The sequence below is a fragment of the Coregonus clupeaformis genome, chromosome 21, assembly GCF_020615455.1.
Source record: "Coregonus clupeaformis isolate EN_2021a chromosome 21, ASM2061545v1, whole genome shotgun sequence".
NCBI classification, from domain to species: domain Eukaryota; kingdom Metazoa; phylum Chordata; class Actinopteri; order Salmoniformes; family Salmonidae; genus Coregonus; species Coregonus clupeaformis.
This window is the reverse complement of record NC_059212.1, coordinates 24509089-24616806: the sequence shown is the minus strand read 5'-3', so window position 1 is coordinate 24616806 and position 107718 is coordinate 24509089. Positions and strand designations below refer to the sequence as shown.

At 42.2% G+C, this 107718-nt stretch overlaps 1 protein-coding gene across 2 annotated transcripts; it reads right to left on the bottom strand.

Moving 5' to 3' along the window:
• Nucleotides 1–3646: 3646 nt before the first annotated feature.
• LOC121535134 (thymocyte selection-associated high mobility group box protein TOX-like) lies at nucleotides 3647–58370 on the bottom strand. 2 transcript variants are annotated; one of them, XM_045206264.1, is made up of 10 exons: nucleotides 57861–58369; nucleotides 33881–33946; nucleotides 29924–30031; nucleotides 20190–20435; nucleotides 13783–14034; nucleotides 12452–12676; nucleotides 11071–11151; nucleotides 10379–10807; nucleotides 4871–5013; nucleotides 3647–4461 (listed from the first exon to the last, which is right to left on the bottom strand). In XM_045206264.1, the coding sequence occupies exons 1-10, from the start codon at nucleotides 57960–57962 to the stop codon at nucleotides 4425–4427; spliced, it is 1689 nt and encodes a 562-aa protein (XP_045062199.1). In that variant the 5' UTR covers nucleotides 57963–58369; the 3' UTR covers nucleotides 3647–4424. The 2 variants fall into 2 exon arrangements, with proteins under 2 accessions (XP_045062199.1, XP_045062200.1); XM_045206265.1 differs by lacking the exon at nucleotides 33881–33946 and having other exon boundaries at nucleotides 57861–58370.
• Between the last annotated feature and the right edge of the window lie 49348 nt (nucleotides 58371–107718).

The window sequence follows — 107718 nt, the reverse complement described above, 5'->3', positions numbered from 1 at the left end:
CCTTTATTGAGAGCAACCAACAACTGAAACGCCTGGAGTTTGCTAAATGGCATTGGCACCGGTGCTATGGTCAGATGAGATGAAAATAGAGCTCTTTGGCCACACACCAGCGGTGGGTTTGGCACCAAAAGAAGGATGCATATGCAGAAAATAACCTCATACCTACTGTAAAATACAGTGGTGGATCTTTATTTTTTTTATAGGGCTGTTTTGCTTCCACTGGTCCTGGGGCCCTTGTTAAGGTCAACGGCATCATGGACTCTAACAAGTAGCAGGACATTTTAGCCATAGACCTGGTTGCGTCTGCCAGGAGGCTGAAACTTGGCCGCAAGTGGATCTTCCAGCAAGACAATGACCCCAAGCCCACATCAAAATCTACAAGAAAATGTTAATTGACCATCAAATCTACATTTTGGAATGGTCATCTGTCTCTAGACTTGAAGCCCATTGAAAACTTGTGGTTTGAATTGAAGAGGGCAGCCCATAAGCGCAGACCGAAGGATATCAAGGATCTGAAAAGATTTTGTATGGAAGAATGGTCTAAGATCCCTCCCAATGTTCTCCAATATGAGATTGTTCTCCGATCTCATTAAACATTATAGAAAAAGGCTCAGTGCCATTATCTTTGCAAGGGGTGGATCCAAAAAAGTATTGAAAACAGGGGTGCCAAATCACTTAGTTTTTTGAAAATGTGTTTTTATAATTTGATATTTAAAAAAATGTGCTTGATTCCATTGAATCATTAATAAAATAAAATATATTCCCCATGTTGGAAAATGACAATATAGCTCAGTACTGGTATTATTTATTTTATACATTATTTTTTTTCATGTTTATCAAGGGTGCCAATCATTTTGGAGGTGACTGTCCCACACAAGGTGCAAAGTCTTGCAGCGCTCTCTCCTCTCCTCTCCCTCCCTCCAGAATTACAAGGAGGCTAGCCTGGTGAGGTCAAAGTATCCCAGGGCCTCCATGGTGGGGCCCAAGTCTCCCGTTTCCCGGATCAGGCCAGTCACACCCCCACCAGTACCACGACCCTCAGAAATGTATATGTACTATATCCCTCAAACTCAACGCTGGACCTAGAAGCCAGTTCCACTGCATTTTTCATTGTTCCCCTCTAATCAGGGACTGATTTAGACCTGGGACACCAAGTGTGTGCAATTAATTATCAGGTAGAACAGAAAACCAGCAGGCTCTAGACCTTGCAGGGTAAGAGTTGAGTACCCCTGTACTATATCATTAGCTCTAGCTCCCCCTTCTGGTCATGTATTCACTGCTAATGCAATTGGTTTACATGTAGTTCTCTTTTATGGTCACCAGAGGGCAGTGCATGGCTACTGATGTCTTCCTCAAATAAAATAAAATACAATTGTATTTGCCACATGCGCCAAATACAACAGGTGTAGACATTACATTGAAATGCTTACAAGCCCTTAACCAACAATGCAGTTTAAGATAAAAAAAAAAAAAAAAAGCAAATAATTAAGAGCAGCAGTAAAATAAAATAACAGCAGGGAGGTTATATAAAGTCAGATGTGCGGGGGCAGAGTTCAGGCCAGCCTATGGCAGGTGTGGCCAACCTTCCTCCTGGAGAACTACTGGGTTTGCAGACCTTCGCTCCAGCCCTGCTGAATATACACATGAGTCTACTAATCAGCTGCCCATCAGGTGTTTCATCAGCTTAATCAGGTATGTTAAAGTAGGGTTGGAACAAAAGCCTGCATACCCAGTAGCTCTCCACGAGGAGGGTTGGCAACTCCTAGTCTATAGGGTACATGACTAGGGCATAGTATATTCATTCATAGGCACTGGTCAGATGGAAAGATTAAATAGTTGTTAAGAGTAACTTGTAAAAAAAATAGATAGATAGATGGAATGGAGTCACGAGGAACACAAGACAACCTCCCACCCACAACACACACTATTGTTCTCTGCTTAAACAAACGTGGTACTGATAGACAGAGCATACATATTGTACTTTGAAACTTTAATACTATTGGAACAGTTTCCCCTTTTTTTCTAAATAGGAAATCACAATCACTAGGTCCATTTTGATAATGATCCAAAAACGTACTACTGGTAATCGTAATATTAGCTGATATTATATTGGTCAAACTGACCAACCAGAAGGACACCATGTACCAAAGGGTCTGGTGAGATGATACTGACAGCTGCTTATTTGGTGTTCAATGATCTCTTGATCCATATTGATCAATTATTACTGTGCTGGCTGTGAGAGTATACAGTACATCAGTATTGGAATTGTACAGAACATAACACAGTAGAAGACTGAATTTAAAGTATTTTTCTTCCCTGAAATACAGAGATTGTGATACTTATGTATTGTATATTGTTTTTTTGTGGTGTGGTTTTCATATAAGCCTTTGGGCTTCCAACCACACCTGCACACCGTTTATGTTTAATTTGTTTTTGTCTGTATTGTTGTCTATCACTTGTTTTCTTCGGTGCAAGTAAATCCAACTCAAACTAAATCACCATAACTACGAGTTTACAGTAACAAAACAAACCATCTTCATAGAAGTATTTTCTTCTTCACGATAAAGCAGAAATTGTTACTTTTAGTCGACACATACTCTAAGACGAGGATTTACACAATTAGGACTCAGTTGTCTATGTTCTCCCAATCCCTAAGGCACTTTAGGTTCAAATAAAAACACAGGGTATCCAAAAGTGAGTGATTACTGCACAAAAATGCAGGTTTGACTTTATTTCTTTCAAACACATTAGAAACTAAAAATAAGAATACAATTCTTCACATTGTTGTTGCCTGGAGACATTTTTCTGCCAAAAGAAAGAAACACAAATGGAACAGAGAAGACAGCCATCATCAACGCTATTAAACAATAGGGCTTAAAAAAACACAGTTTTTGTTTCATAAATAGGTGCAGCATGATGAACAGACTTTATGGAGAGAAAGAGAGAGAGAGATGGAGTGATCAGAAGAGCGATGACAAGCCAGATGTCAGGGTTATATATCGCCACTCTACCAATCTGTCTCTACCAATCTCATTCTCTCATTATTAGACGCTTTCTGCTGATAAAGAAAAGCAACCTCAGATACAGGAGTTGGATGACAATCCATTTAATCAACATGCCCAGAAATTTGTTTTTACATGTCTACTTTCACAAAACTCATATTTTGTGATGTTTTCCAGGTAAAGGTCAGCCAAAGTTTACGGCGTTATTTCAGAGGATGAAAACAACTGATTTACCAAGTTTTATCTTACAAATATCATTATATTGACAATTCTTACGCCCAATAAAATCCAAACAGCTATAAAAGCTGTTTAATCAATTTCCCTTCATCTTTGATAGTTAAATTAAAACCGGTGTGATCCAATTCCCAATCACACTGCACTTGGAAAAAAAGCTTCTGTTTTTATACTCCAGGAGTAAGAGTAACACAAACTTCTATGTACAGCTTGAGGTGATGGCTATACTAACCAGCCGAGGCATAGTCCACAGAGGATCCTATGAACATCATCATCATCAGTTTAGAAAGAGCAACACAACTCTGCTCAAAGACACACAACAGTCTCTAAGGCAGTCCAGTAGCAGAGAGAGAGAGAGAGAGAGAGAGAGAGAGAGAGAGAGAGAGAGAGAGAGAGAGAGAGAGAGAGAGAGAGAGAGAGAGAGAGAGAGATATAGAGAGATAGAGAGAGAGAGAGAGAGAGAGAGAGAGAGAGAGAGAGGGAAAGAGTGATAGAAATATAATACGTGTTCTTTGTTAATTTCTTTGAAAGGATAAAACCTATCTTGTCTTTCCTTTCAAAAAGTCAGTTAGTTTGGGGTTTTGGTTTACATCTGGCTATGTGTGGAAAAAAAATGACCCAAAAGACCCTAAGTGCTAAATTAACTTCTGGGATTTGAACAATGGTCATGATCAACAATGGTCATCAGCTTGTCTTCCTCAAAACACAATCCAACGATATATCAGTAACGATCCAATGACACATCAGTAGATAGGACAGTGCTGCCTATTCGTTCACCTCTTTGAACACATTTTCTTTGTGCCTTTATGGCCATACAACATTTAAAGTCCAGAACTTTAAACTTGACATTTTTATCTAATATAAGGGGAGGGTGTGTGTTACAAAACTATCTGAAACCCACTCATGACATCAGTATGATTATTTTCAAGGTAGAACATAAAGAACCACAAATATCAAAATATGGATGTTTTGCAATATGTGCTTATGCCTTTCTTGTTTTTGAGTGACGGTCAGGTGGTCAGATGGTTCGGCCAGAGTGGGGGGTGGTGGTCAAGGAGTTTCTACTGGGGGAGTGGACAATCATGCCTTGGTTCAGTGAATGCAGAATGGGACCGAATGTGGACCGGGTCTGGTTGCGATCCGGTCCTGGGGTGGTTGAGTGGAGGTGTGTAGAGGTTAGAGGTCAGATCAGGTCAGGAACAGAGTCTTGTCTCTCTGAAGAGCTCTGAAGGAAGGTAAGAGGGAGGAACAATGACAAATAATAATTAATAATAATCAATCAATGTTTCTTAACATATGTTATGAAACACATTTAAAATAGAGTAAGTTTGATTAATTGCAACTTGGGTTCAGACTGGAAGAGTGAAACAAAATCATTTGTTCTAATTAACAGACGTTTAACCAATACATAAAGGGCTAGTTTCCTGGTCAAGGATTAAGCCTACTCCTGTAATACAAAGCTTGAGAAAATTGAGAAATTCAAAGTACTTCTTAGTCCATAACTGGGCTTCATCTATTTCTGGGAAACCGTCCCTAAAGGTCATACTGAGCATAAACTCCATTCATACTCTCATATCTGCTATGTTTCTCCATTCTGTTTTGTCATACTATATAATAAGGATGAGTATTTATACCCATTGCCACAGTATTCGCTGGTCCAGTCGAGGTGCTGGCTGGGCCCATTCCGACACACCTGTCTGTAGTCCATGGATGGGGACAGTCCCTGCCCACCGGACGAGTTGAGCATGTTTTGGAATTCTGACTGGAGAGGGAATCCCTGGAAAACAAAAAGAAAAAAGACCCTTAGATTCCATGTTTTCCAGTGTTATCCGTGTTATTCTACTCATAGAGATACACTAGTATGTGGACACCCCTTCAAATAAGTGGATTCGGCTATTTCAGCCACACCCGTTGCTGACCGGTGTAAAAAATCGAGCACACAGCCATGCAATCTCCATAGACAAACATTGGCAGTGGAATGAAGAGCTCAATGACTTTCATCGTGGCACCGTCATATGATGCCACCTTTCCAACAAGTCATTGTCAAATTTCTGCCCTGCTAGAGCTGCCCCGGTCAACTGTAAGTGCTGTTATTATGAAGTGGAAATGTCTAGGAGCAACAACGGCTCAGCCACGAAATGGTAGGCCACACAAGCTCATAGAACGGGACCGCCGAGTGCTGAAGCGCGTAGCGCGTAAAAATCGTCTGTTCTCGGTTGCAACACTCACTACCGAGTTCCAAACTGCCTCTGGAAGCAACGTTAGCACAAGAACTGGTCGTCGGGAGCTTCATGAAATGGGTTTCCATGGCCGAGCAGCCGCACACAAGCCAAAGATCACCATGCGCAATGCCAAGCGCCAGCTGGAGTGGTGTAAAGCTCGCCGCCAATTGACTCTGGAGCAGTGGACACGCGTTCTCTGGTGAGATGAATCACGCTTCACCATCTGGCAGTCCGACGGACTAATCTGGGTTTGGTGGATGCCAGGAGAATGCTACCTGCCCCAATGCATAGTGCCACTGTAGAGTTTGGTGGAGGAGGAATAATGGTCTAATGCTGTTTTTCATGGTTTGGGCTAGGCCCCTTAGTTCAAGTGAAGGGAAATCTTAATGCTACAGCATACAGTACAATGACATTCTAGACGATTCTGTGTTTCCAACTTTGTGGCAACAGTTTGGGGAAGGCCCTTTCCTGTTTCAGCATGACAATGCCCCCGTGCACAAAGCGAGGTCCATACAGAAATGGTTTGTCGAAATCAGTGTGGAAGAACTTGATTGGCCTGTGCAGAACCCTGTCCTCAACTCCATCGAACACCTTTGGGATGAATTGGAATGCCGACTGCGAGCCAGGCCTAATCGCCCAACATCAGTGCCCGACCTCACTAATGCTCTTGTGGCTGAATGGAAGCAAGTCCCCGCAGCAATGTTCCAACAGCTAGTGGAAAGCCTTCCCAGAAGAGTGGAGGCTGTTATAGCAGCAAAGGGGGGGACCAACTCAATATTAATGCCCATGATTTTGGAGTGAGATGTTCTATGAGCAGGTGTCCACATACTAGTGTACATAAAATGACCAGTGGACTAAGGAATAGACTTTAGAATGTGTCGATAATGGCAGCCATCTTGGTCATGGATGAGTTACAAATCAGTCTATTCATAATAAATGGTAGAAGAGGCACAGGAGACGCATTCTATTGAATTCTATGACTCTAATGTCAGTCAAAAACCAGACTTGGAGACTAGAGGATGAGCGCCTTGCATTTACATACAGATGGTTAGAATCTCACAGGTGGTTATGGAGTCTGAGTCCATAGCACGCAATTCCCATGACACTGATGTCTCTGACAAAAAAAAACAGTAACAGCCAATACAAGTCACATGCAGTGATGTGTAAGAGCAACAGATCAGCTAGCTTGTGGATAACTGTCAAGACACGATGACTCATGAGTGCATCGTCATTGTTGGAATTGGTTATTGGACTGAGCTTCCCTATAGCGGGTCAGTGGTAGACCTGAGAGTGTACTAGCTGGGGGTAGACCCTAACTAGCTGGGGAAGCGGGAGAGACGGAAGATGGGGAGTAAAAAAGGAGTAGTTATTTTAATTAGGCGAGCAGACATTTTAATGTTGGGGTTTCTTGAAGGGTTTTTCTTTTTTTTATTGGGGGAGGGAGGGAGCAGTGGGAGAGATAGAGGAGAGGGGGAGAGAGAGAAATAGAGACAGAGAAAGACAGACAGAGAGAAAGACACAGAGAGAGACAGAGAGATAGAGAGAAAGACAGAGAGAGAGAAAGACAGACAGAGAGAAAGACACAGAGAGAGACAGAGAGATAGAGAGAAAGACAGAGAGAGAGAAAGACAGACAGAGAGAAAGACACAGAGAGAGACAGAGAGATAGAGAGAAAGACAGAGAGAGAGAGAGAGACAGAGAGAAAGACACAGAGAGAGACAGAGAGATAGAGAGAAAGACAGAGAGAGAGAGAGAGACTACTTTATGAAAGGGAAGTTAATCTGCCCGCTACGCTGCGAGCTCTGCTCTGAAAGAGAGGGGACAGCAGGTGGCTGAGTTCTCTTTCCCCCTCCTCCGACTCCCACCTATTCAGGCATTGTTCCACAAATTCTTCTCCTTCACTCCATCACAAAGGCCCCATCTGCCCCTTTTGTATCTCTCTCTCTCTCTCTTTCCCACCCCCCCTTCCCTCCTCCCCCTCATCCTCCCCCCTTTCCCTACTCTCTTAACTAAGGGAAAAAGTTTGGGCCCTGGCGTTTTTTCTTCTTCTTCCCCCTAACAAAATATGCAAAATTGAGCGAGGGAGGATTATTACTCCCCGCGGGATTTAAAAGTCCCCAATAAAAGAGGGATCTGAGCGCTGGGGGCTTAGTAGCAACCAAACCCAAACCTCTGTTTAACTATTCTTCCCCCCTTTTCTCCATGGACTGACACAGACATACAGGCAGCCCCATACAAGCATCTAAAATTGGACTTCAGACTAATTCATATTCTAATCTGTATGAAGACTGAGGCACCCTTCTACACCCTCCTCCCCCTCTATTTTTTTTTTTCGATCAGCAACACTTCATTTGCCTGCTGAGAGGAGATAAATGGCAGTTCCTTCTCTTATAAAAAAAAAAAAACTACGATTCCCACATGCTTAGTGAATACTGTACCTCAAGTCTTCAATGTCAAAGCTAAACTCTTAGAAAAAAGGGTTCCAAAGGGGTTCCTCGGCTGTCCCCATAGGTGAACCGTTTTTGGTTCCAGGTAGAACCTTTTTGGGTTCCATGTAGAAGCCTCTGTTGAAAGGGTTCTACATGGAACCCAAAAGGGTTTTACCTGGAACCAAAAGGGTTCTACCTGGAACCAAAAAGGGTTCTTTGAAGGGTTCTCCTGTGGGGACAGCCGAAGAACCCTTTTAGGTTCTAGATAGCACCTTTTTGTGTACAGTATAAACATGCTACCTTTATGTTCTATCTTCTAAGAAGGTTAAGTCACCTGCACACATTGGACAGGTGAGAGTGGTAGGACACAGTCTAACTACTTGGATAGGCTGAGGAGCCTCCATATTGATTTAACTCGTCTAGGAAGTGAGTGGCATAGAAAACTATCATTCACCCCAACGCCTTTAGCCTTTACCTAGAATCTCCCACAAACCATTGTTTTGTTACTCATTCTAAGTACCACGCTCAGGAGATCAGGAGGTGAGTGTTCTCTCTCACTGAAGAGGTATGTCACCTGTTCCCCTGGATACCTGTTTCCATAACGACCTGGTCCCATTGATACCTGATAACATGGTCCTCTTATCAAACTAATGTCCCTCTCAAATGACACCACCCTATAGTACACCAAAGGGAATGGACAGTGGGTCATGTTAGATTGTACAGGGAGTAAGGCTGATCCTGTAGTAACATCTAATATTACACACTGCCCTCTCTTGGACATCTCTTCTGTGGTTGTTGATTTTTTTTATTTGTTGTTGTTTCATTTTCTCAGGACAATGCACAAAATGTCTGTTGCATTAGTTAGGCAGCGAATCTTGGTGTTTTTGTGTATAGAAACGGATGGGTGATGTAACCTCTGAAGGGGTCAGTTGCTTTTTAACTACAATTCTGAGGACATATGTACAGTTTGCATTCTTGTACTCTATATATAACTCTAAGGTCCAGAGAGAGAGAGAGAGAGAGAGAGAGGTCCACTTCCCTTTTTCCAATCTGCGTTGTTGACTAGCCCCTACAGAGAACTCATCTCATTTCCTGTGTATGTGTCCTGTCCTGTCTGCTAGACTGGCTTCATCAGATAGCCCTGCCTGCCTGGCGTTTTGTCTCCACCACTGATGCATTCATCAATCTCAATGTGCTGCTGTTGGTGACCTTATATAACATCCTCAGCCTAATGCATTTGTTTATTACTGGGAGAAAATGGAAAATGGGGGATTGTGTGTGTGTGGCTATGTGTGTGTGTGTGTGTGTGGGGGGGTTGTGTCTGTGTTTGTCTGTGTGTGTGTGTGTGTGTAGGGGAGTTGTGTTTTTGAGAGAAAGGGAAAGAGAGGGATAGAGAGAGAGAGAGTGAGAGTGTGTGTGTGTGTGTGTGTGTGTGTGTGTGTGTGTGTGTGTGTGCGTGTGTAATTTGAATGTACAGTATTAGGCTGGCAGATATGAATACATCCTAGCTTGCCCTCAATCTCTGGCACTGAAGGAACATCATGAAGGGACCGTATATAATTGGAAATAACATGGAAATTAATCATCTATAACAGTGATTCTCAACTGGTGGGTTTTGAACGTGTCTGAGTAAATAAATACATAAAACATTTATTTACTAACTTTTTATGAAAAATACTCCAGTCTGAACTTAAACGACTAAAACCAGGTAGAAAGTGTGTAGAAGTGAAAATGAACCGATATTTTTAAATAATTTCACCTCTGAACTGTTTTTCTTCAATCACATTATTTTCAATATAGAGGTATTAGCAGCGCTATTTAGCGGGTTTGGTTGATGTTGTGGTCTCAAACCAGTGAGCTTAACATTCTTCATCAAGAATATGGGAAACATGGAATTACTGACAATGAAAAAGGTGGAACTGTTGTTCCTTTGTCATATAATTGGTACATTTACTATCAAAATAGAATTAAACATAGTTTTCCTGATTGCATTTTGGCAACAACAAAAAATCACGATGCGAATATTGAATCGCCACTGAGAAAACCTGGTTCAATTTGAGTCCCGCTGTAGCTCAGCTGGTAGAGCACGGCGCTTGTAACGCCAAGGTAGTGGATTCGATCCCCGGGACCACCCATACACAAAAATGTATGCACGCATGACTGTAAGTTGCTTTGGATAAAAGCGTCTGCTAAATGGCTTATTATTATTATTAAAACTAGTTGAGAACCACTGGTCTATAACATACATACCCATCATACATTCACACACCCCTCACACTCTCCATTTCATGTGCTTGCATCATGTATGCATGTATGTGTAAAGTGTGTGTAGCTGTACATTGTAGGTGACCATGTCTGAGTGTATAACCACAATATTCATAATAAGTGTGTGTGCACCTGAGAGTGTGTTTTGCGTGTGTTGAACTCACCTGGGCCATAAGTGTGTTTGTATGCATTTGGGCGTGTGTGTGTGTGTGTCTGTTCAACTCACCTGTCCCATTGAGGGTGAGTGCAGAGACAGCGGGTGTCCTCCGAGCTGTTGCTGGTGGTGCATTCCTAGGTGGGAGTGGGAGTGGAGCGGCGGGCTGATCTGGAAGGGAGGGGGGGATACCGCCGCCATGCTGCCCAGAGACACTCCACCTGAATGGGGTCCACTGGGCCGGGGAGCCACCCCCCGGGAGATACCTTGGAGGGGGGACAGGTGGGGGCTGAGGCCGGCCTGGTGCTGCTGGGTCTGTTGTTGCTGGTGGTGGGGGTGGGGGTGGTGGCTCTGGTGGTGGTAGGGGTGGCTCATGTAGAGGCTGGGGTGGGAGTGATGGGGGTGGGGGTGCTGCTGGCCTGATCCGGGGAACACAGGGGGCTTGGGCCCCAGCATGGAGGAGGCCTGGGACACTTTGACCTCACCTGGCTCATTGTAACTCTGGAGGGAGGGAGCCACATGGTGGGAGGGAGAGAGAGAGGGTTGGAGGGAGGGTGGGAGGGAGGGAGTAAGAGATAAAGAGAGAGAGAGGATAGAGAAAGAAAGAAGGGAGAAGGAGAAGGAAAGACAGAGATGGGAAAGCGAGAGATGGAAGAGGGAGAGACAGAGCACAACAGTGTTACCTTATAAGAGTCATAGAGAGTCAACTGACTACAGCCCTTATGAATAATTATTCCCAGGTTATGTCTGGTACTGGTACCTACCTGTGAGACCAGGCTTGCTCTGTATGCTGCCAGCTGCTTCAGGTATTCCTTCTTGGCAGTCTCCGTCTTCTTTTTGTACACCTATAAAAGACAGAACAGTAAACATTGTACTTCAGTTGCCAAACTACTTCATTCCTAGAAAGAAACCCATCTACCAGGGTTAGTGTTTATGTACTATGAAGCTATTATGATGCTTAATAAAGCATCACAGCTGTAGTTGGGTGCATCTAAATAATACTCAAAAGGTTTCCAATGTATATAGAACTAGATTGTTCCTCTCACAATCCATCCATCTGTCTGTTTTTGTCTGTCTGCCTGTCTGTCTGTCTGTTTGTCCTCCAAGCTGTTGCTGTTCTCTCTCCAGGAAGTACACTGTCCTGTCCTCAGACAGACATCCTCCTCCACCTTCACTGCGACGCTCCTCTCTGTGTGCTGCTCTACGCCCAACTGGAGGTGTGTGTGTTTGCATGAGAGTGTGTGTGTGTAATAGGACAATAGCACAGTGCGTACTATAATAAATATGTAAAAGCTTTCTCTTCCATTTGCTTTAGTCAAGAGTCCATTTGTAAGTCAAAACACACAGTAGCACCCACAGTAGCAGAGCCACAGGACCAGGGAGAGCCACTAGCTATTTATACTGTGAAACTGTGAAAAGGATTTAATGTTGGGGTTTTTATAAACTTTTTCTCCCTAATTTTGTGAGGACAATAAAGTTATATTCTACTATTTTCTAATCTAATACACTGAGTATACAAAACAATAAGACACCTGCTCTTTCCATGACATAGACTGACCAGGTGAATCCAGGTGAAAGCTATGATCCCTTATTGATGCCACTTGTTAAATCCACTTCAATCAGTGTAGATGAAGGGGAGGAGACAGGTTAAATACGTTTTTTAAAGTATTGAGACAATTGAGACATGGATTATGTATGTGTGCCATTCAGAGGGTGAATGGGCAAGACAAAATATTGAAGTGCCTTTGAACGGGGTATGGTGGTAGGTGCCAGGCGCACCAGTTTATGTAAAGAACTGCAACTCTGCTGGGTTTTTCACGCTCAACAGTTTCCAGTGTGCATCAAGAATGGTCCACCACCCAAAGGACATCCAGCCAACTTGACACAACTGTGGGAAGCATTGGAGTCAACATGGCCCAGCATCCCTGTGGAACGCTTTTCGACACCTTGTAGAGTGCATGCCCTGACGAATTGAGGCTGTTCTGAGGGCAAAAGGGGGTGCAACTCAATATTAGGAAGGTGTTCCTAAAGTTTGGTATACTCAGTGCATATTCTAATCTATCCTGTCTAATGAAGTCTAACAAGGAACTGTATATGAAGAGGTCTGAGGAGGTATGAGGATGCATTGTACTATAGGTGTCGTACCTGTTTCTGTTCCTCTCCAAGGCCGTCCCACATGGAGGCCACTATCTTGGATACCTCTCCGAAGGTAGCATTGGGGTTGGAGCCCTTGATGGCTGCCTGGGTGTCTCTGAAGAACAGGGCGTAGGCAGAAACTGGCTTCGAGGGTTCGTTGGGGTCCTTCTTCTTCTTCTTCTTGGGGGTCTTGGGCTTTTTGGGAGTATCGACCGCTGCCGGTCGCTTCTCTGCCTGATGAAGAGAGAAGGAAGAGATGGTCAGACTAAATGTGCTTCTGGAGAGAGAAGAGTGTGTGTAGAGGGATTGAGTTAAGAGTGAGTGTTGATTGTTTAAATAGATCAGAATGGACTTTAATAGTGGATATGCTATGTACAGTACACTGGCCCAGAGTTTTTCCTTAAAACTCAGTGCACTATTTAAAATGCAGACTGTATATCCTTCCTAACATTTTCCAGAACATTCATAAATATTTAGGTCTATTTAGCTGATCTTGTCCAATAGGAATGTACTGTTTAAAACAATTTGTTTTCTTTGTGAGATAATGAACATGACCCTGAGTGTGAGAGTTTACAAACAAATAGAAATGGTATCTTTATGAAAAGACCTTGACAGATGGTAGTACAAGACTACATTTATCCATCATTTTATGAATATGTTTAGAAATGGCTTTATACTGGAAACACAGAAATAGCCATAACTCTGAATAGCGCAGTGCACATTTCTGAAATGTTGACCGCATTAGATTTTATACTCCACTAAATTAAACATGAGGATTTTTCCAGAGGGGCACATAAAATATTGAAATAGTTTCATTTTCCAAAGGATTGTTATTTGCAGTTAAAACATACGGTGGAAATATGGGTGTGGAATATGGCAACGGTGTTTGGGAAAAGTACCCTTTGGTTTGATTTCCATATAGTGTTGTATCTGCATGGCAAATGGCACCATTGTATGAGCAATCACATAAGCATTAAGATAGCAGCTCTCCACTGTGACTTCATCCTCCAAGGGAAAGGGTAAACAAATGCAACGGCGCAAAGGTTGCAGATGACTCAGACTTATACAAATAGGTGTATGTGTGTGTATGTGCGTGCGTGCATGTGTATGTGTGTGTGTGGGCATGTGTGTGTGTGTGTGGGGGTGGCTGTATAATAAGGAAGTTAGTTGTTTTGTGCGTGTGTGTGTGGGTGTGTGTGGGTGGGTGGCTGTATAATAAGGAAGTTAGTTGTTTTGTGCGTGTGCATGTGTTTGCGTGTGTGTCGGTTCTCTCTCTCTCTCTGTGTGTGTGTGTGTGTGTGTTTGTGTGTGTGTTTGTGCGTATCCATCCCTTTGCTCACCTTTATTGATTCATCATTGTCATCCTCATGTACGGAACTAGAAGGAGAGGGTGTGGCCGACTTGCTTCCAGGAGGAGATGGGGAATTATGGGTACCGTTGTTCCCGCTCAGTCCCAACTGGGCGTTGAGTTGTGATTGGTTGATAGTGGTCAGCTGACTCTGATGTCCCATGCCTGATTGGCTCCTGGGTCTGAGCGCTTCCATTGGCTGATGGCTGCTGTACCGGGAATCGGAGTTGACCATTTGTTGCATCTGACAAAAAACAGTGTAGATTTGTTTTTACATGGCAATAAAATGGCATACAATAATGTTACTCTTGACAATGGTTAACCTACTCTTAGAAACGCTCTTGAAACATCTGCTCATTCACACATATACTCACTCCTTTTCCTTCACACACTGAACATTGTTTCAACCTTGACTGATCCCAACTTGCATCCTTCAGCACAAGAACAATGTCATGTTGGTCTATTTGGTTTTGATTGAATAGCCCCACTCAGTGTGGCCCCTCCCTCCCTGAGCGTGGCCAGGTCACCTGCTACCATAGGGACTGACAGGTGACCTGAGCAACGCCTCACGCCTGCTATTGTCCCTGACACAATGTCCTACACAATGTCCCCGACAGGTGAGGCTTGGGAGGAGGGGCTCACATCAACACCAGGACAGGTGACTCCTGTTAACTGTATAATCTACAGAGAATTAACCCCATCCATCCCTTCCAGCTAACTAACACCTTAACCCCTTATATCAGAGACGGAAGAGGAAGCGAGACACCTCACTCGCTGTTTTTTTCTGCTTTTTTCTGGTTCAATGAAAGTCAGTGAACTAAGTAGAACAGCTTATATCATCACCATGACCTCTTGAGGTTGGTCATACATACTGATCAAAAGAGAACCATCCCACAAGCTTGGCTGGTGCGTTAAACCCGCAAATTCAGTCAAACAAAAAGGTGTAATGGGTTCGCACTCAAAAATATGTTGCATAAAGCTTACTTCATTATTCAATGTTTTTAATTATTTTCACTGCATCAGGGATAGGTACAATTGTATTTTAATTCAAAACAGCATTTGTAAAGAACAACAGATAAGCAGCAGGTGCTTCTAATCAGGGTTGCCACTCATCTTCCAATCAGGGATGTGGCTTTTCTGGTCTACCTTCTTACAAATGAGTCACAAAGAAATACAGAATTATAGGGTATGGGAGTGGGCACGAATGGCAACTCACAAATCAACTGCCCCAGGTGTCCGCTCACCTAAATACATCATATCAATTCATGAGACAGCCCACCACAAAGGACATCAGGCACAGCCGTTCATAAATATGTGGGGCCAACTCATAAACGATATGCAAAATCTGATATGGACAGTGTTCTTGTATAACAGTCTAAATTTGGCTTATAGGAAGGAGGTGAAATCTAATTATTCGTTTAAACCGTGTGGAGATAGAGAATTTAATTTATATATCCACATGGCTTCTCTTTGGAGTAATTTGTTATCATAGTCACTACCTCTACATGGTGGATGAACTTTTTCGATCCCGACGCAACGCAATTCATTAATAGAATGATTTTGTTCTATAAAGTGTCTCGCAACTGGCGAGGTGATATCTTGACGTCTAATAGTGCATTTATGTTCTCCAAGGCGTACTTTCAAGGCGAGGATGTTTCTCCAATATAAATCTTATTACAAGAACACTGTAACATATAAATAACTCCTTTAGTAGTGCCAGTTATACATGACTTTATCTCATAGGTCCTAGAAGTCTGAGGGCATACTGAGTTAGAACATTTCCTTATGGTTCTACAAGAGGTACAAGATCTACAGGAGAAGCATCCTTTATGAAGGCCTCTTTACTCTCTCTGACCACATCTGATTTAACCAATATGTTTGATAGATTTCTTGATCATTTATATGTGAATAAAGGTGAAGTCTGGAAGGCAGAATTTAAAGAGGAGTCTGATGATAATATGTGCCAATGTTTATTGGCAATAGACTTGATGCCATTACGGCTATCATTGAAAGTAAGTATATAGTTTACAGAAAACTGTTTATTCTGTTTTTGTTGGGATTTATTAAGTAACTGGCTTCTGTTCAAACTCTGAACTTATTATTGAGATTTATCAAGCCAGGTATCGGGGTATCCTCTCAAGCGAAAACGCTCAAGGAGGGAATTTGATTGTCTATCAAATTCTTCCTCTGTGTCACAGATGCGACACAGTCCATGAAGTTGGCTTACTGGTAAACCTATTTTTAGGGGGAGGGGGTGATAACTAGCAGCTGTCAATACAGTATTTTTATCTGTAGGTTTTCTGTAAACTGTACTACTTAGAGATTGTCCCTTCTTTGTAACAAGTACATCTAAGAAATGTATGGAGTTAATGTTATTTTCCATAGTGAAGGAAATTGATTGTACTCTAGAGTTAATGTAGTTACGAAATTAAATGTAATTTAATTATCGGAACCCATCCAGAACATAAAGCAATCATCTATATAGCGCATCCAATATTTAACATGATTTTATAAGGATTATTTTAATCAATAAAATCCAATTCAACATACTGATCTAAGGTCAGTTTTGTGTTGCTGTTGTCATGCCAAACATGACAAGGTGGCTAAAGCAGACTGGTACCCAGGCTACCCAATCTTTCCCCTTACAGCAGCTCACCCACTGAACACCTCCTCTCCCTATACAGATGTGTGGCTGTTGGTACAGCCAGATAGGGCATGCATCAAGGCCAAAGTGTGATGTGGTTGTAACTAAAACAGGGAGGGGAGTGTGATTTGGTGTTGGGCCATTTGGTAACCGCCAGTAACAGTGGAAAACAGCCTAATCTCCATGGTGACGTGGGCGAACTTTCAGAAGTATCAGAGATGTGAGTCACAAGCCAGGTCATCATTATGATACTAATATGAATGGATACCAATGATTATTTTATCTCTGTCTGTCTGTAACAATCCATACCTTATGGTATGGTCTCTGGCCATTTATTGTTATTAAGCACAGATAGTTGATTATAATGAACTCTATTTGAGTAAGTGTTAGATTAATAGGGAAATCGTCTTAAGAGAAATTCACTTCTGCAGATGTGATTTTTTTCACAGAAACTGTGGATAAAAGCAGTGTTCTGGTTCTGGGGAAATGATGTAGGCCTACAGATAAGTTATTGATACAATAACATGTGGGTGGATTTCTATGGAAAAAACTGCAAGTTAGTGCCTTACGAACAGGAAATTGGTGGTAGTGGAATGCTGGTAAAAAGCAAAAAATTTAAATTTGGGTTGAGGTAGTAATTTAGTCAATTTAAAACTAAGAAGAAATGAAACAACTTATCTGTAGACCTACATCGTTTTCCCAGAACCAGAATTTTTCTGAATATCTTCCCAATTTAAAAGGTTAAAAGATACATTGCTTTTGTCCCCAGTTTCTGTGAAAAAATCACATCAGCAGAAGAGAATTTCTCTTAGACTATTTCTTTATTAATCTAACTCTTAATCAAATGGAGTTCATTATAATCAACTATCGGTGCTTAATAACAATGAATGGCCAGAGACTGAGAGAATGAAGGCTAAATGTATAGAAGAAGACATGGAAGGATCCTCTCTATTCCATTGGAGGCTAATGCCCCAGACCAATAGAATCCACCAGCCTCTTTCATTCCTCGCCGTGGCAACAAGCTCTCGACCCCGTTGCCTGGCAACCATAATTCATAGCCACTCTAAATGGATGTTCTGTGAGAACATTAAGGTGAACGGGAACAAAATGCCCTTTGTCAATCTGGGGAATCTTTCAGCCGGCAAGTCATCCTATCCGAGCTCCTGTTTCCTTTTAGTAAAAGTAATTTATAAATGCTGAGCAATAGAAAACACTCACGTTTTGAAGTGTTTTAGCTACCAAGTGAATGTGAAACATAATATGGTGGTAGCTAAGATTAGCTTAAAGTTAGCTTAAAGTGGAAAATAGGCTGAGATGGCCAGACTTGGAAATCATTAAAGGTCCCGCACAGTGATTCTGATTGCAATGTAAAATAGCCTTTTGAGTGACCAAAACATCACCAATAATATTAATTTTTTTGGACAGTGTAGCCAAAACTTTTAATTTTAGATCAAATGCTTTATATGAGGCGACAGTACAGAACGTCACCTTTTATTTGAGGGTATTTTCATACATATCTAATTTACCATTTAGAAATGAATGCACGTATTTGGACAAATTCACTTATAGTGTATTACATTTAGTCAAAAGTTTAGTATTTGGTCCCATATTCCTAGCACGCAATGACTACATCAAGCTTGTGACTCTACAAACTTGTTGGATGCATTTGCAGTTTGTTTTGGTTGTGTTTCGGATTATGTTGTGCCCAATAGAAATGAATGGTAAATAATGTATTGTCATTTTGGAGTCACTTTTATTGTAAATAACAATAGAATATGTTTCTGAACCCATCTATATTAATGTGCATGCTACCATTATTACGGATAATCATGAATGAATCGTGAATAATGATGAGTGATAATTTTTTGGTAGGTATAATATTTATGTCTCTGTAACTCATCATTATTCACAATTCATTCATGATTATCCGTAATCATGGTAGCATCCATATTAATGTAGAAGTGCTCAGAACCATATTCTGTTCTTATTTAAAATAAAAGTGACTCCAAAATGACACAATATGTAGGGGAGTATATATGTTCATAAATCATGCCTATCAATGATGTCAATAGTTTTTATACATCTTCAGTTTGGCATGTCTCTTCTGTTGCAGTTCGCAGCAGCACTGACAGATGTGTTGACATGACAACTGCGTCAGAGTTTTGAACGATGCTTCCCCCCTTTTGTTCCATTCTGGCTGAAGTCCTAACTAGGCCGCAGAGGAGGCTGGTGGGAGGAGCTATAGGAGGACAGGCTCATTGTAATGGTTGGAATGGAATAAATGGAACGGTATCAAACACATCAAACATATGAACAGCACTTTTTATTCCGTTCCATTAATTCCATTCCAGCCATTACAATGAGCCTATCCTCCTATAGCTCCTCCCACCAACCTCCTCTGCTAGCCAGTAAGTAGCTAACACCAGACACAGATGAAAGGGGAAACCTGTAATTATATTTGCTGACACAAGTCACATTTTGGCAACAGTAGACTATCTAGCTAGCTATGTAAACCACACCCTTCTGCGAACACACTTTCTGTGATGATAGTTACAAGGTGGTACTTATTTAAATTAGGTAAGAGAACAAGATGTTACCATTGGTGTATTAAAATGAGGGGCTTTATGTGATGGGGCGGCAGGTAGCCTAGCAGTTAAGAGTATTTGGCCAGTAACCATAAGGTCGCTGGTTCAAATCCTAAAGCTGGCTAGGTGAAAAATCTGTCAATGTGCCCTTGAGCAAGGCACTTAACCCTAATTGCTCCTGTAAGAGCGTTGACTAAAATACAAATGTAACATGAAGCCCTTAATAATCCCGCCTTCTGTATTCAAGTGAGTGGGCCAGTAACTTTATGATCAGCTACAGTAATTTTGTATACTTTGGTCATCCTACTTTGATCTGGTTTCATCCAAATATCATGACATTTGATTAAAAACATGATTTTGACTGTGCGGGACTTTTAAGCCCCACAATGCAAAGGGAAATTGGGTTATATGGTTCAAGAACGGGGTTATGAGGTTCAATATCCCTGCCTGGTAGGACCAAGGAGCTAAACAGCTACACCTGTCTGATTAATGGAAATAAATATATTTAGCATGTAGACCTCACACAGTTAAACCATGTAGCCCCTTAGTGGTGGAGGTGCTGATGAGACATAATATTGTGGTTTATCAGTGAAAATGGTAAACATGGCCAAGGGCAGAAAAAACTTCTGGCTGAGAGCGGGAGGTGAGAAGTTTCGCTTTGACTCGAATGGGAGATTAAGTCCAATACTTATGCAGAGTAGTTAACCACGGTTAGTCATGTCACCTATCACATCATGAGGTTTCTGCAAGGAAAGCCAAATCCAAAAGTTTAAGTTTCATTTCTCCACTTCTTGAAAAGTCAAGACTTGCATTGAGCGTATTTCTTCTGAATGTCACCCCACCAGTTTGTTTTCGATTTCGAATGAAATGAAGGGGGAAAAGTTTAATCAACCAACTGACAACTCATGGGTCATCCATTAGAATACTGTTCTTCCATCCTGGTCCCGGAGACCCAATGGGTTATCCAGGTTTTTGTTCTTTCCCAGCACTAACACATATGACTGAACTAACCGGCTAATCGTCAAACTCTTGATTAGTTGGATCAGGTGTGTTGTTGCTGGGAGGAACATATGCCTGCACCCACAGCTGCCATCCAGAACAGAAAAACCCACTTATGTATTTACAGTGATCTCTGCACACTGCTTGCTAGTGGCATCAGGCTAGACTCACCACAGACAGGGTGCTGGACATTAGGCCACCATTTTGGCTCAACAGCCCTCCATCCTGGCCCATCATGTCCATTCCCTGCAGGTGGAAGGGGTGCAGGCCACTCTGGGAGTGAGAGGGGGCCAGCGGGTGGTAGGAACCAGACTCAGACTCTGGTAGGTGGGGGTGCAGCATGTGTTCTGGGATGGTGGGAGGCGTGATAGGGGGAATGTTGAAGTCTTCATCCCCCAAACTGGGCACTGGGTAGGACTGCAAAAGAAGAGGAGAGGGAGAAACATTACAGAAATAATAATATAATATTTTTTTATAATTTAGCTAATGTTTTTTAGTGGATGCAAGTCCAACCAAACTGAGCACTCAAACACATTAGACCTAAGAGCACAGTAAAGGTGGATGCTACACATTGGTAGTAGTGGATGAGGTGAGTTTCCCCTGTACAATGTAAAGCTCTTTGAGCGTCTGGAAAATAAATTCAATTCATTATTATTACAGTATTATAACACTAATGCTAAACTACAGCACTGCAATACAGAACATGCAGATTGCATCAGATCATTCTAGTCCTCATTAATAGACTACTATGGTTCCATGAGTCTTTATTAAGACTGTGCAATGGGACTTCTGTAAATACCTCATCAATTGATGCTATTATTAGTAGGCAATTAGGACTAATGATGTGCACTGCCTCGAACAATTTCTATGATCAACGATACCAACAATGAGGATTAATCATCATCGTTAATGCAATCATGATTACTTGAATTAATTAATGCATTAATGATCAACTACACATAGGATACATATAATCTCATTTAGCATTTCAACAAATGTGTGTAAATATATTTGGGCATGTTTTTCAATGATTCAGGCTAAATAAAAAGGGGTTTGAGTGTAGATAAATGTATGTAAATGTTCCCTCATTAACGTCTAACGAAAGGCTTATTTTATGGGTCTTGACAGTCAGTTCCACTTGGCTGTGCTGGATTCTATGTCTTTTAAAACCCCTATGTCCTTCCCTCCCTCCCAATCTCTTTGGACCCCTTTTTAGCTCGCCGGGAAAAAATGTAAAACAGCCAAGGCAGATGAAAGGCGGTATAAATCTGAGGCAAATTCATTAATTATTCAGTAAACACTGCAACAAACTGCACTCACTTCGAATCAACAGGAAATGTGAGGTAAGGTCTACATCTATACAGCTCTGAAAGAGGAATCATTTCCATCAAGGGATAGAGAACTATTTAACACATTCAATTGCTCTTGATCAATACGACCCTGAAGGTTTCAGTTAACTCGGTGAAGCTTTCCAAAAGAAGACAGCACAACAAATCACACTTCTGATACAACTTGAAATGTTTTATTTTTCTCTCTCCCCCAGAAGTGACTTTTTCCCAGCTTCATCGTCAGGCTCAGGAGTACGTTCTGCCTCTACTATCTCCTTGTTGATTCCTTCCCAGATTTTCATTAACACTAATTTACAGCTTTTATTTGCTGAAAATGAAATGAAGCTGACAGACAGCCAACTCCAGGCAATTAGGCAGAGAATCAGTTCAAAAACCTATCTCCACTGAAATAAATACCAGCCCAACTGTTCTTTTAAAAGATGGCAATAATCGTTTTAATGAGCTTCCTTCAACTTCTCTTTCCTTCTCTGCTGAAAGCCAACATTTTGATTGTGTTTCCTCTCGCAGATGTCAACATTGGTTGGTTGGTGGGAAATATGTTGGCATAATCCATACAATAAGGTTTTCAGGAACAATACATTATTTTGCTGTCATAAAAACAACAAAAACAGATTGCCATAATGGTTGTTGCCTGGGGTTACTTTGATATTGATATTTCAAATATGACAAATTGTTTTATTTTCACTATACATAGGCCTACAGAAATACCTTATATATGAATGTAAAAGGCCAAGTCAATGTTGTGTCAAAGACGTTTCAAAGTATGGGCATAAAACATTGATAATTACATAACAACAACAAACATGACAGTTATATAACTGTCACTTCCTGTGCAGAGTTCTGATGTAGTTGTTGTTATTACATTATGTGGCTCTCCCAGAAAAACACACCCATCTAACACTCTTTACTCAGGTTTTCTGATAACTCACACTGAAACGTCTTGGGAGAACTTGGGTTGTTTGCTCAAAAGCCAGACACACAGCAATATTATGCCTAATTTGAGAGTGATGGTGTGCTGCTGCATACCACATGATCAACAGCAGAGAAGAGAGACAAACCTCCAATGGAGAGAGAGAGAGAGAGGCAGAGAGAGAGAGAGAGAGAGAGAGGCAGAGAGAGAGAGAGGTAGATAGAGAGAGAGAGAGAGAGAGAGAGAGAGAGAGAGAGAGAGAGAGAGAGAGAGAGAGAGAGAGAGACAGAGAGAGAGAGAGAGAGAGAGAGGCAGAGAGAGAGAGAGGAGAGAGAGAGAGAGAGAGAGAGAGAGGCAGAGAGAGAGAGAGAGAGAGAGAGAGAGAGAGAGAGAGAGAGAGAGAGAGGCAGAGAGAGAGAGAGGAGAGAGAGAGAGAGAGAGAGAGAGAGAGAGAGAGAGAGAGAGAGAGAGAGAGAGAGATGTATCATCCTGTCTATTACTGACTTTATCATCATTTGTTCTAAAGGTGAGGAATTGGATGTCCAGGGTCACAGTATCAAAGGTCAATACAGTGGCACTTGTTACTGTTCAGTCTATTTGGTCTCGGACAATATGATGAAGACAAACACGATGTGTTGTTTCATGTTGTCCTCACATTGTAACACACCGACACCATCTGTAGTGAATAAAACTAGAAAGATAGGTAACATATTGTACTTTGAAGTGTTACAAAAGCAGCATCTTCCCCTGAATCGTAAAAAAATATGCAGTAAAGGTGTTGTTTGATTAAGTTAAGAACCCTACAGTACACATACAGTACACCCACACAGCTGTAGCCTTGTGGTAATTAGCACCCTAAAGAAAAAACCTTTCTAAACTAACATGGACAGTATTGGAAGGCCTTATTACCAAGTAGTTGTTCTTTATCTGAAAGGACTTTCATGCTGCCATTCATTTGTCAAAACAAAAACCTTCATATTGCCCCGTGTAAGCACATTTTCTAATATCAAGTCTTGTCCTGAATAAAACATTTTTTTTCTTTCTGTCATTCTCTTCAATCACCCATTGTCCCTTTCAGTCGAGAACAATAGATGCGGTAAAGAGATCAATCAAACTCGACCAAAACAATGGAAAAATCATGGCAACGCCACTCACGTGTCCCCCCATGGGGAAAAGTTTCAGAATCTCCTAATTTCCCCGTATAATATGTTGCCTATTGTTCTGCTATTGTTTATATGTGTATTGTATTTCACACTATTTTTGGGTAAAAATCAGAGTATAATGCTTGCATAGAGGTCAACCCCAATACATGCTTATGTCATCATCACCAATCAACTGCATTACACTCAAAAACATATTCAAGTACCACCACTGCTTTCTATATGGCCACTATATGCTACCAGCTTAAACGAACGGGAGTTAGCATTTTTTCTAACCCCGAAAAGGACTATTTCTAAATATTATGCAGCAAAAACAACCAAATATTTCCAAATCGGTTTTTAGTAACCACATTGTGGGTCTGTTAGAATACAAAAATCATAACGGATTTGACAAATATCCACTTTCCCCCACGGTCTGCCTTCAATTGAGTCCCATTCTGCTCAGAACTATGCAAATGCCTGCTGGTGGGCCTATTTGGATTAAATCCATTCAAATATATTGTATTCATATTACAAATATTTAGTACATTGCAAGACATGGCTGGACAGTTTTAGTTTAGTACAAGCCTCTAGAATGACTATGATTAGCAACAGTTGCAGACTATCAGTCTTCACCTTACATGCTGACCACACCGCCCGCGTCGCGTGCACGAGCGTCGGGTGCGCAAGCGTTGCAAAATAAATGTACACATACATGTTATTCAATCGTAGCACCCACACTGCTCGCACGCGTCAACGAGCGTCTGCCAAGCCAGGCACTAAAATAGAACTTAGTTATATTTGTGACGCTTGACGTGCTGCAAGTCCCGCCTCTCCCATCTCCTCATTGGTTTTTAGGAGCATATACCCATGTGGGTGATTGAAAGATGAACTGAGGTCCACACTCCAGTCCAGTTGGTGGTGGTAATGCACTTGAAAGTTGGTTGCCAACCGCCATATAAAGTCCAAAGAAGAAGAAGACGCCTGAAGGAGGAGAGATTAGTAAAAACGAACCCGGTTTACCCTTTTATCTGTGGATTAGTTGTTGGAGTAGAGGACCTTGCGCATTTCAGGTAAAATAACAACCCAATGTTTATATCCCAGGGCAAATTAGCTAGCAACAGCAAGCTAGATAGCTAAATTGCCATAGATCTTTAATGCTTTTTGACCTGTCCCCAAATTAATATAGTTGGTTCAGAGTTCGTTTTGATATTTCAACCTGCGTGTCCTGGTCGCGTCTGGTGTGGGTGGACAAAATCAACATGTGCGCGATGGCGTTAAAAAAACGGACTTATGACTTATAAGTCAATGTCAACCAACATAAAATCATGAAATTATATTTCTGTTTGAAGATGAGTGACAACTGATGGGTGCAGTGCTGACCAGCAACCTTCAAAAGACCACTGCTGAATTTGATCATATCGAGATCTTTTTCTCATTTCAATTCACTTATATCAAGTCAACACATCATTAATAATGCTGTCAGATGAAGTGTGTGGTAGACGGGTGGGAGATGGGGAATTCCCTCCAACCAATTTAAGGGCCCCACACCGCCTACACACAGTTTTTATGATGAATAATTATTGTTTTATTTTGCCTAAAAATGTTCCACTCAGCACCCATAAACCATTTGCCTAATCTGGCAAGGCACTTTCTTATTAGAGTTTTTTTTTTTTTTTTTGGTAACTGTTTATTAGTTTGATATAAAAGTTTAGACAAACACAATAGCTATTTTAGATTTTCCCAAGATAAACCTGTGTAAAATAATTGACGTGGATTAAAAAGCAAAAAAGAAATAAAAAAGAAATAGAGCCTCAATATATGTCTTGTGTGCCGCAACAAAATGAGATCATTTTGCCTCAACAGCATATAAAGCTATCATATGAAACAGCCCCCCCCCCCCTTCAATTCATATTCAAATATGATTTATTGGCACGACAATATGCGAGCTGCAATGTTGCCAATTAATAATGAAACAACTTCTTTCTGCCTCTCTCTTTTTCCATCTACAGTGCATTCGAAAAGTATTCAGACCCCTTGACTTTTTCCACATTTTGTTATGTTACAGCCTTATTCTAAAATTGATTAAATTGTTTTTTCCCCCCATCAATCTACACACAATACCCCATAACGACAAAGCGAAAATAAAAAACAGAAATACCTTATTTACATAAGTATTCAGACCCTTTGCTATGAGACTTGAAATTGAGCTCAGGTGCATCCTGTTTCCATTGATCATCCTTGAGATGTTTCTATAACTTGATTGGAGTCCACCTGTGGTACATTTCATTGATTGGACATGATTTGGAAAGGCACACACCTGTCTATATAAGGTCCCACAGTTGACAGTGCATGTCAGAGCAAAAACCAAGCCATGAGGTCGAAGGAATTGTCCGTAGAGCTCCGAGACAGGATTGTGTCGAAGCACAGATCTGGGGAAGGGTACCAAAAAATGTCTGCAGCATTGAAGGTCCCCCAAAACACAGTGGCCTCCATCATTCTTAAATGGAAGACGTTTGGAACCACCAAGACTCTTCCGAGAGCTGGACCCCCGGCCAAACTGAGCAATTGGGGGAGAAGGGCATTGGTCAGGGAGGTGACCAAGAACCAATGGTCACTCTGACAGAGCTCCAGAGTTTCTCTGTGGAGATGGGAGAACTTTCCAGAAGGACAACTATCGCTGCAGCACTCCACCAATCAGGCCTTTATGGTAGAGTGCCCAGACAGAAGCCACTCCTCAGTAAAAGGCACATGACAGCCTGCTTAGAGTTTGCCAAAAGGCACTTAAAGGACCATGAGAAACAAGATTCTCTGTTCTGATGAAACCAAGATTGAACTCTTTGGCCTGAATACCAAGTGTCACGTCTGGAGGAAACCTGGCACCATCCCTACTGTGAAGCATGGTGGTGGCATCATCATGCTGTGGGGATGTTTTTCAGCGGTAGGGACTGGGAGACTAGTCAGGATCAAGTGAAAGATGAACGGAGCAAAGTACAGGGAGATCCTTGATGAAAACTTGCTCCAGAGAGCTCAGGACCTCAGACTGGGGTGAAGGGTCACCTTCCAACCGGACAACGACCCTAATCACACAGCCAAGACAATGCAGGAGTGGCTTCGGGAGAAGTCTCTGAATGTCCTTGAGTGGTCCAGACTTGAACCCGATCTAACATCTCTGGAGAGACCTGAAAATAGCTGTGCAGCAACACTCCCCATCCAACCTGACAGAGCTTGAGAGGATCTGCAGAGAAAAATGGAAGAAACTCCCCAAATACAGGTGTGCCAAGCTTGTAGCGTCATACCCAAGAAGACTCGAAGCAGTAATTGCTGCCAAAGGTCCTTCAACAAAGTACAGAGTAAAGGGTCTGAATACTTATGTAAATGTGATATTTAAATTTTTAATTTTTAATAATTTTGCTAAAATGTCTAAAAACCTGTTTTTGCTTTGTCATCATAGGGTGTAGATTGATGAATGAAAAACACAATTGAATCCATTTTAGAATAAGGCTGTAACGTAACAAAATGTGGAAAAAGTCAAGGGGTCTGAATACTTTCCGAATGCACTGTATATTTCTCTCAACAAATACAACCGAGCACAAACCTAAAAGATGTGAGACTAGTTCAGGTTTCACAACATAAGAATAAATCAACCTAAGGACAGTCCAAACCTCATTTACCGTCAATCGCCTACTGAACCAAGAGGGAATTTTTTTTAAACATTTTTAGTCATTTAGCAGACGCTCTTATCCAGAGCGACTTACAGTTAGTGATTGCATACATTATTATTTAATACCCCCGTGGGAATCGAACCCACAACCCTGGCGTTGCAAACACCATGCTCTACCAACTGAGCTAAATCCCTGCCAGCCATTCCCTCCCCTACCCTGGACGACGCTGGGCCAATTGTGCGCCGCCCCATAGGTCTCCCGGTCGCGGCCGGCTACGACAGAGCCTGGATTCAAACCAGGATCTCTAGTGGCACAGCTAGCACTGCAATGCAGTGCCTTAGACCACTGCGCCACACGGGAGGCCATGAAGAATCAAACATATTTTGTGGTGGGATAGCGATTCAAACATTTTGGATTCTACATTCAAATGTTTTTTTATTCATAACGCTATAACAGCTTTGATCTCAGACTCTGATAGGTTTTAGGGGTTTGTATTCTATTATGTGGTGTGTTTTCTGCCTGGCCTGTTTGAGAGCAATCCAGTGCTGTGATGTTGTTCAACTCTGTCTGCTGCTGAGAGGTTCAAGGTGAACAGAACTGTTGCTGCCAATAAAACTAATGACCTGATCCCAAAGGAAACAGAGCGGGTGAGGTGTGTGTGTTTTTGGTTTTACTATCCTTGTGGGGACCAGAAGTCCTCACAAGGATAGTAAAACAAGGAATATTTTGACATTTCGCCGGTCCGCACAAGGAAGAATGCTATTTTAGGCTTAGGGGTTAGGTTTAGGGTTACAATTAGGGTTAGAATTAGGGTTAGAGGTTTAGGAGTTAGGGTTAGATTCAGGGCTTAAGTTTAGGTTAAGGGTTAGGATTAGGGAAAATAGGATTTTTAATGGGAATCAATTGTTTTGTCCCAACAACGATAGTAAAACAAACGTGTGTGTGTGTGTGTGAGTGTATATATACACTACCGGTCAAGAATTTGGTTACTACATGATTCCATATGTGTTATTTCATAGTTTTGATGTCTTCACTATTATTCTACAATGTAGAAAATAGTAAAAAATAAAGAAAAACCCTTGAATGAGTAGGTGTTCTAAAACTTTTGACCGGTAGTGCATATACAGTACAGTATGTGTGTGATGTGTGTCTGGTTGTGAAATGAAAGCGGGACTAGGAGGGAACAGAAAAGCAGACAGACATATGAATGGACAGACTGGGACAAGGGGGGAATATGGAGGGAGAAAGAAAGTGAGGGGATAGAGAAAAAACATGCAAGTGTGTGTGGGAGTCATCTTTCATAATGAATCATTCTTTATCCTCAGTATGCCAAAGTAAAGTAATAAAGGCTTTTTGACTCATAGTATAATAGAGACCTTTGGGTCGAAACATTGTCATAACACACTTTGGAAAGAATTGTTTCAATTACATTTAAATTGTTTAAATTGTTTAAATTCAACCCAGGATTCAACAAAAAATAGACAATACCTATAGGCTTAGGGTTTCAAGCTTTGGTTGATTTCAAATGGAATCTACAAGTTAATAAAAAAATATGTTGGATTCTCATCTCCATCTAAACAAAAAAGTTAAAGAATATGACTACATTTACATTTACATTTTAGTCATTTAGCAGACGCTCTTATCCAGAGCGACTTACAGTTAGTGAGTGCATACATTTCTTCATACTGGCCCCCCGTGGGAAACCCACAACCCATCAAATCAAACTGCATTTAAAGTGCATTTAAAGTTGGATTTGATTTGATTCAATGCTATTCTTTCACTTAGATTTTTGGTTGAAATGGAGACGTGAATCCAACATATAAACTATTAATTTTATAGACAAACTGGAATTAAAGCCAGACTCAGTGTCACAGATGGAACTATCCAAGCTGATGATGCATCTCCTTCAAATGTTGATATTTCGTTGCGCTGACAAACAAACACAATTCAATATCACTTTTGCAATACAGTAAATAGCCTATTAACTTGTCGAAAAGTTAACAAATGATATATGATGGATTCACATCTCCATCTCAACCTAAAATAAAAGTTAAAGAATAAGATTAAGCCAGTGGCTCAGATGGAACTACCCAAGCGGTAGATATATCTCCTTTAAATGTTGATATTTGGTTGAGTTGTCAACCAAACACAATTCAATATTACTTTTGTAATACAGTACATAGGCTAAAGTTAAGAATATCTTACAAACTTATGTAACAGTATTTATTCAACTTTAAAATGAGTAAAATTGCCACATTTTGAAGTTACTGTAACAATAAATGTATTTTATGTAATCATAGAAAGCATGCATGTTCAAGATAGCATGCAAAGGTCGCAGGTCTGTGGCGATCTTCACAATTTATATAATAATCTGCACAGAATCTTGAATGGCATTGATCACTTGCACAATGTACTTTAATAATCTCAGTTGCAATCCAGGTCATTTGGTTGTGCTATTAGATATAGCACAGGGATAACACATTAAGTTGTTGTATAAATGAACAAAATATCTGACATTGTATTCCCATTTGAACTATGTTGTGCTTTTAAATGGTTGAAAGCGCAGTGATAACACATTTCAGTGACAACTGAACCAAAAATCAGACATAGAGGAATTTGGTTGTGCTTTTAGATGGTTGAAAGTGATAGCTAACACATTTGGAATTCAACAAACTTTTGGCTGTCTTTTTGAGTGGGTGAAAATAGGTTGGAATCTCATTGATCAATGTATCAACCAAATATTACCCAATTATCCACGTTGAAATGACGTAGTGTGCCCAGTGCCTGCCTTGTGTCTGAGCCCTGAAACCCACTGGTGGTGTATTTGTTCTTGTATATTTACCCAGGGTAGCCGGGGGCCATCGGAGTGAGTGGGGTCGTCTCGTTTCCACAGGGATCCAGTCTGCTTGGCACTGGTCTGCGTCTGATGGGGGTTGGGAGGCACACGGAACTACCAGAGGGGACACAGAAAGGTCAAGGGTCACCACAGGGTCATAGAGGGGTGGAAGGAAGGACCCGTAGGCACAGATCTAGGATCAGATCCACCTCCTCAAATTAGGCCATTAACCATTGGAGTAGGAATGTAAAACTGGCCTTAGATTAGTGTCTAGAGAACAATGACAAACAGAAGAGCAACATCCTGGTCTCTGGACAATCAGGATGCTTTATCTAACCTTCATATATCCAGGTTAGCCTCATTGAGATAAAATCTATTTTTCAAGAGAACTGAATGCAGCCCACTATGGTAAGATATTTACTATTCCAGAAATAGTTCCATTTATGTATATATCCATAAATTGTATGGATATCTATATCTGTTCATGTACATGTGTAATACATATAAACTTTAGCACTACATGGACTATATAAGGGCATGTGTGTGCTCCAATGCAAGCAGCTGTGCTATAATGAAATATATTTCCCCCATACATTCCTGAGTACTCCCTCTACAATACCCTATATCCATATTAATAATACCTCAAATATTATTTATTCATGTTGTCTCTCCTTCTGGAATGGGAATACACCATATAAACAAATCCCTTTGGGGTTAGTTATTGGGGCATCTGGCAATCTCTATGACTAAGTAGATGATTAAATATTTTAAGTAAATAAAATAAAGGTTGTCATGGATACAACTGTGTGAGTGGCATACAGTAGATTACATTATGTCCACACAAATGATTGGAAACACTGTCTGATGCAGAATGACATACCAATGTTGACCTAGACAGATGTATACTTCCATAATTGATTTTCATTCATTATTCACATACTGTCAAATACACATTGCCTGAGATGGTTAAAAGTGAGATGTGGGGTGATTGGGTTCAGCATATTACTCAGATTGCATGACTATGAATTATACATTTTTTAACATCTCTGGTGAAACAAATGTACCAGGCATGCACACCTCAGTAAATGTGTTTCTGACTATAGTGAAGGGTGTTTCATAGATGCGTGCAAGAAGGTGTGAATTCTTCTGAAACAACACCTTCACACATTTTAAGTTATGTGGCATAACACGAAACCAAAAACAGTAATTTCCCAACACAATATTTCAATAACCTGACTGTAAACATTTTTTTAGATAAATGTTATTTTCCCAGGTATAACTAATTCATAACAGTTCTATTTCATAATGAGAAGAAATTAAACGGAATAAAAAAGTGTTAACTTGACCTAGATAGTTTGTGTGTATGTATTGATATTTACATTTTAGTCATTTAGCAGACGCTCTTATCCAGAGCGATTTACAGTTAGTGAGTGCATACATTTTCATACTGGCCCCCCGTGGGAAACGATCCCACAACCCTAGCGTTGCAAGAGCCATGCTCTACCAACTAAGCTACACGGGGCCCCGTGTAGGCTATGTGTGCTTAAAAAAATAAAAAGTAATGTAGTTCTGTCCTTGAGCTGTTCTTGTCTATTAATGTTCTGTATTATGTCATGTTTCATGTTTTGTGTGGACCAGGAAGGAAGAGCTGCTGCTTTTGCAACAGCTAATGGGGATCCTAATAAAATACAAAAAATATCAAAAGTGAGCAGTTATCTTAATTATCATTTATTTCAGTGAGAATGTCCCTAGTGCAGACAGTAAATATGAGATTCAACAAGTCGAGCTGCAGTGCCTAGTGAAAGTATACACACTCCTTACACAGTCTTCACATTCAGCTGCCCTAAAATCTAAACATCTATCAAATTAGATTTTTTCCCTACCGACGTACATAACCTACTCCATATTTCCAAAGTGATGGAAAAATTGTAGAACATTTTCCAAATGAATCAAAAATCTAAACCGAAGATGTCTTGATTGTGTACAGTTTGTCTTCACACCCCAGACTTAATACTTGGAGGAAGCACCTTTGACAGCCATTACAGCTGTGAATTTTTTTAATAAGATTCTACCAACTTTGCACAACTCTTAGGGCAACATGTATCCATTCTTATTGTCAACATTGCTCAAGCTCAGTAAATTTGGTTGGGAGTCATTGATGGACAGCAATATTCAAACCTTGTCTCTGACTTTCAAGCAGATTTAAATCAGGACAGAGACTGGACCATTCAGGAACACTTAACACCTATTGGAATGCTATTCTGGTTTGTTTTTGGCATTAAAATGTGTGTAATTGTCTTGATGAAAAATACAACTGTATCCCAGGGTTATGTATTCAGAAGACTGAGGCAGGGTTTTATGTAACGTTTTAGCTGGGCTTTGTTCCTTTCACATATTTTTATGATCCTGACAAACTCTCCAGTCCCGGCCGGGGACAAGCATACTCATAACATGATGCTGCCACTACAATACTTGAAAATATCCTATTTTAGGACAGCTATATCCTATTAATAGCAATTTGTGATACCAATGCCGCCTGTTCTGCCTGCGACCTACATTTCCCTACAGACTAAAGGCTAATTAACAAAAAGCCTTTAGTTAATTAACAAAATCAGTTAATTACACATTTCGTAAAGACAGGAACACTGTGTTTGAACTAAAACACAATAAATGGGAAATTATAACAACATGAAAGAATCTCTCATCTGGCTACCTCAGGAACATACGATTCTTTATAAATATTTAATTATGTTGCGTCCCTTAAGGCCTAGGCCCTCATCCACCCACACACACACACACACACACACACACACACACACACACACACACACACACACACACACACACACACACACACACACACACACAGAGAGAGAGAGAGCCTCTCCTAACCATTAGCCTGTTCACTGGGCCTTATCTGAGTGGTATTTACACTTATCACACAGCCCACTGTTAGACGCTCCACGCTCAAAATGAGTTTCACCCGAGGTCAACCCCAACAACACCAGGAACACGCCACCAGTATCCTGAAATAATCCACCATCCACCCAGGGCAGATAGCTACTGTAGCTCTCCTACTACAATACAGGGAGAAACAGCCCTGCAACACATGTACACATGAATGCCCCTCTCTTCAGTGATAACTGACCTGGGTTCAAATACTATTTGATAGTTTGCTCTAGCCTGCCGGGTGTGCCAGATTGGTGGGGTTTGCAGTTTTGGGACTATTCTATTGGTCCATTAAGTCATGCAAGCTCAAATAGGCACAGATATAGCATTTCAAATAGTATTTGAACCCAGGTCTTGTCTACTCTACCCAGCCTGGCTGTAGCTCAGGCTGGTCACAAGAAAGAGCCGTCGATTTCGGATATTTGAAAAGGTCCTGAGGACGTTGATATATGCCTTCGTAGGCACTCACCCACCCAAAAATGATGGCACAGCACTGGGACTCATGAGGCTCAGAGCCAGAGCGAGCTGCTTAGACCACTGCACCACAGCAGTTCACAATGCTCTAGTAAGCAGGAAGAGTACCTGATGACACTTAATGGAAACAGCGCATTACAGTATTTTAAATGATTTTGTTTTAAGCCTTCCCCAAATAGCCCTAACCTTAACCAGTCAGAATTAATACATAAACGTAACCCTTTGAGTTGTTTCTGTTTTAACCCTGTAACCATGTGGAATTAACCCTGTAATTGGTCAAAAATCAACATTCATCCAATTACGGCAAAGTGAAACCATGAGATCAGGTAGAACTGTAAATCTAACTGGGAAGAAAATAAAAGCTCTCTAACAACCCAACCATTTAGCGGCTTCATTGATTAGGCTGAAACCATTTTTAAATGCTCTGTTTACATGTTATAATAGTCCCTGATTATGGTGGCGACTGATAGCCGGTGCTAATTTAGCGATGTGTTTAATTAAGACTTAAAACAAAAGCACGGGGAAGAGTAATTAACCCACCTGGTTGGTTGGCACAAAGTCCAGGCCAGCCTCTGGCATGCCCAGGAACATGGTCTCACTGTTGTACTGCAAACACACAGACAACAGAACAACACAGTTACAACGTTGTTCACTTTATTTAGGAAAATGAGTAGGAGAGTTAGAGAGGGAGATATAGAGGCAAAGAGAGAGAAAGAGAGAGAGAAAGAGAGATAGAGACGAAGAGAGAAAAATAGAGGGGTAGAGGAAGTGGGAGGAAAAGAGAGCATTATATTAGTTATGAAAACTGATGTTTTCCTGTTGTTGTCTTCCCTTTGAAGTTCTCATTCTTATCCCACTTGAGATGTCAGCGATTTGAAGCAATTAGCACACTAGTAATTACAAGCCACAAAGGAAAGGCTTTTATGAAATCCTTTCATGTGCAATCTGTTATAAAACAGAAAAGGCCCTATGTCTGTCTGTCTGTCTGTCTGTCCATGCTGCATCTCCACTTACAATACACTGCTTTGAGTTAGGCCTATAGTGATTCACCAAACACACACACACATACACACAACTGGAGAGCGCAAAATACAAGTGCACTATGTTTCTGTGATTCAGTGCATATTGTCCAGTATGAATTCATTCAGTCTAACTTTCCTGAATAAACACTGAGCACAATGGTGTTGGCAGTGCTCCAGTATGCATTTACATACTGCATTGCCCTTTTCCCCTCTATCCCCTTCTCTCTTAACATATGCGATCTCTTAGTTAAGGGTGACTTCTAAGACATTAGACTCTCAAAACAAATAAGCTTTCTCTTTTGATGTCAGTATGTATTAGTGAAATGGGTCTGTAGTAGGGAACAGTTTTGAATCCCCAGCCCAGAGTGTTCAACTAATTCTCTCTTCCGTTCTTTTAATTGTGTTTTAGCCGAGTCAATGGTGAAAGAGTCCTGAAAAATCATCTGTATGGCACACCTGGGAAATTAAAGTGTTTCGCTACAACTCCACTCAGTGTGAGAGTAGACCATAACTGTGCCTGACCACAAATGGCTTCCAACTGACGGCTATTTCCATAGGGTTTTTTAAATAAATAAAACACAGCGAATATCATCTCCTTATAAGGGATTAGTACAGAGATTAGTACAGAGTTGTGATTGGTTCTAGGACAGGTTTAATATGAGCTGATTGGACAAAGAACTCTGTCTGTCTCAACCTCAGCAGTAGCATCCTGTTCTAACCATCCCATTCACCTGTCTTACAAGGGACCACACTGTTTGTACAAGACGCTACCTTTAGCGAAACCCATCCACGCAGGTAGACTGGACAAACGAATGTTTTCCATTTGCCAGCTGTCACACCGATGCAAATGAGCGATCGGATAACAAAATTAACAAAAAGCCAAAACAAGGTGCCATGGCTGGCCTCTTGTAACCCGATTCCCCTCTCTCTCTCCACACAGAGTTTAGACTGGAGCGTCTGTCTGGCAGTCTAAGGAAAGGGGAGTCATAGGGTTAGGAACACAGACACTCATTTCTCAGAATGAACCCACTCCTTTGCATTATTAATGATTACATGGAACAGCTGCATGTGCCCATGGAACATTAAACAGACTCGCAACAGCAGCACCGGAAAAACAATCTATACTAAACAAAAATATAAACACAACATGTAAAGTGTTGGTCCTATTTTTCATGTGCTGAAATAAAAGATGCCAGAAATGTTCCATACGCACTAAAAGCTTATTTCTCTCATACTTTGTGCACAAATTTGTTTACATCCCTGTTAGTGAGCATTTCTCCTTTGCCAAGATAATCCATCCACCTGACAGGTGTGGCATTTCAAGAAGCTGATTAAACAGCATGATCATTACACAGGTACACCTTGTGCTGGGCACAATAAAAGGCCACTCTAAAATGTGCAGTTTTGTCACACAACACAATGCCACAGATGTCTCAAGTTTTGAGGGAGCGTGTAATTGGCATGCTGACTGCAGGAATGTCCAACAGAGCTGTTGCCAGATAAATTAATGTTAATTTCTCTACCATAAGCCGCCTCCAACGTCGTTTTTATAGAATTTGGCAGTACATCCAACCGCCCTCACAACCGCAGACCACGTGTAATCACGCCAGCCCAGGACCTCCACAACCGGCTTCTTTACCTGCGGGATCGTCTGAGACCAGCCAACCGGACAGCTGATGAAACTGAGGAGTATTTCTGTATGTAATAAAGCCCTTTTATGAGGAAAAACTCATTCTGATTGGCTGGGCATGGCTCCCCAGTGGGTGGACCTTGCTCCCAAGTGGGTGGGCCTATGCCCTCCCAGGCCCACCCATGGCTGCGCCCCTGCCCAGTCATGTGAAATCCATAGATTAGGGCCTAATGAATTTATTTAAATTGACTGATTTCCTTCTATGAACTGTAACTCAGTAAAATCTTTGAAATTGTTGCATGTTGCGTTTATATTTTTGTTCAGTGTATATAAGTTGTGTGAGACTTGACTCTCTCGCACAGTATAACATGTGCTCTGAGTGGTCTCAACAAAAGTTTTTCTTTCTCTCACTTTCTCTCCCTCTCTCTCGCTCTCACTCCCTCCTCTTCTTCCATAAAGTTACATAAGGATGGGAGTAAACCGTAAACTGTAGAGCATTGCCAACATAAACACCCAAGCTAATAAACCAATACATTGACATGCTGTGAGACCACACAAACACATGGGGAGCGCTACTTTTGTTAGACTTAGTGACTTACACTATTGTTAGATAAACCCCAGATGTGTTCTGCTGTTCACAAATAGGCCAACAGCAATGTAATGCTAATAAGTAGGGCATATAGAACCTCTGACCTCTATGACGATTGGCATTATCTCATCCTGTCCATTGTCTCAAATAAACCAATAGATGCTCTTTGCTGTCAACTCTAAAGAGCTCCCTTTGGGTTGCAGTAGGCTATGATTGACAGTGTCTGTGCATGATACAGTAACCCATTGTTTAGCTCAGGAGCCTTGTTCCTCCCAACACTAATAGTCAGTCAATCAAAGTGGCCATAGTCGCTTCAGTTTCTCTCACAGCCTCTTTGCAAGATACCGTATTAAACGATGTTGCACTGTGGGTGTGGCATCTTCGTCATCAATCTACTGTTATCTCAAATATACAGTAAACATCGTAAAAGGCAAAACTAGAGACTAACCCGAGCAGAGTAGACTAGGCCATTGAGCGAGAAGAGAGAAACCATCTGATCTGAATGTATTTCTTTTGAGCATTTGGGTCATTACTGTGATGTTTATAGCCCCTGACAGCTCTTGTAGATTCTATTTTTTATTGGACGCCGTATATTGACCCCTTTGTCAAATTGGCTTTATCCATTTGCTTTTTCTGGCGCACGATGATATGTGCCGAACTGACAGATCTCCTGCTCGCTGATACATACTGTAATGAAATAGAGCGAGATCTATTTTCTGCCTCTGCACCTGTGCTCTTTCCTTTATTGCCTGGTTGTACTCGATAGGCTCCTATGACGCAGATGGGCATGGGGTAATCTCTTTTATTGTTAAAGTCGTTTTGGTCATAGAGGTGTGGAGGAGAAAAGTGTATGTGATTAAATGTAGTGACAACCACAGAAGAGAGTTTTGTATCATGGAAGCTACGCTAACTCGCTCGGTCGCTAAACCTAGTTTTCAGTGCAGTCTCTTCAGTTTCTGCAAACAGACTGAGGACATACTGTACCTGTCTAGAATATCATTCTGACTAAGTCAGAAAGAAAAGAGTGAGAGAGAAAAAAGTGGATATTGTGGTGATTGTCATTTTCTTTCCATCTTACGTGTTAAGATGTGAATCAGACAGCGGAACCTATTTCACTCTTCATCAGTTTTGCTCTGAGAAGCCGGAGAAGAGGAACATAAAACCAAATCATAAGAGGATCCTATATTCTGAGAGCTTTTGTGTGGCAACTGAAGGCTTATTTTATAATAAAACATATCCCTATATGCAGTGGATAGCAATGCAGTTTTACTGCTAGGGCTGTGAAGGTCATTGAACTTTGAACCGCTGTCTCCCTAATGACCGTTCGAATAGCAACAAAACTATTTACATGTTTTATTTGTTTAGACGCACATATTCTCCTTTCCTCCGCTCCTGACTGCATGTGCTGCCATAGAAATAGAATGAATAGAATGGGCGTCCCATTTCAAGTCAATGATGGCATAATGGGTGGACTGGCGGCCATTGCAACTGTACCCATAGGAGCAAAGCAGGAAGTAAAAGCAAGAAGTAAAAGCAGGAAGTGTACCCATCAATATGTGCTGTGATTTGTTGATTCAACTCAACTGACATTACAAAAAATCTGTTATCGCAGAAATGGACTCAACCGCACGAATGCCTGGCCGTCCCTTCTTCAGTCAGCTGTTAAATAAAAAGGTTATTTAACTTTAATGACGGTCTTCATCCAAAACCGTCAGTTCCACGGTTATACGGTAATTGTGCCAGCCCTAGTGCTGACACCCAAAGCCTAGAGAACAACCTGCAGGGTGTAGACTGAAAGTCAAGCTCTAAAACATTGGCTTGAAAACCCTTTATTTTGCTTTATGCACACATATCTTCATATTTCAAATGTATTATCTTCTGGTCTTGACATACTATTGCAGCATGTAAGGATTCTCCCCCAAAATGAAGATCCTATTCAGATCACCAATACTTTCCATTCTACACTGCAAATGTGTGTGGTTTTTCTCTCTATCACTCTAACATCACAGTGGGTCCAATCTGACAGTGTTTCATTTCCAGTATCACATTGTGGCAGTGTGGGGAGTGCTGTTGATATCAGGTAGGCCTACCCTGTGAGGAGCATGGCTGGGTTTGTTGTCAAACCAAATTACACACACTCTCTCTGTAGATAAACCCTTGTCTGAATAACAAGCAGCTAGCTAAGTGGGTCAGGGTCGTCATAGAGAGAGAGAGAGCGAGAGAGAGAGAGGAGGGGAGGGGGGAAGGGGGTAGGGGAGGAGAGCGAGTCAGAGGGAGGGAGAGGGGAGAAATCGAGAAGGAGAGGGGAGGCATAGAGAGAGAGGAATAAGGGTAGAGGGAGAAATGAAAGCGGAACGGGAAGAGAGAGAGGGAGAAAAAAGAGGGAGAGAGGAACAGAGAGAGGACCCAGGTAGAGTGAGCGAGGAAGGGGGAGAAAGAGCAAGAGGAGGGGATGAAAAAGAGAGAGGGGTGGGGGAGGGGGAGAGAGAGTAAAAGGGGAAAGGGGAGGAGTGTGTATCTCAGTTTCTGCTCCCCAGTATTCAATATCAAGAGTGGCAGTCATCTTGGACATCTTGGACATCTGTGGAGCATTACATCTCCAAGTGATTTATTTTTCCACTTCTCCCTCTCCCTCTCTCTCTCCCTTCTTTTTTTCAAAATGGCAATTTGGTGAGGGCCTGGAACAGGGCCGAGTGTCTTCTTCTATGTCCCAGCGCTGTAATTTATGACTGTAACGGTCAGGCCAAGCCCTGCTGTGGCTCATATCACTGGGTAGAGAGAGAGGGAGGGGGAGAGAGAGGGAGTAGGGACTCAGGCCTCTATAAATCATAGCCTGCTTCTGATTGAATTGGTAGTGTTACACTCTCTCTGGCACCGCCTCGTAAAGACAGGAGTGAGCGGTGTAAGGCGCTGTATTTCATAGTGGTACAAATATGAGTTTCTGTGGAGTTCGTTAAAATGACTGAGGATAAGGGGGTTTTAATGGCAAAAATGATAACGATGTTTAGTATAATCAAAACATTGTGATGATTTAACGGCGGAGTTTGAGCTATGCACTTGCATTTCAAGTCAGGATGTAATGCTTTCCTTTTCATCTGTGAAGAACATTAGGTTTTATAGCACCTTACATTTCTTGAATGTTTTTCAGACCCTGCATAATCTAAGATAAATATTTGATTTGCTTGTTTGCTCTTGTAACTACAATACATGTATTTCTTATTTTGCTATTATAAATGCTGTAGAGTGAATAACCACACTGTGCAGAGTGTTTGGAACAAGGTAAAGTTGATCAGTCTATCTCAGGATGTTACAGCTGAAAGGTAGGTCAGGTTATTTCTAGCTCAACAAGTGTTTGTTGCTCTACTTTGAAGTGGTGGGGATGGTTTCTGTGCTGTGGAACAATGTGCAGCAATATGAGAAATAGCTTGTGCTGGAAGATAGCCTAGGGGCTGCAGGAGACAACAGAAAAGAACATGAGCGTGCGCACACACAACCAAAAACAAGTCAACAATTATATGTAATCACTTACAGTATGATGACACACAAGGCATATTATACATAACCACACAAACCTATTTATATGGTATACAATCACTACTTTGTACAATGACAAAGAACAAATGCAAACCCATGGGACCTGATAACAGACTAGTAACTGAGCTGTCATTTCAGCCATTGTGTTTCTCCAACATAACCCTGTGTCAAAGTCCCATTATATGAATCTAAAATCTAACTTCCAGACCAATTAATTCAGATGTTGGGTGAATCTTTCTCTTGGCAGAACACCTTGCACAATGCCTCATTAAAATATGAATCAGGATCCTTTCCAATTTAGACGCTCTCTCTCTTCACCTGTTGTCACACCTGATTAATACCAATCAGGTAAAATGCTTATTAGATCATTAATGAGCAGTTTAAATGTCCCCAATACAACAAACTAGGCCCGGATGGACCCTACATTTCATCTACTCAATTCTAAAAAGTAAATAATTCCACCATCTGTTATGAATATCAAAACGGACTCCAGGAGTCTTGTTCAGTCATTAAGCTTTTAATCAGAAAATCACCATGGGACAATTAGGGAAGCATCTTCACCATAATCACTAGACTAATGCAGACAGAGGCTGTTATGTATAATCTACTACGTCTGTTGGAATTATCATAAATTATGAAGGAATGGGATACTCTAATAGGGAACCTGTTTTACATGGAGAGTGTTCTGTAACATGTACTATTAAGTCATACGTCTAGAATGTCATTGTATGCTGTAGTGTTAAGACTTCCCTTCACTGGAACTAAGGGGCCTAGCCCGAACCATGAAAAACAGCCCCAGACCATTATTCCTCCTCCACCAAACTTTACAGGTAGCATTTTCCTGGCATCCACCAAACCCAGATTTGTCAGTCAGACTGCCAGATGGTGAAGCGTGATTCATCATTCCAGAGAACGCGTTTCCACTTCTCCAGAGTCAAATGGCAGAGAGCTTTACACCACTCCAGCTGACGCTTGGCATTGCGCATGGTGATCTTAGGCTTTGTGCAGCTGCTCGGCCATGGAAACCCATTTCATGAAGATCCCGATGAACAGCTCTTGAGCAGACGTTGCTTCCAGAGGCAGTTTGGAACTCGGTAGTGAGTGTTGCAAATGAGGACAGGCGATTTATACACACGCTACGCGCTTCAGCACTCGGCGGTCCCGTTCTGTGAGCTTGTGTGGCCTACCACTTCGCGGCTGAGCCGTTGTTGCTCCTAGACGTTTCCATTTCACAATAACAGCACCAACAGTTGACAGGGGCAGCTCTAGCAGGGCAGAAATTTGACACACTGACTTGTTGAAAAGGTGGAACCCTATGACGGTGCCACGTTGAAAGTCACCTAGCTCTTCAGTAAGGCCATTCTACTGCCAATGTTTGTCTATGGAGATTGCATGGCTGTGTGTTCAATTTTATACATCTGTCAGCAATAGGTGTGGCTGAAATAGCCGAATCCACTAATTTGAAGGGGTGTCTACATACTTTTGTATATATAGTGTATGTGTCACTTCGACAAAGATATAATACTAGACTGAATATGGGCTCTCTGCTACAGGAAGTGACATAATTCCAAAAGGATGCGTTACAGAAGGATATGAGACTTCATCATTGATGTTGCTGCTAGCAGCTATTCTTGAAGACGAATTAACTTGTGATGATCTTCATATGTGGTTCAGACTCACTTACTTTAGTGAATTGACTTATTATAAGTCAATCAGTATAGCTAAAGGGCAAAAAGTACAATCTAATACCTCAGCTGCAATGAAGCCTTAGCTAGCTAGTACCGCCATATTAGCTAGAGTATGATTAGTCCCTATCACTAAGCATGAACTGCATCACACCTCTACTAGTGTTTCATTTACATATACACAGAGAGAGTTCTTCAAATAGCCACCCTTTGCCTTGATGACAGCTTTGCACACTCTTGGCATTCTCTCAACCAGCTTCATGAGGTAGTCACCTGGAATGCATTTCAATTAACAGGTGTGCCTTGTTAAAAGTTAATTTGTGGAATTGTTTTCCTTCTTAATGCGTTTGAGACAATCAGTTGTGTTGTGACAAGGTAGGGGTGGTATACAGAAGATAGCCCTATTTGGTAAAAGACTAAGTCCATAGTATGGCAAGAACAGCTCAAATAAGCAAAGAGAAATGACAGTCCATCATTACTTTAAGCCATGAAGGTCAGTCAATACGGAACATTTCAAGAACTTTGAACGTTTCTTCAAGTGCAGTCACAAAAGCCATTACATTTACAAGCGCTATGATGAAACTGGCGTTCATGAGGACCGCCACAGGAAAGGGAGACCCAGAGTTACCTCTGCTGCAGAGGATAAGTTCATTAGAGTTAACTGCACCTCAGATTGCAGCCCAAATAAATGCTTCACAGAGTTCAAGTAACAGACACATTTCAACATCAACTGTTCAGAGGCGACTGCGTGAATCAGGCATTCATGGTCGAATTGCTGCAAAGAAACCACTACTAAAGGACACCAATAAGAAGAAGAGACTTGCTTGGGCCAAGAAACAAGAGCAACTTTTGTGAAACATCACAGTACAGTTGAAAAATATATGGCAAATAGAAATCCAATATGGATGGTGTTAAGAGATAGATGGGAGGTGTTGAATGGAGCTGAAGGATCGTGGTCCTCTGTAGCTCAGCTGGTAGAGCACGGCGCTTGTAACGCCAAGATAGTGGGTTCGATCCCCGGGACCACCCATACACAAAAAATGTATGCATGCATGACTGTAAGTCGCTTTGGATAAAAGCGTCTGCTAAATGGCATATATTTGATATATTTGAAGGATGGGACTAATAACAACTAACAACAACTAATAACAGCAAGATAACTAATGTAGGGCATGCTGTGTCCGTAATAAGTATATAGGTTATAGGTTGAGAGCTTTTGTGAAGGAGCACAGTTGGAGAGATATGGCATATAGAAGCAAACCGGATGGACATCATGAAAATGATCGGAGCGGTTGAGGGTAGAGGAAGTTCAGGAGTAAAAACAAACAAAATAGAATTATTGTAAAATTGACTGTGTCCAGAAAATGTATGTAGTATGTATAAGCTGGAAGTAGAGGCCTAAGCGTTGTTGTTCACTAATTTACTCCAATTAGGGAAGGGGTGGTGGGGTTGGAAAGTAATAAAGGGAAATATATATTTTTAAAGTGTATGTATATGTATTTATGTGTATGTATGTGTATATGTATGTGTATGTACCGTTGAAGTCGGAAGTTTACATACACCTTAGCCAAATACATTTAAACTCAGTTTTTCACAATTCCTGACATTTAATCCTAGTAAAAATTCCCTTTCTTTGGTCAGTTAGGATCACCACTTTATTTGTGCTTTGCTGGTGACACTGTCAGTGATTTATTTAGAATTCAAGGCACACTTAACCAGCATGGCTACCACAGCATTCTGCAGGGATACGCCATCCCATCTGTTTTGCGCTTAGTTGGACTATCATTTGTTTTTCAACAGGACAATGACCCAACACACCTCCAGGCTGTGTAAGGGCTATTTGACCAAGAAGGAGAGTGATGGAGTGCTGCATCAGATGACCTGACCTCCACAATCACCCGACCTCAACCCAATTGAGGTAGTTTGGGATTAGTTGGACCGTAGAGTGAAGGAAAAGCAGCAAACAAGTGCTCAGCATATGTGGGAACTCCTTCAAGAATGTTGGAAAAGCAATCCAGGTGAAGCTGGTTGAAAGAATGCCAAGAGTGTGCAAAGCTGTCATCAAGGCAAAGGGTGGCTACTTTGAAGAATCAAAAATATAAAATATATTTTGATTTGTTTTTGGTTACTACATGATTCCATATGTGTTATTTCATAATTTTGATGTCTTCACTATTATTGTACAATGTAGAAAATAGTAAAAATAAAGAACAATCCTTGAATGAGTAGGTGTGTCTAAACTTTTGACTGGTACTGTATGTAATTTAGCAGGCATTTATCCAAATAGACTTACAGTCATGCATGCATATATCTTTGTGTGTGGGTGGTCCAGGGAAGCAAACCCACTATCCTGGCATTACAAGCGCGATGCTCTACCAACTGAGCTACAGAGGAATAAACTGACCTTAGATGTCTATGGGCAATTTCATCCTAACATTTGACTCCTAGTCTCATATAGACCAAGAATTTGAGTATTACACCTAATCTCTCCCTACACGTCAGGACCTGCCACTTAAGTATAGTAACCGTACTCCTTTGTTTGCTCAGGGTTCTCCCTTTTTAACCTGAGTTTAATTACAATAGTGCAGCTGTTGCTGGTTTACACAGTGGGTAATATATCTGCCATGTCTCCCTGCCTCCATGGCGCCTGCTGTTTGCGGAGAACAGAGTGCAGGACAGAACCCTTTACTCACGCTACAGCCATAGTCACTGTTACCATGGCAACCATACACTACAGTACAGACTGTACAGACTGACTGTGCCTGTGGGTGTAGGGTGAAATAGCCCCTCTAAGGTCCGTTTTGTGTTTTGGAGACTAATGGTTGAGGTTAGGATATGGGGATGGTGAGCTGGTCCTAGATCAGTGCTGAAGGCCAACTTTAGACCGATGTGTGTCAGTGTGGGACAGGACAGGACAGACATGAGCAGGGTACAGGAATTGTTGTTACTATGGGAACAGGATGGACAATGTTATAAGGATGCAAGGCAGGTGTTATCATCAGATAGCACAGAGACCACAGCGCCAGGAGTTTTCCTGAGCACATAATATACAGTGCATTCGGAAAGTATTCTCATAAGTATTCAGACCCTTTGGTATGAGACTCGAAATTGAGCTCAGGTGCATCCTGTTTCCATTGATCATCCTTGAGATGTCTCTACAACTTGATTGGAGACCACCTGTGGTAAACTCAATTGATTGGACATGATTTGGAAAGGCACACACCTGTCTATATAAGGTCCCACAGTTGACAGTACATGTCAGAGCAAAAACCAAGCCATGAGGTCGAAGGAATTGTCCATAGAGCTCAGATACAGGATTGTGTCAAGGCACAGATCTGGGGAAGGGTACCAAAAAATGTCTGCAGTATTGAAGGTCCCCAAGAACACAGTGGCCTCCATCATTCTTAAATTGAATAAGTTTGGAACCACCAAGACTCTTCCTAGAGCTGGCCGCAAAGCCAAACTGAGCAATCGGGGGAGAAGTGCCTTGGTCAGGGAGGTGACCAAGAACCCGATGGTCACTCTGACAAAGCTTCAGAGTTCCTCTGTGGAGATGGGAGAACCTTCCAGAAGGTTAACCATCTCTGCAGCACTCCACCAATCAGGCTTTTATGGTAGAGTGGCCAGACGGAAGCCACAAATACAACCGAGCACAAACCTAAAAGATGTGAGACTAGTTCAGGTTTCACAACATAAGAATAAATCAACCTACGGACAGTCCAAACCTAATTTCAAACCTACATTCAAATATTTTTGAATGGGAGAAACTCCCCAAATACAGGTGTGCCAAGCTTGTAGCGTCATACCCAAGAAGACTCATGGCTGTAATCACTGCCAAAGGTGCTTCAACAAAGTACTGAGTAAAGGGTCTGAATACTTATATAAATGTCATATTTCAGTTTTAATTTTTAGTTTTTTTTGCACAAATTTCTTTTTCATTATGGAGTATTGTGTGTAGATTGATGAGGGGGGAAAAACAATTTAATCAATTTTAGAATAAGGCTGTAAAGTAACAAAATGAGGAAAAAGTGAAGGGGTCTGAATACTTTCCGAATGCACTGTATATGGCTCTGCACCTGACAAGGAAAATGTCTGGGCCCTAGTTGATAACCTATATAGTAGATATGGGCAGGGCACAGACCTGGGTCGGTACATGTCATTTTGAGTCAGGCAGGGAATATTTCACCGGGAAATATGATTATCTTCAAACCCCAAAATATGATTTTCCCCCCACATTTTGCTACTTTTAAAATGCCCCAAAACCAATAGCAAAAACCTATAAGCAGTCCCATATGAAAAGGAAAACAAGTATTTAATAAACAGCGAGGGAGAGCCCTGTACTTACGTATGGTTATGCATCTTTTCTTATGACAGATTATCTTGTGTAGGGTAAGCCTGGTTCCTTTTGAAAGAAGCCTGGTTAGGAAGCCTTTTTCAGGGCCTGCTCTAGCACTCCATACTAAACCATGGAGAGCCTCTGACTAATGCAAAACTAAATTGGATATGACTCAGCTGGTTTGCTAGTTGAATGCCCTTGATGTTAGTCCTCTCTCTCGGTTTCCTCCTATTTCCTTCCCTTCTCATGATAATATATATTATGTTCCTGTACATATTATTCTCAAATCGTATCCTCTTATATATTGCCTAGTCACTGCATATAAATGCTTGCTTATTTGATTATGGCAGTAAATTGATATTGATGATGATGCCGTTAACATAATGCACAGAGAATATGGCAACCCAGTAAACTGATTAGGCCTACCATACGTTTTTACCAGGTAACTATTACTGAATAATACAAATCTGTCGAGCAAGGCACTTAACCCTAATTGCTCCTGTAAGTCGTTCTGGATAAGAGCTTTAGCTATATTACTCATATGTAAAATGTAAATGTAGAGATTATGGCAACCCAGTAAACTAATTAGGCCTACCTTACTTTTTACCGGGTAATTACTACTGCATAATAATAAGATAACAACCAGTTATACAGTGGTGCCACAGTAGGCAGTACTGTAGTAAATTCAAATATATCTAACAATATATAAAAAAACATAGGTCTTCTAGCTTTTTAAACTAAAGTGCAAGGGCGTGCATCGCTTCAGAGCAGCAAAGTCGACCATGAGCTCTGAATTACTGCAGTTTCCCTCAAAGTCAAACATGCAATTACTCTCTCAACCACTGCTATTCTGGCTCGATGTTAAGTTCAAATACAGCTGTTCAAAGGCCACATACTGTATATAGTAGACTGAAACACACAGAGAAAGACAGAGGGACTGGAAAAATTACAACGGCTTAGAATCAAGGAGGATAGGGATACAGATATATGGATAGAGGTCAAACCCATCTCTTGACCTATTTAATGTGTATGTAGAAGGTCATTTATAAATGATCATTCAGTATATATAGCGGACTGCTCTATCTATCTCTATGGCTTTAGAGTGGGTACAAGAACTGCTCTGCTCTGCAGGATAATCTGTAACAGTAGCCTATAGAGACCTTATAGATTTACTGCAGCCAAAGCTATCTGCTGTTGTTGCTATAGGGCTATTTGATAGCAGTGGGCGGTAATATGCTAATAGCATCAGAGTAGTAGATGGTACTATAGTATGATAGCGATGGGCAGGTGTAGGGTTAGGTTGATGATGATGATGCGGCAGGTAGCTTAGTGTTTAAGAGCATTGTGCCAGTAACCGAAAGGTCACTGGTTCTAATCCCCGAGCCGACTAGGTGAAAAATCTGTCGACGTGCCCTTGAGCAAGGCACTTAACCCTAATTGCTCCTGTAAGTCGCTCTGGATAAGAGCGTCTGCTAAATGACTAAAATGTAAAAATGTAAATGTAATGATGCCACTCAGGTGGGATCTTATCCCAGAACCCCACCCAAGATGCAGTAAGGAATAAGGTCCACCTGTCTGAGTTATGAAACAAGATCTGACCTCCGCACGCACACAAACAGGTACACAGGCACGCACGCACACAGGTCCTCAGATCAGTGAAGCCTGTACAGACATCAAAAGGTGGACAGGTGCCACTTAAACACTTGGATACAAAGGGCTGTGAATGGGTAGCAGAGCCAAAAGGCCTTGGAGCAGGTGGAGGAGTCAGCGGAGGACGGTCACACACACACACACAGACACACACACAGAGACACACCACCCTTCACAGGACAATGGGAGACACACTATTGTTAAGGGTTTACACGCACGCACCAAACACACACACACACACACCCACAAAGAACATTACACAAAGGATTATCCAGGCACACAAAACAAAGAGCAATTTGACAGAAAAAACACTAGCTAAGACAGTCATTATCTAAGAAGAAAGAAGATGCATAAATCATGGTTATGACAGACAGTCTAAACACATGAAAGTAGTCAATAATGTTCACTGTAGTAGTCAATAATGTTAATACCATAATAAAGAAATTCTTAAAATTTCTCTAAAAGCTCCAAACACCACAACAACTCAATCCATCAACTAAGAAAAAACAGGGGGGAATTCTCTTAATGTGAAAATGATTGCAATATGTTTTGCTTGGAGAATAAACCAAACAATTAGGCTATTCTGGATCCGTTATTCACGGCCCATCTGTTTGGACTGTATCAAACCAGGAGCCTAATCACTCATTCATATGTGGCCTATCTTTGGGCACACTCAAGCCAGGGAAGTGTGTGTGTGTGTGTGTGTGTGTGTGTGTGTGTGTGTGTGTGTGTGTGTGTGTGTGTGTGTGTGTGTGTGTGTGTGTGTGTGTGTGTGTGTGTGTGTGTGTGTGTGTGTGTGTGTGTGTGTGTGTGTGTGTGTGCGTTCCTGCATGTGTGTGTGTGTGCTTTTCGTCGGATGGATCCCAATCACCATTCAGTGCCAGAGATTCTCAGGGTACGATACAGACAGGGTAAAAACATGGCTAACCGCGCCAAACTGGAACCAACACAAGTCCAGATTTTATGATCATTATGTTCAGCGACTTAATTAGCTGATCCTTCGTCTCTGTAACACTACATTCACCACCAGCTCATTATATAGGATTGAGGCAGTAGGATTTGTATCAGATTTGACAGAAGTTGGAAGTTGTCTTTGTTTAAGCGTCATATGGTTGAGAAAAACATTACAGTCATTGTTGATATATTCAACACAGTCAATGAGATTGTAAACACACACAGGTGATTTTGACCACTGACTTTTCAATGTAATTGAAATGTCCGTAGCCCCACTCTCCAAGGGTGTCTCAGGGGGAGTTGGGATATGCAAAAAACACATTTCCAATTCACACATGAAATAGCACAAATATAAGCGCCCAGCAAATTCTTCTTCTTCTTTTTCTTTTTCTTCTTCTTCTTCTTCTTATTTTTATGTAGGGATGATGAATTTATGAATACCACACTGTGCCATATCATCCATTCACTGTCATTTTCCAAAAGTTCTGACACTCATTGACCAGAATGATCTAACTCTATCTCTGCTAACAATCACAGACACAGTAGAAACAATTAATCAGGTATCTCAGTCGAAAGGAAATATACTGTACACTTTCCTTTGACCATTAAAAAAGTAAGTTCCAAATATAGTACTAAAGAAATTCATAACATCCCAAATCCACATCGAACCTGGCATGACATCACCAGGTGATGATTCAGTTCAGTTCCATTCTATGTCATGTTTTTCCATGAGTCACTCATCAAACACTCAGAAAAAAGCTGTCCTCCTATTCTAATGCTTAGCGGAAAAACACAAATATGTCAAGCCACAAATGGACAAACAACCCAATTACCTCAGATGATTAATCTTGTCCTTTTTAATTATAATGACCAATCAGAATTAGATCAACGTCATTCTAGTTGCCTGATAGCAACCTGTCCTCTGTGTGCTTGCTTGCAAATGTGCAAGAATATATAGACTGTATGTCTGTGTATGTGTTTACAGTAGCACCACAGTTCCACATAGCCATTCCTCTGAGTTTCTCTATCTGCCAATAGGCACACATGATGCACAATTAGATCCTCTGCTGGCATTGGGCTGAAGCTGTCAATCAGAGGGCCGATGTCTTTCGACAGCGCCCAGTGAACCGTGGATCGCTGGCCGCAGCACAGGAACTCACAGAGTCCCTGCTATTGTTACCAGCAAGCAGGAATTCAGCCGCAATTAGGCCTGGCTTTTTAGGAAGCCCTCAGCCTAGTGCTCTGCGGTAGCTAACAGAGAGAGAGAGAGAGACAGAGACAGAGACAGAGACAGAGCGAGAGAAAGAGACAGAGACAGGACAGAGAGAGAGCTGACTCAGAGGTTTTCACTTGGCTCTATCCTACTGTGTGAATGTTTACAGTGTAACAACAGATTAGTGTTACGTATAGCGTGGCAATGTGTGAAAACTGTACGGTGGAGAAAAATACTATATACAGATGTAGGATCTTAATTTGAGCCAGTTTGCTACAGCAGGAAAATAATCCTGCAGCAACAGGAAATGTTAATTATTATGTGGATTATAATTAATGGAAATGTTTGTAGGTGCTGATAAATTGTTTGTTAGGGCTAATCAAGTCTGAAATTTCAAACTGCAAATTACAAACTTTAGAAGCCCTTTTAAACCTTAAATAAGCTACAAGCTACAAGTGCTGTGCAGGAAAACTCTCAGCAACAAAAGAGTGATCAGATTAAGATCCTACATCTGTAGGACTATCAATATAACCAGGCACATGACTTATGAAACCAGGCTCATTCTATTCTATTCTATCAAATGGATTGAATGAAGGTAACAAAGAAATAAACACATAAGAAGCATACTACATGCAGGAAGGTAATGTGAAGTAATTGTCCGTCAGAGTTGACCTGATATCATTACTCATGATGTTAGTAGATGGGAAAAGCATCTGAGCAGAAAGAACAGCCATAGAGGTCCATTTGTCATGTGTGTATTCTGTACCATTACCTAAAGGGATACTTCGGGATTTTGACAACTCGTGGATATTATTTTTATGTCTCTGTGTCCAGTATGAAGGAAGTTAGAGGTCGTTTTGCGAGCCAATGCTAACTAGCGTTAGAGCAATGACTGGAAGTAAAAACTAGCAGATACCCATAGACTTCCAGTCATTGTGCTAACGCTAGTTAGCAATTGCGCTAGAGCTAGTTAGCAATTTCCTTCAAACTGCACGCAGAGACATAAAAATGGTATCCAAAAGTTCATCTGACTCTGGGGAAGAAGATAAAGGTCCTCATTACCAAAATCCCGAAGTATCCCTTTAAGGTTGAATAGTGTGCATGCACTTAGCATAGGTTAAGTGGGAGCATGTCATTTACATTTACATTTTGATAAAGTAATCCTTCTAACCCCCCCAAATTGTAAAGTGGTTATCCCACTGGCTATAGGGTGAACGTACCAATTTGTGAGTCGCTCTGGCTAAGAGCGTCTGCTAAATGACGTTAATGTGCCCTTGAGCAAGGCACTTGACCCTAATTGCTCCTGTAAGTCGCTCTGGTTAAGAGCGTCTGCTAAATGACTAAAATGTAAATGTAAAATGTACATACGCTTACATACACTTACAGTACTTAGCAGCCAACACAACAGACATGTTGACAACATACGTGGAGCTATAAAACCTAGGTTTGGTTGAGATGGTGCGACTAAAGACTTTAACATACAACATGATGCTACAGTTCTTGCATAAATCCTGCACATATGGCGAATCATATCAAGACCGTCATCCAAAGGGGTACTCCAGGACCAGGACCCATGTTCATGAGGCATCTCAAAGTAGGAGTGATGATCTAGAATCAGGTTCCCCCTGGCCATATAATCTTATTCGTTATGATCTAAAAGACTAAACTGATCCTAGATTATCAATTTTACACTGAGGCACTTTATGAATAAGACTGAGGAGGATTCCCTCAAAGACAACAGCTGCTTGACTTTAAACGTGTGCCTGAACTGCCTCCTTTAATACCACTGTAGCTTGATCACCACTGGGCAGGGTTTTTATCTTACGGGTGGGTGAAGAGCTTAGTCTTACAACCAAAGGTCTGTTTGGGGATTGACCTAACCGCAGGAGTCTACAAACGAATGACTATGGTGAACAACATAAAGATGACTGACTAGGCTGCATCTATGGGTGGAGTTAGTGTGACCATCAAGCATCATGATGTTTAAAATGTTGTTGATGTATTTTATGTCTGTGATAGGCAGGTTTCCATTGACCCAGGTTTATTAGACAAAAGCGATATTGCAACAACAACAAAAATGTGCGACATGTGTAACGGAAACGGCAGATATGGGAGAAACTTTCTAAAGATCGACAACATTTTTATCCGTTGGACAGGTGTGGATTTTTATTTTGTCTAACTTTCTTTATTGCGATAAATGATTATGGAAATGTAATGTCACCGCATAACTATAAAGCTCCACTCCACATGTAATTCTTAATGCCTACTACTTGCAAAATAAAAATGTTCTACTATAAAAATGTTTCTTTGCAGGACAAGGATTGTCCTGACTTTCAAGAATGCCTGAATTGCTTTGCCTTGCTTTTCTGGTTGGCTGGCAAGTTTCACCATCCAATTATTTCAGATCTATAGGAGTGCAAGTTTCACCATGGCACGGACCATGGCGAGACGTTGGCACATGAGAATTATTACAATATGGCAAATATTAGTCAATTATTGCATTCTAGCCTACATACTGGCTTTCACGGGGTATACCTGAGACATGAAACAGATAGGTGGGAGGACATACAGTGGGGAAAAAAGGATTTAGTCAGCCACCAATTGTGCAAGTTCTCCCACTTAAAAAGATGAGAGAGGCCTGTAATTTTCATCATAGGTACACGTCAACTATGACAGACAAAATGAGGAAAAAACATCCAGAAAATCACATTGTAGGATTTTTAATGAATTTATTTGCAAATTATGGTGGAAAATAAGTATTTGGTCAATAACAAAAGTTTCTCAATACTTTGTTATATACCCTTTGTTGGCAATGACACAGGTCAAACGTTTTCTGTAAGTCTTCACAAGGTTTTCACACACTGTTGCTGGTATTTTGGCCCATTCCTCCATGGAGATCTCCTCTAGAGCAGTGATGTTTTGGGGCTGTCGCTGGGCAACACGGACTTTCAACTCCCTCCAAAGATTTTCTATGGGGTTGAGATCTGGAGACTGGCTAGGCCACTCCAGGACCTTGAAATGCTTCTTACGAAGCCACTCCTTCGTTGCCCGGGCGGTGTGTTTGGGATCATTGTCATGCTGAAAGACCCAGCCACGTTTCATCTTCAATGCCCTTGCTGATGGAAGGAGGTTTTCACTCAAAATCTCACGATACATGGCCCCATTCATTCTTTCCTTTACACGGATCAGTCGTCCTGGTCCCTTTGCAGAAAGACAGCCCCAAAGCATGATGTTTCCACCCCCATGCTTCACAGTAGGTATGGTCTTCTTTGGATGCAACTCAGCATTCTTTGTCCTCCAAACACGACGAGTTGAGTTTTTACCAAAAAGTTATATTTTGGTTTCATCTGACCATATGACATTCTCCCAATCCTCTTCTGGATCATCCAAATGCACTCTAGCAAACTTCAGACGGGCCTGGACATGTACTGGCTTAAGCAGGGGGACACGTCTGGCACTGCAGGATTTGAGTCCCTGGCGGCGTAGTGTGTTACTGATGGTAGGCTTTGTTACTTTGGTCCCAGCTCTCTGCAGGTCATTCACTAGGTCCCCCCGTGTGGTTCTGGGATTTTTGCTCACCGTTCTTGTGATCATTTTGACCCCACGGGGTGAGATCTTGCATGGAGCCCCAGATCGAGGGAGATTATCAGTGGTCTTGTATGTCTTCCATTTCCTAATAATTGCTCCCACAGTTGATTTCTTCAAACCAAGCTGCTTACCTATTGCAGATTCAGTCTTCCCAGCCTGGTGCAGGTCTACAATTTTGTTTCTGGTGTCCTTTGACAGCTCTTTGGTCTTGGCCATAGTGGAGTTTGGAGTGTGACTGTTTGAGGTTGTGGACAGGTGTCTTTTATACTGATAACAAGTTCAAACAGGTGCCATTAATACAGGTAACGAGTGGAGGACAGAGGAGCCTCTTAAAGAAGAAGTTACAGGTCTGTGAGAGCCAGAAATCTTGCTTGTTTGTAGGTGACCAAATACTTATTTTCCACCATAATTAGAAAATAAATTCATAAAAAATCCTACAATGTGATTTTCTGGAATCTTTTTCCTCAATTTGTCTGTCATAGTTGACGTGTACCTATGATGAAAATTACAGGCCTCTCTCATCTTTCTAAGTGGGAGAACTTGCACAATTGGTGGCTGACTAAATACTTTTTTTCCCCACTGTACAGACTGTCGCCAATTTATTAATGCGCAATTTGTCTAAATGGGTAATGGAAACACTTCAACCACTACATTTTTATTCCACACTGTACGTTTTTGCAAAAAAGTTATTTTTTTAGGTGTGACATTACGTCCAGCTGTTTTTATCGACACAAAATAGTTACATGGAAACTCTGTTGCATCTATTTTCTATGCAAACGTTCTAAATGCTGACAAAAAATCACTGGACAGGTTAATGGAAACATACTGTAGCTAATGTCATTGAATGAAGCCAAAGGCACATTTCCACACTGTGTGGACAATCTATCTACAGTACGTTGATCCAACCCACCAGAGTATCTTGTTGACATAAACTGTTGACTCTAGCCACAACCCGTAGATATTCCACAGTGTAATTCCACAGCTTATGAAGCCTTAATACAGGTTCATAGCAGGCTTCTAAAGGTTTATAACATGCTTATGAATCACAAAGCATGCATAAAGCAAGTTACTGTTCACAGAAGACGACAGGGACATCTTGTGCTTGTATCCATGTTGTACAGTAAATGTATCTTAGTTGGGATCTGGATTCAGAGATTGGCAGATGTACAGTGTTGCTTTGAAGTAGTTAAAATAACAAACCAGATTGATATCTAGGTCAGGTTTACATTCCTCCTCCTCTCAATACATCTAGAACAGTGCTGTAAGTGTAAATATAATGTAGGGGTTTTCCTGCATAGGAAACTGAGGCACCACCTAAGCCCTTTTTTGAGCCAGGAAAAACCCTGAAATATTAATGAAGTATTACTTCATTAAATAAGAGACCACTGCTGACACAGTGATGTATAGTGAGTAACATTGCAAGTTAAGCAAGTAGGTCTGGAACTATTGTCCTACATCAATCAGTAAGTTACATTACTAAGATGACTATGCTTGACAGCGACTAGAAGCTCAAAGTTGTCTCCGTGGCTAGGATGAGGAATGTACATGTGCAGTAGTATCAAATGTCAATACCATAAATGGAAATATAGATGAGTAATGTTGATAATATTCAAAACGTGAGCCAGGTCTCTGTGGATGAGCCTGACCGGGAGCCTAACTGCTGTGCTGCTGTGTTGCCTGCCTGCTATGGGCCCTGTGCTGTGCAGACCTGGGTTCAAATACTATTTGAAATCATTTAAATGCCTTATACATGTGCTTGATTGAGCTTGCCTGGATTAATGGACCAATATAATAGTCCCAAAACCGTAAACCCCGCCCATCTGGCACTCCAAGCAGGCTAGAGCAAACGCTCAAAGATTTCAAATAGTATTTGAACCCAGGTCTGAGCTGCTGCGTGTGCTTGGTTAGTCAACACAAAGGACAGGGTATTAATGTCGGGGTCGACTTCCCAGAGCCCCTCAGAGATCCAGGACCACCAAAGAGCTCAGTAATTTGCACTAAATTGAAAATGCCTGAGGCTAAGACAAACGTACACACACAACATACAGACAGATGACACACACACACACACAGTCACACACATACAGAACTGTGACACACACACACAGAGACAAAGACACCACAGTGTCTATACAACATAGTAAAGTCCATTTCAATAATACAGAACTGACATATCAGATGTTTCATCTTAGATTAGAACAAATAAGCAAATGTCTGCATCCAAGGCACGTTGAAGAGTGTTAAATGAAGCCTTTTCATTTCTTCAACCATCTCTAAATCAATGAAAACTGTCACAAAAACAAAAGGTACCCAGCCATCAATAAAATCTTGGAAGTATCATTCCCTCTTTCTGCAATTCCACAAAATAAGACCAAACAACCCTATCTGCCATAGCAACTAAGATTTGACGTTATTACAGTAAAATATCATAATCATAACATGAAATCATATTTTGGACCACTCTAAACAGGTTTCTAAATTACTTTGCATCAACTTGGCTAAGTGGCAAGTGATCATGAGCTGTTCATGAATAACATTTGAGATGACGGAGTCGGACAGAATATCTGGCCAAACAGCCAATCTACTGTAAAGAGAAATGGGCCTGAATCAACCCATGCTTCTGAATGAAACTAGAGGTGAACAGAACCTCTGCTTAGACAAAGCAGCAGTCACAACAGTGATGCCCTGCTAGAAGTATAGAAAGTATTAGATTAATTGTTGTAGATAACAGTGAAGTCAGTATAGAACTGGCTCTATCACTGGGTATTCGCACATACAGAGACCTCGTTCAGCAGCACACAGGCCATCTCTGTCTGTTTGCACTGGAAATACCTCACTCCCTTCTCACAATCACATGTGTTTGGCTAGGGCTTCTCTCTCTCCCTTTCTCTCTCTCTCTCTCTCTCTCTCTCTCTCTCTCTCTCTCTCTCTTTCTCTCTCTCTCTCTCTCTCTACCACACACATTTCTATCTCACTCTCTTTCATTGCCTCTGTCTGTCTCTGTCTCTCTCCCTCTCTCTAGCACACTCTCTTTTTCTCTCTCATTCTCTCACTCTCATTCTCTTTCTTTCATTCTCTCTCTCTCATTCGCTCTCTCTCATTTTCTCTCTCTTTTTCTCTCTCATTCTCTCTCTGATTCTCTCTTGCTTCTCTCTCTGGTTATAGGACACTCTTCTCTTTTACTCTCATTTTCTGTCATACCATCTCTCTCTTTCTCTTACTCTCTCTCTCTCTCTCCTCTCTCTCATCCTATATGAACCTCCCTACCCCCCCCCCATCTCATTACACTGAATGCTAAAATGGAAAATCTAGGATAGTGTTTATACTGCGTGGACATGCTCAAACAGTACAATTTAATCTTTTAGATTATATCTTTAAGGCACATGCCCTTACTCCATCTCTCTCTCTCTCTTTCACCCTCTTTCTCTCTCTATTTTCACTGCAGAGACTTAAGAGATCTTATATAAAAAAGACAGAGCAGTGAATCAAAAGACATAGGGATAAATAGTACAACCCCCAAACCCCCAAACCCCACTCTACCCCTCCCTCCCTACAAAATCCCTACCCCCATTTGCTTATGCTCGCTCTCTCTCACACACACATACACAGGCGCACACACACATACACAAACGCACCCACAAGCACACTCACACACACAAACACACACACACACAGAACAGAACAGAACAGAACAGAACAGTATCATTATGCAGAAAAGGACCTGTTAATCTGAATGTGAAAGTCGTTTTAAACTATGGGTTTGAAAGCAGACAGTAAAATTACAATGATTTTATTATAGTGAGAGTACATGTGTATAAACAAGACATGGGTTGAGTTACAGTGCGTAATAGAGGCACAATTACTCCATATAACCACAGGTAGATGATTGCATTCAACACACGTCATGTTTGTGATGGTTTTCTATCCTAAATTCTGTACGTGATTCAATGACGGAAACAATTGACTCTTTTGTGTCATTAAATGAGATAAAAACTCAGTTGAGCGCTTTGGAAGAAACTTCACTGATATTGATAGCGCTGCGTTCATCACCAGTTATACACAATGACAACAATGCCCAATTAAGCTAACGGTAATATAAGCAATAAATGTTTATATGACATTAAATAACTAGACATGTTGTGCATTAATGTTTGTTCCTGTTGTCATTGCTTTCAAATGAATGGACAGAAAGTAATTTTATTTCAGGGCAGTGTGTAACATCCACTTTCTGAAGAGCGTTTTTATGCATCTCCATAATACATTGTACGAAATTAAACAAATAGACTATATTCCTATAGCCTAGTACAGATGCGACTCACCTTATTGCAGTACGGGGAATCGGGATACTGCAACGGTCCCAATAGGGAGGAATTTGTTGATGATAAAGACTGTGGTGGAGGTGGATATACTCTCACGTCCATTTCAGTAAAACATCAATCTCCACACAAGCTTTTCCACTCCGGCGTCTACTTTTGAGTCCTCAAAAGTTGAAGGTACTATAAAGACGGATGGTCGAAGTCGGCAAGTCTAGGGTTGGATGCTAAAAATGGCAAACAGTGATGCTCTCACATGCGTTCGCGGTTTTTCAGGAGAAAGAAAAAACTTATATTATCAACGTATGTCGCACTATGAACGACGGACTTGGTAAACGCTGGTAAAACGGTGTAACTTTGAAAGCTGTAGGCTATCACTCGATTGTTGAAGAAGTTATTGCGCGTCTTTCTCTTTCTGACAGATGCATTTGCAGCGACAGTAGTTCTTTCTATCCAGCGGCTACAGTCATCTGCAAGCGAATGGGGCACGGTAGGATTGCCTGTTTGCTCGCAATTCATACAAAGGACTTTATAGACCGCGCAGGGGCAAGAGCGCAGCCTACTCTACCTAGTAGGCGCACTGGTGAATGTAGCGCCTGCGTCACTTGCATTCGGTTGTAGGCTATATGAATACTTTTATGTTGCCTATACATTATGGTTGAACCCCTTTAGAAAGCCAAAATTAGGACTACAGCTTTGTGGGCACTTTGTGTTAGTTTGGTACACTAGCCTAGGCTACATACAGGGGCTTCATGCACCCATTATTTTAGAGGGGGCACCTGAAACAACTTTTTCCTGCAATATACCCACATAAAAAAATACTACAGTTTACTATAGAATACTATAGTACTTACTGTACAATGCTATAGAATTCTGTAGTAAACTGTAGTATACTGTAGAATCCTATACTCAACACTGTAGCATCCCTCGATCATGTAGTGCTTACTTTAGAATTGTGTAGTATACTGTAGAATACTATACTACACACTGTAGTATCTCTCGATCACGTAGTGTTTTTGATGGATTGGACTGCTAGCTAGCTTTACTGCTAGCTTTGTTGATGCTGTTTTGATTTGAATGTGCTGTCTTTGGGGAGCTCATGCCGGGGATTCCCTCGCACTACTTCACAGGAGAGGCATTTGAACGTAAACATTTATATTTTATAAAAATGTGTTTTTTGGCTGAAATGCCTTCTGGAACATGTGAACTTTCATGTGCTTTAATAACAAACTTGCATTCCAACCGTAAATACGAATTAAATTGTTAAATTACGAGCCTAGTTAGTTTAGCCATGGAAAAAGACAGGAACCTTCCCGCTAGCACTTTCATGTGCTTAAATAACAAACTTGCATTCCAACCGTAAATACGAATAAAATTGTTAAATTACGAGCCTAGTTAGTTTAGCCATGGAAAAAGACGCTAGCCATGATTGGCTGAGATAATGGATGGACTGGACATGCCAGGAGATGATTTTTGATTGGTCTGCCATGTATTATGCTTCTGTCTATAACGTGAGCTGCTCAGTTTGTGTTGATAGTCCTTTTTGCTACTTTTCTCAACAACATTGATGCCCTGAATTTATCAGGCGCTATCAACAGATCAGTTGGAAAAAGTGATGGGCTACTTTCTGCACACGCCACGGTCAGTGTGAACCGGATTGACTTGACACAACGCTGGCCAAACAAGATTTAGCTACAAACAAAACAACGTTTCCAGTCTGCCGTGAAGCGTTCATCCATGTACACGGGTAAGAGTCTAGCTACATTTTCAGATATTATACGTTTCTAATTTTGTCAGAAAGTCGTTTTCATTGCAAGTTAAAGCGTAATGTTCGCTAGCTAGCGAACGTTAGCTTGCTAGCTCCCTAGCTAATATTACATGTATGATCTGTGTAGTAATATTATTTGAATCAGAAATCCATTTGCATTGCTAGTTATAGCCTAATGTTAGCTAGGTAACATTGAACCTAGTTGGTTAGCTCTTTAGCTACCTGCAGAGTCATACTACAACTATGACAATGTTTGTATCGGTAATAGTATGAGTTGGTATTATGCCGGTTCATTGTTAAGCTAGCTAGCTAGCTACATGTCTAAACGAAAGACTCCACTTCGCCAGATGATTACATGATCCATCAAGTTAGCCAGGTGTGTCTGGGGGCGATTACGGACATCTATTGTATTTCATGAACATGTGTACATATCTAGACAATAGTGACTCATCCACTTAGCAAAATGTGGCTGAGGGGTTGTTTTAGCATTTCCTTCACATGACCCATCAATTTAGACAAGAGTGTTGGGTAAGCGTCATCTAATAAAATATGTTTATCTGGACACTTTCTGTTTTTGATATTGCTACTATGCAAGTAACCATTTCACTGTACCATTTACACCTTCTGTATCCTGTGCATGTGACGAATAAACATAGATTTTATTTGATATAGTGTGTGTTTACCAGAGACGGTAAAGTGAAGAACAACATGACCTGCACCAAAGTCAGCTTAAGATATAGGCCAAGGACTAGATAAAGTGTATTTTTACCTGGAGTTTTTCCTTATTTTAGGCTACTACTTTTACCACTTTTAGTCTTGAAATCTTTGGTTGTTTACTAAACTACTCACTCTGTTTAGCACACGGCCTCATGTGAATTCTTAAAGTTCAACCCTCAAACATGTTACACATTTACAGCGAACCCACATTAAAAAATACGACAGTATACAATGGTCTAAATACTAGTATTACTATATTTACATTTTTACATTTTAGTCATTTAGCAGACGCTCTTATCCAGAGCGACTTACAGTTAGTGAGTGCATACATTTTTCATATAGTATTTATATACTATAGTATTCATTGTAGTGTTTTTGCAGACTTTACTGTAGATTTCACTGTAGTGTTTTTGCGGACATGACTGCAGTATACTATAGTACTCACTGTAGCGTTTTTGCGGACATGACTGCAGTATTCTATGTCTATAGTATTTACTATAGTGCTTTGCGGACATGACCAGTATATGGCAGAAAGGGGGTGCAATAGCATTCGGCATGGTAGGCCGAAGCTACAGTACAAGTCAAAAGTTTGGACACACCTACTCATTCAAGGGTTTTTCTATATTTGTACTATTTTCTATATTGTAGAATAATAGTGAAGACATCAAAACTATGAAATAACACATATGGAATCATGTAGTAACCAAAAAGTGTTAAACAAATCCAAATATATTTGAGATTCTTCAAATAGCCACCCTTTGCCTTGGCAGCTTTGCACACTCTTGGCATTCTCTCAACCAGCTTCACCTGCAATGCTTTTCCAACAGTCTTGAAGGAGTTCCCACATATGCTGAGCACTTGTTGGCTGCTTTTCCTTCACTCTGCCGTCCGACTCACCCCAGACCTTCTCAATTGGGTTGAGGTCAGGGGATTGTGGAGGCCAGGTCATCTGATGCAGCACTCCATCACTCTCCTTCTTGGTAAAATAGCCCTTACACAGGTTGGAAGTGTGTTGGGTCATTGTCCTGTTGAAAAACAAATGATAGTCCCACTAAGCCCAAACCAGATCGGATGGCGTATCGCTGCAGAATGCTGTGGTAGCCATGCTGGTTAAGTGTGCCTTGAATGCTAAATAAATCACAGACAGTGTCACCAGCAAAGCACCCCCACACCATAACACCTCCTCCTCCATGCTTTACGGTGGGAACTACACATGCGGAGATCATCCGTTCACCCACACCGCGTCTCACAAAGTCACGGCAGTTGGAACCAAAAATCTCAAATTTGGACACCAGACCAAAGGACAAATTTCCACTGGTCTAATGTCCATTGCTCGTGTTTCTTGGCCCAAGCAGGTCTCTTCTTATTGGTGTCCTTTAGTAGTGGTTTCTTTGCAGCAATTCGACCATGAAGGCCTGATTCACACAGTCCCCTCTGAACAGTTGATGTTGAGATGTGTCTGTGAATTGAACTCTGTGAAGCATTTATTTGGGCTGCAATTTCTTAGGCTGGTAACTCTAATGAACTTATCCTCCGCAGCAGAGGTAACTCTGGGTCTTCCATTCCTGTGGCTGTCCTCATGAGAGGCAGTTTCTTCATAGCACTTGATGGTTTTTGCGACTGCACATGAAGAAAATGTCAACATTCTTGAAATGTTCCGTATTGACTGACCTTCATGTCTTAAAGTAATGATGGACTGTTGTTTCTCTTTGCTTATTTGTGCTGTTCTGGCCATAATATGGACTTGGTCTTTTACCAAATAGGGCTATCTTCTGTATACCACACCTACCTTGTCACAACACAACTGATTGTCTCAAATGCATTAAGAAGGAAAATAATTCCACAAATTAACTTTTAAGAAGGCACACCTGTTAATTGAAATGCATTCCAGGTGACTACCTCATGAAGCTGGTTGAGAGAATGCCAAGAATGTGCAAAGCTGTCATCAAGGCAAAGGGTGGCTATTTGAAGAATCTCAAATATAAAATATATTTTGATTTGTTTAACACTTTTTTGGTTACTACATGTTTCCATATGTGTTATTTCATAGTTTTGATGTCTTCACTATTATTCTTCAATGTAAAAACATATTACAAATGAAGAAAAACCCTTGAATGAGTAGGTGTATCCAAACTATAGACTGGCAGTGTATATCAGGCTAATTTATCAATGACTACACAGTATTGTTTGTCACCATTTTTGTCATCTTGTAAACTTGGTCAGCTGAATCTCTGTGAAAGCCCTGCTGTATTTTAGAAAGCTATCTAGTGGAAGTAACAGATCTAAGTCATTTTGGTGTACTCTTGTATATGTTGATTATTATTTGTCTCCTATTATTTGTGTCCGATTATTTATTTTTCCTCATCAATCTATACACAATACCCCATAATGAAATAGCGAAAACAGGTTTTTAGAAATGTTTGCAAATGTATTTACAAAAAAACTGAAATACTGTATTTACATAAGAATTATGACCCTTTGCTAGGAGACTCGAAATTGAGCTCAGGTACATCCTGTTTCCATTGATCATCCTTGAGATGTTTATACAACTTGATTGGAGTCCACCTGTGGTCAATTCAATTGATTGGACATGATTTGGAAAGGCACGCACATGTCTATATAAGGTCCCACAGTTGACAGTGCATGTCAGAGCAAAAACCAAGCCATGAGGTTGTCCGTAGAGCTCCGAGATAGGATTGTATTGAGGCACAGATCTGGGGATGGGTACCAAAATATTACTGCATCATTGAAGGTCCCCAAGAACACAGTGGCCTCCATCATTCTTAAATTGAAGAAGTTTGGAACCACCAAGATTCTTCCTAGAGCTGGCCGCCCGGTCAAACTGAGCAATCGGGGGAGAAGGGCCTTGGTCAGGGAGGTGACCAAGAACCCGATGGTCACTCTGACAGAGCTCCAGAGTTCCTCTGTGGAGATGGGAGAACCTTCCAGAAGGTTAACCATCTCTGCAGCACTCCACCAATCAAGCTTTTATGGTAGAGTGGCCAGACGGAAGCCACTCCTCAGTAAAAGGCACATGACAGCCCACTTGGAGTTTGCCAAAAGGCACCGAAAGGACTCTCAGACCATGAGAAACAAGATTCTCTGGTCTGATGAAAACCAAGATTGAACTCTTTGGCCTGAATGCCAAGCGTCACGTCTGGAGGAAACCAGGAACCACTCATCACTTGGCCAATACCATCCCTACGGTGAAGCATGATGGTGGCAGCATCATGCTGTGGGGATGTTTTTCAGCAGCAGTGACTGGGAGACTAGTTAGGATTTAATGAAAGATGAACGGAGCAAAGTACAGAGAGATCCTTGATGAAAACCTGCTCTAGAGCGCTCAGGACCTCAGACTGGGGCAAAGGTTCACCTTCCAACAGGACAATGACCCTAATCACACAGCCAAGACAACGCAGGAGTGGCTTCGGGACAAGTCTCTGAATGTCCATGAGTAGCCCAGCCAGAGCTCGGAATTGAACCCGATCTAACATCTCTGGAGAGACCTGAAAATAGCTGTGCAGCGACGCTCCCCATCCAACCTGACAGAGCTTGAGAGGATCTGCAGAGACGAATGGGAGAAACTCCCCAAATACAGGTGTGCCAAGCTTGCAACGTCATACCCAAGAATACTTGAGGCTGTAATCGCTGCCAAAGATGCTTCAACAAAGTGCTGAGTAAAGGTTCTGAATACTTATGTAAATGTGATATTTCAGTTGTGCTGAGTCTGCACTACACCTGTTTTTGCTTTGTCATTATGGGGTATTGTGTGTAGATTGATGAGGGGAAAAAAACTATTTAATCCGTTTTAGAATAAGGCTGTAATGTAAAATGTTTTGGAAAAAGTCAAAGGGTCTGAATACTTTCTGAATGCACTGTAATCTTCTAAGCTTTAATAAACTTTGCTTGTTCTTTATATCTGCCTCTATACTGTTTCCCTTTAGCCTGGAACCTGTCTAACGTTTACATGTTACAGTTGTAATAAACATGTTATATTTTTGCTAAGGTGTTGTCTGGTCTGTTGCGTTGCTCAGAACTGTAAACCCAAATCATTAGGTGGCCTGTCACGAACCTGTCTTATGTTCTGGTTGAGGTGTTCCCGCTCATTACACAGGAACTGGTGTTGTCTGGTAGTTGTGCCATTTTAGTTAACCTTAGTCGGCAGGTGTTACTTCAGTCATGTCCACAAAAACACTACAGTGAATACTACACTATACTACAGTCGTCCGCATAAACACTACAGTGAATACTATAGTATATAAATATAGTAATACTGCAGTATTTAGACCATATTATCTACATGTGGGTAGAGCCATAATTATTATGCCTAAATGCATGTAACATTTATTCAAAAAAAATCATAGGTTATCTAAGCATACCTATTTACCTGTTCAATTTACATTTTAATGAGGGTGTCATTTTTTATAATATACTGTATATATGCCATTTAGTAGAGGCTTTTATCCAAAGCAACTTAGTCATGTGTGCATACATTTTAAGTATCTCAAACTAATATGCCTAGGATCTTACATCCAAAGTACATGTGATTATAACACATATCATCAATACAGGCACATATCATGGCATCATAATTTATACTCATATCATGATATTATCATAAGGTGCCAGATTGCATTTAAACCAAGTAATTTTCTGCATATCTAAGCATACCTCTTGAGCTGTCTGTATCCTCCTGACTGGTGGTTCTTTTTGCTAAAATCTGTGAAAAAGATGGAAAGGAATGTGAGACTTATTCAGTACATTTAGTGATTGCTTGCTTTTCTAAAGTCTAGAAACCTTGCCAGCAGGCATGCCCGCTAAGATAGTTAGACAAGCTACTCTAACTTGATTAATAACCTGAAATGGCTTGATACGAGGTTGGGAGATTGGTAACCTAAAGCCAACTTCATAAAATTGCTATACGTGGCTAGTATTACAGAGAAACAACAACATATCAAGACGGAATCAATAGGCTACATAGCTTAAACAAATTAATTTACAAACATATCTCCTGCGAGTCCTGCCCATCACCGGCAGCTAAAATCAAATCAAATGCTGTGTGTGTCAGTCTACCTGGTTGTCTAGGTCTTTTAATTGAAAGGGGAAACCAAAAAACAGCAGACACTAGGCCCTCCATGGAAGGAGTTTGACACCCCTGCACTAGAGTATGTAGGGTCCTGCCTAGCATATCTTTGCTCCGGGTTGAACCTTGGAAGGAACCACTTACTAGGGTCCAGTCAGTATGCCCCTTCACAAAATACAGCTGACAGATATTTTTTTTAATCAATAGTTAGGATAAAACGTGGGCTTACAAATAAAGTTTTGTAATAATTTAACATCTGAAAAAATAAAAAAAATGGACAAATCTGAGGGGGCACATGCCCTTGTGCCCACTATGGGCAGGATGCCTCTGGCTACATATCAACCTCATATAGCCGGATCTGAGTTGCATCTGAGTGCTAGTATAAATTCACAGTAGTTGCAGCAGTTTATTTCACAATACTTCAACATAATTGTAAGGGGGGAGGGAGTGTTTTGAGGTGTTCAATGTTCAAAGTATGGATTAAGATTGGATTGATGGTGGTAGGAGTGGGATCTACGCCAGTTTGTGAGATGGTGGCCTCAGATTCAAAATAGAGGACTGAGGGATGTAACCACTAACTGCCCCAGATAACGTGGCTGTAATCCCTCTTTACGGGTCTAGAGTGAAAGCTTCTTGGAACAGATTGGTCGGGCTTTCTTATAAAATACGATAATAATGTTTCTCAACATATCATACTAAATGGAGGGACAAAAATGTGTGTTTAGTATGTTACGTCAACCCCTGAGTCCAAGTTGAATTATAACAATGATGTTAGCAGATCACAAGGCCATGGGCCACAATCTCCAAGGTTATGGTATGTACAGTGGCTTACGAAAGTATTCACCCCCCTTGGCATTTTTCCTATTTTGTTGACTTACAACCTGGAATTAAAATTGATTTTGATCTTTGATCTTTGATGCTGATGGTGTTCTTGGGGTGATGAGAGGAGTTGGGTTTGCGCCAGACATAGTGTTCTTCTTGATGGCCAAAAAGCTCAATTTTACTCTCATCTGACCAGAGTACCTTCTTCCATATGTTTGGGGAGTCTCCCACATGCCTTTTGGCGAACACCAAACGTGTTTGCTTATTTTTGTCTTTAAGCAATGGCTTTTTTTCTGGCCACTCTTCCATAAAGCCCAGCTCTGTGGAGTGTATGGCTTAAAGTGGTCCTATGGACAGATACTCCAATCTCCACTGTGGAGCTTTGTAGCTCCTTCAGGGTTATCTTTGGTCTCTTTGTTGCCTCTCTGATTACTGCCATTCTTGCCTGGTCCGTGAATTTTGGTGGGCGGCCCTCTCTTGGCAGGTTTGTTGTGGTGCCATATTCTTTCCATTTTTTAATAATGGATTTAATGGTGCTCCGTGGGATGTTCAAAGTTTCAGATATTTTTTTATAACCCAACACTGATCTGTACTTCTCCACAACTTTGTCCCTGACCTGTTTGGAGAGCTCCTTGGTCTTCATGGTGCCGCTTGCTTGGTGGTGCCCCTTGCTTAGTGGTGTTGCAGACTCTGGGGCCTTTCAGAACAGGTGTATATTGAGATCATGTGACAGATCATGTGACACTTAGATTGCACACAGGTGGACTTTATTTAACTAATTATGACTTCTGAAGGTAATTGGTTGCACCAGATCTTATTTAGGGGCTTCATAGCAAAGGGGGTGACTACATATGCACGCACCCCTTTTCCATGATTTATTTTTTAGAATTTTTTTAAACAAGTTATTTTTTTCATTCCACTTATTTTGCCCATGACATGAAATGCAAATAAAAATCCATTTAAATTACAGGTTGTAATGCAACAAAATACGAAAAAGGGGATGAATACTTTTGCAAGGCACTGTATTAGTCAATCCATCTTTATATTGCGCTGTCTTCTAAGACACCAAGAACTGGCCACGGTAGTTAATTGTCATATTCACTTGTCAGTTGACATTCTACTGTAGGATCCAAAATAACCCCCCGCTCTCTCCTTTTGCTCTCCCTTGGTGGATTTTTCCAAAGATACACTCTAAAAAGTAAAGGTTCCTGGAGGATCCTTTAGGGGTTCTTCAAATTGAAACTGTGGGGGAACCCCTATAAGTTCTTTGAAGAACTCTTTAAAGGGATCCTCAAATAACCTTTAGAAGAACCTTTTGGGGTTAATTTTTGAACTACTCCCCCCTCCCCTATTATTATTATTAGTAGTAGTAATACGCTTAACAATAACAACAATAACACAAGATTTTAGTTGTCAGTGTTAATTAGGATTTTAGTGGCAAAGCAGAATAAAAATCAAAATATGAGGTAAACTCAAAGCAGAGCCACAAGTCCAATGGGTATATCCTCTGGCATGTTGATGTTAATGTGTTGATGTTCTCCGTATCCATAGCCAGAATGATTTTGCAGTGCATGGTGATCGAACAGGTTTCCTGTTATATTCATCAGAGGTGTAGGGAGGGTGAAGTCTGTGAATCCCAAAAATAGTAATTATACAGACGATTAACAAAACATGCACACGACAGTATTCATTTTGTGGTAAATGTGAATGAAAAATACTCTTTTGATAATGGTTTTCATACACATACCTTGTCCATAATGTAGAGGCCTATGGGATTTTCAGTGAAGAGGTAAGGGAGGAGGATGGTACATGTGATCTGCATAACATACCAATACCAATTGACATAACTTTGTATGCCTCCTCGTCTGTAAACCTACAGACACAAAAGTGAGCAGTTCAGTCATCTGCACCCTACAGCTAGCCTTCAACATATTCTTATAGCATACATATTCTTACCTCTTTGTTGATTGATATCTATTGAATTGGATCCATTTTCTGTTTTAGAAAGATTTGCACAAATATGAAAAGATAGATGGTATCATCATTAAACAATATCAATTTAGGTCATACAAGGGACCAACCTTACCTTAAATTGAGGAGATCTTGACATTTGTCAGTTAAGTGCCTGCACCTGCTGTCCTTTCAAATTCAAATCCAAATGTTTCAGTCGGGCAGTTAGGTTCCTGCAAGAACCCCTAATGAGGTTCCTTGTGGAACCCCACCTCCTATGGGGTTCTTGGGATAGCCTTTTGGGGGCAATTTTCAGTGCCAAAGACCCTAAGGTTCTTCGAAGAACTTTGAGGATCTTAGATCAACCCTTGTTGAACCCCTAATTTTTAGAGTGTAAGACCTCTGATGCTTTTCATTTTATTCAACCAGAAACACATATTACTAAAACAGGATGAGGATTATTGGGCCAGGTTGACAGTCTGAAACACTTTCGCTGTTCATTGTCTGTCACGGATTCTGCCGAGGCTGCTCCTCCTCCTTGCTCGGGCAGGCTTCGTGCTAGCTGCCGCCGATCGATGTTTCGGTGTTTGTCTTGTTTTGTCTGGAGTAGTACACCTGTTGTCTATTATGTTTGATTGTTTAGCCTATAATTTCCCTTGTCTCACGTTTGCTATTTGTGTGTTATTGTTGTATGTCTAGTTGATGTTCGGCCTAGCTATTTCTCCATATTACGCATATGGTGTTTTTCCCTCCAGTGTTGGAGACGTTTGTTTTGTGCGTTACATTCAGTAAAGTAGTCTACCTGATTCTCTATGTCCTGCGTCTGACTTCACTCGCCGCGTACACATCACCTTCTGACAGAATAACACACCAACCATGGAGTCAGCAGGATCAGCGGTACCGACGGGGTCATTGGAGGAGCGCGTAAGCAGCCAAGACGCCATGATCCAGAGACTCGGCACCGCCATGCAGGATGTAATGGACACTTTGAGCCGATGGGAGAGAGGAGGTTTGCCCACACCTCCTCCAACAATAACACCGCCATCGGCCAGACCCATCGTTCCATCTCCGGAGTCCAGTGGGATTCGGCTCTCGCTCCCGAGGGCTTATGATGGCACCGCGGCCGGGTGTCAGGGATTCCTGCTCCAAGTAGAGCTCTAACTGGCAACCATTCACCCGGCGCCCTCGGGATACGAGAGCGTGTCGGCCCTCATCTCCTGTCTGCCCGGCAAGGCCTTGGAGTGGGCCAATGCCGAATGGAGGGGAATAGACGCCGCCACCGTCAGTTATGCAGAGTTCTCCCGCCGCTTCAGGGCGGTTTTCAATCATCCCCCAGAGGGGAAAGCGGCGGGGGAGCGTCTGTTCCACCTCAGACAGGGGAAGAGGAGCGGCGCAGGAATTCGCACTGGATCTCCGGACTCTGGCGGCCAATGCGGGATGGAATGAGAGGGCCCTCATCGACCACTATAGGTGCAGCCTACGAGAGGACGTTCACCGAGAGTTGGCCTGCAGGGACACCAACTTAAGCTTCGACCAGTTGGTGGACATGTCGATCCGTCTGGATACCCTGCTGGCTACCCGCGGACGTCCGGAGCTGGGGCCGTCCATTCCATCCCCCAGCACCTCTGAGCCGAGCCCTATGGAGCTCGGAGGTGCTGGTGCTAGAGAGAGGAGGAGAGAGACCCGGAGAGAGGCCGTCCCCTGCACCAACTGTGGCCGTAGAGGACACACTGCGGTTCGGTGCTGGGGAGGGTCTCCTAGGGATCGAGGCAGTAGGTCACGCACTGATGAGTCATTCCAGGTGAGTACGCGCCCAACTCACCCAGAGCTCTCTGTTGTCCACTTGTGTATCCAAGTTGTGTTTCCCCAGGTTTCTTCTCACTCCCAGCATAAGGCGCTAATCGATTCAGGCGCAGCTGGGAATTTTATTGATCGTAATTTATGTTATAGGTTAGGGATTCCCCTCATACCAGTTGATGTGCCCTTCCCTATCCATGCCCTAGATAGCCGCCCTTTGGGGTCGGGATTGATTAGGGAGGTCACGGCGCCACTTAAGATGAAGAAGCAGGGGGGTCATGAGGAAATTATACAATTGTATTTGATCGACTCTCCTGCGTTTCCCGTGGTGTTGGGGCTTCCTTGGTTAACTTCTCATGACCCCAACATTTCGTGGCAACAGAGGGCTCTCAGGGAGTGGTCTGATCAGTGTGTCGGGCGGTGTATAGGTGTTTCCGTAGGGGCGACAACGGTGGAAAGTCGGAACCAAATGCCCGCACTGCACATTCCTCCTGAGTATAATGATTTGGCACTCTTCTTCAGTAAGAAGAGGGCGACTCAATTACCACCTCATGGACAGGGGGATTGTGCGATAGACCTCCAGGCAGGCGCTGCACTTCCGCGTAGTCATGTGTATCCTCTGTCTAAAGAGGAGACGGCAGCTATGGAGACATACATCGCCGAATCTCTGGGACAGGGATACATACGGCCCTCCACTTCTCCTGCGTCCTCGAGTTTCTTTTTTGTGAAGAAGAAAGATGGAGGTCTGCGCCCGTGTATTGATTACCGTAGTCTCAATCAGATTACCATTAAATACAGTTATCCTCTCCCTCTGATTGCGAGTATGACGGAGTCATTACACGGAGCGCGCTTCTTCACAAAATTGGATCTCAGGAGCGCTTACAACCTGGTGCGCATTCGGGAAGGAGATGAATGGAAAACAGCATTTAGTACCACCTCGGGTCACTATGAGTATCTCGTCATGCCATACGGGTTAATGAATGCTCCTTCAGTCTTCCAATAATTTGTGGACGAGATTTTCCGGGATTTGCATGGACAGGGTGTAGTGGTGTATATTGACGACATTCTAATATACTCTGCATGTGGCCCTGGTGCGTCGGGTGTTGGGTAGGCTGTTGGAGCATGACTTGTATGTGAAGGCGGAGAAATCCCACTTTTTCCAGGAGTCCATCTCCTTCCTGGGACATCGGTTGTCCGCGTCAGGGGTGGAGATGGAGATTGACCGCGTTTCAGCCGTGCGTAATTGGCAGACTCCTACCACGGTTAAGGAAGTGCAGCGGTTTTTGGGTTTTGCCAATTACTACCGGAGGTTTATCCGGGGTTTTGGACAGGTAGCAGCTCCCATCTCCTCCCTGCTAAAGGGGGGCCCGGTGCGTTTGCAGTGGTCGGCTGAGGCGGACAGGGCATTTAGACATTTGAAGGACCTGTTCACCTCGGTTCCGGTGCTGGCACATCCGGACCCCTCTTTGGCGTTCCAAGTGGAGGTGGATGCGTCAGAGGCGGGGATTGGGGCTATACTGTCTCAACGCTCGGGCACGCCACCTAAACTCTGTCCCTGTGCCTTTTATTCTAAGAAGCTCAGCCCGGCGGAACGTAATTATGACGTGGGGGACAGGGAGCTGCTAGCGGTGGTTCAGGCCCTAAAGGTGTGGAGGCATTGGCTTGAGGGGGCTTGACACCCTTTTCTTATTCTGACTGACCATCGTAACCTGGAGTACATCCGGGCAGCTAGGAGACTGAACCCTCGTCAGGCTAGGTGGGCCATGTTTCTGGCCCGGTTTGTCTTTAAGCTCACATACATACCAGGGTCACAGAACGTTAAGGCAGATGCCCTGTGCCGGCGATATGACACAGAGGAGAGGTCCATTGAGCCCACTCCCATACTTCCGGAATCTTGTCTGGTGGCACCGGTGGTGTGGGAGGTCGATGCGGAGATCGAGCGGGCGTTACGTATCGACCCTACTCCTCCAGAGTGTCCGGAGGGGCGGAAGTACGTGCCGCTCGAGATCCGTGATCGACTGATTTATTGGACACACGTCACCCTCCTCTGGTCATCCTGGTATTGGCCGGACAGTGCACTGCCTTAGTGAGAAGTACTGGTGGCCAACCTTGGCTAAGGACGTGAGGGTTTATGTCTCCTCCTGCTCGGTGTGCGCCCAGTGTAAGGCACCTAGACACCTGCCCAGGGGGAAGTTACAACCCCTACCCGTTCCACCACGGCCATGGTCTCATCTATCGGTGGACTTTGTCACGGACCTTCCCCCCTCCCAGGGGAATACCACAATTTTGGTCGTTGTGGATCGGTTTTCTAAGGCCTGCCGTCTCATTCCCATGCCGGGTCTCCCTACTGCCCTACAAACTGCTGAGGCCCTGTTTACACACGTCTTCCGGCACTACGGGGTACCTGAGGATATAGTGTCTGATCGGGGTCCCCAGTTCACCTCTAGAGTCTGGAGGGCGTTTATGGAACGCTTGGGGGTCTCGATTAGCCTTACCTCGGGTTTCCACCCTGAGAGTAATGGGCAGGTGGAGAGAGTAAACCAGGATGTGGGTAGGTTTCTGAGGTCCTATTGCCAGGACCGGCAGGAGGAGTGGTCGGGGTATATCCCCTGGGCAGAGATTGCCCAGAACTCACTTCGCCACTCCTCCACTAATCTGACTCCTTTTCAGTGTGTGTTGGGGTATCAGCCGGTTCTGGCACCCTGGCATCAGAGCCAGATCGAGGCTCCTGCAGTGGATGAATGGTTTCGGCGCTCGGAGGAAACATGGAACGCTGCGCATGTCCATCTGCAGTGGGCTATTCGTAGGCATAAGGCGAGCGCCGATCGCCACCGCAGTGAGGGTCCAGTTTATGCACCTGGAGATCGAGTCTGGCTCTCGACTCGAAACCTGCCCCTTCGCCTGCCCTGCCGGAAGCTGGGTTGGCGGTTTGTGGCGCCATTTAAAGTCCTGAGGAGATTGAACGAGGTATGCTACAGGTTACAACTGCCCAATGATTACCGCATTAACCCCTCGTTCCATGTGTATCTCCTCAGGCCGGTGGTAGCTGGTCCACTCCAGGAGAATGAGATACGAGAGGCTCCTCTGCCCCCACTGGACATCGAGGGGGCTCCGGCGTACTCAGTCCGGTCCATCGTGGATTCGAGACGTCGGATGGGGGGTCTGCAGTATCTCGTGGAGTGGGAGGGGTACGGTCCAGAGGAACGGTGCTGGGTGCCTAGGAGGGACATCTTAGATCCCTCCCACTTGACGGAGTTCCACCGGAGTCATCCAACTCGCCCTGCTCCGCGTCCTCCTGGCCGTCCCCGAGGCCGGGGTCGGCGCATGGCTGGAGCCGCGCGTCAAGGGGGGGGGGGACTGTCACGGATTCTGCCGAGGCTGCTCCTCCTCCTTGCTCGGGCAGGCTTCGGCGTTCGTCGTCCCCGGAGTACTAGCTGCCGCCGATCGATGTTTCGGTGTTTGTCTTGTTTTGTCTGGAGTAGTACACCTGTTGTCTATTATGTTTGATTGTTTAGCCTATAATTTCCCTTGTCTCACGTTTGCTATTTGTGTGTTATTGTTGTATGTCTAGTTGATGTTCGGCCTAGCTATTTCTCCATATTACGCATATGGGGTTTTTCCCTCCAGTGTTGGAGACGTTTGTTTTGTGCGTTACATTCAGTAAAGTAGTCTACCTGATTCTCTGTGTCCTGCGTCTGACTTCACTCGCCGCGTACACATCACCTTCTGACATTGTCATAGATTCCATCTAGAAGGAAGTTCTCTCTTTCTCTAGGTCTCCATTCCTTTCTGTCTCTGACAACTCAACAGGAAAGTGTCAACTAGGTACCAGAATAAAACAGCCAGAAATGTACAGTATAGAGGCCTTGGAGAGAGAGAAAGTGAAAGAGAGCGATAACTAAGAAGATACAGGTAACTTGCAAAATAATGGAAACACTTGAGTAAATGAGGGATACAAAGTATCTTGAAAGAGCGTTTCTACACAGGTGTGGTTGCTGAGTTAATTAAGCAATTAACATCCCATCATGCTTAGGATCATGTATAAAAATGCTGGGCAGGCCATTATTTTGGTCATTATTTTGGATACCATGGCTATGCCCCCATAGAATGACAATGCCCCCGTCCACAGGGCACGAGTGGTCACTGAAAGGTTTGATGAGCATGAAAATGATGTAAACCATATGCTATGGCCGTCTCAGTCACCAGATCTCAACCTAATTGAACACTTATTGGAGATTCTGGAGCGGCGCCTGAGACAGCGTTTTCGACCATCATCAAGAAAACACCAAATTATGGAATTTCCCGTGGAAGAATGGTGTCGCATCCCTCCAATAGAGTTCCAAACACTTGTAGAATCTACAGTGAGGGAAAAAAGTATTTGATCCCCTGCTGATTTTGTACGTTTGCCCACTGACAAAGACATGATCAGTCTATAATTTTAATGGTAGGTTTATTTGAACAGTGAGAGACACAATAACAACAACAAATGATTGATTTGCATTTTAATGAGGTAAATAAATATTTGACCCCCTCTCAATCAGAAAGATTTCTGGCTCCCAATTGTCTTTTGTACAGGTAACGAGCTGAGATTAGGAGCACACTCTTAAAGGGAGTGCTCCTAATCTCAGTTTGTTACCTGTATAAAAGACACCTGTCCACAGAAGCAATCAATCAATCAGATTCCAAACTCTCCACCATGGCCAAGACCAAAGAGCTCTCCAAGGATGTCAGGGACAAGATTGTAGACCTACACAAGGCTGGAATGGGCTACAAGACCATCGCCAAGCAGCTTGGTGAGATGGTGACAACAGTTGGTGCGATTATTCGCAAATGGAAGAAACACAAAATAACTGTAAATCTCCCTCGGCCTGGGGCTCCATGCTAGATCACACCTCGTGGAGTTGCAATGATCATGAGAACAGTGAGGAATCAGCCCAGAACTACACGGGAGGATCTTGTCAATGATCTCAAGGCAGCTGGGACCATAGTCACCAAGAAAACAATTGGTAACACACTACGCCGTGAAGGACTGAAATCCTGCAGCGCCCGCAAGGTCCCCCTGCTCAAGAAAGCACATATACAGGGCCGTCTGAAGTTTTCCAATGAACATCTGAATGATTCAGAGGAGAACTGGGTGAAAGTGTTGTGGTCAGATGAGACCAAAATGGAGCTCTTTGCCATCAACTCAACTCGCCGTGTTTGGAGGAGGAGGAATGCTGCCTATGACCCCAAGAACACCATCCCCACCGTCAAACATGGAGGTGGAAACATTATGCTTTGGGGGGTGTTTTTTCTGCTAAGGGGACAGGACAACTTCACCGCATCAAAGGGACGATGGACGGGGCCATGTACCGTCAAATCTTGGGTGAGAACCTCCTTCCCTCAGCCAGGGCATTGAAAATGGGTCGTGGATGGGTATTCCAGCATGACAATGACCCAAAACACACGGCCAAGGCAACAAAGGAGTGGCTCAAGAAGAAGCACATTAAGGTCCTGGAGTGGCCTAGCCAGTCTCAAGACCTTAATCCCATAGAAAATCTGTGGAGGGAGCTGAAGGTTCGAGTTGCCAAACGTCAGCCTCAAAACCTTAATGACTTGGAGAAGATCTGGAAAGAGGTGTGGGACAAAATCCCTCCTGAGATGTGTGCAAACCTGATGGCCAACTACAAGAAACGTCTGACCTCTGTGATTGCCAACAAGGGTTTTGCCACCACTAAGTCATGTTTTGCAGAGGGGTCAAATACTTATTTCCCTCATTAAAATGCAAATCAATTTATAACATTTTTGACATGCAATTTTCTGGATTTTGTTGTTGTTATTCTGTCTCTCACTGTTCAAATAAACCTACCATTAAAATTATAGACTGATCATGTCTTTGTCAGTGGGCAAACGTACAAAATCAGCAGGGGATCAAATACTTTTTTCCCTCACTGTATGCCAAGATGCTTTGAAGCTGTTCTGGCTCGTGGTGACCCAACGCCCTATTAAGACACTTTATGTCGGTGTTTCCTTTATTTTGGCAATTACCTGTATATCTGTCTATATCTCGTTGTAAAGATTACATAAAGAGGCAGAGAGGTCAAACTGACATTTGTACAGTAAGTACCAGCTTAACTCAGTAGGGTAGACTTCCTCTTGATCTTACCCATAATGCATTAGCTTAAAAAGCATTGTGGTGTGTAATTGCTCTATTTTGGTCATTTAGGTCATTATAACCATCTGAAGATACAAATACATAAAAAGCTTAGGAGTGGTAGAGGCAAAGGGACCACATAGTGACATTTGAGTAGATAGATAAAGATGATGATATTGGTCAATGACTGTCAGATAAGAGGATCTTATAACATTTCCAACAGCCTTACGACACAACACAGGACTGACACAAATGAAAATGTTGAGTTTAATTTATGTTACAATGTGACATCATAGTGATCTAAAATTACATAAATATTCAGTATCTACTCAGATCTGAGTGCCGAGCTGCTGAAACAGAGGGTGACCTACAACGGGGTGAGATCCCAGCTACGCAAGCTAAACCTGAGATGCAGCTTCATCCACCCGGCAAAACTCATCTTGGCCTTCCAGAATACAACACACACGCTTTCCACTGCCAAGGAGGCTCAAGACTTCTTCAAGAAACACCTCAAGCCCAACACACAAGGGGACTAGGCGACAGATCTAGGCTAACCCCAATTTGACTGGCTCAATATTCAGGTATGCTATCCTCGCACAATCACATAGCCTAGCCTATGGCTATGATGGTGCCCTCAGCATAAGACAATGATGAGGACACCCTCTCAATTGGGTAAAAGGAACACTATTATTATTATTATTATTGCTGAACATTGGACTTCATTATTATTATATTGCCTATGTTCCAGGACATTTAGACAATGATGACTCCACGCCAATTAATTAACAATAGACAATATTTTGAAGTGTCATACAGACTGGGGCTGCTTCCTTGTAGGGATACAGTGCATTGCATCGCTATATGGGCTAAATAGGGCAAATTTGGCAATATACAGTTGAAGTCGGAAGTTTACAGACACCTTAGCCAAATACATTTCAACTCCGTTTTTCACAATTCCTGACATTTAATCTTAGTAAAAATTCCCTGTCTTAGGTCAGTTAGGATCACCACTTTATTTTAAGAATGTGAAATGTCAGAATAATAGTAGAGAGAATGATTTATTTCAGCTTTTATTTCTGTCATCACATTCCCAGTGGGTCAGAAGTTTACATACACTCAATTATTATTTGGTAGCATTGCCTTTAAATTGTTTAACTTGGGTCAAATGTTTCGGGTAGCCTTCCACAAGCTTCTCACTGTCACGGTTTCGGCCGAGGCTGCCTCTCTTCCTTGCTCGGGCAGGCTTCGGCGTTCGTCGTCTCCGGAATACTAGCTGCCACCGTTGTATGTTTCTATGTTCGTTTGGTTTTGTCTGGATTATGTACACCTGTTGTCGTTTAGCGTCATTAGTGTCCTATAAGTTCTCGTTGTGTTTGTCAGGTGTTGTGTGTGATTGTTTTCGCTGTCGTGTTGGTGCGCTACTATTTACAGTGCGCTATTGTAGCTTGCCTCCTTTGTGTAGGAGAGTATTTTTCGCACATGTTTAGTGCGCCCTTTTGTTTACGCCTGTGTGCGCATTTTCTCGCCTCCGGGCTGTTGGATCGTGTTTTGAGTGTGCATTACTAAAGTCTTTTGGACTTATCTTCTGCGTCCTGCGCCTGATTCCCACACCACACCCACCTACAGCTCCCGCTGACAGAATCACACACCATTCAGAATGGAATCAGCAGGAGCCGCAGCAGCACAGGAGACTTTGGAGGATCGGGTCCGGGAGCAGAATGACCAGATCCTTCGGATCGGGACCGCCCTGCAGGATGTTATTAACACACTTCAACGCTGGGAGACCCGAGGGACACCCCCAACTCCACCTCCCCTGCCATCACCATCAGCCAGTCAGCCCATTCCCGCTCCGGAACCCAGGGGAATTCGACTCTCGCTCCCGAGGGCCTACGATGGGACCGCTGCCGGGTGTCAGGGCTTCCTTCTCCAGGTGGAGCTATACCTGGCCACCGTGCACCCGGGCGCCCTCGGGACACGAGAGCGTGTCCGCCCTCATCTCCTGCCTTACCGGCAAGGCGTTGGAATGGGCCAACGCCGAGTGGGAGGAGGATAGACGCTACCACCATCACATACGCTGAGTTCTCCCGCCGCTTCAGGGCGGTGTTTGACCATCCACCGGAGGGGAAAGCGGCGGGGGAGCGTCTGTTCTGCCTCCGGCAGGGGGAGGAGGCGCCCAGGAGTTCGCGTTAGAATTCCGTACTCTAGCGGCGGATGCAGGGTGGAATGAGCGGGCCCTCATCGATCACTACCGCTGTAGTCTACGAGAGGACGTCCGTCGGGAGCTGGCCTGTAGGGACACCAGTCTCTCTTTCGACCAGTTAGTCGACATGTCCATCAGGCTGGACACCCTGCTGGCTACCCGCGGACGTTCCGAGGGGGGTCCGTCCATTTCACCCTCCAGCGCCTCCGAGCCAAGCCCTATGGAGCTTGGGGGCGCTGGCGCTAGAGAGAGGAGGGTCGGAGTACGAGGGGGCCCGTCTCCTGCACCAACTGTGGCCGTGGAGGACACACCGCGGCTAGGTGCTGGGGATGGCCTCCTAGGGGAGAAGACGACAGGCCCCGCACTGGGGAGTCCTTCCAGGTGAGTAGGCGCCCCACTCACCCAGAGCTCTCTGTTGCGCACTTCTGTATACCTGTGCGTTTTCCACAGGTAGCACCTCATTCCCAGCATAAGGCGCTGGTAGATTCAGGCGCGGCTGGGAATTTTGTTGATAGGAAATTTTGTTTAGAATTAGGGATTCCCCTTCTTCCTGTTGACGTCCCATTCCCCGTTCATGCCCTAGATAGCCGTCCGTTGGGATCGGGCTTGATCAGGGAGGTCACGGCGCCACTTAGGATGTGTGCGCAGGGGGGTCATAAGGAGATGATCCAGCTATTTCTGATCGACTCGCCTGCGTATCCGGTGGTGCTGGGCATGCCCTGGTTGAGTATCCATAACCCGTCTATTTCGTGGCAGGAGAGGGCTCTGATGGAGTGGTCTGCCCAGTGTGTGGGTCGATGTTTAGGCGTTTCCGTAGGGGCTACCTCGGTGGAGAGTCCAAACCAGGTGCCCCTATTGCACGTTCCCCCTGAGTATGAGGATTTGGCTATTGTGTTCAGTAAGTCGAGGGCGACGCAGTTGCCTCCCCATAGGCAGGGAGATTGTGCGATAGACCTCCAGGCAGGAGCTGCGCTCCCACGGAGCCATGTGTATCCTCTGTCTCAGGAGGAGAAGAGAGCTATGGAGACTTACATAGACGAATCTCTGAGACAAGGATACATACGGCCATCCACTTCCCCTGCGCCCTCAAGTTTATTTTTTGTGAAGAAAAAGGATGGAGGGTTTTGCCCGTGCATTGATTACCGTAGTCTCAATCAGATCACGGTGAAGTACAGTTATCCACTTCCTCTGATTGCGACCATGACAGAGTCATTGCACGGGGCGCGTTTTTTCACTAAATTAGATCTCAGGAGCGCGTACAACTTGGTGCGCATTAGGGAGGGCGATGAATGGAAGACAGCCTTTAGTACCACCTCGGGCCATTACGAGTATCTTGTCATGCCATACGGGTTGATGAACGCTCCTTCAGTTTTCCAATCATTCGTGGATGAGATATTCCGGGACATGCAGGGGCAGGGGGTGGTCGTGTACATAGATGACATTCTCGTGTACTCGTCTACCCGAGTCGAGCATGTGGCTCTGGTGCGCCGAGTGTTGAGGAGGCTGTTGGAGCACGACCTGTATGTCAAGGCAGAGAAGTGTCTGTTTTTCCAGGAGTCGATCTCCTTTTTGGGTTATCAGTTGTCTGCGTCAGGGGTGAAGATGGAGGTTGACCGGGTGTCAGCCGTGCGTAATTGGCAAATGCCAACCACTGTGAAGGAGGTGCAGCAGTTTTTGGGGTTTGCGAATTACTACCGGAGGTTTATCCGGGGTTTTGGACAGGTGGCAGCTCCCATAACGTCTCTTTTGAAGGGGGGTCCGGTGCGTTTGCAGTGGTCAGCCGAAGCGGACAGGGCTTTTGGGAGGTTGAAGGACCTGTTTACCTCGGCTCCGGTGCTGGTGCATCCGGATCCCTCTTTACCATTTCAGGTAGAGGTGGACGCGTCAGAGGCCGGTATAGGAGCCGTGCTTTCGCAACGGTCCGGCACGCCACCTAAACTCCGCCCCTGTGCCTTTTATTCCAAAAAGCTCAGTCCGGCGGAGCGAAATTATGACGTAGGGGACAGGGAGCTGTTAGCCGTGGTACAGGCCCTAAAGGTGTGGAGGCACTGGCTTGAGGGGGCTCAACACCCTTTCCTCATTTTGACTGACCACCGTAACCTGGAGTACATCCGGGAAGCTAGGAGACTGAACCCTCGCCAGGCGCAGTGGAATATGTTTTTGACCCGGTTCGTATTTAAGATCACGTACATCCCTGGGTCACAGAACGGTAAGGCAGACGCACTGTCTCGGCGGTATGACACGGAGGAGAGGTCCGTGGAGCCCACTCCCATACTGCCGGAGTCTTGTCTGGTGGCACCGGTAGTGTGGGAGGTCGATGCTGAACTCGAGCGGGCGTTGCGCACCGACCCTAGTCCTCCTCAATGCCTGGAGGGTCGGACGTACGTTCCGCTCGAGGTTCGGGATCGATTGATCTATTGGGCTCACACGTCACCCTCCTCTGGACATCCTGGTATAGGCCGGACAGTGCACTGCCTTAGTGCTAAGTACTGGTGGCCCACGTTGGCGAGGGATGTGAGGGTTTATGTCTCCTCCTGCTCGGTGTGCGCCCAGTGTAAGGCGCCTAGACATCTGCCTAGGGGTAAGTTACTACCCCTGCCCGTTCCACAACGACCATGGTCTCACCTCTCGGTGGACTTCATCACTGACCTTCCTCCCTCACAGGGGAATATTACTATACTGGTCGTTGTGGACCGGTTCTCTAAGGCCTGTCGTTTGCTCCCTATGCCGGGCCTTCCTACTGCCCTACAGACCGCCGAAGCTCTATTCACCCATGTTTTCCGGCACTACGGGGTACCCGAGGATATTGTGTCTGATCGAGGTCCCCAATTCACCTCCAGAGTCTGGAGAGCCTTTATGGAGCGGTTGGGGGTCTCGGTGAGCCTCACCTCGGGTTACCATCCGGAGAGTAATGGGCAGGTGGAACGTGTGAACCAGGATGTGGGTAGGTTTCTTAGATCATACTGCCAGGACCGGCCGGAGGAGTGGGCACGGTACGTTCCTGGGCAGAAATGGCCCAGAATTCCCTACGCCATTCCTCCACTAACCTAACCCCTTTCCAATGTGTGTTAGGTTACCAGCCGGTTCTGGCACCTTGGCAGCAGAGCCAGATCGAGGCTCCTGCGGTGGATGAGTGGGTGCGGCGCTCGGAGGAGACGTGGAACGCTGCACACGTCCACCTGCAGCGGGCCCTCCGTCGTCAAAAGGCGAGCGCCGATCTCCACCGCAGTGAGGGACCGGTGTACGCACCTGGTGATCGAGTCTGGCTCTCTACCAGAAACCTGCCCCTCCGCCTGCCCTGTCGGAAACTGGGTCGGCGGTTTGTGGGGCCGTTTAAAGTCCTGAGAAGATTGAACGAGGTGTGTTACAGATTACAACTACCTATTGAGTATAAAAGTATTAACCCCTCGTTCCATGTGTCTCTTCTCAGGCCGGTGGTAGCTGGCCCACTCCAGGAAAATTTGATCAAGGAGACTCCTCCGCCCCCATTGGACATCGAGGGGGCACCGGCGTACTCCGTGTGGTCCATCTTGGATTCGAGACGTCGGATGGGGGGTCTCCAATATCTGGTGGAGTGGGAGGGGTACGGCCCGGAGGAACGGTGCTGTGTGCAGAGGAGAGACATTTTGGACCCGTCTCTCCTGACAGAATTCCACCGTAGTCACCCGACGCGCCCTGCTCCGCGTCCTCCTGGTCGTCCCCGAGGCCGGAGTCGGCGCACGTCTGGAGCCGCGCGTCAAGGGGGGGGTACTGTCACGGTTTCGGCCGAGGCTGCCTCTCTTCCTTGCTCGGGCAGGCTTCGGCGTTCGTCGTCTCCGGAATACTAGCTGCCACCGTTGTATGTTTCTATGTTCGTTTGGTTTTGTCTGGATTATGTACACCTGTTGTCGTTTAGCGTCATTAGTGTCCTATAAGTTCTCGTTGTGTTTGTCAGGTGTTGTGTGTGATTGTTTTCGCTGTCGTGTTGGTGCGCTACTATTTACAGTGCGCTATTGTAGCTTGCCTCCTTTGTGTAGGAGAGTATTTTTCGCACATGTTTAGTGCGCCCTTTTGTTTACGCCTGTGTGCGCATTTTCTCGCCTCCGGGCTGTTGGATCGTGTTTTGAGTGTGCATTACTAAAGTCTTTTGGACTTATCTTCTGCGTCCTGCGCCTGATTCCCACACCACACCCACCTACAGCACCCGCTGACACTCACAATAAGTTGGGTGAATTTTGGCCCATTCCTCCTGACAGAGCTGGTGTAACTGAGTCAGGTTTGTAGGCCTCCTTGCTCGCACATGCTTTTTCAGTTCTGCCTACAAATTGTCTATAGGATTGAGGTCAGGGCTTTGTGATGGCCACTCCAATACCTTGACTTTGTTGTCCTTACGCCATTTTGCCACTACTTTGGAAGTATGCTTGTGGTCATTGTACATTTGGAAGACCCATATGCGACCAAGCTTTAACTTCCTGACTGATGTCTTGAGATGTTGCATCAATATATCCACATAATATTCCTTCCTCATGATGCCATCTACTTTGTGAAGTGCACCAGTCCCTTCTGCAGCAAGGCACCCCCACAGCATGATGCTGCCACCCCCGTGCTTCACGTTTGGGATTGTGTTCTTCGGCTTGCAAGCCTTCCCCTTTTTCCTCCAAACAGAACGCGTCTCCTTCCTGAGCGGTATGAAAGAAAGTATCACTGCCTCCTTCTCACAAATGATCCAAAAAATATAAAAATTAAATAAAGTTGGTTCAGCACAGTGTCGGGTCATTTTGACCCTAGGACAACGGGAGGTCTGAAGGGATAAATTGTTTCTTTATTTTGTATTTTACATTATTTTGTTCTTAATACCTTAATGGTTTACAGAGGGGGTTTCTGGATTGGGAACAACCAATGGGTGGGTTTCCCTGTGGGTCCGGCTTTTTGTTTCACATCTATGGGCTTATTAACACTAAAGATAACAATTACATCATTAATAATATATACACTACCGTTCAAAAGTTTGGGGTCACTTAGAAATGTCCTTGTATTTGAAAGAAAATCATTTTTTTTGCCCATTAAAATAACATAAAATTGATCAGAAATACAGTGTAGGCATTGTTAATGTTGTAAATGGCTATTGTAGTTGGAAACAGCGGATTTTTAATGGAATATCTACATAGGCGTACAGAGGCCCATTATCAGCAACCATCAGTCCTGTGTTCCAATGGCACGTTGTGTTTGCTAATCCAAGTTTATCATTTTAAAAGGCTAATTGATCATTAGAAACCCCTTTTGCAATTATGTTAGCACAGCTCAAAACTGTTGTGCTGATTAAAGAAGCAATAAAACTGGCCTTCTTGAGACTAGTTGAGTATCTGGAGCATCAGCAATTTTGGGTTTGATTACAGGCTCAAAATGGCCAGAAACAAATAACTTTCTTCTCAAACTCATCAGTCTATTCTTGTTCTGAGAAATGAAGGCTATTCCATGCGAGAAATTGCCAAGAAACTGAAGATCTCGTACAACGCTGTGAACTACTCCCTTCACAGAACAGTGCAAACTGGCTCTACCAGAATAGAAAGAGGAGTGGGAGGCCCCGGTGCACAACTGAGCAAGAGGACAAATACATTAGAGTGTCTAGTTTGAGAAACAGACGCCTCACAGGTCCTCAACTGGCAGCTTCATTAAATAGTACCCGCAAAACACCAGTCTCAACATCAACAGTGAAGAGGCGACTCCGGGATGCTGACCTTCTAGGCAGAGTTGCAAAGATAAAGCCATATCTCAGACTGGCCAATAAAAATAAACGATTAAGATGGGAAAAAGAACATAGACACTGGACAGAGGAAGATTGGAAAAAAGTGTTATGGACAGACGAATCGAAGTTTGAGGTGTTCGGATCACAAAGAATAACATTTGTGAGACGCAGACCAAATGAAAAGATGCTGGAGGAGTGCTTGATGCCATCTGTCAAGCATGGTGGAGGCAATATGATGGTCTGGGTGTGCTTTGGTGGTGGTAAAGTGGGATATTTGTACAGGGTAAAAGGGATCTTGAAGAAGGAAGGCTATCACTCCACTTTGCAAGGCCATGCCATACCCTGTGGACGACGCTTGATTGTAGCCAATTTCCTCCTACAACAGGACAATGACCCAAAGCACAGCTCCAAACTATGCAATAACTATTTAGGGAAGAAGCAGTCAGCTGGTATTCAGTCTATAATGGAGTGGCCAACACAGTCACTGGATCTCAACCCTATTGAGCTGTTGTGGGAGCAGCTTGACCGGATGGTACGTAAGAAGTGCCCATCAAGCCAATCCAACTTGTGGGAGGTGCTTCAGGAAGCATGGGGTGAAATCTCTTCAGATTATCTCAACAAATTGACAACTAGAATGCCAAAGGTCTGCAAGGCTGTAATTGCTGCAAATGGAGGATTATTTGATGAAAGCAAAGTTTGAAGGATACAATTATTATTTCAATTAAAATTATTTTTTTAACCTTGTCAATGACTACATTTCCTATTAATTTCACTATATTTCCTATTCAAACTAATTCATTGTATGTTTCCATGGAAAACAAGGACATTTCTAAGTGACCCAAACTTTTGAACGGTAGTGTATATACTTTATAATTTCAACACTAGCTATTCTCTCTTGGAATTCGAAAGGGCTTAATAGTCCTATTAAACTTTCCAGCTGTCTTGATATCCTAGCAAGAAACCATATTGATATAGCAATGCTCCAAGAAACTGCTCCAAAAGGACACACACAGAACAGAGAACCATTTGTACAAACTGGCTGCTTTTTCATCAGCCCCAAACAGAACTAAAGGTGTAATCATAGTTATACATAAGAAACTCAAAATCACCATCCTTGGTAAAGGTGAAGACCAAGAAGGCAGAATCACTTTCCTTAAATGTATCCATAATGGAAAGAAAATAGCCGTTATTAATGTGTACGCTCCTAATTCATATGATCCTACGTTTTTTGATTCACTGAACAGCATATACTGTTAAAAATGAAGTGCTTTGTAACACTAAAACTAGTGGCAACTGAACTGCCACCATCTTGAAGGAGATGAAACCCTACATTTGCTGGAGTATTGAAACACATCATCCTGAGATGTTCTGAAACATTACATGGTGTGTTGTAACACCACTAAATCAAGTGTTGTGCGACACCTTGCCAGGGACTGGGAGCACTAACAGAAAAGATTGAAAACACAATTTTGGTGTTTCAAGTCTTGTTTAGTGCACACTCTTAGAAAAAGAGGTTCTATCTAGAATTTTAAAGGGTTCTTCGGCTGTCCCCATAGAAGAACCCTTTGAAGAACCCCTTTTGGTTCCAGGTACAACCCATTTGAGTTCCATGTAGAACGCTTTACACAGAGGGTTCTACATGGAACCCAAAAGAGTTCCACTTGGAACCAAAAAGGGTTCTCCTATGGGGACAGCCAAAGAACCCCTTTGTAACCCTTTTTTCTAAGAGTGCAGAATTAGATACCTTCTCTTTTGGTGTCGTTTCCTCTATCTAAAGCTTCTTAACACCATTATGATGTTTTGAATCCTCTCTAGTGCAGAGTTAGATCCCTTTTTCTGAAGTGTTGATGTTTAACATTGTTTAATGTTTTTGATCATTTGCCATTTTATACCATTTCGGCAGGCATTGTCAGACCACCAGCAGTAACTCCAGGCTGAACTGCAAGAATTGAGGATTCTGCCTTTGCCTCTACAGTTGACAGTCATGAATGTGGGAATGGATGCTGTCCTCATTAAACGCCAATTTGCCTGAAGGTTTTTATATCCATTCATCATGATCCATTACACCTCATGGCACAACAAGCTTAATACTAATATATAAATATACTTTTCTTTCTTCAAACATGCATACAACATTGTTGTTGTAATTACCCACAATCCTTTCAAAACAGAGTCACGTGGCAAGATGGGAAATGCAAGGTGATTAAAACCAAAGACTTCCAATGAGTTAAATCACTTAATGTTCTCTCTCTCTTCGGTTATCCTCATGAAAGATATTTACATTTCGACCAACAAATTAAGTTGGGTTTATTCTTACATTATTTTGGTAAAATGAAAGGAACAAATCATTGAAATGACTTGCAAAAATATTTTAAAGATATTTTGGGGATATTTTGACACTTTATTGATACAGTTCTGAAATGACAGAGGGGGTATAGATAGGTAGGAGAAACAGATTGAAGGGTTGGAGTGGGGAATTTAACCCCGGTCTACGGAAGGGAGAGGTGACTAAGTCGGGTGCGTTACAGCTAGACAATTTCAATTCACCCCAGAATAATTTCTTACAGTGTGGTTGAGTGGTTGAGTGTGTCAAATTCCAAAAAAATTACCATCTTACTGTCCCTCCTGTCTCCAATCTGTCTAAATAAATCATTGAAAAAATTCAGGTGGAATTCCAAAAAAAGTATCTTATCATCAATCAATATTAAGGCTATAAACCATTTGCATTTATAAACCATTGATTGTATGAGAAACACAGTTTTTGTTTTGATGCTGACTTTTTACATGCACTGCAACCCCAAAAAGTGTTTTCACAACACTCTCTTACAAACACAAATATTCAGGTTGAAGAACCACTTTTAGTGTTTCAGAGTACTTCATTTCTGTTTTAAAACACATTCTGTCTATTAAAACACTTACACTGGGTTTACATTCAAACACCCTCCAAACACCAGATCTCAGCTGAGGTGCGCTACTTTTCATGGTTTCATTGCACTATCATGGTGTTTTGAGACTTTCTCTTTTTACAGTGTATTGTTAGAATTCACTGAATTCTATCTGGTTATTGGGACAGACATGAATGCCATTTTGGACATTCAAGACAAATTTAATAAGAACAACTACAATCCACATGCAACGAAGGCTCTCCAGCATATACTCTCTGATTACAACCTCATTGATGCCTGGCTAGCACATAATCTTAAAGCAAAAATATTTCTACTCAAACATTCACACAAATTGATTTCATACTATTATATACACCTCTATATCTAATAGAAATTCGACATATGAGCTTGTCTGACCACCATGCTTACTACTGCCAAATTAAAATATTAGAATCTACTAAAAGAGCCACAGGATAGCATTTCAACGTTTCATTACTACAAAATCCTACTTTCTGTGACAATTTTGAAATGGAACTAAATTAATTTCTATTGATCAATAAAAATACAGTCGATGACCCCCGGATTCTGTGGAATGGCACAAAAGGTTTAAAAAAAATGTATGCAACTGCATTTGCATCTGGGTTGAATAAATCACAATTAAGGAAGATATCAGAATTGGAAATGTTCTTAACTGCATTAGAGCGTTCTCAACAAACACTATTTTAGGACCAGGTAGCTATTACTCTTTCCAAAGTCAAGACAGAACTTAATTTATTGATAAGACAGAGAGCAGAATTTGCCATCCATCGAATTAAACTCAACCATTACTTCCATGGTAATCGTCCTAGTCGTTTACTGGCCAGCAAGCTATGCAGTAATGATCAATTAGCTGATATAGCCACTATTGAATCTGAAACAGGGGAATTACAATCAGAACTCAAATTAATCAATCAAAAATTATCCCACTTCTATAAAGACCTAAGTCCTTTCTAAAATAATTAAGAACTCCTCTTCTCTCAACATGAAATATATGCCATGTTTTATAGCTCCAACAGTGCAGTAACACCTAGCAATAATAATAATAATAATAATAATAATAATAAACAATAGACACATAATCCAGAACAATTTATCAGAACGAGCAATGTCAGAGACCGGAATATAAATGTATATACATATAATGTATATAAATATATATACATATAAAGGTGTGTAAAGACAGTATGGACAGTATATGAATAGAAAAGGTGTGTACGGCAGTAGTTATATAGGATGAGCCAGGACTAGAATACAGTATATACAGTGCCTTCGGAAAGTATTCAGACCCCTTGACTTTTTCCACATTTTGTTACATTACAGCCTAATTCTAAAATGGATTAAATATCCTCAGCAATCTACACACAATACCCAAATAATGACAAAGCGAAAACAGGTTTTTAGAAATTGTTCCCAAACGCATTGAAGATCATAGATAAATTCAGCTTCATCTCAAGTTATAAAATGCATCTAACCAAATCAGCTCTACTGCCTATCAAGACCCCGATGGAGGACTCAATCTCTACTTAAGGAATCCAAATCGTTTCCCATTTTAAATATTTGGGAGTAGATATATTTCCTTCCTTAGATAAAACCATTACCAGAAACTTTAACAGAACGCTCAAATAAATTTAATCTGACCTCAGTAGATGGAATAATATCCCAGTTGCTTTAACCAGCAGAATATCTATTGTCAAAATGAATATATTGCCATGACTGAATTTCTCTAGTTCAATGCTTCCCATGGCTCCCCCTTCTGGCTATTGGGATAAAATTCATAGTGCGGTTTCAAAATGTATATGGCAAGGTAAACGATCCCGGATAGAATTAACAAATAGCTTTAGACATGATTATTCTGACCCCTGGCTGATTATAGAGAGAAATATGGTGTTTCCTATTGCCCTGGAAGAGGTGGTCTTCACTGATATATTCCTAAAACAATGTAAACTATGCTTTGGTACTATTATTGCACACACAATTTATATTTGGCACTAAATAAAAAAAACGATCCAATTGGGAATCAAAATGGCATGCCCTACTCCAATATTTCACAAAATGCTTTGCGATCTGGAGGGATGCCTTTTGCATCCCCCCAATGGTCCAAATGTGGAATCCATACCCTTACCGATATCATGGACAGTAATGGTTTGAGAACATTCCAAGATTTGCAAGATACATACACATTACCAGGCAACTCCTTTTTTCTATATTTACAAGTTAGGTCAGCTATGCTGGCCTATGGAGTCCCTTGGGAAACCCAACTACCGAACCATCCACTGATGGGATTTATAAATAAATTATCTGGGCTCCCAAAAGGACTGATCTCTATAATATATAAACAACTTTTGGAAAGCTCATATTCTGAGCTAGCCACTAAAAAAGTATGGTCCACAGATCTATTTGAATCTGAACAACCCTTTAACTGGAACACAATATAGAAAAATATGACCTTGGCATCCCGTAATTCGAACCATCAACTTCTACATGTTAAGTTTGCATTTAACACCAAGGAAATGTTTTACGATGAAATTGTGCATGACTTAAAATATTCAATGCTTTGCATCTATTATGTTACTTAACGATGATAGCTCCTTGAATCTCTCAATCGATCAGAGAAGATTACTGCTGCGAAATGTTGGCTGTAAAATGACAACCACCTCACTCTCTCCCATTTAACCATCGGGTTGGGAAGCATGGTTTCTGGGTGGGGAAGGAGGAATGTGGGCGGATGGATGGGGACTAAGTGGGGGAATGGGTTGGGGTTATATTTGTATGCATTTCTTTGATTGTTTTTGTACCTGTAACCCCCCCACCCCCTCTGAAAAAAATACAAAACTAAATAAAAAGTTGGTCAAAAACAATAAAAATACATAAATATTATTGTAATAACATGGCAGTCTCCTGTATCTGTGCATGGTATATAGTGTGAGTGTCCTCTGTGTGTTTAGATGTGGGTGCCGTGGTGGAGGCAATGTGGAATGCCAGCTCAAAGCAGCGGTCTGATTCATGTCTTGTCAGCACCTTTTCATTCAATGACTGTTAATCTCTATACAATATGACAAACCAAGCCTCTAAAATGCTTCGGCTTCATCACATTCTTGGGTGGGAAATCTCTCTCGCCTGTTTAGCACCCTGATCAAGAACACTGGAACACCGAAAATCATTGGTTACACTTTATTTTACTTTCTGGTCCACTATTCATTTATGTGGTATCTGGTTAAAATGGCCAAGTAAAATGCTTATTGCATAGTAATTATGAATGAATTACTAATTTGTTTCCTTGGGATTAGTTAAAACACTAAAAATAAATTAAACCTACAGGGACAGTTTATAGAGGTTGATGATTATAGGCTACTTTTAGCCTTTTACTGATTGATTATTTACCCTCAGTTAATCCATCAGCATTTTAAATCAACAACAGAGGGGATTTGGGCCTGGGTATATTTAATAAGAGTCATCCTAAGTCACAGATCTCTGAATAAGAAAATGAATCATTCACACCAACCACATTGAATCTTATGAACTACTGACTGGCCAAATACCCTGCACACAACCCAAGCATGAGAAACAGTTGAAATCATTAACATTTGGAGCAACCCTGACATTTGGTTAAGGAACAATACGATGCCCACATCCAGTGAACAAAACACACAATGAGTTCTTTGTTCCATTAACCTTTTAGAATATGAACTGGCATTCAAAGCATGAGTCTGCAGACTAATATTACGGGGTTTAGTGTTACACACACACACTTACGTGGGCGCGCACAAACACACACACACTTACGTGGGCTCACACACAGGCCTGTGAATTAACACACACACACTAAGTCGTAGACACACACATGCACACACATACATACAGTTGAAGTCGGAAGTTTACATACACCTTAGCCAAATACATTTAAACTCAGTTTTTCACAATTCCTGACATTTAATCCAGTACAAATTCCCTGTTTTAGGTCAGTTAGGATCACCACTATATTTTAAGAATGTGAAATGTCAGAATAATAGTAGAGAGAATGATTTATTTAGTCTTTTATTTCTTTCATCACATTCAGAGTGGGTCAGAAGTTTACAAACACTCAATTAGTATTTGGTAGCATTGCCTTTAAATTGTTTAACTTGGGTCAAATGTTTTGGGTAGCCTTCCACAAGCTTCCCTCAATAAGTTGGGTGAATTTTGGCCCATTCCTCCTGACAGAGCTGGTGTAACTGAGTCAGATTTGTAGGTCTCCTTGCTCGCACACACTTTTTCAGTTCTGCCTACACATTTTCTATAGGATTGAGGTCAGGGCTTTGTGATGGCCACTCCAATACCCTGACTTTGTTCTCCTTAAGTCATTTTGCCACAACTTTGGAAGTATGCTTAGGGTCATTGTCCATTTAGAAGACCCATTTGCGACCAATCTTTAACTTCCTGACTGATGTCTTGAGATGTTGCTTCAATATATCCACATAATTGTCCTTCCTCATGATGCCATCTATTTTGTGAAGTGCACCAGTCCCTCCTGCAGCAAGGCACCCCCACAGCATGATGCTGCCACCCCCGTGCTTCACGGTTGGGATGGTGTTCTTCGGCTTGCAAGCAACCCCCTTTTATCTCCAAACATAACGATGGTCATTATGGCCAAACAGTTCTATTTTTGTTTCATCAGACCAGAGGACATTTCTCCAAAAAGTACGATCTTTGTCCCCATGTGCACTTGCAAACCGTAGTCTGGATCTTTTATGGCGGTTTTGGACCAGTGGCTTCTTCTTCTTCGGCCTTTCAGGTCATGTCAATATAGGACTCGTTTTACTGTGGATATAGATACTTTTGTACCTGTTTCCTCCAGCATCGTCACAAGGTCCTTTGCTGTTGTTCTGATATTGATTTGCACTTTTCGCACCAAAATACGTTCATCTCTAGGAGACAGAACGTGTCTCCTTCCTGAGCGGTATGACGGCTGCGTGATCACATGGTGTTTATACTTGCGCACTATTGTTTGTACAGATGAACGCGGTACCTTCAAGCATTTGGAAATTGCTCCCAAGGAGAACCAGATTTCTTTTGATTTTACCATTATGTCAAGCAAAGAGGCACTGAGTTTGAAGGTAGGCCTTGAAATACATCCACAAGTACACCTCCAATTGACTCAAATGATGTCAATTAGCCAATCAGAATCTTCTAAAGCCATGCCATTTTCTGGAATTTTCCAAGCTGTTTAAAGGCACAGTCAACTTAATGTATGTAAACTTCTGACCCACTGGAATTGTGATACAGTGAATTATAAGTGAAATAATCTGTCTGTAAACAATTGTTGGAAAAATCACATGTGTTATGCACAAAGTAGATGTCCTAACCAACTTGCCAAAACTATAGTTTGTTAACAAGAAATTTGTGGAGTGGTTGAAAAACGAGATTTAATGACTCCAACCTAAGTGTATGTAAACTTCCAACTTCAACTGTACGTGTGTGTGCATACAAATTCTATAGGATACCTATTATTCCATACATCCAGTAACATTATCAGGTCATCTAATCCATACTAAGATTCCAGCAAGAGCTCAAGGTTTGACCAATTTGACTTCAGATTCCGAAGTTTGTCCACCTTTCTCCAAACGCCAAATTTCGAAGTTGCTCCAAATGTCAAATTTTGAGGTGTTTTGGACACCCTAGGCTGCTCATCCTGCTGCAACTGCACCCTGATTTAGGCCTATCACTGGGATTGATGGTAATAGCGCTCACCATTGACCCTTATGGCCGGTTTTTAAGGCATCTCCCGACGTCCTGGGTACCTGCACTGTAAAAATGAGGGGTTCAACAAGGGTTCTTCTAAGATCCTCAAAGTTATTTGAAGAACCTTAGGGTTCTGTCACACCCTGACATAGAGATCTCTAGTTGGTTTGGTCAGGGTGTGAATATCTATGTGTATATCTATGTTGGCCGGGTGTGGTTCCCAATCAGATCGTTGTCTCTGATTGGGGATCATACTTAGGCAGCCATGTTGCCTACCTTAGTTGTGGGATCTTGTTTCTGTTTCTGGTTTGCCTTGTTTATGTAGCCATTAGAACTTCACGTTACGTTGCTTTTGTTGTTTTTGTTGAGTGTTTACTTCTTTATTAAACATGTACGCATACCACGCTGCACCTTGGTCTGATCCTTTATATAACGAACGTGACAGGTTCTTGGCACTGAAAATTGCCCCCAAAATGTTCTTCCACACTCTAAAAATTAGGGGTTCAACAAGGGTTCTTCTAAGATCCTCAAAGTTCTTCGAAGAACCTTAGGGTCCTTGGCACTGAGAATTGCCCCCAAAAGGTTATTCCAAAAACCCCATAGGAGGTGGGGTTCATCGAGGAACCTCCTTAGTTGGTGAGTGTTCTTGCAGGAACCTAACTGCCCAACTGAAACATTTGGATTTTAATTTGAAAGGACAGCAGGTGAAGGCACAACTGAAAAATGTGAAGATCTAAATTGATATTGTTTTATGATGACACCATCTATCTTTTCATATTTGTGCAAATCTTTCTAAAACAGAAAATGGACACAATTCAATGGATATCAATCAATAAAGAGGTAAGAATATGTATGCTATAAGATTATTATATTGGGTGCAGATGACTGAACGGCTCACTTTTGTGCCTGTGTCTGCAGGTATACAGACGAGGAGGCATAAAAAGGTACGTCTATTGGTTTGTTATGCAGATCTCATGTACCATCCTCCTCCCTTATCTCTTCAATAAGAATCCCATAGGCCTCTACATTATGGACAAGGTACACTACAGGTCAAAAGTTAGGACACACCTACTCATTCAAGGGTTTTTCTTTATTTTTTATATTTTTTACATTGTAAAATAATAGTGAAGACATCAAAACTATGAAATAACCCATATGGAATCATGTAGTATCCAAAAAAGTGTTAAACAAATCAAAATATATTTTATATTTGAGATTCTTCAAAGTAGCCACCTTTTGCCTTGATGACAGCTTTGCACACTCTTGGCATTCTCTCAGCCAGCTTCATGAGGTAGTCACCTGGAATCCATTTCAATTAACAGGTGTGCCTTAAAAGTTAATTTGTGGAATTTCTTTCCTTCTTAATGCGTTTGAGCCAATCAGTTGTGTTGTGACAAGGTAGGGGGGTATACAGAAGACAGCCCTATTTGGTAAAAGACCAAGTCCATATTATGGCAAGAACAGCTTAAATAATAATAATAATAATAATAATAATAATAATAATATGCCATTTAGCAGACGCTTTTATTCAAAGTGACTTAAAGTCATAAATAAGCAAAGAGAAATGACAGTCCATCATTACTTTAAGACATGAAGGTCAGTCAATACGGAACATTTCAAGAACGTTGAAAGTTTCTTCAAGTGCAGTCGCAAAAACCATCAAGTGCTATGATGAAACTGGTTCTCATGAGGACCACCACAGGAATGGAAGACCCAGAGTTACCTATGCTGCAGGTGATAAGTTCATTAGAGTTACCAGCCTAAGAAATTGCAGCCCAAATAAATGCTTCACAGAGTTCAAGTCACAGATACATCTCAACATCAACTGTTCAGAGGGGACTGTGTGAATCAGGCCTTCATGGTCGAATTGCTGCAAAGAAACCACCTCTAAAGGACACCAATAATAAGAAGAGACCTGCTTGGACCAAAAACACAAGCAATGGACATTAGACCAGTGGAATTTGTCCTTTGGTCTGGTGTCCAAATTGGAGATTTTTGGTTCCAACCGTGTCTTTGTGAGACGCGGTGTGGGTGAACGGATGATCTCCGCATGTGTAGTTCCCACCGTAAAGCATGGAGGAGGAGATGTTATGGTGTGGGGGTGCTTTGCTGGTGACACTGTCTGTGATTTATTTAGAATTCAAGGCACACTTAACCAGCATGGCTACCACAGCATTCTGCAGCGATACGCCATCCCATCTGGTTTGGGATTTGTGGGACTATCATTTGTTTTTCAACAGGACAATGACCCAACACACCTCCAGGCTGTGTAAGGGCTATTTTACCAAGAAGGAGAGTGATGGAGTGCTGCATCAGATGACCTGGCCTCCACAATCACCCGACCTCAACCCAACTGAGATGGTTTGGGATGAGTCGGACGGCAAGACTGTTGGAAAGGCATTCCAGGTGAGGCTGGTTGAGAGAATGCCCAGAGTGTGCAAAGCTGTCATCAAGGCAAAGGGTGGCTACTTTGAAGAATCTCAAATATAAAATATATTTTGATTTGTTTAACACTTTTTTGATTACTACATGATTCCATATGTGTTATTTCATAGTTTTGATGTCTTCACTATTATTCTACAATGTAGAAAATAGTAAAAATAAAGAAAAACCCTTGAATGAGTAGGTGTGTCCAAACTTTTGACTGATACTGTATGTGTATGAAAACCATTATCAAACCAGTTTCTTTCATTCACATTTACCACAAAAACCAAGGTATGAATACTTTTGTGTGCATGTTTTGTTAATCATCTATATAATTACTATTTTTGGGATTCACAGACTTCACCCTCCCTACACCTCTGATGAATATAACAGGAAACCTGTTCGATCACCATGCACTGCAAAATCATTCTGGCTATGGATATGGAGAACATCAACACATTAACATCAACACGCCAGAGGATATACCCATTGGACTTGTGGCTCTGCTTTGAGTTTACCTCATATTTGAATGTTTTACTTCTGCTTTGCCACTAAAATCATAATAACCACTGAGAACTAAAATATAGTGTTATTGTTGTTATTGTGTCATGTGAATTTCTATCTCTAATTCAACCTAAGCTTGAATCATTACCAGAGGTTGTATAGCTCTGGTTTTAATCATCAATGATTCAAGGTCCACAATCCACAAGTAATTATCGGTATATTTATTCATGGAGAGCTCTTCCGCCAATGACACAAACAGACGATTTTATACCTCCTGGACTTGACTCCTCCCACCTTTAGGTGACTTTTCTAAACAGTTTCCGCCTTCCCCGTTGAATGGTTAGTACCGCCCCCTCTGTTAGTGGGTTGACACTACATGATAATTCTAACATTTATACTGTGTTTGGGGTGAAATCCTTTAGTCATTATTCTTAAAATCCAAATTAATCTAACAATCCACCCCTTTGACTAAATATTCCCACATTCAGGATAAATGTATTTTACAAGCATGATTAATCTCAGAGATCACATCAGAACTAATAAACATTTCATCCAATTGCGGTCTTTCAGGGTCCAAATCCTCGTCATCCACCAAGCCTGGAGGATTGTTTTTCACATTCCCCTGGTCAGAGTCCGGAGTCAGTCCATCTCTCATCATTGTTTAGATACTGCATTTCACCAACGCCTGACTCACCAATCCTCGGACACAGGGAACAAGACAACAACCACATAATACAAGAATACCCATACAAACACTGATCGCTCCTAAGATGGTGGCTGCTAGGGATTTCCATTTACCAAATATTTCATCAAACCATCTATCCACAATGTACTAACTTCTGAGTTCAGTTCATCCTTCACTTAGTGCAGTTAATTCTGTAAGAGCTCTGGTGACTGTCCCATCCAGTGTGGTGTTGTTAGGGATAAATATGCAATAATGGCTTATCTTTCTATAGACACCGGCCCTTTCTGCCTGATCTAGAACCAACCTCTACTAAGTTATGAGCAGGATGGCGGATAATCGCTCAGAGATCCCCTTTACTGCATCTCTAGTCTGGTCAATAAATCGTTGTTGGTTGTAATAGATATAATTTATCCATTCCATATTTTTGTTTATTGTCACCCACCAGAAAAATGTTGTAGTAAAACTCTCTCATATTTGATTCATAGCTTTGTATTCGTCTGGAACACCCCTGGGGATGCCTATACCATCTATCCAAATTGGGCTATTTCCTTCCTGACTTATATTTCTTTTTCTCCTAATTATTCTTCCTGTCACTGGTCTTTGATGACCAATTCTTACAGGTTGGACCAACAATACTGGTGCACAAGTACCCACCCATCCCTCTGGTAATGTCTGCCGAATGCTCCCTTTGTTAGTGCATGCCCACCACACATCAGTCAGAGGGATGGTTAGGCTCCTATTTTTTTCCCTCCCTTCCTTATCTAAATCAGTCACATTAATTATCTCCTTACAGCCATCAAAATCACCCAAGTTACGGGTGCCATTTCTATGTCTGTAACACTGGTATTCGCCAGGAGTTAAAGTGAATCTAGGTGGGCTGGCCCAGTATGTCAATTTTGCCAGCCCAATCCCTGTGCAATATGGCTCTTTTTGATTGGACCCCAGGTCTAATACACAGGGAAACATTGCCTTTGGCATTGGGGCGGTCAACATTGTCGGTCGCCCAATGGAGCATGCATAACAATTGGTCTCCCCCAAGGCCCTAGCGGTGTATTTCATCCACTTTAACCAGAGATTCTCATCAGGGACCCCCTCCACTTCCCCATTGTTCCATTCTTGGAGGAGAAAATCTTTCATAGTGGACGGGTTAGTTGAATTGACTCCGTCATCCCTTGACTGATTTACTCGGTCTATTGCTGTTAGTGGATTAATGACAGTACCTGCTCCCTCTATATCTTTTGACTCCATCAAATGTAATCTTAGACAAGTATCCCGTCCGTATACGTCCGCGCAAGCCCAGTAAGTTATTTTCATGTCCTCTTTAGTGACTTTTACTATCGTTACTACCATTTCCGTGGGGATGTCGTTATACCTTCTTATCCTCCATCTGGATGTCCAGCCCCCCCCCCGTCTCATCTCTCCGTCCCCCAGTATGTCTAAATACCTGAGCCCAGGAACAATCTGCCGAGGGAGCTGAACATAAATACAACGGGATCTTATAATCCCCTGTTGCTTGCTTATCCGCTCTGATAAGATCCCTAATCCTAATTTTGAATCTTACTCCCCACCCCTCTCTGACTCCTATTTTGTAGATCACTCGCCCTTGACGGTCAGTATGTCGGGTCGCTTCCCTTTTATTTCTTAATAATGGTAAGGCCATAGCGTAATTGGTGCGAGGTGGTGGTGGATCTTGACATACCACGACTATTGCCGAGACTATGATGCAGCTCAGGGTCACCCATATTCCCAAAAACCGCCAACCCTCTCCTGTCTTGAGTCCTTCTGCTCGGTACCACCCCATACTCACACCCTAGGAACTCACTACAGTGATGATAGATCTGGGTAGGAGATCTTCGTTGACAGAGGTGAACCCCGGACCCTGTGGCCCAGTTCTGCTCGTCAACTCTGCGTGTGCTAAGCGGTGCTTGTATGTGGTCTTACCTTCTTGCAGTGGGTAACATGGACCCAGGTTCCTCTCTCTGCTATTCTAATGGCCAAGGTGGTGACCAACATAACCTGATAGGGCCCTTCCCAACAGGCCTGCTTCCAGTTTTCCTTCTAGTGACTGGATGCTCACCAGTCACCTTGTTAGATAGTGGGTCACCTTCTCCTTTAGTTTACCTGTGGGGCACAAAACCTCTGACATACGGGTGTGGTTAATAAACTATCTTCACACATGTTCAGATTAATCTAACAATTTCTGACTGCATTCTCTTTTTAGACTGTATCTAAAAAAATGTTGTTTTTTTTAAAAGTATTTTGTCCTCTCCTTCGTATATTATTTAATCCTACAATTAGCCTCTTCCCCCCTCTTGACACATAGTTCTGCTTATGTGTCAATTTTTTCCACCTTCCTAAACATTCCCTTAGGTTATTTATCAACCAATTGCCATGCCTTTCATTTTTGAGATTGTCTTTTGCTTCTTTATTGCTCCTCCCACTTCCTTTGTCTTTATGGTGGCTAAAATCGACTTTCATTCAGTTCAGAATCAATTAGTAATCCAATCAAACAATCTTTTATCTTGTAAAAACACTTATGTTTAGTTCAACCTTTGTTCTACCCCGGCTCTCCCGGGCTTGACCTGAAGACTGATTGTTGGACATGACAAGTCCATATTTAGGTCACCTAAGTGTTCTGCCTAGCAACAAAGAATAAAAACCTCTATGTTCGTGATTAACCCAGTTATCTCTAATAGCCCACCAAAAAAAAAACATCATCTTTAAATCACGACCAATGTCATATCCCTCTTTACTCTCTACCATTTGGGTAACATACCTGATATATGTATGAAAAGCTAAGACTGTTTGGGAAGAGAGCAACAACATAAACTGTTCTTCCTCCTCAGAGTTCCAAATGATTTTACCATGGGCTGCCATTGCCTTCCCATAGATAAGATCACTTAATTTACCCGTATGCAGTACATAATGGAGTACCCAAGCTTTACAGCAGTCTATCCTTACCAAAAAGCTCATTATTCTTCATCTAATTAATTTTTTTTCTTCTCTCTAGTCCTTATCTACCTGATCCTATTGCTAAATCAATGATCTAGGCAATAGTTGTCTCGCCTTAGATTGTACATTCCTCTGATTACTGCAGCTTATTCCATTAATTTAGTTTCAAATATCACCCAATAAACCGTTCCATCCCACAGCATAGTAAACACCACCTATGAACTGTTGAAAAGCCCCTAAATACAACATAACAACCCTTTATAAACATCATGCTGAGTGTGGTTTTTTATTTATTTGAAAACCCCAATTGAAAAACAACAACCAAAGATAGTTAGGCTCAACTTAATTTGGTAGCTCCCTCTCATGACCTAAATACTGCCCAACTTCACCACTGCTCCCCCTTGCCCTGAGCAACACTCCAATGAGATAAGCCAATCTCCTTCTCCTGGTTATACATTTTGTTAACCTTCAACTACCATCCGCAATCCAAAGATGGTAGTACACACAAAACATGATACAGATATCCCCAGTCCTAACCCATGAATAATGTTTGTATCAATCTAATTCCTTACAACTAATCCATAAAATCCCTCAAAATTCCTCGAGTATACAATGATTATTTAATTGATTACTCTAAATCTGCTACATGTGATCTCATGTCAAATGATCCATTATCAATTATTTGATCCACCCCCTAAGAAAATCTCTCTCCCCTTCTATTCTGGAGTTCTACCTCTACCAGCTATTTCCCCTAGTGGCCATTAAATACTCAGCTCCCGTATGTTATTTTTCTTACTCTATCCTGTCTACTATTCCGCTCATGATGGATTGCATATCTCTTGACCTCGGCTAACGAAGTAGTTCCCCATCCCACTAAAGTCCTCTTATTATTCCAGCTTATTTCTGGTCTCATTCCACTAAGGAATGCTATTTTTTAGCTGCTGATGGTACTGAGTATTTTGCCCATCATTTGCCCATGGTAGGACTGCTCCATTGGCATCCCCTGAAACCCACTGCCCCCCCCCCGAACAGCTGCCCAATCTTTCCCAACTAGGGTTCTGACTGTCCTCTCAATTTCCCCTGTGTTTAGCTTAAAGCTTGCTGCTAAACTCTCCAAATTCCTCCTGAACCCCTCTGTTCCTGTCTTAGGGTGCACTACACCCTCTATAGCTCTCACTACATCTCACTGTGTCCATGCCCTATATACATCCAGTGTGTCTGGTGCATGCTCCACCCCAGCCCTTGGGTTCGGCAAGGCTATCAAAGGGTACTGGTCATCCCCTTCCTCATCATCTAACCACTCTTTCTTCCCTGGCTTATTGTAGTTTTCTAATCTTTTTAACTCCCTGTTTTTAAACTCTCTGTGTTTACTCTCTCTAGCTTTTCCTGTTTCTTCCCTCTCTACCCTCCTATCATTACTGAATCAATGATAATACATTTACATTCTAGTCCCCCCAGCAGACGCTCCTATCCAGAGCGACCTACAGTTAGTGAATACATTTTTTTTTTTTTTTACTGGCCCCCCCCGTGGGAATCGAACCCACAACCCTGGCGTTGCAAACACCATGCTCTATCAACTGAGCTACATCCCTGCCGGCCATACCCTCCCTGGACGACGCTGGGCCAATTGTGCGCCGCCCATGAGTCTCCCGGTCACTGCCGGCTGCGACAGAGCCTGGATCCGAACCAGGATCTCTAGTGGCACAGTTAGCCCTGCGATGCAGTGCCTTAGACCACTGCGCCACTCAGGATAATAATAACTGCAATAACTATCAATAATAATTATAATAACTATTACGAATTATATTGTCCTTTTTCTGATGTTATAATTGTAGTCTATTCCATCACTTTAGTTTAAAATATAAAGTTATTTATAACAAATCCAGAACCCACCACAGGCTGGCGCTATTCCTCCAGCACAACAGCCAATGCCACTTGCTTCCCTGTAACGAAAATAAATTATCGTTTTAAAATGTTCCAACTATTTGTATTTTCCCGCTAACCCATTTCAGTTCGCTATTCAATATCTTTAACAGTTCTCTCTGATTCGGCCCCAATCAATAAAACAAATGCTTGATATCGTTGATCAGCATACATGACATTCCTACCATCTGAACTTATTTACTGTCTCTCCCCCCCCTCTCCTGCTCCTTCCTACATTATGGGGGAGGCGCGGGAAACTTCCCTACAATCTTCCTTCTTAGGAAATAATGTCATTCGTACTTGTAACGTATTTTCATAGACCTATCTAATGTAACTTTTAATACACGTAAAAAAAAACTCTCTCCCTACACCCATTCCCCATTGAATACGTGCGTCTTCCTAGTTACCCCATAACCACGCCTCAAATCTTTTACTCAGCATTTAACCAACCAAATACTAAGTAGTATCCGGTTATCATTCATACCCGCCGTTGAATTCCCTCATACACACATATTTCCCCTTATGCCATTCAAATGCCCAACACAACAGAATAGTTCCATGCAAACCTCTATTGGCTCTTCAAGTCGCTCCGGACCAGAGCGTCTGCCAAATGACCAAAAATGCAAATGTAATTATTCTCTACTTTCTCACTCATTACGTACGTCTACGTTTGAGTGCGAAAGTTCATACATATGCATCGTTGGACTTTATAGGTACCTCTCAGATAATCGCTTTGTGGTGTTTTTAGCCAATTCTTAATTGACACGAATCATTTTTTCAAATATTTTCCTTTGTTACCGTTGAAGCACTTTCGCGCTTAAAAAAACACTCACTGTTTCTAGCCCCTCCTTTCGCTGTTTTTTCAAATTAGTTCCACAGTGTACATGCATCTGTTTGATCATAAGTTCTAATTTTTCTACTTTCGAGATGCCCAATAAATCCATACTTTTTCTCCCAAACGGATCCATAAAACACATTTCTTCGATCTCTTCCTAACATATATCTTTCATCCCCCGTTAATTCCCGGGAAGATTTATTTCCCATGGTGGAAAACAAAAAAAATTCCCCCCTTTAGTAATAATTCCCAGAATTATTCTTCTAGGAGCTATTATTTTAGTGCGTCTTTTGAGCCAACGTATGATCTGCTTTTGTAATTAACCATTTAAAATTATTTAACCCCTAACCCAGAGCTTTTATTTAAAACTCCGGTTTCATGAAAGGGGTCGATAACAATTTTTTCACACGCGACCTATTTCTTTAGCTCCTTCCTAGAAATAATTATCACGTATACTGATGGATTCTTAAGTCTCACACGTACACAACATTATACAATCATTTGCTAAACCTATTTGTAACCTAGAGGTCGTAACTGCTCTAGTTTCATGAAACACACAGAGTTCTAGCAAATCCCCAGTCGTATACGCGACTTTTGACCCGTTTATCCATAGCACACGACGAAAATCATCCCTTTCCCTGTTTATTGTAGCACTGCACCCAGTACAGTCTCAATAAAAAACTAGTTTACATTGGTGATGGCCTTCACCCCTTGTCATTTCGGACTAGATTATTCTGGTAATAGCTATTTACCTAGGGTCAATTGCGGACCCTCCCTGTTTCGTAATAATTATTACTTCCTTTGCGATTTTGGTAACTATTTTCTGCCCTTTCACAAGAATCACTATTCTCATACAAGTTCAAATCATTTCACCAAAATCCATGAATAAAAATTACTGACCTCTTCCTTGCAGTTTGGATTTTAAATGCTTTTTCAAACTTGTTAACGTCTTTATCGTTCATAAAGAGTAATCACCGGCCTGTTTATAACCTTAACGTCGAAGGCCAGGACTATTCTCCACGGATGCAATCACCCGGCCGTGCACGGATTCGGTGTCCTTAGAACGATAAAGACGTATTTAAGCTCCGCTCAAAGGACCAATCTGTCATGTGAATTTCTATCTCTAATTCAACCTAAGCTTGAATCATTACCAGAGGTTGTAAAGCTCTGGTTTTAATCATCAATGATTCAAGGTCCACAATCCACAAGTAATTATCGGTATATTTATTCATGGAGAGCTCTTCCGCCAATGACACAAACAGACGATTTTATACCTCCTGGACTTGACTCCTCCCACCTTTAGGTGACTTTTCTAAACAGTTTCCGCCTTCCCCCTTGAATGGTTAGTACCGCCCCCTCTGTTAGTGGGTTGACACTACATGATAATTCTAACATTTATACTGTGTTTGGGGTGAAATCCTTTAGTCATTATTCTTAAAATCCAAATTAATCTAACATATTGTAATGCGTATTACACTCCTGGTCTAAGGCACTGCATCTCAGTGCTTGAGGCATCACTACAGACCCCCTGGTTCGATTCCAGGCTGTATCACAACCGGCCGTGATTGGGAGTCCCATAGGGCGGCGCACAATTGGCCCAGCGTCGTCCGGGTTTGGCCGGTGTAGGCCGTCATAGTAAATAAGAATTTGTTCTTAACTGACTTGCCTAGTTAAATAAAGGTAAAATAAATAAAATAAAAATTACTAATAATAATAGTAATAATAATAATAATAATAAAAATAATAGGGGGGTAGTTCAAAAATGTATCCCAAAAGGTTATTTGAGGATCCATTAAAAGGGGTTCTTTGAAGAACCCTTTTAAAGGGTTCTTCTAAGAAATTATAGGGGTTCCCCCACAGTTTACATTTATTTGAAGAGGATACTCCAGGAACCTTTTCTATTTAGAGTGCAAGAACCCCATAGGAGGTGGGGTTCATCGGGGAACCTCCTTAGTTAGTGGGGGTTCTTGCAGGAACCTAACTGCCCAACTGAAACATTTGGATTTGAATTTGAAAGGACAACAGGTGCAGGCACTTAACTGAAAAATGTGAAGATCTCCTCAATTTAAGGTAAGGTTTGTCCCTTGTATGATCTAAATTGTCTATCTTTTCATATTAGTGCAAGTGAAAATGGACACAATTCAATGGCTATCAATCAACAAAGAGGTAAGAATATGTATGCTATAAGAATATGTTGAAGGCTAGCTGTATTGGGTGCAGATGACTGAACTGCTCACTTTTGTGTCTGTGTCTGCAGGCATACAGACGAGGAGGCATACAAAGGTATGTCAGTTGGTATTGGTATGTTATGCAGATCACATTTACCATCCTCCTCCCTTACCGCGTCAATGAAAATCCCATAGGCCTCTACATTATGGACAAGGTATGTGTATGAAAACCATTATCAAAACAGTTTTTTTCATTCACATTTACCACAAAAACCAAGGCATGAATACTGTCGTGTGCATGTTTTGTTAATTATCTGTATAATTACTATTTTTGTATTCACAGACTTCACCCTCTGATGAATATATCAGGAAACCTGTTCGATCACCATGCACTGCAAAATCATTCTGGCTATGGATACGGAGAACATCAACACATTAACATCAACATGCCAGAGGATATACCCATTGGACTTGGGGCTCTGCTGGGAGTTTACCTCATATTTTGATTTTTTTATTCTGCTTTGCCACTAAAATCATAATAACCACTGACAACTAAAATCTTGTGTTATTGTTGTTATTGTTATGCGTATTACTACTACTACTAATAATAATAGGGGAGGGGGGTAGTTCAAAAACATACCCCAAAAGGTTCTTCTAAAGGTTATTTGAGGATCCATTAAAAGGGGTTCTTTGAAGAACCCTTTTAAAGGGTTCTTCGAACAACTTATAGGGGTTCCCCCACAGTTTCATTTTGATGAACCCCTAAAGGATATTCCAGGAACCTTTTCTTTTTAGAGTGTGGACGGATGTCAGATTTTGAAGTGGATCTTGAGCGACCTGGCCGAAGATTTCTACGGATCAAGGTTACTGTTTACAAACACGCACGCACGCAGATACACACATTCACACACACACACACACACACACACACACACACACACACACACACACACACACACACACACACACACACACACACACACACACACACACACACACACATACACACACACACACACACACACACACTTAGTATACAGACACATGCATACAATCTTAGAAAAAAGGGTTCCAAAAGGGTTATTCGGCTGTCCCAATAGGAGAACCCTTTTGGTTCCAGGTAGAACGCTTTTGGGTTCCATGTAGGACCCTCTGTAGAAAGGGTTCTACATTGAACTGTAAAGGGTTCTACCTGCAACCAAAAGGGGTTCTTCAAAGGATTCTCCTATGGGGACAGACGGAGAACCCTTTAAAGTTCTAGATAGCGCCTTTTATTCTAAGAGTGTAGTCTCACATTCACCCATCCCCCCACACCCACAACCCTCCCCCTCAAAAATGTAATAAATGCACACCCGCATACTCCTCCCCCACACACCACAAAACCACATATTCTCTACATAAACTCTCTCTCTCTCTCTCTCTCTCTCTCTCTCTCTCTCTCTCTCTCTCTCTCTCTCTCTCTCTCTCTCGCTCACACACACACACAAACACACACACACACACACAAAGAAAAATAGGTTCGCTGCAGTTCTTTCATGAAATGCAGATTTTGAATGATCTGTGTCATAGAACTGACATTACATTAGAAATGCATAGCCATTGTGCAGAGAGAAAGATACTGAGTGTAAACCGTCTTATCCTTCGAAACATTTCATGAAATGTAATACTTTTCCTTATTAACATGGAATGCTACCATACCAACTACCCTAGAGCGGGGTCTCCTCATGTATATTCTACTTAGCACTAACTCATTATGTATGATATCATTACATCTACCCCAGAGCAAATAGTCTCTATGTATTACAGCACAACATGTCCCTGCTTAAGAATATACACTAACATACCATAAATCACTAGATGGCTTTCCACAAATGGCTACTTTTTACATGCCCCCAATGCATACTCTTAAGACATGGACTTGTAATAGGAAATACCTAATAATTTCAACCACTCCACAACTTTGCTTCTTTATTGTAAGAGGAAGACAGACAATTTTATTAAGATATAGGGTATTAGCCTTTAAATCAATACAGTGTGGAGTATTTCTTTCCCTTGTTTCATACAGTGCAAATCACCCCAAGCAAACATTGAGAAAATATATTCATTATTGACTGCTATGACCCTCACACTTTCACCCTCTCTCCCTCTCTCTCTCTCTCTCTCTCTCTCTCTCTCTCTCTCTCTCCTCTCTCTCTCACTCTCTCTCCCTCTCTCTCCCTCTATCTCTTCCTCTCTCTCTCGCTGACACACAAACATATGCACGCACACACGAGCGCACACACACACAATTCCTGTGATCTGACAATCTCCTCATAGATGAATGTCAAGTACATGGAATTCATTTGCAAATTTTTTTGCCAGAGGCCCATGCATCATTCAACACTATTTTTTTCTGGTGCTTTTTATCACATATCTCATCAGGCTATTTATTACAGCACTGTGCTGCAGAGAAAAGGGAGACGCATTTACATCACATTGATCCATACTGGAATACTTATAGTGGGGTAATGCTCTTCTCAGACACACTGTCTCAGGCTGTCACTACCTGTAGCTGAGGGAATGCTTTATTATTGTAGTACAGCTAGTTATGTGTTATATTTATTTAACTTGATTTTATAAGCTATAGATATACAAACATGCAGTATAGTATAGCATTTACTTGTGTGATAGAATGCCTCTTGAGGCGCATTTAATTGTTCACATTTTACTGTGATTGAGAGGTATAATATGGTATAATATTAAACTACACTGAGTATACATTATGCCTTGTATTACAACATGCTATCATGCAATGTATAACACCACAATAGTTACACTATAATTAACATGGTGATATTGTTGTTGTTTGTTCCTGTGCATGCATAGGGTGACACATCTAGTGCCCTCCATTGATCAAACCCATCAGCTCATTCTGATAGCTCAGTTTCTTTCGCCACCCCGCCCCCCCCCCGTCACCTTGACAACCAGGTCTTCCAAGGAGAGGATTATTTTGAATGCATCTGATCAAATCGAATTTGGCTTGTGATTCTTCAATGTGGAGTACACAGCCTGTCAAAATGGAGCATACCTTAAGTGCACTCTGTCTGCAGACGACACAATCTGACAGGGCGTCTGCCTCTCACAGGAAAAAAGACAGACAGACAGAGACAGACTTCTAAACAGACCAGACAGACAGACAGACACATAAATACACGCACATGATTGCATTCACACGCACATGCATACACACACACATGCAGGCACGCACACACACACACACACACACACACACACACACACACACACACACACACACACACACACACACACACACACACACACACACACACATACACATACACACCTTCCATTACACCTTATGTACATTATACACTAATAAACATTAAACTTTTTGCCCAACTTTATATTCTTGAAATGACCTCCAGTTACCATTGAATAGCTTGTCAGTAGCCTCTCTTCTCTACAGTATTCTGTACCCAACCATCCCTGCCGTCTATAACCTGCCACAGTGAAGGCTACTGACAAGCCTCTCCCAT

Bases quoted from the DNA above. Each gene is read 5' to 3' on its own strand.
- LOC121535134 (XM_045206264.1), bottom strand. From the start codon at position 57,962: ATGGACGTGAGAGTATATCCACCTCCACCACAGTCTTTATCATCAACA. The intron at 14,035-20,189 runs GTGAGTCTAGCC...GTTTTTTGTCAG, and splicing joins TGTCCAGCACCCTGTCTGTG to ATGCAACAAATGGTCAACTC. The intron at 12,677-13,782 runs GTGAGCAAAGGG...TCTCTTCATCAG, and splicing joins ACAATGATGAATCAATAAAG to GCAGAGAAGCGACCGGCAGC.